The 144179-nt window shown below is 33.7% G+C and overlaps 5 protein-coding genes and 1 long non-coding RNA gene across 7 annotated transcripts; 2 read left to right on the top strand and 4 right to left on the bottom strand.

The window, feature by feature from the left end:
• Positions 1–32020: 32020 nt before the first annotated feature.
• Positions 32021–37117, bottom strand: LOC137405064 (protein FAM200C-like). The gene is made up of 2 exons (XM_068091289.1): positions 37033–37117; positions 32021–33177 (listed from the first exon to the last, which is right to left on the bottom strand). The coding sequence occupies exons 1-2, from the start codon at positions 37115–37117 to the stop codon at positions 32021–32023; spliced, it is 1242 nt and encodes a 413-aa protein (XP_067947390.1).
• A 41240-nt stretch (positions 37118–78357) lies between these two features.
• Positions 78358–86304, bottom strand: LOC137403908 (NAD-dependent protein lipoamidase sirtuin-4, mitochondrial-like). 2 transcript variants are annotated; one of them, XM_068090018.1, is made up of 3 exons: positions 85505–86304; positions 85049–85204; positions 78358–78805 (listed from the first exon to the last, which is right to left on the bottom strand). In XM_068090018.1, the coding sequence occupies exons 1-3, from the start codon at positions 86138–86140 to the stop codon at positions 78647–78649; spliced, it is 951 nt and encodes a 316-aa protein (XP_067946119.1). In that variant the 5' UTR covers positions 86141–86304; the 3' UTR covers positions 78358–78646. The 2 variants fall into 2 exon arrangements, with proteins under 2 accessions (XP_067946119.1, XP_067946120.1); XM_068090019.1 differs by having other exon boundaries at positions 78364–78805; positions 85058–85204.
• Positions 86305–86475: 171 nt separating this feature from the next.
• LOC137403685 (uncharacterized) lies at positions 86476–99802 on the top strand. The gene is made up of 3 exons (XR_010979608.1): positions 86476–86541; positions 91428–91594; positions 99465–99802. It is a non-coding gene; the product is annotated as an uncharacterized lncRNA (long non-coding RNA).
• On the bottom strand, positions 94244–102630 carry LOC137403684 (uncharacterized). The gene is made up of 6 exons (XM_068089685.1): positions 102494–102630; positions 101946–102051; positions 101245–101387; positions 97255–97385; positions 96141–96207; positions 94244–94818 (listed from the first exon to the last, which is right to left on the bottom strand). The coding sequence occupies exons 2-6, from the start codon at positions 102017–102019 to the stop codon at positions 94688–94690; spliced, it is 546 nt and encodes a 181-aa protein (XP_067945786.1). The 5' UTR covers positions 102020–102051; positions 102494–102630; the 3' UTR covers positions 94244–94687.
• Positions 102631–102832: 202 nt separating this feature from the next.
• LOC137403683 (transmembrane protein 222-like) lies at positions 102833–110452 on the bottom strand. Its single transcript, XM_068089684.1, has 6 exons — positions 110239–110452; positions 109314–109398; positions 108032–108063; positions 106915–107002; positions 105783–105913; positions 102833–103289 (listed from the first exon to the last, which is right to left on the bottom strand). The coding sequence occupies exons 1-6, from the start codon at positions 110397–110399 to the stop codon at positions 103190–103192; spliced, it is 597 nt and encodes a 198-aa protein (XP_067945785.1). The 5' UTR covers positions 110400–110452; the 3' UTR covers positions 102833–103189.
• Positions 110453–110897: 445 nt separating this feature from the next.
• LOC137403945 (uncharacterized) lies at positions 110898–139503 on the top strand. The gene is made up of 8 exons (XM_068090071.1): positions 110898–110963; positions 117198–117335; positions 120736–120883; positions 125871–126018; positions 129082–129205; positions 131879–132009; positions 135265–135416; positions 138074–139503. Exons 3-8 carry the CDS (start codon positions 120740–120742, stop codon positions 138983–138985), a joined length of 1611 nt encoding a protein of 536 aa, XP_067946172.1. The 5' UTR covers positions 110898–110963; positions 117198–117335; positions 120736–120739; the 3' UTR covers positions 138986–139503.
• Positions 139504–144179: the final 4676 nt, after the last annotated feature.

Genomic DNA, 144179 nt, shown 5'->3' with positions numbered 1-144179 from the left:
TTCTTGGAGCCACTGGAAAAACGCATTTCTCACCTACTAAATTTCCACATCAAAAAGGTAAGTGTTTCTTATATGATGTTGTATTGTCTATGAATTGCCACATCTCCACTACTTAATAACGTTGGATTTGCCGCTGTTCGTGATAGTGGGTCATGTTCATTTCCTTCAGCAGCTGAGTTACTAATTTTTTCCAGCTACGAGTAGGCCTACCGTAACTTACTATTACAGAACTTTCACGAGTACTCCGAGGGTTGCGATACGCTATTGTGAAAAGAAAGAGAGCAGCTGCTATCGACTTACTGTCACCCTGCATCAGCCATGACCAGCTATACGTCGCCTGCTCAAAAGTAGGCACACGCCGAAAACTGTTTCTTCATATGCCCGACAGAAAAACCAAAAATGTTGTCTATCCGCAAGTGTTGCGTTGAACTAAGGGAGAGAGAGAGAAAGGGAGAGAAAGGGAGGGAGAGAGAGGGAGAGCGAGGAGGAGAGGGGAGGGGAGAGAGGGAGAGAGAGAGGGAGAGAGAGAGGGAGAGAAGAGGAGAGAGAGGGAGAGCGAGGAGGAGAGGGAGAGAAAGAGGGAGAGAGAGGGGGAGAGAGAGAGGGAGAGAGGGGGAGAGGGAGAGAGAGGGGGAAGAGGGAGGGAGAGAAGGGGAGAGAGAGGGAGAGCAAGGAGGAGAGGGGGAGAGAGAGGGAGAGAGAGAGGGAGAGGGGAAGAGGGGGGGGGGAGAGAGAGAGGGGAGAGAGGGGGAGAGAGGGGAAAGAGGGAGAGAAGGAGAGAGAGAGCGAGGAGGAGAGGGGGGGGGGGGAAAGAGAGAGGGAGAGAGAGGGAGAGAGAGGTAGAGAAAGGGAGAGAATGGGAGAGAGAGGGAGAGAAAGGAAGAGAAGGGGAGAGAGGGGGAGAGCAAGGAGGAGAGAGGGGGCAGAGAGAGAGGGAAAGAAAGAGGGAGAGAGAGGGGGAGAGAGAGGGAGAGAGAGAGAGGGGGAAGAGGGAGAGAAGGAGAGAGAGAGAGAGAGAGAGAGAGAGAGAGAGAGAGAGAGAGAGAGAGAGCGAGGAGGAGAGGGGGGGGGGAGAGAGAGAGGGAGAGAAAGAGGGAGAAGAGGGAGGGAGAGAGAGAGAGGGGAGAGAGGGAGAGGGGAGAGAGGGAGAGAGAGGGGAGAGACAGAGAGAGGGAGAGAGGGGAAAGAGGAAGAGATGGAGAGAGGGAGATGTAACTGCATATTTGGAGTTGTTTTACAGTATGAAAGCCAACTCTCAATAAACCTTATGCTGCCCGTGAATTTGCTCCTGTAGACGGGTAATGCAGCTAGTCTAACCTAAATAGTAAATACAAGCAGAATCGTAGAGTAGTAACAGTAGAACAGTAGAATAGTTCTTTTACTCTATGATAGTAAAATCAGTGATGAGAGGAAGTTGTATATATATAACAAGCTTTAGCTCGTTCATACACTGCTTTATTATTTTATTGCAAAATGATAAAGTATTTTTTGTACTCTATCTTAATAAAATATAAAGTCATTTGAAGTGAAGGACTCAAACGCCATTGATGGAGTATTGGAGGTAGATGCCCTTCAATTCTTATTTGAGATATTATCTGGCCTTTTTTAATCATGTCTGTGTCACGAACAAAGTTGACCAAAGTTAATCCTATCACAAAGTCAGAGTTTCTAGGCATTTGTAAACTAAAGGATTAAAGACTAGCTACCGTAAAACCTTTATTTTAGTGCTCCCTTTATTGCAACACCGCCTCTATTATAACGCCACTATAGGAGAGTTGTGAAATACTGAGTAATTCTTTGACTGAATTCCTACCTTTATTCTATTACCACTTTGTCATTCTTTAATCTGTATGTACCCACAATAGAGTTATTCGTAGAAATGCGTGCACAAAATGGTGGTAATAAAGACTCGATTGCATCAATAATTATTAGCTTTGTGGTTCTTTTAGTTGATCTTACTGACGGTGTACTTAAAGAGATCAATCGTCACAACCAGCAGAACTACACTCTGATTTTAAGTCACCAAGATTCAAATCAGTGCTATGTAACAGCAGCCATTTTTGATAAATCTGTGTTATCCTTACATTTAGTAGCAACGATCAATAGTAAGTATTTTAAGGCATGTTCTCATCATAACAATGTTTACCAATTCTACATAAAAATCGATATCTGTCATTGATAGATATGTTTGCTACACTTTGCAAGCAAAGCTGGCTTTTTATATGCAATAAAATAGTAGTTACATGCATGAGCGTCGATCATGCAAAAGCTGAGTTTAAATAACGACAAAAGTGCTACCAAATCATATGCTATAATATGGCAAATGTACAAGTTGTATAATAATACATAGAAAGCTACTAATATGTCTTCAGAAACAAGTGAACTATACAAACAATATTTATAATACACGCAGAAACCCAAAATTAAATTTTCGAAACCAAAATATTGGCACCGTTCGCTCAGCAAGTTGTGCTCTCATTGTTGAATTTTTTGAATGCATTTTTTCTCTTTTTGTTTGTTCATTACCTTCCACAATGTCTCCTGACTTTAAAATTTTTTTCAGCTCTGTTGGATTAACCAATATTAGCCCATACTGTACTTTTCACACAAATAAACAAAAAGTTTTTGGCATGGGTACGGCTTGCACATGCATGCAGTGCACAAGTTTTAGCTTCAAAATAGTAGTACAGATTTTATCATAATTACTCAAACCAATAATCAAACTTTCTCTTCTAAATTCGAAGCTTTACAATTATTTCTTTAAAACTTTGAAAGCAGCATCATCGAAATAATTAGTAACTGTATCTGGCTAACGTTTTACATTATTTTGACTGTTGAAAACGCTTGATTTATTATCCCAAAATTCTGGCGATCTGTTTGAAGAATGCAATGCCTCATTCTGTTTGAGCAACATCCCTACTTAAGCGTCATTATAGGGTAAGGATTAAAAATGGAATGCCAATGCATTCAAATACAAGTTTCACTGTAATTGCTTTTTTATTACTAAATTCTAAAAAATTTGGTAATGATTCGTTTAATTAAACCTCATATTTTTACAAATCTTGTAACGCAATATAAAACAACAAGCACTCCAACAAAGCGGGTATGACTACAAACTATCATATTTACCCAAATCCGACCAGACCAACAAGCAAAAGCGAAAACGGAATATAATATGGTATAACCCGCCATATAGTATGAATGTTGCCTCCAACATAGGAAAGCAGTTTCTGAACATCTTAAGAACAGAATTTCCACCTGGTCATAAACTGCATAAAGTATTTAATGCCAACACTATCAAACTTAGCTACAGGTGCATGTCTAATATTAAAAGCCATATCAACGCTCACAATAAAGCTTTGTTATTGCCTACTCGTGGTGATAACTCAAGGACATGTAACTGTAGAAATAGAGCCAGCTGCCCTATGGATGGCAAGTGCCTAACAGAGAACGCTGTTTACCAAGCAACAGTCACCACCAACAACGGAACAGAGGAGACATATGTCGGCTTGACTCAAAATACTTTCAAAACTAGATACACCAACCATAAGGCTTCATTCAACCATACATCAAAAAGGAATGCCACTGAGCTAAGCAAATATATATGGCGACTAAAGGATAGCGGATTAGACTACAACATCAAATGGTCAATCTTAAAAACTGCTAGACCTTATAGCCCTATCACTAAGAGATGCGAGCTCTGTATATGGGAGAAGTATTATATAATATGCAAGCCTCAATTAGCCACCTTGAATAAGCGCAACGAAATTTTATCCAGTTGCCGTCATGCCAATAAGTTTCTGCTAAGAAACAGTGTCACTTAAGACTCTAGCTTTTAGCGCTTATACAGCTTTACTGCTAGTAGAATATTTTCTTTGACATTTTATCTGAAGAGTGCAAGCCTACCGCACGAAACTTTAAGTAATAAAATGTTTTAATTAAACTTGTAGTTTTTTTTAGTACACATAGTTTTATATATATATATATATATATATATATATATATATATATATATATATATATATATATATATATACATGTATGTATATATACATGTATATATATACATTCATATATATATATATATATATATATATATATATATATATTATTCTTGGACACCTTGCAATACTTTTACTAAGTACACCATCACTAATAGCTTTCTTTGTCTAATTCTCCTAATGGAAGATATTAGTCACTTCTCAAAATAGTATTAATGATTAGAAGATTGTATAAAGCTGCATAAAGTTTTTTGGTGCTATTGTTTCAATTCCTTGAAATGATGAAGTTTTACCAGAACATTTATACTTTTAAAAGTTGGATACAAATTGCGTGTCACATTTAAAGTGGTTATCATTGCTTTGTCTAAATAAAATGGCTAATAGTCACTTTGAAATGATAAGGTAATTGACATTTGCCCAAACATTAGTGTTTAACCTTTATCTGTACACAGACACAACTCTTAGATGTTGATAAACTATGCATAATGTATTGTTGTTCCAAACTGAATCGCTTGTACAAATTTTATAGCTTTTATTAATAGCTTTGATTGGTTGTATGTTTTATTGAATAAACATAAATTTTAGTTAGTTGTCTTTCATGTTAGCAGCTTAGTTTATTATGCAGGTTTTATTTCTCAAACTTTAGACAACAAATTAAAGTCAGATGCTAAAAGCTTTATAAAGAATTGAGAGGCAGTAAATATTTTGAAAGATTTTACGGTCTTAAAACAGGCTTCAGTAAGTTGTAAAAAAAACATAATTAAATAGCATATAAATCTGCCATAAAAGTACACGCATGTGCACCCCTCACTATGTATCTGTGTTAAAAGTTTATTAATCTCAACTAGGGCTCAAATCCATGAAGTGATTTAACTTTTAGCTAAAACATTACTGCAGGCCCCTTACATCACGTCTATTCTGTTCAAAATCAATTAAACATGTAACTGCAATGAGCGGTTTGCCTTCTGAACCAGATGACGTTTCACCAGCTTAAGTTCATAATAATTAGTGCTGCGGTACATTGTATGCAAAATTAATCAGGAAACCAATATGAGATATCTGTATATTTCTTCCATTTAATAGTGAATAGCACATCACTTCATAAATGCATGTCTTTGTTGCTGCTGTGAAACATTTTTATGATAAACTATTACTACAGTATACTATTGTATATAATTAAATTCATACCCACTGCCCATTGCCCAAACATGAGGGTTCAACCTTTATCTGTACACAGCAGTGATGTAGTGCTACGCTAACTCTCCCTAACTAAATTATGGTTAGAAAATTTGTTTTTAAGTGTAACTAAAATGTGAGAAATTTGTGACTAAAATGTTAAGAATTGTGTTTTTCACATATAACTATAGTTAGGGTTAAAAGACTTAGTTTTAGTCTTTACCAACTCTCAAGGTATATTGCAGTTCTATTTCATTGATTCATGTACACTAATGACGTTATAGTCGACATTCAATGGCCATTCAATATAAAATTCAAATATCAAATTTTTATTATTTTGTCAACTTATTTATTACTACAGATGTGCTCATTTCTCATATAATATACATGATATTAAGGCCCTGTAGGCTTTGGCAGCCTACAGGTCTAATAACAGGATAGCAACAGTATACTATATATAATTGTATACTATATATAATAGTATACTATTACTATCTTTACTATTTTCCTACTACATATTTCTACTACTTTGTTAGGAAGATTTACTAAATAAAAGGAAACTATTCCTTGGCCTTAGCTAGCAAAAGGGCAATATTCAACTATCAGTAGTTTTTAAATTACTATAACTTTCTTTTCAATTCTTATTGGGCTAATGGTTACAGCTTGTAATATATCTCAAACAAAAATACCCCTTAAAATGTTTCGATAGCTGTATTTTTTGTCGAAAACTCATATTTCATAGTACCTGTGATCTCAGGCTAAACATAAAAAATAATTTGACTATTTATGATTAAAGATGATAAATAGTGCAGTAGCTAGCACTTTAACCTAAATAGATGATCCACTCTTAATACTACCATCGCAAAGTTTAAAGCTGACAGCTGTAAACAGTTCTAAAGCTGACAGCTTTAAAGCTGATGCTATAGGAAGATCAAGGAAGAAATAACAAGCCTGTTGGGCCTCAGTATTACTAAATGTATAAATGATGCTCAAAGTATTATGCGCTATAAAAATTACTTAGTAATTCAGACACAGAATGAAACTGAAAAACTCATTTTCAAGTTGAAATAACTTGAAACTGTGCGGTTTTGGTGCTAATGAACGGCTAGCTACAAATGAGCTGCCATCATGACAGATATAAATATAAAATTGTTGATAGACAGTTTTTAACGACAAGCTGCTGGAAATCACCTGGGCATTGACAAAACAACATTATCTATATACACACAACTCTTAGATGGTAATAAACTACGTAAAATGTATTGTTGATCCAAACTGAATTGCTTGTACGGCTGTATAACTCTAATTAGAAACGTTAATTGGTTGTATATCTTAGTGAATAAGTAGTTGATGACTTTATAGTTTGTTGGTTTATGAAAATATTTTTAACTATTTGATGTGTGATGCTGCTAAAAATTTTGGAGGTTCAAAATACCTTGCTGAATAGAACGCCACTTTAACATCTTTGACTTAGTATAATAATCATATGACCATATATAATATATATATATCTTATTAAAGATGAATACAGCAAATGTAAAACATCGAATAAGTTTATCGCCCTAATAAAGCTTCATTAAATAAATAGAAGATCCAGCATGTAGTATAAACTTTGTTACCACATTTCTGTTTCTTTGTCTGAAACCTTTATTAAAATTACCGCAAATTTTAAACAACTGTAAGAACCCAGATGGTTTCAAAGTATACTTCTATATGTCATTGTCATTATAACCTGTTCTCCAGCGTTAAACTCAAGCAATCGAGCATTTGCATTAAGGATTTAATTGGCAACACACACTGTTGCAGCAATCAAGAATGGCCAGTCCAGATTGATACTAATGTGAAACTAGTAAATTTTTAAAACTATTCATGTAAAATCAAATAAAAAACTAAACTAAGGTACATGCACATTCACATTTCTCAAGTAACCAAATGCAGCTTTTAATAAAGTGTTCTTAGTTGTTGATCAATGATTAATTGCATGATATTTTTCAGCAATTCATCTAAAATGGAGTGGAACCGAGGAAACTGATGGGTGCTAAGTGTCATTATATTGGGTATCTCAAATTGTTTTGACATCAACAAAACAATGGTTAATTTAAAAAATGAAAACAAGTTTTCTTTACAAGTTGTTATTCAAAGTTAAGTAAATAATATAGCTTGTTACAAAACTTCTACATTTGTTACCTCAGCTATCAAACCTGAAATTACACACCATCATTTAAGAACATCTGCAGGTGTTTGTTTCTACTCTCTTCTCAGCTATTTATTTGTGAAAGTGTAAGTTTAAATCCAACACTGATGTATAAATAAACTCTATGTCAAAATATAAAATCAGTATAAAATCTGATATCAGCAAACTCAAACTATGTTATATGGTTTCAGGGAAAAAAATTATATTGCTGAATTGCCTGAAAAGACTACTCATATAACTATATGAATAAAACAAATTAGTTACATGAAATAAACTCACACAAACATAGGTGTAAAGAACAACTTATATTACTAACAGAGATAATGTTGAGCTTTAGAAAGTTGGTCAGTTTTCTTTATGATTGTCATCCTAGTTTTCCTCAGCTCTGTTCTTAAATATAGCTATACAGAGGCTTGCAGAAAACAGCAGTACAGCAATACTAGCTATCCAAAAGTACTGCACAAGAAAACCCTGAACAGCTAAAATCCACATGTTAAATATGTGAACAAGGACAATCACAGCTAATGCTTTTGCTATTCTGACTATCTTGGGATACTTGTCTTTCTGGAGTTCAGCAAGGTGCCAAGCTACAGCTGCTACAAAGGTTTGTAACCAAACAATTGGAGGGTCAATAAAAACATGGTCTTTAAGTAAAAAGCTGAACAGAAGTACAATAGAATTAAGATATCCAATTCTTAAAAGGGATATGTCTTTGGTAACAGTAGACATGTAGGAAGCACTTTGCTCTAGTGTGTTCAGACAGTTGGTTGCTTGTAGCTGTGCAGCCAATAGCATAGCCAACCAACTGGCACATCTTGCACTGAAATTGAGAGTTGGTACAACAAGCCGAGCTGTGGCATCTTTCAGTTGTCCGTCAAACGTCTTTGATTGCTTTGTAACTAACGTATTGGCTTTTTCTCCATAAGGATCAAAGTTCCATCCCCAGGTCATCATCTGACAGATATTCTGCACAAACTTTTAGCATGTTAAAAACAATCTTCATAAAATATAAGTAGCGGGAGCTGAAACTATTTTCTGTATGTAATTTAAGTTTTGTAAATGTTTATTTTAAGAGTATTTTGCATAGTCAAGTCTGTTAAAGTGCAAGTAAATTTCACATGAGCTGATGTTTTTGTACAAAATTCTGATCTTACTTCCTTCTAAGCAGTTTAGGTACTTAGTGACATTGTATTGTTTGTTTTCATTTAAATATCACACATTTTAACGAGCAAATAATGAACATCTATACTATTTTGTAAATTGCTGCAAAATATTGGAATAACTTTTGAAAGTCATCAAGAATAATCAAATTTTAGCTTAACAATCGTTTCATCTATTTTTGGTAGTTGAGCTTCAGTTAGAGAGGTAAAGATTTTATAGTGTATTTTTCCGCGTATTATAGATTATAGTAGAGGTTTTCTAGTTTAGATAAGCAGCATACTCTACAAACTTGCTTTTTATATATTTATTTATTAATATCTTAATAAATATAGTAAATATTAATAAATGTAATTAGAAGTACAACAATAATGAAAAATAGTATTTAATTAAACATTAATTATGTTATAAAGCAAAGTTAGAAATAAGTTATATGAATGTATTTGTGTAGAACATTTTGCAATTTGTTAGTCAGCATACCAGTAAGGATCAACATACTAATATAAATATAAATTGTATGCTCATAGAACGCTGTATCGTAACAATTTGCAAAATAGAAAGTTTTACAACTTTACAGCTATGAGCAGTTTATGCTGAGTATGGTAATATGATAAAAGCCACTTTGTTGAAAACAAATATGATAAAAGAACACTCAAAAGGCACACAAATCTGAAGGATGTAACAAGTGCTCAAAATTCTAACTGAGAAGATCTTTTGGTTCATTTTAAAAGCCGTTGCAGTATTTTTGAAGCAAAACTTATTGTTTAAAAAATACTTCTCGATATGTTTAATAGATTGACCAATATGATCGAGCTTTTAAAATAGCCAGAAAAATTGCTCAACAAATTTAAAATGAAGAAAATTAAGAGTTGAAATTAAGAAAAATTGTGATGAGGGAACGAGAGTTTTTCTATGCAACCTAGTTTACACTCAAGAGTTGATCTTTAAGTATCTACTACGATGAGGCATTGGTTGTGAACTCTTTGTTTTTGAGGTTTTAGAACGAGAACTCCAGAACTTTGGAAATCGCTTCACTTTGGGCATTTTAAGCTTAAATCTACTCTTTTTAACAGTCATTGAAATTATTACTGCTCCAAAAAGAACAAAAATTGCGCTCATACGTATGTAGTAACTCAGATTCTGTAAAAAGGTTTCTAAATATTTGAGCCACTGAATGATATTTAATGCCACAAATGGTGCCACTGCGTACATCACATGCTCTACCATATCAAAAAAACTGCTGCGCTTGTTGATGAACAATGCAGCAGTAGTTAATGTAAATGTGTGAGCTAAATAGTAATCATCTATTACAATTCCAGAACTTTCTACGTAAACTATTCTAATGCTGTTCACAATTATCCATACATATCCAAATTCTAAAGGGGACACTCCCTCACTCAAAGATAAAATTAAGTTTGACCATTTATTAACTCCTTTAAAGAGTGTTTCAAGCAGTAAAGGCCAGCTCTTGGTTTTAGCTATCAACTCATCTACTACAGAGTTAATGTTCTCTAGTATTTTTTCAACTTGGTTTAGAAGAGTTGTGGCCTCTTTAACTCTCAAATCGACTTCGGTAGTTGTGGTCTTAGCAACCTGGTTTACATTCTTCTTCACGGACTCAGTAGAGTTGGCAGCATATGATGTAACTAGAGAGGTCACAGTAGTTGCTATTGGAAGCAGAACCATCCAAAACATAATTCAAACTTTTAATGTTTCTGCACACCGAGTATAGTTTCAGCTGCTGGTGTTGTTGCAAGATTTTTTCAAAAATCTTTTGGAGCTCTCGAATTCTTTCAAATATCCTTCACAATTCTGAATTTATGCTCAAATCTACAACTTTAAAAAATAGTTTGTGCTAAATTAATTTCAAATGGTACCATTTCAAATGAAATCTTTGATTTAAAATATGGTTGGTTGGAGTCACTCACTTTGACAAAATTATTACAAATGGTGTCAAACATCGCCTGGTTTTATGATTCAGAAGTAATGTATGTTGCAAAGTCAACAAACTAAGTTTGAACTTTAATTCTCTTTGATTTGTAAATTTTAAATAGCTTCCTGAGTAGGAGGTTTTTACTGATCTTCAATAGCAAAGTATGTATATGGATTACAGACGCTATAAGATTGACGAAATGACTAGAATATGCTTATCTACATATATACAAGTTGAAATCATAACTTAGAATTTCAGAAGTGAAATCCAGTGACAAAATAAATATAATCAAATTATCAGCAAAATAAATAATATACTAGCTAGGTAGAATTCATAAAGTTTAATATCTAATATTAAGCATTCGTAGGGTTTAACTCACCCTTTTTATAGGTGACACTTAGAGTAAAGGTGATTTCAGGTGTATTTTATGAGTTGAGAGTTGTTGTTATGTCTGACTGCTTTCAATGCTAGTTAACCAACTAAGCAGTAGTTTTTTTTTACAAAAGACATCAAGACCTCATTTCTATTGGTTATTGAATTTGAAGCTTAACCAATCAGATTTCATACCAAAGAACATGCATCTGCTGATCATCAATGAACGTGAAAAAATATCTTCGATACATGCCTCCTATTACTGACATAGTTTGTCTCAGCAAGTTCACATCAGCAGTTCTCTAATAATTGCTGAGAACTTTCTTTGCTGATATAAAATATATTTTTAATATGTTATGACTAAAGCTAGTGTGGTAATGATAAGCAACTTTTAACAATTTTTTAACATGTTGAAAATTTTCATCCAATTCTGCTTTAATATACATTAGTTAGAGCTCCTTTGTTTGTTTAAAAATTGTGAATGGATCTGTTTTACTATTTAAACATGTATTAATTGTTCAAAAAGGTCAGTAAGGTTTTTGATACAAGAGTGCATCATACATGAGTTTAAACCAAAACATCAAACAAATCTCTCATCTAATGCTAATGCCTGACCCTACCCATTCCAGCATGTGAACATTGTTCCACCATATGTCAACTTACACTCTGTGTCATTGACTTATTTTGCGGTAGTTTTTGTTATGTTAAAAGATATACTTGTTGTATAGCTTGAATATCTTATGATTTGAACATTGGCAAACTCAAGTTACATGTATTTTGGCGAAACGCCTGCAAAGACCTCTGTCATAAAAATCAAATAAGCCAAAGGAAAAATAAGTCTCCTATTACAACAGAGCAACAAGTATTTACAAAAATTAAAACACAGACCATGGGATGAGCTAAAAATTGTTATTTCGAACTTGTCCTTTTTAAGAGTTATTGAAAATTATACTAAAAAACCAAGAGAAGATTCAGACAGCATCATTTCTTTTTATGCAAGTAGATACATGTAAAGGTAGGGATTATCAACAGCAATATAGGAAAAATATAATAAAAGTAATTATTGAATACTTGCACCCGAAATTTCAAAAGTACAACAGCTAACTTGGTCAGTTCTATAACAACTGGAAGGCCAATAGTCACTGCAAGCAACGCAAGTGCGTGAACAGGAGTCGTCTGCTCTTTAACATAATGGCACGCAAGTGATAGCATGAGCTTATTGCTTAGCAATTGATTAAAACAAGAAGAGTTGAAAGTCCAAAACTGTAAACATTCAATCAGATAAAACGCAGCATAAGCTGTAGAGAGAGATATTATTAAACTGAAGATAAATAGAAATTGACCCCAAAGTCTTGTTATTGTCTCCTCATGTCTCTCGTATTCACTTTTACATTCTTCCCAAGCTAGCAACAACCTATCCAATATTTCCAGAGCATCTGAACGGATCTTCAGAACTCTTTCTATCACTTTGTTGACATCTCTTTCCACCAAATCTTTGGTATCCACTGCTTTGGAGATAACTTCATTGACATCTCTGTATGCTTTGTAGCCCTTGTATGTGGTATATATTGCACCTACCGCTGTGACCAAGCCATATGCTACGAACGCCATGCCTGTCTGTACGAAATGGGTCACTCGGTATACAAACCTTCAAGTAGGCTACCTTCACGTCTCTAAAGTTGTCTGAAGAATAATGTTATAGATTGAATAACATTACAGATTTCAAAAACTCGAACGGTATTACATGTTGTCTCAAATGGTCGATCATCAACATTTTTTTGGTCTGGGAAATCATTGACAAGAATTTTCGTTTGCTTTTCAAAATAAATATAGCCGAAGAAATTACACATCAGTAATACTGACACAAACCAGCTGTTTTTAATTAAAACCTTGTGGATCTTCATTAAAAAAGAGAAAATTTTGCTCATAAATATATTTATTAGTCATTTATTGTCATTCAAAAATGACACCTTTTAATTTTAGGTTTGTCGATGCAAAAAACACAAAGTGACTTTTAATTAATTATATAAGCTGATGAGTATTATATGACTAAGAATAAAAGGTGAACACTTTTTAGTTTAGTTTTTAAAAGTTGATTAGTTTAAAAGATAAATATACTGTCAACTATAAACATAATAATTATTGCTCATCAGTACAACTTTGTTATTGAGGATTATAAAATCATGGTTTAAAATAGTATAAAACTCATACCTACCACACACCCTTATAGAGTTCAGTTCCGTCTACAGAATGATTTAGTTACTGATGGTAGAAATATTTACTCAGTCCTTACACACAGTATCAACTGTCTATCTAATTATAATTGTCTGATATGCCAACACACCTATTATTCAATCACAACACCTTTGTCTTCATGTATTGAATTACCCACTGCTTATTGGTATGTGAGTTTCTGATTCATCCAATAGTGTGAGAGCATGTGGTCTAAACCATATGTATGTACTTTCAATTGTGGCAAAATTCAATTTTCTTGACCCCAAATAGCTTAGCTCATAACTCAACTGAGAATTTTCCATAACAGTAGTTCTTGGGCTATTTATCTTAATGTGCTCAAGTTACACCTATTCATGTGGAGTTGTCATAATTCTAATTATTTGGGTAGCCAACTTCAACATTAGGTTAGATGTTCTGACCTCTTAAATACATCTCACTTTTATGAAATATAAATTTCATTAATCTTTTTTCAGCTATATCCAGCTTTTGAACTACTAAAATTTAAAAAATACCAAAGTACTTTTCAATAAGCGCTTATTATAAAAATAACTTAATGCTATGCAGGCTTCTACAAACACATTGGTTTATATAAACACATTAAGCTACCTACTGAAATAAAGTAATAAAATTAATAGAATAGAAGAAAATATTGTTTATTACATTTATAGAAAAAATGTGATTTGTTCTGAGCGCTAATTTAAGCAATTTTATAGTTATATTATGTCATTCCTAGAATATTGTTGTATTTTCATACAAGTCTGATTTATTATTTGATCACCATTGTAAATCTCAACCATTATCTTATTGATAATTTATTAACCTTTTAGCCAATCAGGTAGCAGATTAGACAAAAGTAACTTCATCACAGTTTTTTATCAGGTTATGTTTAACTAATCAGTGTTCAGTTCCAGGCATACTAGCAGTCTGTAGTTACAGTAAGTTAGACTTCAACACAGTCTAAGTCTGATAATTAGATGTCTAGGACAAAAAACTTAACTAGCTTTTGTCAGCTTTTCGTCTGTCAATAATAATTATGTACGGGTGGGTTAAACAAGGGCAGGATGTTTTTTGCATTTTGTATAACAGCAGAGGTATCCCTATTGTAGTTTAGGAAAAGATAATACCAACTTTATCAAATATGTTTGGTTATTGCAGATTACATGTTAGCTGTTTTCATTGAATAGGTAGTTGACATTTTTAATAGATAATCTGCAACAGTAGAGTATTCCCATTTAGTTTAACAAAACTCATGACTGAGTTTAAATGTCATATAAAACAGAGATGAAAACAACATAAGCTATGAATTAAAACAAGAGACTTATTTTGAATTCTGCCTGCAAAATCCATAGAAACTTTTAAAAACTAAATTGACTGATAAATATTCAATGAGTAATAAGTATGTGCAGAATAAATGCAAATAGAACAAAAACTAAAATTGATTGGGATTGTCTGCTCTGCATTGGTAGTAGCATTTGAGTAGACAACTCTCTGGAAACACAACTTAATTTCCTAAGTTTTACAAATACAGATGCACGATTAATATTTAATTTGGAAATTTTATTTATCCGGTACTTATTAATATTACCATAAAATTGTAAAAAAGTTTTTTTAAGCAATAATTCACTCGCTATTACTATTTTTAGTAAAATAATTTACATTATTATTAAGCATTGATCTAAATATTTTAGCAAAGATTCGCAGAGTTAAAACATGTTTTGAGGTATGTATATTATCAACATCTAAATAGCCAATTATTTGTACTTACCAAGACTGGCCAGTGAATCTTGAGCCACACGGAAATGGAAACCTGTGGTATGGAAACAAAATCAAACCACTGTGTCAAGTAGTTTGCAGAGTAGCATTTAAACTAAGGATTTAGAATAATTTTAAATTGTAAAACTTGCCAAACAGTTATTTAGACACTCTAGGAAAATGCATTATGAGATGGGGACAGCAGATCCTATCCATGATGGTAACAAAAATTCATCAAAGCTTAGCCTTTAAGTTAATAACAGGTGAACAGCCGTTAACCTTTATGTTAATTACAGATGAACAGTGGTTAACCTTTATGTTAATAGCAAGTGCATAAAGGTGTAGCCTTTATGTAAGTAACAGGCAATTAGATGTGTAACTTTTATGTTAATAACAGGTGAACAGTCATTAACCTTAATCTTAATAGCAAGCGCATAGAGGTGTAACCTTTATATTAATATCAGGTGCATAGAGGTGTAACCTTTATGCTAGTAACAGGCGATTAGATGGGTCACTTTTATGGTAATAAGAGGCTAATAGAGATGGAACCCCATATTTTTATAATTTAAGTATGCATGCATATAGAAACTATACATGTAATGTACATATAAAATCTGTCGTTCTGTAAGTCTGTTTTTATTTTATAAATTGAACTATAAACATGAATTTCAAAACTTCAATTTTTTAAAACTCACAGAAAGTGACCTTTCATACAGCCTAAGGCTACTAGTACATCAATTCTTGCATAGCGAAAAATTCTAATTTGATGCTAGATGTATACTTACTATCTACAGTAAAGTCATTCAATGTAAAACTTAATAATTTGAAAAGTATCATCTAATCCCTTGACTACTATCTGTAAACACCCAGAGTTGTTCTCAACTAGACATCATTTTTTAGAGTAAATAGTAGGCTAGTACAGGATGCCTTGTCTCCCTCATTAGATACAATATGTCATCTTGAACTCTAGTTCACAAATATTCGTTTTTAGTTCAAAAATAGTTCATTTTTATGTTGCACTAGTAAGTTGTTCTGAATAGAAACATATGTTAGTAGTAATAACTACTTACTAACTACTAGTAGTCACTGATAGAAGAAGGCTGGCCAAGGCTGAGCAGCGCAGCCTATTGCAGCTATAGCATGACAAAAGCAAGCTATGCATGGGAACACGGATGTATTAAAACAAATGCTGTTTCGGTAAATTTTTATCGATTAGCATATGCCAATGCTGTCAATAAGATGCTAGCATTTGATTATTGATTTTCTGCAAAGCTCATTCTTGCAAAATATGAATGCCTAGATAAAATCGACCTTTTCATGTACCCCCTCTGATTCCTTCTGTAAAGTGTTCTTTGTTGTTGATTATTGATTATTTGCATCATTTGCACCAGCAGTTCATCTAAACTGACCAGTGTCAAAAGAAACTGATTGCTGCTAAGATGTATGATAATAATTAGATATTGTTCTTTCCATTATTACAATAAAAACGTACAAACTATCGAAGTTCCAATTATCTGTCTGGCAGCACATATCCATCTTTCATGCTCTTGTCTTGAATGAGATAGCGTGCTATAAACCTTTGTGATGTGTGCTTTGTTGTTTATTATCATTCATATGCATAATATGCACCAATGATTTATCTGAACTGGAATGAAACAAAAAACTGAGGGCTACCAAGTTGCATTAGATTGGGTAACTCAAGGGACCTTCCCAATCAACAAAACAAGTCTAACTTATTGCTGGTTTTCAACCACTTATATCACTGCTGATGTAGAGGGTAACTCAAGTTATTTTCAGCATCAACATCTGAAATAATTGAAATTTATCAGTTTTCTGCAGATATAATAATAACCTATGTGAAAAACCTGATTTTATAAGTTTCCATTCAAGAAAGTGACATGTGGAGTAAATAGTATTGAATTGAGAATACTGAACAAGCAATACTTAATTAGACATGTATACTTGGGGAGAAAAATATAAAATAACACTCACAAACTAATCTGGTTAACTTGCTTATGCAAGTTACAAAATATTTTATCATGTTTTTAGTTTATTGCATTAATTGTAGGATCACATATTGGTAATAACCTTAAGAAGATTGTTATTTAAAGTTAAAGTATATATTGTAGTTTGTTATAGAGCTTTTAACATTTATTATCTCAATTTAGTAATCATACTTACTCTGCAACTTACAAGTGTCTGCATGTGCTTGCTTCTACTCTATTCTCAGCCACTCAAGTGTAAAAAGTGTAAGTCTAAGTTCAGCACCGATGTATAAAAATACAAAATATAAAATCAGTACAAATCTGAATATAGCAAACTCAAACTATTTTTTATGATTCCAATAAACAAACTGTATTGGTGAATTGCTTAAAATGACTGCTAATAAATATCTGCAAATTGCAGCGATAAGTTACTTGAAAACATATTTATATAAACATTAGTTTAAAGAGCAACTTTTATTACTAAATGAGATAAAATAAAGCACAAGAATGTATGGGAGTTTTTTTTAAGTTTCATCATATTCTCACTCAACTCTTCTCTTGAATGTAATTATACATATTCTTGCTGAAAGCGGTTGACAAATTTAAAGTACCGCACTTGGCGCACTTAACAACTACAACATATATGTTTAATATCTGAATAAAGGTAATCACAACTATTTTGCTACCAAAAGTCAAATAATTAAGATAGTCGAAATAGCTCTTGCTATTCTGACTACCTAATGTAATATAAGTGCTCTAAATGTTCGCTTACATAGCGCTTTAAAATTTAGACATTCTTTCAAATCTTAAATGCATTTCAGACAAGATGATGTTTTAACGTCATGAGATTTTTTTAAAGCAAGTTCACAACCTAGAGCAATTATAGTTTTTGATGTATTTTAAATTTTTCAAATTTAAATTAGTAATTGAGCAAAAATTGTATTGCTTTCTATAATGCTGTAAAATAGTGGAAAGGTTCCTAAATGTCATCAAGCATAATCTGATGTGAATTCAACAATGACTTCACACAGTTTTGGTGGGTGACCTTGTGGTAGACAGGTAAAGAATTTGTAGTATATACTCCTAGTGCACATCCAAGTAGGCTTTCTAGTTTAGATGTAACAGAGTACTCTCAATATTTGCTTGTTAAACATTTATTTATTAATATAAGGATAATCAATACAATTAAAGGTGCAATGATAGTAAATAAAAATATTTAACTAAACAATAAATACATTATAAGTTGAAACAAAAATTTTAAAAAATATTTACATGGATTTACACTCGTAAATCACTTTGCTATTTATTAGTAAATTTATCAGTAAATACTAACATCTTAAATATATTCCTGTAATACTCTCATAAGAAGCTGAAATTTAATAACTTACACTTTACAATTAATCGTTTTGCGCGGTATAAAATGCGCAATTATAAAAAAGTCACATCTCAGCAACTAAAAATGCTAAACAGAAACCCAAAAACCAAACAAAACATAAAATTTTAACTAATAAATTCTTTAAGCGCACTATAAAGTCAGTTGCAGTATTTCTGAGATGATATTGACCATCACTAAAAAACTTAAAAATATGTTTGGTAAATTGCTTAAAAAATTTCAATGTTTTAAACAAATGTAAAAGTTTTGACAAATATTAACTGGAAAAAGAAAAATTGAACTCAACGAAAAATGGAATTCTAGAATTAAGTTTGTTTCCTTCTAGTTTTTTCAACTCAATTATTAATCTTTAAGTATCTACTAGTTTTAGACTTTGATTTTAAAGTCTTTTTTGTTTTAGTAGTTTGAGGATGAGAACCCCAGAACTTTCGACCTCGGATGACCTTAAGTATTTTAAGCTTATATCTAATCTTTTTAAAAATTATTGCAGTTATTACTGCTCCAAGGAAAGCGAAAAATGCACTCAAAAGTGTGTAGTAACTTAAATTCTGTAGCAGCTTTTCCAAATATTTCAGCAACCAAATGATATTTAATCCTACAAATGGTGCCACAGTGTACATTACATGTTTTATCGTATCAAAAAAGTTGTCATGTTTGCTAATGTACAATATAGCAGTGATTAATGTGAATGTATGAGCTAAATAAAAGTTATCTATTCCAACTCCAGAGGATTCTACGTAAACTATTTTAATGCTGTTCACAATTATCCACACATATCCAAATTCTAAAGGGGAGACTCCCTCACTCAAGGATAAAATCAGGTTCATCCATTGATTGACTCCTTTAAAGAGTGTTTCAAGCAATAAAGGCCAGCTCTTGGTTTCAGCTATCAACTTATCTACTACAGAGTTAATGTTCTCTAGTATTCTTTCAACTTGGTTTAGAAGAGTTCTGGCCTCTTCAACTCTCAAATCCACTTCGGTAGTTGTGGTCTTAGCAACCTGGTTTACATTCTTCTTCACGGACTCGGTAGAGTTGGCAGTATATGATGTAACTAGAGATGTTACAGTAGTTGCTATTGGAAGCAGAACCATCCAAAACATAATTCCAACTTTTAATGTTCCTCCACACCGAGTATAGACTGATAGATTCTGCCGTTGGTGCTGTCATAAGAGTAATTCAAAATTCTTTTCGAGATGCCAGATTTTGCAATTATTCTTTTCAAACTTGGATTCAAGCTCGAATCTACAATTTTAAAATAGTATTCAAGCCAGTGTTTGCTAATAGTACTACTCAGTAAAGTAATAATGCTAAGATGATTGGTTAAACTCACTTACGTTGACCAAAGGTTTATCAGTTGTATTTAAAACCACAGGATTTTATGATTTGCACATTATGCTCATGAAGTCAAATAACTTAGTTTTTATTTGAATTTATCTGTGTTTCAATTCACATATAATCATAGGTTTTAAACAAATAACTGAATAAAAGGTTTTTGTCAAATTTTATCAAAAACTTTAAACGGATAAAAGATGTTATTAAATCAACAGATTGAATCGAAAATGTTGATTTACATATATCCATTTTTGTCTCAAGTCAAAGTTCAGAAGCGCAAATTGATGACAATATAAATTACCTAATTCATTATTAAAATAAATGTCATTAAGTAGTTAATAATGCATAAAAAACTATTAAGCTGTTTTAATCAATCATAAAATTTAACTCACCTTTACATTGAGAAGTGGTACTTTTACTGCAGGTGGTACTTTCAGGTTTATTTTATGCGTTGAGAGTTGTTGTGATGTTCGGCGGGTTTCAATGCCACTTAGTCGATTGATCAGTTATCTTAACTGCACAAAGAACAATAGGATCTCATTTCTATTAGTCATTTAATCTGAAGGGTGACCAATCATATCGAGCTGCAAAGAAACTGCATCTTCTGAGCCCCACAAAGTGACACTAAAACCTGTCCAATTTGTTTTTGTTACTACTAGCATTGTTTGTCTCAGCAATTTCACATCATGAAATATCTCATAAGTGCTGAGAACTTTCCTCGCTGATATAAAATATATTTCTATTATATTTTGACAAAACTGGTACAGCGAAGATAAATAACTTTTGATAACTTTGTAAAATGTAGCAGTTTGACATATAATTGGGTTTTCATTCACATACTGTTGAATATCTTTTTTGTATAAAACATTTTGTTGTGAAGGAACATATCTGACCTTTTTGGTATGTATTAGCTTTTTAAGCAGTTCAGTTAATTTTGTGATATAAGATTATGAGTTTTCAAACATAACATTAAAATCATCAGTGATCCTTTATGCTTCTTTACATCTATGAGATTTAGCAAGAAGGATAAACCATATGAGAAACAAAATTATCTTAAAGGAAAGAACTCAGATGATAATAATTACAACTATACTAACTGTCCAGGCTCCAAATATCTGTATGACATGTAAATAAACTTAATATAAATAATATAAATCTTTCAGGTCCCTATTTCTTTATTAGATATCAAGCTATAAACTTCTGTAAGTGGCTCTTTGTTGAGGGTTATTGTTCATTTGCATCATTTGCATTCTTTGCATCAGAAGTTTATCTCAATCGACTGGGGTAAAAACTGATTCCCGAAAAGTTACATGATACTATTTACTTCAAAATTTTCTTTGAATCAATTCCAGTTCTATTGATTTGATATAAGCGAGCATCTTGGACTCAAGTTCAAAAACGCGCCTCAATTTGCTCGTTACATTCATTTTCATGTGGTTTTAAAGATGTAGTTGTGTCAAATTTTAAGTTGATCTTAAAAGAAAGCATTTTTTTTCTCTATCAGTTGATATGTTGTTTGTTGTGTTACGCGATCGCATTGCCAAGATATTTGAAGATTAAAACCGAAAAAATCTGATCGCCGTAAAAACGCTCAGGCCACCAAAACGTGCCCAGACTTGCCCAAAATGATGTCACGCGTTTGGCAACCTGTCTCTATCTCTCGTATTCACATCGGGTATTTGCGATAAAAGTCTAGTCTTACGCGGCTCTATTGGCATATATCTTATTTTGTATTTGCTCATGTTGGCTAGAATAAAATTTTAAATCCTGCTACAGATGCATTATTATGAATGTTTAAAAGGCCTCAAATAACGAAAATTGAAAATTTGTTCTACTCACTTTCTCCAAATGTTGTGTAAACATTTGGGTACCGACTACCAATTCTACCGGTCTACGGTAATTCTGTCAAGTCACTTATTTAGAACGCGGTCTTTGTATCAGCAGTTCTGCAGCTACCCATACAAACGATATACAGCCTCCCATAAGCCCCGCCCACATTATGTCGCCTATTACCTATTGCCTACGTACTAGTTTCTTACTAGTAGCAATGATATACAGCTGTATACATTGCTGTATATCATTGCTAGTAGTATTCTTACCGAATACTAAATAAGTGAAATAAGCAAGCCCCTCTTTGAAAAGAATATAGACAGGGATAGAGTTTTAAGGATGAGAAGTCTGCTGCAAACTGGATTTGAACTCACATTCTCCAGTTCTGCGGACACCCATATACCATATCCGATTCACTACAATATTCTGCAAATCATGTTTTGCATTATCTTCAACAATATTATTTTATTATATAATTTTTACAAGCAAAAATATTTTCATTTCGGCATAAAGCTTTTATTAAAAATATTCATCAAGTCGTGGCCACTCCCATAGTATTAGCTGATACAATAAGACAAATTCATCTACTGCAACAAACTCAAACAAAACATCATCCAGCACGCATTCAAGTCTTGCTTTCTCCTTTATAGCAGTTTCCACACTGACAAAGCTTCTTCGGCTGGTGGGACGACATAAACATTCTGTAATCAGTAAAACAAGTAAATGTAAACAAAGTAGATGCAATAAATATGTCATTCATAGATATGTCATTCTAAAGCGTATCTATTGACAGCTTCCAAATTGGGAGTTAAATAGATTGCGAGTGTAATTTTAAAAACGAATAAACATTTAATAAAGGCACAAGTACGCCAAGCCAACGATTCGAAGCTTTGGTTCTGGAAATTAAAGATTTGCAATGATCAATCGATTTTACCCACTTCCTACGAGTGAAAATAATTTGTAATCATGACTCTAATTTACCAAAGAAAATTCGAAAAAAATATTATAGCTAGGTAAAACGGCAGATAAGCTATGAAACGATGATTGGAGATAGCAAAGAATTATCATTTTATTAATTAGTATATGTATTTATGACTATAAAAAATATTAAATTTACTAAAGTATAGAAGACTCTAAGTTAATTTATCTCTATTCTGTCTTCTTCTGCAGCAAAACGCTGCTGACGCCTGTCAGCTTTGGCCATAGGCTGTCTACTCTAATATTTTACTAAAAGTTGCTCATAAAACTCTGAGTAGCGGTCGCTCGAACTTGAAGCCATTTTAAAACTATGTATAACTTAGTAATTGTTGAAACGCGTTGAATCAGTAACGATGATAATGAATTCTCTAACGATGAGAATCTTCAAGATCACAGACGACGCGTTTTACGAGTGATAACATTTATTACGGCCTATATAAAAATTTCGCACGCATGATTGGCTAACGAATCGACCTCATATTTATCGCTCGTGGTTTCGTTTCAGATACCAAGCTTGTGACGTCACGAAATAGGCACCCGCTGGAACGTGAGCTTTTTAAAAGAGGGCCTCATTCAAACGCATATATCTCTGGACAGGGTTGGTCTACAAAGACAAAAATGGCATCAAATTGTAGCTGATGTTTTAGCCTTTTATGGGTCCTAATTTCATTTTTGACGCAACTACATCTTTAATAGCAGTAACTGTTGTGTTAGTAGTCACTGATAGAAAGCCGGCCAAGGCTGAGCAGCAGTCTACTGCAGCTATATCATGGCAAAGCATGTTATTTGCGCACACTATGCATGGAAACACGAATGTATCAGAACAAATGCTGTTTCGGTAAATTTTTATCGAGTAGCATGTCATTGTTGTCAATAAGATGCTAGCATTTGGTTATTGATTTTGTGCAAAACATTCTTACAAAATGAGAATGCCTAGTTAAAATCGACCTTTTCAAGTACCTCCTCTGATTCCTTCTGTAAAGTGTTCTTTGTTGTTGATTATTGATTATTTTCATCGTTTGCATCAGCAGTCCATCTAAACTGGCTAGTGTCAAAAGGAACTAAATGTTTCTAAGTTGCAGGATAATAATTAGCTCAAATTATTTTCATTATCAACACAGCAACCATACAAGCTGTCCGGTCTCCTCTCTGTGGTAGAATGTAGCAATTTCTCACTCACCTATCCTTTATTAGATAATTTGTAATGAACTTTTTTTAAGTGTTCTTTCTTGTTTTTATTATATTAGTACTAATTATTTGCATCATATGTGCCCACGATTTATCTAAACTGGTGTGGAACAAAGAAAAAAGAAAAGTAATAGGTTGCATTAATATAAGTAACTCAAGTTATCTTCAACTCAACAGAACAATAAGTTTAACTTCAATAAACCAGTTTCTGCAGACAAAAAAATCTAATGCAAATAGCCAAATTATCTAAGCATGTATTTAATAATATGATATGTAAAATAAATAGAACAGAAACAAAACAGCAAACATCTATACCATAGACATCGATATTTGGTGAGAAAAATATAAAAGCATATTCAAAAAGCAGTCTGTACACCATACCATGAAAATTTGATAAATTGGTTAACTTGCTGATGCAAAATTCAAATTATTTTATCAGGTTTTCAGTCATTTAGCTAAATTCTGAAATTTGCAGGTGTCTGCAAGGGCTAATTTTTATTCTCTCCTCAATCATTTATCTGTATAAGGTATAAATCTAAATCCAGTATAAATGTATAAACAAGCTTTATAGCATACTATAAAAGCAGTATGAAATCTAAAATAAGCAAATTCAAATTATATCAAATTATTCGTATAAAAAACTGAAAAAGCTGATGAATGATAAGTTATATATAGATCCTGTCATACAAACGCAAGTTTAAAGAACAGTTTATATTACTAAGCGAGTTGAAGTAGAGAGTATAAAGGTCAGTGTGTCTTCTTTACAAATTTCATCGTATCTTCACTGAACGCTCTTTTTGAATATAATTACACATCCACTTACAGATAAAATTAGTACACCAATGTAAACTACCCAAAAATACTGCACAAGAAAACCCTTAATACCTAAAAGACACATGTTAAATGTTTGAACAAGAATTATTGCTATTATTCCACCACTTATTCTGGCTATCTTTGAGTTATTGTCTTTTTGTTTTTCAGTAAGGTGCCAAGCTACAGCTGCTACAAAGGTTTGTAACCAGACAATTGGAGGGTTAATGAAGAAATGGTCTTGAAGTAAAATGCTGAACAGAAGGACAATAGAATGAAGATGTCCAATTCTTAAAAGGGATATGTCTTTGGTAACAGTAGACATGTAGAAAGCACTTTGCTCCAGTGTGTTCAGGCAGTTGGTTGCTTGTAGCTGTGCAGCCAGTAGCACAGCCAACCAACTGGCAAACCTTCCACTGAGATTGAGTGCTGGTACCACAAGCTTTGCTGTAGCATCTTTCAGTTGTCCTTCAAACGTCTTTGAATGCTTTGTAACTAAATTGTTGGCTTGTTCTCCATAAGGATCAAAGTTCCATCCCCAAGTCATCTTCTGACAGATATTCTGCACAGATTGTTTAACATGTTAAGAAAATCATTACTATAATAAAAGCCATGTCTGTCTACCTATCTGTTCATCCATGGATCTGAGGCTACACTAAGAGGTTAAGAGAAAAGTGGCTTTCAACATTATTTGTACTCACAACTTTTACTTATTGGGTCAACACTCTAACAACTGCACCAACCGATCGCCTTGTCATGTGTTAAAATAGTTTTGTAGTTAGTACACCTGACAATCTGTCATGGCGCACTGTACTGCTAGGGTACTAAAATTTATTATAACAGGTAGCTCAAGCTAAAACTATCTTCTGTCTGTAATGTAGGTTTTCTAACAGGTGATTTAAACACAGTTCTTTCCTCCCTTTGAACAGCCACTGATGTGCCTGCGGTCATCAGTGGCACGAGAGGAGACTGTACGTTCTTAGTGGATACGGTTGCGGCGGTGATCACGCACTGAAAGAACTGATTGCTCTTAGAAAAAGGTATATTTTTTGCATGGAGTTAGGATATAACATATTTTTTTCAGGTCAAGGTTGTTTTAAAACCCAAAAAGAAAATAGTAGGTACCTAACATTGTGGTGATTGTGTTCGGTAGTCAGTGCATTGCTAAATTGCTGTGCCAAACCCGTTGTGGAAAATGTACGCACAATGCGCAGGCTGCCTGTGCACTATTCTCACTACCGGTGACATCTACGGTGGGGACCGTAGAATAGTTCAACTTCAGGGCTTTGCCGGCGGCCACCGCTGGAAAAAAAAATGCCGTCAACCTGCTGGTTCTTAACAGTTGTCGACAGCTGCCTGTTGAACATTATACTTTTTGTTTCATTTTAATTTTCAAAAAGTTTCAGCTAACAAATGTAAAGCATTTATATTATTTTAATACTGCTGTAAAAAATGGAAAGGCTTCCTAATGTGATCAAACATAAATTAATTTTAGTGTAACAATGGTTTCAAACTGGGTTGGCAGTCGAACTTGACATAAAAAGAAAAAAATTCTATAGTGTTTAATCATTATACAGAGATTATGAGAATCTTTGTAGTTTATTTGTGATGGTATACTCTCAGTATCTGCTATTTATATATTAACTCGCTGTGCTACTTGGCGTTGCCCGAGTAATAAAAAAGTCTTTGGTCAGAAAATTTATGTGTATTTAACAAATGACAACATTTTCCATTCTAACTTTCAAACTACATATCATGAGAAAAGTGTTTTGTGTAGTTGAAATAAATTAAAAGAGGAAGTAAAAACAACTGCAAAGGTTTTAAAACTTAAGTCGGTTTTGCTAAAATTACAATAAAAGATCATTTGATAATGATACAATTAATACGAACCGGGAAAGCAAAATAAAAATCATGATTATGTTGATTTAATAATAGCAATTCTTGCATAGACGTGTGTGTGTATAAATAAGGTTACATTTCCACTAGAAGCCATCCATAAAAACTTTGAATAAGACGATACCGAGACAATATATTTGTCTAAGTGAGAAAAAATGGCGTTGACCCCATATATAGTAATCGAACCTTATGAAAAATATTTCTTAACAGAGGCTTCATAACGCGTGGCTGCATCGGTAAAACAATCAGTGTGCTTTATAGCGTGAATGAAAGATCCTCAGACATACTTTGCAAAGTATATATATAGATCTATGCAATATTATTCTAATTTGGTCTAGCAATCCATTAGTCAAACTAATGAAATTAACTAGTTTATAACACCTAAAAGCTAACATGCTGTTATACAATATTAGCAATATTAATGATTATACGTATTAGCTAGTTAGGAAAACATAAAAAAGTAGTATGCTATTTGAAGCATTTATAGAGTTTAACTCACCTTTTTCTAGAAATGGTACTTTTACTGTAGGCGATTTGAGGTGTATTTTATGATTTGAGAACTACTGGAGAGTTTGACTGCTTTCAATGGCAGCTAGCTAGCAAATCAGTTAGTTTGATTGCACAAAGGACATTGAGATCTATTTTCTATTGGTCAATAAATTTGAAGCCTGACTAATCAAATGGAACTGCAACTTAATTGCGTAAAAGCAGTTAATTTACATGTAATTGTAAAAAGGATATTATGGTCTCAATTTTGTTGGTCATTTAATTTGAGACTTGGCCAATCAAATTGCGTTGCAAAACCTGCATCTCCTGAGCACCAAATTAGTTAAAGCAAAAAGGCAATTCAATACATATTTAGCTACTACTAGCATTGTTTGTGTCAGCAAGTTTACATTAGTAAATTTCTCATAAATGCTAAGAACTTTCCTTGCTGACATAAAATATATTTCTATTATATTTGGACTAAAACTAGTATTGGGATAATAAATAACTTTTAACAACTTTCTAACACGCAGTAGTTTGACTTTTAAAACTGATTTCATTTACATACTGTTGCATATCTTTTGTTTGTGTAAAAGTACATGTATATATTGTGAGTAGATACGTTTGAGTACTTATAACATTTATTAGCTGTTTAACCAGTTCAGCAAGGTTTGGGATACAGGAGTATATCCTATTCAAATCTTAACAATGAATGCATCGCTTTGCTTGACGTTACGCCCTGACACTATTCATTTGTTATACATGTGTAGACATTTTCCCACCATATGTCAACATTTCACAGAGAGCTGTTGACATACTGCGTACATTTTTGTTATTAGGTAAAAAGAAATGCATTGTCTGATTGAATTGTGAATCTATTAACTCAAAACTCAAGTTATCTGTACCTCAGTAAAATCCATGCAAACAGAGCAAAAAAGACTTGATTGAAAAAATAAAAGCTTGTATTATAACAGGGATACCGCATACTTACAAAAATTAAAATAGATATACAAGAACAAACCAAGAAATAAGCAATACTACACTACTTTCAGTTTGTACATTGTCACAATGGATATCATAAGCGTTACAGGAAAAATATAGAAAAAATAATAATTAAAAATTTGCACCTGATATTTCCAAAGTACAACAACTAGCTTTGTCAGCTCAACAAGAGCTGGAAGGCCGACGGTTACTGTGAGCAATGCAAGAGCGTAAATAGGAGACATTTTTTCTTTAACATAATGGCACGCAAGTGATAGCATTAGTTTATTGTTCAACAACTGATTGAAACAAGAAGAGTTGAACGTCCAAAACTGTAAACATTCCACCACATAAAATACAGCATAAGCTTTGGACAGAGACATCATTAAATTAAAGACAAATAAAAATTGATCCCGAAGTGTTTTTATTGTCTCCTGATGTTTTTCGTATTCACTTTTACATTCTTCCCAAGCTTGCACTACCTTATCCAATATTTCCAGAGCATCTGAGCGAATCTTCAGAACTCTTTCTATCACTTTGTTGATGTCTCTCTCTACCAAATCTTTGGTATCCTCTGCCTTTTGGATAACTTCATTGGCATCTCTGTATGTTTTATAGCCCTTGTATGCAGAGTATAATGCACCTGCGACTGATACAACAGCGAAGAGCATGTCTTTCCTAATGAAATGAGTCACTTGATATACAAGCCTTTAAGTACCTTCACTCCTCCAGAAATGCCTAAAATATAATTTTATAGATAGAATACTATTACATGCGCTGAAAACTCAACTGGTACAAAATAATATTTTAAACAAACTATCTTATCTTTTCTTTGGCTCTGTCAAAAATTGGTAAAATTATCCATTTGATTTCCGTGAAAAATACAGCCAAAAAAGCCTGCATTAGTAATAGTGACACAAACTGGTCGTCTTTAAACTCAGTTCTTGTAAATTCTTTTTAAAATTAACTTATTAGACATTTATTATCATTCTAAAAAGCAGCTTTCAGTTTAAGGTATTAAAATGTGAAAAACACATGCTTGAGTTTTAATTAATTAAATTTTAATTAATTATAGAAAACGAATGGGTAGTATATAACTAGGAATAACAGGTGAGGACTATTAATTTTCAAAAGTTGACGAGCTCAATAGGTAAATAATTTATAAACTATAAACATAGTAAATATTGCTGGTCAGATAAACCTTGTTACAGAGGATTATATGATCATAGTTTATGATAATATACCAGTCATACCTATCACACACTCTTATAGAATTTGGTTCTCTCTACAGATTCAGTTGCTGATGATAGAAATCCCTACTTCTCCCTTACACACAGTATCAGTTGTCTGCCTTGCTACAAATGTTCAATATGCTAGCAGCACTCTTATCTATTAGCCCCTTGTCAACATCTATTCAATAACTCACTGCTTATTGGCGGATAGGTTTATAAATCATCTAATAGTGTGAGACCATATGATCTTTAATATATGCATGTAGTTTCACTTTGGATCAAGTTTAACTAACTTTACAGCAAGTAGCTGCACAGTACTCTGTAAAGATTTTTTCATAGATTGAAGTTCTCAGATTATTTTAACTCAGTTTATCCAAATTACTTATTTATTAATTAGGAGTTATCACGTTTTTCTCAATGTTGGGTAGGCAACTTCTAGCATATGCTTAGATTATTCTAACTTAGTTAATAGTTGTTACCTAAGTAAAATATGATTATATGTCATAAAATCCTTTCTAATTAAATTTAGCAATTAAATTTGGAATTACCAATTGGGTAATCTTAACTCAAATGTTTTTCTTATAAATTCAACTTTGCTTTTAAAAGTACAGTAACGCTTATACAACAAATGTTATATTAAATATATACAAAATAAGCAAATATTCTTTATTATTTTTTGCCAAGAAGTTCATTTAGAGAGTTAACTTAAATCAAATACATATTTATATTTATTTCATTCTTAGAATCCTGTTGTATTCTCATACATGTCAAACTTGTTATTTGTTCACGATTATATACAATTTATATAACATAAAATCCCTATAAAGTGAATGTTCGCGGCATGGATTGTTTATGTTGTAAAATCATCTACTGTATTTGGTTTACTATTTAGGAGTTGACATTCTTTTATGCGATAAATGCTACTCTTTACAATTTTATATTTTACAAAAAGGGTAAAAAATATGTTGAAGCTATGCTTTCCTAATTGTTGCAGGTAATTTTAAAGCCTATCATCAAGAAGCAGTAGTTTTTGTAAAAAATTGAACTTAGTTAACAGTTGGAGGTGTCTGTTTGCGACCTTCATATTCTTTAGCTTTTTTATAGCAATTTATCAAATTTTTTAAAGTAAAACTTTAAAGTTTACCATGAAGTTTGAGTCATTTAGGTAGAGTCTCATAAAGAGTAAAGAAGTCTATAAAATTCTAAAAGGAATACCAAATTTCTGTGATTTTATTTTAATAAAACTGTAACTTATCCTAATTGAATGCAAAAAATGTTTTAACGTAGATTTATTTAATACTATTTTATGTACATTTTTGATTCTATTGTTATAGAAAGCCAATCATTTATTTACGGAACTTTAATCTAACATATAACTTTCTGTAGCAAGCTATTTCACTGTGTGTTCCTGAAGCATTAATAGCTTTTAACTGCTCTATAGAAATCATCTATCAAATTTTTCCCATCTAATGGTATAAACTTAAAAATTCTACAATGTCTATAATTGATTCTCGTTGTTCTAAACAAAGCATAAACAATAAGTAAATGTTTTTTTGTTTTGATTAGGCAAAAACATAATATTTTCAAGTTAGTTTTTAAGAGCACGATTGCATTTCCCAATCTCAAAAAGTTCATCTTATATTTAATTATGTTATATTATGGGAATAATTTGTTTGACTTGTTAGAGTATATTTAACTTTTGTTAGAAAAGCTTTAATTTTAATATTGCTTAGTAATCTATTGCTACTAAATCTGATTTCACGCATTTTAATTTTTAATATTTTGTTATCAATATTCAAGATGGCAGATAATCGCATTCTATTTAGAATATTGTCGAGGCAATTTAGATCTCACAGCATTAGTGTATGATAAACACGCATACGCAAAATATTGGTATTGAGTTAGTGTATACTTGTTCTGCAGTCATTGATTTAAGGATTTATCTTCTCTATTTAATTGTTAGTCTTGTTGGAGCTACGTATGCTTTGTGAAAGTTGCAAGGAATTTTACAGCATATCACCTTTTATAATTCTGTTCCCATTTGTATCTAACAATGATAGCAAATACTGTAGTATTATTAGTGTTTACCACAAAAATACAAAAAGATAGTATAAACATTCTATAAAACGACGTTAATAAGTAAAATCCTATAAAATTAATCATATGGAGTAACAATCAAAATAAAGTATTTTTACTAAACTATATTCAGAGCTGACAGTTTTCATCACATTTACACTATTTCAATACTCTTGAATTCATATACATTGTTATTATAAAGGCTGTCAATGTAGATATATCTTATGCACATAGAAAGGTGAGCTTTATGCTTTTAAGTAAGACAGGTTTTAAAAGGAACAATAGTCTTAAGAATAATTGGAAATTAAGGTATATGAAGCCGACATCAATATTAGCATCTTTACCCTATAAATATGGTTTGAAGACTTATAGTTAATACAAATAGATATACTTCTAACTGTCATATCTCTCATGATTATTATACAGGGGAGATAAGTTCTAAAGTTCCTAGTCAAGCGGATTGTAAAAAAAAACAATAGCCTTTAGGTGTTGATGCATCTAGACCAGAGGTTCTTAACCTTTTTTGCCCAATTCTCCCTTTTCCAAACCTAAAGACAGAAATTTCCCCCTCCCCAACTCCTTCAAATAATGCACTGCAACTAGATAGTGAACTTTATTTACATATATAGCTTATATACATATATATACATGTATATATGCCTTTATTACAGTCATATTTACATGGAATACTAAAAATGAGTGTATATTGAAATTCAATATATCTATCATTGTAAGACAGTCAGCAGACTAGTGCGATTTCTGTGTTTGTTTGGAGCTGACCAGAATTTTGATATTAGGACTTGTTGTAGATAGGGCACACCGTAGGTCAGCTTCTACTTCCAGACAATTTCTAGATTTGCTCTTTATGGTTAGCATTGCTGAAAATGCTGACTCGCAAAGATATGTGAAAGCAAATGGTATGAGCATCTTGAAAGCGGCCAGGCTTATATTGGGATACAATCTTTGGGCCTGAACCAAAAAGTGCTCAATTGATAGCTCCTTGAAATCATCATTTAATGCAGAGTTGTTTGTCAGCTCTAAAAAACTCCTCCTGAAGCTGTTCCGGAATCTCGTGGACATTGCGCCTGAAACGGTCTCGGGTCAGGCTCATCAATTGCTCTGTCCTAGGATCTACCTTTGGAAAATATTTCTCAAACTCTGCTATCAAGCTGTTCAAATAATGCTTTATGTTGGTTAGCAAAAAAGCGGAAGGAGCTTTCTTGTCAACTAATGAATGCAGAACTGGAAATGAAACTCTTACATTCCCAGTAGCCAGTCTTTCTACCCAGAGTTTGAGCTTGTCCTTGAATGCAATGATACTATCAGTTACATTCAACACATTTCTGTCTCTACCTTGCATCTTTGTGTTCACTTTAGTGATTGAACCAAATATGTCAACCAGGTAAGCAAGACACTGATGGAAGCCTTCCACCTGCGTTGAAGCCAGTAGTTTGGGTTTGTTATGAGTTTTCAAGAACTCATTGACCTCTTCTCGTAGATTGAAGAAACGCAGAAGCATGTTACTCTTTGATAACCATCGAACTTCGGTGTGGAACAATAGTGATGAGTGCACAGCATCTATATCATCACATAATTTGTGGAAGAGAAGTGTTTGCAAAGCAGAGCCTTTGATAAAGTTTACTACTTTAATCACTAAAGAAAGGTGTTCCAGCAATCCTTCGGGAAGAGTTTTGGCTGCTCGCGCTTGTCTGTGAATGCAGCAATGGGTACTCACCACTAAATGATTCTTTTCTTTTACCAACTGTGCAAATCCAGCATGACAGCCAAACATGGCTGGATCACCATCAGTGCAAACTCCAATTTGTTTGCCCCAGTTCAGATGTTCTTTGCTGAAGAAGTCGGACACCAGGTTTATAACATCAGCAGCTGTGGTGGTCTCTGTTAGGAGACTGCAGAACATAAATTTTTCCTCAATTGTTTCTCTGTGTACATAGCTTGCAAACACCATCAGCTGTGAAATGCTAGCAACATCAGTGGACTCATCATGTTGAATGGCGAACATGGGAGAAGACATGATCTTTTCAATTACTTGCCTCTTTATGTTCCCAGACATATCATCGATCCTCGACTTTACTGTGCTGTCTGAGAGGGATAAATCAGCTATCTTTTGAGCGGCGGTGTCTCCGACAATAATCTTAGTACACTCTAATAGACGAGTTTTAACTAATGTTTCACCAATGGTGGTTGGCTTCTTATTTTTGGTGATACGGTAAGACAGAGCATAGGATGCCTCGGTAATGACCTGTGTCTGGATATAAAAGCTGCCAATGGAATCCAGTTTTGCCCGTTTGAGTTATCTCTCTTTAGCTTCAAAGAACGGCTTTGATTTATCCATGTGTTCTGCATGTTTATTTCTTAAGTGTTGCTTGAGCTGATGTGGCTTCATGGAGTCGTTAGCGAGCACTTTCATGCACAAAACACATTGTGGTACTTCGATGCGGCTTTTAATCATACAAGTGAATCCATAATTAAGGTAAGAATCGTATTTTTGTCTTTGACATTTCTAACATCTACAATATGGGATATGCAATCAAAATATTTGAATACGTTCAATATCTACATGAGCAAAAAATCCTGCATATGTTAGGCTATAGAGCAAATTTTCAAAATGTTATAGGTTTATGCAAACCAAATCGGTAACTGAACAATTAATACTGCGGGTATGTATATGCATGTAGTGTAGCAATCCTTACCTTTTCCTCAGTTTTAGATCTAGGCTTTGTTGAAACTATTGAAATTCATTCTCTCCTCGCTGCCCTTTATGTAAGAAAAATTTGTGCCACAGAAATCCCCTTTGGCAAACTGCCAAATTCTCCCCCTAAAATCTCAAAATTCCCCCTGGAAGGAATTCTCCCCTGGTTAAGAACCACTGATCTAGACACTGATGGCTGCCGTATTTTCTAATAAAGTTACTCCATATACTAACTAGTCTTTCGTAGGTAAAGTCACAAATGTTCTTCAAGTAGTTTTCCAAACAACATTTTATGTGTTTAGTATCTTGTTTGTATCCTAGCTGTAACTTCTGATTGCTAAAGGCATTTTCTATGTTACAAATAATATGACTAAAACTTGCAAGTTCCTCTTTTTTACTATTTACTCAGACATTTCAGCACAGTCAGATTTTTACTGAGTCAGTACACAAGGTTACAGCATACAGTGTTTTACTGAGTCAGTACACAAGGTTACATCATACAGTGTTTTACTGAGTCAGTACACAAGGTTACAGCATACAGTGATTTACTGAGTCAGTACACAAGGTTACAGCATACAGTGTTTTACTGAGTCAGTACACAAGGTTACAGCATACAGAGTTTTACTGAGTCAGTACACAAGGTTACAGCATACAGTGTTTTACTGAGTCAGTACACAAGGTTACAGCACACAGTGTTTTACTGAGTCAGTAAACAAGATTACAGCATACAGTGTTTTACTGAGTCAGTACACAAGGTTACAGCATACAGTGTTTTACTGAGTCAGTACACAAGGTTACAGCATACAGAGTTTTACTGAGTCAGTACACAAGGTTACAGCATACAGTGTTTTACTGAGTCAGTACACAAGGTTACAGCACACAGTGTTTTACTGAGTCAGTAAACAAGATTACAGCATACAGTGTTTTACTGAGTCAGTACACAAGGTTACAGCATACAGTGTTTTACTGAGTCAGTACACAAGGTTACAGCATACAGAGTTTCACTGAGTCAGTAAACAAGTTTACAGCATACAGAGTTTTACTGAGTCAGTACACAAGGTTACAGCATACAGTGTTTTACTGAGTCAGTACACAAGGTTACAGCACACAGTGTTTTACTGAGTCAGTAAACAAGATTACAGCATACAGTGTTTTACTGAGTCAGTACACAAGGTTACAGCATACAGTGTTTTACTGAGTCAGTACACAAGGTTACAGCATACAGAGTTTCACTGAGTCAGTAAACAAGTTTACAGCATACAGTGTTTTACTTAGTCAGTACACAAGGTTACAGCACACAGTGTTTTACTGAGTCAGTAAACAAGATTACAGCATACAGTGTTTTACTGAGTCAGTACACAAGGTTACAGCATACAGTGTTTTACTGAGTCAGTACACAAGGTTACAGCATACAGTGTTTTACTGAGTCAGTACACAAGGTTACAGCATACAGAGTTTCACTGAGTCAGTAAACAAGTTTACAGCATACAGTGTTTTACTGAGTCAGTACACAAGGTTACAGCACACAGTGTTTTACTGAGTCAGTAAACAAGATTACAGCATACAGTGTTTTACTGAGTCAGTACACAAGGTTACAGCATACAGTGTTTTACTGAGTCAGTACACAAGGTTAAAGCATACAATGTTTTACTGAGTCAGCACACAAGGTTACAGCACACAGTTCATAGTATTTTTACTATTTTACAGTTCACCAGCTTTTTGCGACCTTTGTACTTTACATTTGTGCTCTGTCTGTGAAAATGCAAATTGATTTTCCCGCCACCGTCTGTCCATTTTTCAAATGGCCTTGAGTTCATTATCAGACAAAGATGTAATTTTGTTTTGTTTCCAAGTTGTCTTTAGATGTATTTTGTGTTTTTTTAAATGCTTTAAAATAGTTGCCAGTCCTATCAGTAACTAAATTTAGTATCAAAATCTAGTTGTTTTCAACTAAATACAACTAATATTGATGGCATTGAAAGATAAGAGCGTTTTATAAAAAAATAGTGCTCAACACTAAAGTGGGTTACTTTTTGAACAATCTTACCAACTGTTAAAAATGACTGGATGATTTGGAGAACCAAAAATTAAATAATAAAAAATTCAGAAATAATACTTTCTCTTAAATCATACATGTAGATTGACCAAAGAGTGTCATAATGAGCCACCCAACCTCATTGGAGAAAACTGTTAAAGATGAACTTGCAGAAAACCTGCAAATTTTATCACAAAGAATCAGTATTTTTTATAGTTTGCAATTGTTTTGGATGACCGAGTTGATATGAATTCTAGGATGTTTTACGATTAAAATTGATAAAACTTGATCACAATTAAAACTTCCCGATTAGGCAAAGCTGCAATTATTATATTTATAGTTGCAAAGAGACCAACAGAAAAGAGACGAGTATTGCTACAACTAGAACACAATAGCCAATATCAACTATAGCGACTTCAGCTACTATTGATGTCATTTCACACATTTTTTTTAAGCTTTTAACTGCAACAAAGTTTTGATGATTTCAATCTTGAAACATTCTGACAATCCAATCACCTCAAGCATCAATCACAATTACAGATTATGAAAAACAGCAATAATTTTTGAAAAAATTTACTGAGATTTATGTAAGTTAATTTTTAAAAAATTTTAAAATTTGAAATAACAATGAATACTTTTTAATTTTATTTAATAATGAATACTAAAAAAATCTACCCTTATGATGCCATCTACTGTAAAATTATAAGCCAGCAGCAGCTAGCTGTACTTTCAACCTTTCTGTATTCAGAATATCAAGTAAGTCTCTTAGCTGTTTGACACTAACCATGCAAGCGGGTACTTCTGCAAATTTTTATCAAAGCCAAATGATGAATCTGTAATTAGCAATTTTAAGCCTTTTTTATTGTCTGAGCGTGCATAAACTCAGCTTCTATACAGACATTAAGATTTCTCCAATTTCTATAAGGTTACTCACTGTAACTTACTTTTGGAGATTTTGTAATCGTTTTGTCAGTTATTTATGTTAAATTTAGATTATATAACAGCATCAACCATCAATAATAAGGCTGAATTCTAAATTTTAGTATTAAGATGCTCACATTGTGCGTTATATGACGGAGTATTCACCAATTTAAAACTAACTATCTTAGATAACTTTCTCAAATTACTTGTCAAAGATGACATTTGTGCGTTTGTTTTATTAGGTTAACGAAACAGGGGATAAAATTGTTATGGTAACCACATACACCAGTTGGTTAACGACTGAATCAGGAGAAATTATAAAAAGAACAATTAAAAACAATCAAACACTTACCTGCTGGCATGAACATGTAACGGATAACAGATGTTGACACTGCTATTCCCACTAATAACCTTTGCAACTCTTTTGAAGAGGACATTGCTAAATGCTACAATTAGAATTTTCACTACTGTTTAGCTAAAAACTAAATTTCTTAGTGTCAATTGTTGGGTGTGAAAGAAACAGTCCAATCTAATTCAGTATCCCATCTGAATGCTTTATCAACAGGCTATTAAGGTGACTGACCTAAATTTTTGCTTGCTTACATGCACTAGTGATAGGCATCCTTGCATGTCAAAGTATTGGAGTTGTGTAAATGACCTGATGGAATGCCATATAGCTAGTGAACTTAAGGAGTTGTCAGCACTCATATAATAGCGCAATAAATTATTTGTTTTTAGTGAGTTTTTGGGTTTTTAATAAAGTACTTTAACAAGTATTTTACCCAGGTCTTTAAAAGAATTGTTTACATTCATTAAGCTGAATTTTATACACATGTTAAAAACCTGTCAATATATTTTAATTCATAAATAATATTATTGGTGACAAAGGAATCTGATTAATGTACAATTGAATAACTAAAATATCATCTTGTTTTTTGATGGTTTATAGCAATTTTTTTAAAACATAACAATTTATAATGTGCTGTGCACCAAATAAACACATTTCATAGCATTGTTGTGATAAAAAAAACTATATTGGGCACCAAAGGGTGTGCATAAATCAGCACTAGTCAAACAATAATATAATTGATATTTTACTTATCTCAATAAACATGCGTATATTATGTATTTTCTAGGAGATGATGCTTTTGATTCAGTTGCTGTGATAGAATAAGCTGACTTGATAGCTTGTAGAAGCTCCATTTTAAGTAAGTTTGTTTTTGGTTGTCTTCTTAAAAAACCTTGTCATGTAATTAGAGCTATCCATATTTGTTTTGCACAAGAAGGTCGTTATTTGGAGAGTATCAACATTTTTAGTCTCTCATTAAAAAAACTCTAAGCAACACCGTGGTAAAGATGGTTTTCTTACAGAAAACCTGTTGAAACAGTTATTTGTAGAGCTAAGAACCAAATTAAAAACAACAGTCAGTCAAACAGTTTTTTTCAATCTAAAGTGGTAAATCCTTTTGTTTTTAAAAGTAATTTAGTTTGCTCAAGTTATGTTCCTTTTGAAGTAATTTACAGTATGATGCATGAAAATTCTTTGAACCTAACTTTTTATTATTCAAGTGTGAATAAAAATAAAACAGGTAACCAAAAACATTTTTAAATAATAAATATAATACTTGTTTCCCAGGTTTCTTTAAAAAATAATATGGCCATAAGTTTCAGAGTTAATTATGCAGAAGGACAAAACAGGATACTAGAAAATTTTGAGAGATTCATTTGGTTATATAGTATTTGAAATTAGTACGTTGGACGCCTAAAACGAGTAAATACGCTATTGAAAACAAATTTAAAGTACATGTTGATGGTTTGTATTTATTCCTAATTTCTCAATAGGAAGGAAACTGGTAGTCTGCTACATCAATATTAGTCACCACACTCGATAAAGTGAACTTTTGTAAAAGGAGCAGCATTCTGCAAAAGTTGACACTTCTAGACAACTATTGCTGCCATATTCTACACTAAAGCCATTCTATGAAACCCTGATTTTTAATGGGCAAGTCAGAGATGCATATCATAAATCTGTGACAGAAAGGGATACTAGTCTTGTTTCAGAAAGTGTTAGTAGAGTTTAGACTTGTGATCAAATGCTTCATTGCTTGATCAGTATTGCTTTATGCACACCTTTTGGCAGCACCACAGTGTAGAGCAGATAATGAAAAATTTCACTGGGTGCACAAGATTGTGCCTTAAATAATGTTTGTTGTTTAATCTTATCAATATCTTTACCAGTTCCATTCTTATTCAAAGTTATCAAAGTCCACCTTTAAATAATTCCCTCTCTTTACACACAAGTAAATCTAATTTAGCTTACTTGATCTATCTGTACTATTATTGTTATTATAACTATTATTAACATTGTTGTTACTGATTGATGTTTCTCAGATCTTGTTTGGTAGTATACCGGTATGCGGTAAGGTCTTTTTTCCTCAGATATCTAGTATTTTCCATAATATTCTTGTAGATCTTATCAAATCTTAACGGAGCAGAAAAATAATAATTTTTATTATTGCAAAAATTTTTCTTCACAGTCGTGTGGTGGTAGGTGACTGGTTTTAGTCCATTTTAAGTCCGGGTCTTAACAAAAGGCCAAAAGATCCAACATTTTCTTCAATTCCACTAAGAGACGACTTTCCTCAATATGTGAGCTGTTCCTAAGATGGTGGTCTTCCGTATAGTCTCAAAAGACATGTTCACTCCCACCTCTGCCAGGTATGCTATATGCCTCATTGATACTGTTCCAAGTGCACCAATTACTATTGGTATCACTTCGGTCTTCACCTTCCAGTCTGTTTATCTCGAACCCAAGCTCTTTGTATTTAGCACTCTTCTCATCTTCCTTCTGTACTACCCTTGTGTCTCCAGGTATTGCTATGTCTATGACCTGACACTGTTTGGTTTCTTTGTTTATTAGTATCAGGTCTGGTCCTCTAGCTTCAATAACTTTGTCTGTCTGCACATTGGTATTGAACTTTGGTATTCAAGCCAAGTGCACTATCGACTGCACCACTTGAATTATTATTATTACTATTATTATTACTATTGTTATAAAAGTTTTTCTTCACAGTCGTGTGGTGGTAGGTGACTAGTTGTTGTCCATGTTGAGCCCGGGTCTTAACAAAAGGCCAAAGGATCCAACATCTTCCTCAACGCCACTAAGAGAGGACCTTCCTCAAAATGTGAGCTGTTCCTAAAATCGCCGTCTTCTGTATAGTCTCAAAAGACATATTCACTCCCACCTCATTATTATTACTATTATTGCTGCTATTATTATTAGTCTTATCATTATTATCATTAATGCTCAAGAATAATAATCAAATGAAGCCATGATTAAGATGTAATGTTTCAATTTTAGCATCTTTAAAAGTATGCATTCTATTACATGTATATGAATGTATGCAAAACCAAATAAATTACTAGAGTGTCTGAGCACATCAAGAGCTAAACAAAAGCAGACAAAATGCCATATTGTTGAAATGAATCTAAATGTATCTGTATGTATCTGATCTAAAATTATTCGCTTTTAACTGTGCAACTAAATTATCTTTCTTTTGCAATATGCATCCTTATAAGAATGTTTGTGGCAACATCAACAAGTTGATGATAGCAGCTGTCCAACTGCGATGGTTTTATATTTTCATGTTTCACTATATTAATAAAATATGTCAAGTATACTTTCATCAGATTACATTTAGTAAAATTAAAAACTTCTTTTTACAATCAATATAATACTCCATTGTCTATAAATTCTGACAAGGAGTTATTCACCTATTACACAGTTTTTTTGTTCTTGATACAATCAAACTTGTCTAGATGTCAAACAGTCAGATACTATACATGTATATGCCTATGGTAAAACTTACATAAATAAATATTTAAAACCAGACCAGCCTGGGATGACCTAGAGCCAGTGTTTACAGAGTAAGTGATTTAGTCAACTAGTAAGCTGGCAGTTTCGTGCACTGTTAGCAATCATCCTCATGTGTAATCACAGTTATTTCTTGATCCTTCAAAGTAATCAAGTAGTGCAGTCGATAATGCACTTGCCTTAGATACCGAAGTTCGATTCCCATGTGAGATTATTTTTAAGTGAAGATAAAGATGAAAGTGCATTCATAATACACACATCTGTAAGCCATCTCTTTAGTACCAACAGCAATGTTCCTGCTTTGATATGTCCAAACGTAAATCAACAAAAATATATAATTGAGGTTCATAAAATCTCAAAACTTCTGTCTTTAAATCGCACATTGACAGCGTTGCCTTTTCTGCACACAAATTCTTATTAACTTATTTACAAACTTGTGTGAGTTAAATCTAAAAGGTAGTGTTAGTTTTCAACAGGCAAAAATAACTTTGGGAGAGGATTTTAAAAATTTTTGATGATTGAGCCAAATTGTGGATCAATCAAGTGCACCAACTGAATTGTTTCAGTTGGTGAGCATGCAGAGTTGGTGCTGATTATTCCTTTGATGACACACTGGATACTAAAGTACAAATAAGTCCAAGTCTATATCTATAAGGTTTATTCTGTGAAAAGCCCATAAATAAGACGATTCATAATGTAGTTTACATTTCATTTACTTGTAAACACTTGAGTGGATAGTTGACATACTGACTATCGTTCACCATATGATTCAAATACTCTATTGTTCCATAACTGCTATTGAGCAATAGAACAACCAAGCATTCATGTATCCTCTAAGATATGTGCAAGCTCAGTTGTTACACTGGTGGTAGGCTTACATGACATGATTACATGTTGACGCGAGCTTTAAAAATTAGCAGAATATATGTTATCTGTTTGTTAGTATGTTAATCTATATACAAATATACATTAATCAAATTTCATGATTTGTAGATTTGCTTAAAGTCATTTAGCAAATTCTAAGTTTGGAAACTGATCCGTGAAAACACTGGCTTCCCTTAGAATATTCAACAAATAGTGTATTACTTTTAATGATAATGATCAGGTTGAATGCTGATTGAAGATAGTAATATCAAAATCATTGCTCCAAGTTGTGTTAACTGTACAAAATTGTAAATAAGTTGAGTCTAGTTTGGTGTGTAATTGTTCATTGGTAAAATTACATAAAGGTTTAACTGTACCTTGTGATTATACAAAATGCATCTTTTAGTAATATTAAACTCATTTATCTTGTTTGATTATTATTATTATCATTATTATTAATATTATTATGCCTTACGTCAGTGCGAAAATAGTTTATCTCACTTAATGACTATGAAAGGAAACTTAATCATTTCCAGTCATAATTGAAAATGATTACACAGATGCCAAAAAATCGTACAGTACAAAATTAAATGCAAAGTACATCATACATGATGATAGGTAAATTTCACAGAATATCAGAATTAACTCGCTTCAATAAAAAACACGAAAAGAGATTTTGATGAAAATTTATAAATAATATTTAAAAGAAAATTGTTAACCTTCTGCTTCAATATCATCTAATGTTCTTGTCTAAACTTGTACAATCTAATTAAATATAGTTTGCAGCCATTTTTTTCAAATTCAGCTGTCTGAATGTTGCTCATCCAGCATCAGGAACTCTGTGCAAATTCAGGTTTATCTTGTTACATTTAGTCTGCTGCCTCAATTGTCAATCAGAACAATTACTAGATAAGGTTTATATAGCTGGCACCATTAATAGTATCTTTACTCTATAAATATGGTTTGAAGACTGTTATAGTTGATACAAATAGATATACTTCTAACTATCATATCTCTAACAACTCGAGTACAAGGGAGATAAGCTCTAGAGTTCCTTGCAAGGCAGGTTATAGAAGGAAAAATAGTCTTTAGATGCTGACACATCTAGACACTGATGGCTGCCGTATTCTTCACTAAAGTTGCTCTATATACTCTATGGTCTTTCATAGGCCAAGTCACAAATATGTTTCATAAAGTCTGTAACGGAGTTATGATAGTCTTATTAACCGAAGTTATAGATTTTAGGCTATGACCATCATAAAACAGGCATCTGAACCTTTCTTTGTCTCATCCGTTTTGCTTCACATCCATTTTGGTAGTACAGCAGTAAGGCAGCACAGCAATGTACCACAGACAATGCTCTGACAGTAAGTGGTACATCTTATACATAGTTCAACTCAAACTAACTTTTGTAACAGCCACAGTCATGAGCAAATGTATGGAGCCGCACTATGAATTGGCAGGAACTCAGAGTTCAATGTTCCATTCCAAATAGAACCAAGAGAACTATTTCAAATATAACAAAGTAAAGTATCCCTTTATTCTTCACAATCTCCTCTTTGAGATGGTGCCATTTTAAAGCATAATTACAAAATTTACTCCACTTGCGTAATCTCCTAAAGGGCATGGCACTCTCACTCAAATATGTTTAGTATTTAATAATAACAGGAAGTGAGTACATGGAATTGTCCTAATTCCATCTCTTGAAGTCATTGCAATTGTTTTGCAATCGTTTTGTACCTATGGATACAAAAATCAGCATGCTTGACATTCTGCACATTCTATGTACAATATTTTTATTAGTTACATCTTCACTATGAAAACTACTGCAGAACAGCGAGTAACAATTATTTTCCTTCATAAAGAAGGAATTTTTATGCAACGAATTGCCAAAAGAGTTGATTTTTCAAGAAAAAGAGTGTATGCTCATCAAAATCTTACTTTTAACATTTTTTAAAGCAAACAATCTTTCATTCTATAAACTCACATATTTATACATTTTAGTCTTTTGGTTCTACTTGCCATTGCAAGTGCTGTAAAGTTCAAAATTAAAAATATACAATAGTAGACAAATGCTCGGCACTGGACGAGTAATAAAAAACATCTTATAAACAGCAGCATGTAATGTAGTCATCATTAAGTTGACTAAAGAGCCAACAGCAGAATTAGCAAACTGGCTAATTTGAGTAACTTAAGCTAGTAATTTTAGCTTGTTTATACTGCTAAATGTGCTATAAAAACTGGCTTTTTATGCTTTATATTTATTCGGAATTGACCTCTGCCAACAATTTCATACCCTATTGTTCCAACGATTCAAAGTTGAACTTTATCGATTTGTCTAAAACTAGCTCTTTAAAACAGAACTTTTAAAATAGACTTACTTTGGGGTCACAGTCACTCTTCTATTCACTCTTTGTATGGTTGCTACATTAACTCAGCCAGAACACCTGATAAAGTTTTCTTTTTTTTTAAATAATAATATCTCTAAATATGGCAATAGATTTTTCATACAAAATCTTGTTTAGTACCTGTTCAACACCGGGCATTCACCTAGTCTTCACTATAATAAGTCCTTCCATCATTTGTCTGAAGCCAAGTTTACAGGTTAGGAGAAAACACTGGTTTGGCGGCAAAAAATTTGCTTGGAAAAACATTGCTTACACTTGGGGATTAAAACTCTCAACTTTCAGCTTTCAAGAGTGACACTCCACCACCTACAGCACATCACTCTATCACCTACAGTACATCACTCAAACGTCTTGCATTGTTTTGCGACGTATGTGCACATATCTATTCATTCTGCTTTGTTGGCACAACTGACTATCTTTCGCAGTGTGCTGGCCTGTCAGGGTACTAGCAGACATAATCAATTCAAAATAAGTAGATTTACAAGTTTGTTAAATTTGAAGTTTGTTTTCTAGCAAATATTATCTAATAAGTTTGTTAAATAATAAACCTTCTTGTACCTTTAAGTAAGCCTTGTAAAATATTCTATAGACTTTGCCTAATATCCCTTCAATACATAAAGAACGTGACTGCAAACTGAATATTTTTTATAAATCTTATAAATGAAATGTTCATATAATGCATGTGAGTTTTTTAACTCCGTGGTACGTCAGAGTTCTGTTTTGTACTATATAATATGGCTGCTGCCATTCAGTCTATAAGAGTTCCTCCAATGATGGTAGTAGCTGAAAGCGTCTGGCTCTTTAGCGATGTATTTGAGGTGATTCGCAAGCGCTTCTGGTGAGTAGAAGTTCTTAACATGTATAAAACTGTTGGGAGGAGCTATGGTGTAGTAGTCTTCAATTGAGAGACCACCTAAAGTTATGGGTATCATAGCATCATCTGATTCTAGAACTTTCCAAAACTTCTCTGTGATATAATCCTGGCAAAGGCTGTTTTCAAATGACAAATAAAACATGTACTCATCAAAGTTAGGTTCTTCATGGTGGTAAATGCTCCCATTTACAGAGTTTAATACCAAACTACAACTTTCAGCTTTTAATGTAAATACATCTATGGGAAAATGTTTAGATAACTCTATGACATACTCTTCTCGAGCGCTAAAAACATTGTGGTTGCTTTCCATGGTTTTGCAATGCGATACCATCCAGAGTGCTTTCATATCTGCCTTGTTACCAAAGTATCTTGGTTGTATAGGAGTTATCGGCACTATAATTGGTCTGAATATATGAAAACTTGCTTGTGTCTTCCTGTTAAATGTCACGCTGTAGTTGAGCATCCCGTCCCAATTTGGTTGAACAAATCGTTTCATTAGCTTACTCTGGGGCTCTTTAGATAAGAATACCCACAAGTCATTTGAACCTTTATGAGGGGCTTCTCAAAGAGTAACACTTCTCCGTTGCCAAAAATGAGGACATCTGCTCCTTGGCTATTTTTGCTTCTCCACTCATTCACACATTCGTGTTTACTGGTCTTTACAACTTTAACAACTTTCTTATGAGTGTGTCCGTTAATGAGTCAAACTATTTTCAGTGGGATAGAAAGCTTTGAGGCAGCTGGGTTGTGAACCAGTGACCTTTGCATAGCATTTCATCTTTTATTGTAATCTCTAAAATAAACAACTACTAATCAACTAGTGAAATAAAGGGAAGACCATCTTCATCAGATTAGATTACAGTTATGTAACAATTGCTAACAAACGATTGTGTGCAATTAAATTGGACCCATACATTGGAAAGATAAAATTTTCATTTACAGTGACCAGTATGTACAACATTCTGTAATCATATTTTGTAGTTGTGTTCTCCTGATCTACATGCAATAATGTTTCAGTACCATTTCTGCCGATGTATTCACAGGCGCAGTAATATCATCCCAGTTGAAATATCATAACAAACATTTGCAAGACTTAACTAAGGGTGCTTTTAGGCAAAAAATCAAAGTAGTAAAAGGGCTCAAAACTGTATATAAAAGGTTCAACAGTTAACAATAATATACTTTAGTAGCATTCATACCTACAAAGTAGCCAAATCTATTTACCCCATGACCTTGAGTTAGTATAAATGTATTTGCAGCAAGTTACTTACCTGCAAATATGCAAATATAGTAGAAGAGAGCTGCCATTATTGCAGAGGACACAACTTTAACCGTGGGGCTTCTAAAACCAATCATATCTTTTAGGTTATCTGTTACTGTTGAAGCCAATCGAATGCCACAAAACAATTAATCCTCAAGGAAGTTCTCAGTGTTTGTAGGTACTTCTGCACAGCAGTATTCTACCTATGCCATATATCAGTTCACTCAGTGAACACTTGAATGCTTCGATTGCCGGATGCTTGACTTATTGATGTAGGCCACTAAAGACCTGACATGCTGGTTTAACTAACCATTGTTGAACAACATGACTGCATTGTTGGCTTGAGAAGCAACTCATGCCTATCAACTAGTTGTGATGTGTATCTATGAGCACCATATGATGTAGCATATAGCCAACATCTATAATCACTGCCGATAATAGTATTTAATTTAATAACAAAGCAACAGAGCAGATAATATTGGATACTGAACAAAAACATTCTCTATTCAACTATGAAAATGATTATAGAGGAAAACAGCAAAGAGACATATGATGTACATCTATATATTATACATAATTTTATATATACAACACATGTATAAAAAAAGTGTGCGTGTGCCTGTGCTTGCGCACAAAAACACACATATGACACAAACAGGCACACAAGCGCGCACACGAGCATATATATATAATATACATACTATATATATTATCTATAGCGTAACACTTCTATTTGAATGCCATAGCTCTGTATTTTTCACCTGTGTCCTTATGGGGGCATATTGTTAGAGGTGAGGTTCAAGTGGAGGGTGGCACAGATGCTTTGGACTATCTCGTCTGAATTTTGAGAAAAAAATATAATCTTTTTACAAACAAAGCAAGACTTCGGTTGCCTCTATTTTGGACTCCCTTTCGGGCGGAGGCGCATTGATGCCATTGGCCCCAGCTTTCTCTTTTTAACATTGTTTCCGAGCAAACAAGGAACTATGTTGATTAAAAATTTTGCAGTTATTAATTATTTTAATGAGATCCTTTTCAAAATCTTAAAGAAAAGCTGGAAAGCTTTGGAATTACAAAACAGACGTCGAAGTACCATGACTTTACTGGCTATTCTATTGTACAGTTTCTAAAAAACTATTTTCATCATTTATCCAATTCTGACAAGCTATTCTAAAAATACAGTTCCACTCTCAATTTAAACTACATCTATAATGAAACTCCAATATAGGAAATAATTGAAAATACTGTGTCATGGCAATCAAATAGAAGCTGCACGGTATGTATAATATATATATATATAATATGTATATACAGTGTATGTAGGTGTATGTATGCGTGTGTGCACATGTGTGTGCATGTCAAAGGTTTGTGCACATGTGTGCGCGAGCCGCATGTGTACGCGCATGTGCGCGGGCTTGTTTGCGCATATGTGTATGCATGTGTGTGTGCGCATGTGTGTGTGCATGTATGCGCATTTATGTGTGTGTATTTGTGGTAAACAAAAAGGACAAAAAGGCTACCGTCATAAATGTAGCAAGTATTTAATGATTATAACATACACAGCAAAATAATGAAATATCTCCCACTCGGAGAGGAAATGTAACAATGCTGGCATGTATAAGCAACTGCAATTTTAGTAGCCAGAATAGCATTGGTTGTAGGAGCACTTACATATCATGCGTGACTGGCCCATACACCAGCAACAACCAGCAGAATCTAGCTGCTAAAATGGTGTGCTATTAAAAATAGCTAAGATCTTGAGGGAAGTGCTGAAACTCCCAAGTTTCTAAGAGGAGAACCAAGTTTGAGAAGAAAATACCACCGACAAGAGTGAAGAAATAAATTATATTCAAATACTTATCTATATATTTGTATCCACGTACCGCTTTCAATATTCTGTTGTCTTGGTGAATTGCAGCTAGATGGCCAGCTTGATCATTAACAAGCTTGAGTCACTGTATGCACCAATCTTCTTAAGATTATTTCAGTTTTAAAACATTATATCCTATGTTTTATAAGATAGTCTATAGATATCAAAGTCTTTAGTTCTACCATTATTATACTAATCCGACTAAAAACATTAGAATAATATAAATAAAAAAAGACAGTGATAACAATCAAAGTAATGAGAAAAATTATAACAATAATATTAGGAACCATAGTAACAGTGCTGACCATTCTTTATTGTAGATAGGACAACTCTTAGCTTTGCTTGGAGGTAGTGTATTGCCAACAAATTGAGCATAAGTCTTTGACTATTAAAGGACTTTAGCTGACCAACAATATCATCAAATCAAAGCTTGAACACTGAAGGGTTTTCTTCCAAAATATACTAACTAATATGCACCAGTGGACTGCACTGAATAACTCAGGAAATAGACATTTTTTCGAAGGAATATACATTACTTCCAACATAAAAATACGGTATACAAAGGTCTATCGGTTGCAAAGCTTTCTATTAGAATGATAACAGAAAGCTGAAAGTAGGCAGAAGTTGAAACGGAAAGCAACAACTTTGCTTTATGACTTCTATAACAGACCAATGAAATCAACTGTTATTGCTGCTGCCTTGTGCTGCATCGATCAGTTTATTAGACAAAAACATTATTTTTCTTTGTTAATTTTTTAAACATTTCATCTTTAAGTAATAATATTAGGTCTGATTACATAATTTAATATTTAAAGAAAAAGAAATCAAATACAACTTTTACCGTATTGAATATTTACAATATGAATATTTTATAAGATTCCAAAATTTACCTATAATTGCTAAGTGAGCTTAATTGTTCCTATCTTTTGAAGTCTTGATGAATTTTTAAAAATCAATAATTCCTGGTTAATGCAATCGCCATAACTCTCTTTGATGGTCATTCTCTCTAAGATAGCAGCGAACAAAGAACGGCTAAAATGCTACGTAAGAGCTCTCTTGTGTTGACCTTTGTACTCTATATCTACCAGCTGGTGAGTAAGACTTCCTCAGCTGCTTCAACAGTCTGCTGCCAGACAGTAACTATTTTAGAATTAAAAGCTTGCTGCATGCTGAACTTAAATTCACGGAGATTGCATATGCAAGTTTCCAACCTCACGCTAAACCGCTGAGCTATACAGTCCTTAATACTCCATCGTTCTTATCATATACCGAATACCGTATGCACATGCCAAATGACGCGCTATTTGAGTATTGCGCCCACTCGTTACGATGCCCCTGTTATATAATTTGTTTTGCCTAACTCTATGAAACACAATGTTTTTTGCTTATTATTTGGTTAAGGTCAATTTTTTCTGCCACACGATATTAACAACAATTTCTCTCGAAATTAAAATTTTGTGATTTGTCTACTGATTATATACGTTATTAAGAAATATGCGTTGCTCGCCATGGCGAGTTCAGCGTTATTTGTTATAGTAAAAACAGATTCACAAACAGATAAGTGATAAGGATTTAGTTAAAAGTCTGAGGTTTACTAAAATACACAATGTAACTTTAGTGTACTTAACATGTACATACTAAAACTTCCATCAAGTATGTGTTTAGCAAGCTAAATTCATTTACGTTACATTCAGCGTTTATGTTACACATCTGTCTCGAAGGTAAGTACTCTTCGTGTGGTACATTGTAATGTTACATTTTCTTGCAGATCATAACCACAAAATGCACTAAAGTTATTGTAGGTAACTATAGTTACAAAGGTTAACATATTGTTTTGTTACTATTTTTAATGATGACGATTTTGATGATTGTTACTAGGAGGTGATTGCATCAGATAATTGCTATGGGTTTCTATACCAGTTGGTATACGCCTATAGCCTACGATATTTTTGCATTATGATGCCAACACTAAAATGAACTAAAATTATATAGTTGTATACCAATAACTTTTCATGGTAATTGTAGCAAAACAGACTATATTTGGCCATTATTCGCTAATTATATTCACATTTACGTTAAAACACCTTCACCTTTTCATTTTTCCTTCGATTTTATTTACACGCAACACTTATTTTATGATATGAAGTTTAAAAGTTACAGTTGTTTGAAAAAGTTTGAAAACCTTTACAGTTGTTTTATTTTTTCTTTTAATTCATTTAAACTGCGCAAAAATACTTTTCTCCTGACATGAAGTTTAAAATTTAGAATGGTAAATGTTGTATGTTGATTAAAAATAGATGGTCTGTCCAAAAACTTTTTTATTACTCGGGTAACGCTAGGCATTCACCTAGTTAAGCTATAAATGTTTCATTAAAAAACCTCCAGAAAAATATTATAAAACCGTCAAACTGAGAGGTAAGGTTGTCTGTCTATCAAGTCAGCCAACGTGAACCATCAATTTTTGAACTTCATTATCTTTGTTTTGTAAATTATTCTGTTCATCATTCGTATTGTTATTGTTATTATTATTCTTTTTTACCGCACCAAGTGAACATATTTTAGACTAATCCGATAGCAGGCAACATAAATACAACCACCTTTTACTCTAAGTCAGGAAAAGGTCTACAGACAGTCGATCACCAGACAACCTCCAGATCAGCTGTGGTGTGTGCGGCTGAGTGCCTGTTTGTACCAGAATGTGTTGCATACGCATACCATAACACAATCTGTATGCTTTCCAACACACTCGCAGTTGACCAAGAAACAAACTTTGCCGTTTATGATATGAGTAAGTATAAATACTTTTAGGAGACTTTCTGTTTGATTACTATCTCAATTTTTTTTAGAAATTTGTTTAAACTGTAAAAAAATTTAAAAGTAGCTATTGTTCTTCTTTGAAAAAATTAGTTTAAGAGCACGGAATATCTAAGCTGGAAGCCATAAATGTGTTTTGATAAATTTTTGGTTTGAGTATTATATCAAAATTAATTCTTCTTAAAAAAATTGGTTCAATTTATGCAAAACAATTTTAAGGTAGCATTTTTATGAGAAACCTAGTATGAAACATAATCATAATACAATTAAAACCTATGCATATCCATGCTGGGAGTTTTAATCCAGTTAATCCAGTTACTAAAGCTCTTGAATTTTAAACTTGTAACTTTCATAAACTCGCTAGCAAGAAAGTATCTGCAACGTAATAACTGGAAACATTCAATGTAGCTAGAAACAATAATAAACTTCAAGCTTGCTATACGAGTTATATAAAGTTTTCTTGTAATAAAGATCTAATGCTCATATGTTTTTTGTCATTGCAGACTTGCAGTAATGTATGTTTTTAAGGCAATTTTCAAATCATAATTTGAAATAAAATATATGTTATTTGGACATCAGAAATTGCTATTTTTGACACGAGCTGCAAAGAAACAGCATTTTTTTATTGTGTCAACTCATGGTACAAATTTAAAACAATAAGGTGTTATGTAAAGTTAAAATGAAACTACAGATACAAATCCTGCTAAAACACTGTATCCTCTGGTAGATAAGAACTATGACTGCGAAGAGGAAGGAATTTGTGGACACGCAGTCTGTGTTGATACTATTGAGAGCTATGAGTGCTCATGTCAAGGACTGAACGAAGGAGATACCACTAATATTTTAGCTTCTATTCGGGGTGAGTTATATTAACAAGTTCTTTAACCCTTTCGATATGATCAAACATTACGTGTACAGATGGACTTGAACAAACTTTTAGTAAATTTTATTAAAAAATATTGCTGTTTTTATTAATTAAAATTGTTTTTGGTGCTTGAGGTGATATGTTTGCCAAGATGTTTCACGATTGAAATCGTTAAAACTTGATCACGCTCAGATCAAATAAAAGCGTGATTATAACGTCTATAGTTTCAAAGAGACTGATAGATTAGCAACTTAAATTCAATAACAGATATTAACTATCGTGACAATAATAACTAGTGATGTCATTACGCAAGCTTTTTAAGTGCAGTAAAGTTTTGTCAATTTTAATCTTGAAACATCCTGGCAGTCAGATCACCTTGAAACATCCTGGCAGTAAGATCACCTTGAAACATCCTGGCAGTCAGATCACTTGAAACATCCTGGCAGTCAGATCACCTTGAAACATCCTGGCAGTAAGATCACCTTGAAACATCCTGGCAGTCAGATCACTTGAAACATCCTGGCAGTCAGATCACTTGAAACATCCTGGCAGTCAGATCACTTGAAACATCCTGGCAGTCAGATCACTTGAAACATCCTGGCAGTCAGATCACTTGAAACATCCTGGCAGTCAGATCACTTGAAACATCCTGGCAGTCAGATCACCTAGAAGATCAAAGCCAATTTCAAATAATAGAAAATATCAATACTTTTTGATAAAACCTACAAAAGGTTTGTGTAAGTTTATTGTTAACTGGCTAGATCTTCAGCCAAAACTCACATGCTGGTTAGAGATTTGATAGTAACAGTGTTATTATTTGTGACAATAGAAGAAAGTTGTCAATAATAATTCTGAGACTAGGTATTGTAACATACAATGCCTATGCTGAAAACAAGTTTGACAGTAAAATGGATAATTTTATTTAAAAATGATGCTCATTTTAGAGAATTTTTAAAATTGAAAATTTTATTCAATCAACTCAAAGCAGCGGCAAGTAACTTAGAAGCTCCAGTGTAATTCTGAATTTCAGGTAGCGATAAGAATTTTCAACTTTCTAAAGCAGACCTATCTAATAGATTAGCTCTCAACATTTTGCATGTTCGAAGTGCAACTTCATTCCTAGATTTCCTGAGCTGATCAGTACCGGTTTTCATACCTGCAACATATGTACAGTATGCCTTGAATTTATTATAATAATAACAACAATAAAACAAGCCATGTATGTCTGTTGGTCTGCTCAAAGCCTTACTAATAATCCTTAGAAAAGAATTACATAGTTTGGGAGTCAGGCTCAGATATTTTAGATTCTTAGCTAAGCACTCTATTATCTGCACTGCTCGATTACGCTTTAATATCTAAGAATAAGTGCGCGCATAGTTATTACACTTGACTATCTCTCTCATATGAGGCTGTCAGCATATTAGCGGTAATAAACTTAAACGAACAGCATCTTTGTTGTAGTCTAAATGTTCACAACTTGAGAACTTTATCAGTATTCAATATACATTAGAGTGATGAAAATGACTAATCTATCTATGCCTGCAGAAAAGCCTACTTTAAGAAACAGGTTTTTAGTATACATATTAAAAAAAATTATAAGGGATATCAAAATAAATTTCTTTCTAGAAAACAGCCAAGATTTCTTAGAATAAAAGATTGGTTTGATCAACATCCAAAACTGAGAGAGTTTCTTCAGTCAATTGCTGAAAGAAGGCTTTATTTATTTCTGTTGTATTTCAACAATAAACAAAAAAAAAATAAATAAAAGCATTACAAACAACCCTAAAATATACAAAGAAGTGAAACCTGGTAATTTCATATCAAGATTTTAGAAAAAAAGCCAGTTTAATTTTGCTGCTCCATTACGATGAGACTCTAGAAATACCATATCTGTCGTGGCTGACTTTAAAATACATAACTATTAAAATAAGTTTAGAATTAGAATAAGTAAAACAGACTCTAATAAATGACTTTTGTTGTCAGTTTCATCAACTGTCAGGGGCTAGGTAAAGATTATCTTTGTAACTGGCTCCATATGGTTTGATCTCACGTCGCATATATGCATGGCTTGAATCATGCATATATAAATACTAGATAAACACCTGGCATTGCACAGGCAAAAAAAAGGTTTTGCACAGAAAGTTCATTTTTATTTAATATACAACACTTACCATTCTAACTTTTAAATTTAACAACTTCAACAGAAAAAGAGTATACTACAGAAAGTAGAAATATTTAAATTTAAAACACTATATTTAAACTATGTATACAAAAACCTAAATCTGAAATAAAAATAACGGTAAAATGAATTGAACTTTATAAATCTAATAATTATGTAACAATTATAGGGAGTGAGAAATAACTGATAAGTATAACCTTACACAATACTGTAGTCCAGTAATTACATTTGTTCGTGAAATTTGTGAAATTCAAAGGAAAAAAGTGTAATATAATACATAAAACAAATACTGTAATGAGTTTTTATGATGAACACTCGTAATGAAATAATATTCATCTGTTGAAGAAAAAAAGCAAGCATGTTAATATACTATATCCATAATTGTTAAACTAAGAATAGGTATTCATACAAACGACCATACTTCAAATGATATTGATTAAAGGCAGTCAATTAAAATAGATAAATAAAGTAAAAACTGTAAATAAAGAAAAAATTCATGATTTTGTTTGTATTCGATGATTGTGCAACGCAAGCTCTTACGCAATCATGATCTTCTAAAGTGCTAGTAGTAACCAATAGCATTGTCACTAGCGCTTTAAGCTTGTGAATTTTAACCGATGAAATAAGTAAGTGCACAGTTATTTCTTTGTATGGCAAGTAGGCCATGTTTTGTAGTGAATAGACAAACCTATCTGTGAAACTAAAGTTCCAAGTTGAATTCCAGCACAAAATGGTTTTTTCGTTCCTAAATCTTTATCGCTATAACTGGACACACGAACGACAGATGACAAATACTGAGATTTATATATAGAAAAGTTTGTGTATAGTATATAAATATAATATATATTTTAGATATTTGTTATCACATGGTAGTTTTTCATGTATATTGATTTGTAGTCATACATATATGTAAATTATGCTTACTCATAACAACAACCAAGTTAGTTTGGCAGAACTCTTTAAAAGTTGAAAGAGTCAAATGCTTTTACACAACTTTTGGATGATCAGAAATACCCTAAAGTATGTTATAATCAAAGCTTGTTCTTATTACTGCAGAAACGGTTGAGGCAAGTGCTTCTAGTGTCTTTAATGATAACTTTGGACCAGAAAAAATTGTGGATGGATATTACCACTATAAAGATGTACCAACCCTTAATAAACATGACAGCCTAGCTATTACATTGGTAGAGCATTCACCTTGGTTTCAACTGGACATGCAGACGACGTATTGTGTCGCCTCAGTCAAGATTTGGGATCGAGATGATGGTAGTAGTGGTGAGTAAAAAGCTATACTTACATTTCAGATTTTAACAACCTAAAAAGGCTCATTTAAAAAGAGAAACTTACATACTTGTAATAGTTGAACTTCAGTATTTTCACGAATTATGTAAAATGGTTTTCATAATTGAATGTGGTATTTTTTTCATCATGTGGGCTATTGAAGGGTCATCAAATGTTGCAGTAGCTGAAACAAAACTGTATTCTGAGTTGGTAAATTTAAGCACGGTGAAATTAGTAGTATATATATTAATACATATATATATATATATATATATATGTTATGAATCAGACAGTATAACTTGGTATGCCGTAAGCTCTCTATTTGAAGGCCACAGTCATTTTAACGCCACCTCTGATAGAAAGCGACTATAGAAGATTGATTGAAAAATATAGCACCACCTTTTAATTGAACACCACCTCTACTTGCCTGCCACTTTGACATATTTTATCTTTACGAGCTCACAATATAAAAAATCAGTAGAAAAGTGTTCACAAAATATTACTAATAATGACTTGGTGGCATCAATAGAAATAAATTAATTCGTTGTCGCTGTAGTAGCTGTCATGATTTTAGTGATGGTGTACCTGAGAAGATCGATCATTACAACCTTCAGAACTCTACTCTGATTTGAAATTGCTAAAGTTTTAAACCCTATTTATTGTTTTCAGATTCATCAATAATGTGGTTTCCAATTTTACCTGAAGAGTTTTGATGAACGATGAGAAAACTCTTCAGAAACACTGTACGACGTAATAGCACCAGTTTTTATGACATATTCTATGATTAAAACGTTAAAAATATCTTTAAAACCTAAAAACGTTATGTCCATTTTGTAACGCTAAAGCTTAACATTTTTGTCTTCAAACCTCCGAAAGCAACACCATTAATAACTGCATCTCGCTAATATTTTAGAATCAAAGTGTCATTGTCTAACTCGTGTGTGATACTTTGACTTATATGAAAAATAGTTTATTAATACGCTGAGGCTGATGGCATGAATGTTGATCCATCCAAAGGAAGTGAAATTATATTGTATAAGTGAAAGTATATTGCTTGATTCTTAAATGCTTAAGATATACTTGACAATAAGTTGATAGTTTAGGCAGCATACAGAGCTTTACTAATGCCATAAAGGTCCAATCTTTGAAACAACAACTAGAAAAAAACTTATTTCTATAGGTTACTATATGTTTCTCATATGAAATTCAAATGTGACATTAAAACACAGATCATGCAAAAAACTTCAATTCAAAGAGATCGGATTACAACACAAAACTCGAAGTCATTGATGTACTTTTGCTAAAAGAAAAATAGCTAAATATTTCAACTAGCAGTGGTCATTCATTAATTATAGGTTAATTTTCTTGTTCATGATTTGTGTTTTTAAGGTGACCTGCTGACATCGGACTTGCGTGTCATGGTAGGAGACAATTGGACCGAATTTGCCTACCCAGCCGGCAATGTCATTTGCGCTGCATTTGTCGGCCAACCGTCGTCTGCTGTGTTCAGCATGAGCTGTACTAATGTCCTTCCTGGGAGATACGTGAGAATCACGGCTGTTGGTGTTAATAGCGAGATCAATCTGTATGAAGTTGAGGTCTGGGGCTGGATATAAACATGTGAAAGCAATTCTTTCTGTAGATGATTGCTCTGTAGTTGATACTTTTCGTATTTTATATTTACTTGTTTCGACTATAACTACTTCAGAGACAGGAATGCAAGGAGATTGTTGGAGCAGATCTGTATTTAAAACATGTTTCAGAGCAGTTGAAAGGAATATTGACAGTGACTGAACCCCTATCAGTGATGAGGTGGAAGCAGCATCAAAGTCTAACTTGTTTTGCAATGATTCAGCAAAATGTTATGCTGACATACATTATTACTAGTAATATCACTGTGTTGAATTTAATCTGTCAATGCTTTATATACCTACTGTTTTAGTCATCAACCGCTTATGAGCGAAATTGATTGGCTCTCTCTTAGAAACAGTTTGTGAATTTACCGAATTCAATTGTTTGTCTGCTCACAAGCAATGTCAAGAGAAAACAAACTGGCTATCTTTTTATCTTTTGAAATATATGTCTATATGTTGTTTTCATGTTGAAATTGCTTTCCTTTGACAAATTTTGACATTGAAGTTGTCTTCCTTTCACCGAACTAAAATGATGTGGACAGGTGAAATCGTCAGTCTTACCTAAGTCATTGCAAAATCTTTCAGTAGCTCCAATCTACCATTACAAATTGGATCTATCCTACCTTGCTAAATTCTCATCATATGTCAAGTAATGAGAAGACAACCCCTAGAGGACTTAGTTGTAATCGCTGAATTTTGATTTTATTGGTGTTGGTGAATTTAATTCAGCACTTGCAATTTTGAAGTTGAAAACAGCTTCCTTCTGCCAGCAAACACGCTCAAAATCTTTTAGCTTTAAGAGTGTTTAGTGAGATGATATTAGCATGGTAAAATCATAAAAAATATTTAACCCAAAACTAAAGGAGAAAGAATAAAATTTATTCAATTTTTTAACTTGGTAAAAAAATAATAAATTTAAGTGCATTAAAAAACACATTTGGAGTTGTTGGTCTTGAAAATTAAAACCTATAATAATGTACTTTAACAAGTATTTTACCCAGATCTTAACAAGAATTGTTTACATTCATTAAACTGAAATTTATACACACGTTAAAAACCTGTCAATATATTTTAATTCATAAATAATATTACCGATGACAAAGAAATCTGATTAATGCACAATTGAATAACTAAAATATCATGTTGTTTTTGATGGTTTATAGCATTTTTTTCTAAAACATAGCAACTGATAATATATTGTTCACCAAATAAACACATTTTATAGCATAGTTGTAACGAAAAAAGACTATCTTGAGCACCAAAAGGTGTGCATAAATCAGCACTAGTCAAACATTAATATAATTGATTTTTTACTTATCTCAATAAACATGTGTGTATTGTGTATATTCTAGGAGATGATTATGTATTATGTATTATGTATATTCTAGGAGATGATTATGTATTATGTATATTCTAGGAGATGATTATGTATTATGTATTTTCTAGGAGATGATTATGTATTATGTATTTTCTAGGAAATGATTATGTATTATGTATACTCTAGGAGATGATTATGTATTATGTATTTTCTAGGAGATGATGTTTTGGATTCAGTTGCTGTGATAGAATATGCTGATTTGACGGCCTGAAGAGGTTCCATTTTATAAAAGTTTGTTCTTGGTTGTCTTCTTAAAAAACCTTGTCCTGTAATTAGAGGTATCCATACTTGTTTTGCATAAGAAGGTCGTTATTTGGAAAGTATCAACCTTTTTAGTCTCTCATAAAAAACTCTAAGCAACACCGTGGCAAAGATGGTTTTCTTACAAAAAACCTGTTGAAACAGTGTTTTTAGAGCTAAGAACCAAATTAAAAAAAACTGTCAGTCAAACAGTTGTTTTCAATACAAAGTGGTAAATTCTTTTGTTTTTCAAAGTGCTTTACAGTAAAAGTAATTTGTTGTATGATGCATGAAAATTCTTTGAACCTAACTTTGAATAATTATTCAAGTGTGAATAAAAATAAAACAGTTTACCAAAAACCTTTTTAAATAATAAATATAATACTTTTTTGCCAAATTTCGTTAAAAAAATTATGGCCATAAGTTTCAGAGTTAATTATGCAAAAGGACAAAACAGTATACTAGAAAATTTTAAGAGTTTCATTTGCTTATATAGTATTTGAAATTAGTACGTTGGACGACTAAAACTAGTGAATACGCTATTGAGAATAAACTTAAAGTAGATGTTGAAGGTGTGTATTTATTTCTAATCTCTCAATAGGAAGGATACTTGCAGTCTGCTACGTCAATATTAGTCTCAACACATTTGATAAAGTAACCTTTTGTAACACAACCTATAAAAGGAGCTGTAATCTGCAAAAGTTTAAACTTCTAGGCATCGATTGCTGCAATATTCTACTCTAAAGCCATTCTATAGAAAGCATAAGTCACAGATTTATATCATAATTCTGTGACAGAAGGTGATGCTAGTCTTGTTTCCGAAGGTTTTAGTAGAGTTTAGGCTATACTTGTGATCAAATGTTTCACTGCTTGATTAATTTTGATTTATATACACTTTTGGGCAGCACCAACGTGTAAAGAAAATAATGAAAACGCTCACTGGGTGCACAAGAATGTTTATCAAATTATGTTTGTTGTACAATCCTATCAATAACTTAAATAATTCCATTCTTATTCAAAGTTACCAAAGTCCACCTTTAACTAATTTTTTCTCTTTACACACAATTAAATCTAATTTAACTTACTCGGGCTATCTGTACTATTATTGTTGTTATAACTATTATTATTATTGTTGTTAGTGATTGATGTTTCTCAGATCTTGTCCGGTAGTATACCGGTATGCGGTAAGGCCTCTTTTTCTCAGATATCCAGTATTTTCCATAATATTCTTGCAAATTCTTATAATAATATTCTTATCAAATCTTAACAAAGCAGAAAAATAAAAATAATTATTATTATCCCACGACCAAACAAGAGTGAAACGATTGATCGGGAGAATTATGATAAATTCACATGTGCACACAACTCCCGAAAAATTATCCGGTAACGGCCGTCACCAAACCCTTGCAACGAAATCCTATCAACAAATTTAACTATTTTTCAGTAATGTCGTTTAAGTATAATAATGATACAAAACGCATAAAAACCTATTTAAACATGTTACCAAGCTTTTGAAACGTTACCGTAAATTCCTAAAACTAACCCATCTGATCGGATTCTACACAAATAGACAGATTTTTTTGGACGAAAGTTGCCACAAAACGCTTGAAAAGCTTGGATTCATGAAAGTTAAGACCGGAAATTGAAACGCCGGGCGACAGAGAATAGAACGATAAAGTCTTGCTCGTTTCACGAAAAACACGTGCACTTTTCACCAGTCTATATTATTGTCGAATAGCCGAAGGTTTCGGCAATTAACATAGGAGTACAGAAATCGTTTCATTCTTGCCGATTTCAATTTTTTCATTTTTAATTTATTTCCCAACATATTTGAATACTTTCGCATTCTAACTGATGTCCAACGCAGTGTCAGTAAAGCAAATGACGATGATATTTTTTTAATGTTTCTTATGAGATTATTACAATAATTAATTATAAGTTTGGATGACTACGGAACAATGACTACGTAGTGCAGATTTTCTAAAAATCTATATAAATATCACAACTTCGTGATATTGCTAGCTATGCCGTTTTGAAATGTAAAAAATTGTGCTTTTGTTTTATATTATTACTATATAAATAATTTTGGTTATTCTAATAATATCAGTGCATTTTACTTCTAATATTGGCCAATATTGCATTTCTCTTTTTGCAGGAGAGATATAAACATATAATCTTTTCCTTTCATTATTGCTATTTGTTGTATATAATAACACCCACACCCAGTACACTACAGCTACCATTGCAGTTATCCTATTTGACTGCTAATATTGCATTTCTCAACCATCAGTACCCTTTCTTTTTTGAAAATCACTTTGGTCGTGGGCTGTATGACAGTGGAATTTCTAGTTAATATCATTATTACTATTATTGTTGCTAATATTATCGTTGGTATTATTAATAATATTATCAGTATTATAATCATCATTACTATTATTATTGTTGTTATTATTATAAGTTTTGTCATTATAATCATTAATACTCAAGAATAATATTTAAAGGAAGCCATGATTAAGATTTCCTGTTTCAATTTTAGCATCATTAAAACTATGCATTCTATTACTAACAGGTATATGAATGTACGCAAAACCAAATAAATTACTAAACTGTCTGAGCGCATCAAGAGCTAAACAAAAACAAACCTAAAATGCCATATTGTTGAAATGAATTTAAATGTGTCTGTATGTATCTGATCTAAAATTGTTTGCTTTTGACTGTGCAACTAAATTATTGTTATTGCTAACATCAACAGGTTGATGATAGCAGATATCTAACAGGGATAGTTTTATATTTTCATGTTTCACTATGTGGATAAAAGATGTCAAGTATTCTTTCATCAGATTACCTTTAGTAAAATTAAAAACTTCTTTTTACAATCAGTACAATACTCCGTATATAATCTATAAATTCTGACGAGGACTTATTCACCTACTTTACAGTTTTTTGGTTCTTGATACAATCAAACTTGTCTAGCTGTCAAATAGTCAGATACTATACATGTATATGCCTATGGTAAAACTTACATAAATAAATATTTAAAACCAGACCAGCCTGGGATGACCTAGAGCCAGTGTTTACAGAGTAAGTGATTTAGTCAACTAGTAAGCTGGCAGTTTTGTGCACTGTTAGCAATCATCCTCATGTGTAATCACAGTTATTTCTTGATCCTTCAAAGTAATCAAGTGGTGCAGTCGATAATGCACTTGGCTTGGATACCAAAGTTCAATTCCCATGTGAGATTATTTTTAAGTGAAGATAAAAATGAAAGTGCATTCATAACACACACATCTGTAAGCCATCTCTTTAGTACCAACAGCAATGTTCCTGCTTTGATATGTCCAAACGTAAATCAACAAAAAAATATAACTGAGATTCATAAATTCATAAAACATTTGCTTTTAAATCGCACATTGACAGCGTACAAATTCTTTTCAAATTATTTACAAACTTTTTTGGTCTATATCCAAAGCATCGTGTTAGTTTTAAACAGGAAAAAATAACTTTGGGAGAATATTTTTAAAATTTCGGTTTTTGAGCCAAATTGTGGATCCCTCAAGTGTGCCTACAACGCTTCAGTTAGTAAGCAAGCAGGGTTGGTGCTGATTACTCTTTTGATGACTCACTAAATGCTAAAGTCATATTTATGATGTTTATTCTGCAAAAAGCCTATAAATTAAATGATTCATAATATAGTTTACATCTCATCTACTTGTAAACAGTATTATTATGCTTTACTTAAGTGCGTAAACAGTTCGTCTCACTTAATGACTCCGAATCGAAATTTAATTATTTCTAATCATGATTAAAAATGATTACACATATGACAGAAAAGTGTACAGTACAAAATCAAATGCAAAGTGCAGCATACAACATCATGATAGGTGAATGTCACAGGATATCAAAATGAACTCGCTATAATGAAAAACACGAAAGGAGATTTTGATGAAAATTTATAAATAATATTTAAAAGAAAATTGTTTACCTTCTTCTTCAATATCATCTAATGTTATGTTCTAAACTTGTACAATCTAATTAAATATAGTTTGCGGCCATTTTTTCAAATTAAGCTGTCTGAATGTACTTCATCCAGCATCAAGAGATCTGTGCAAATTCAGGTTTATCTTGATACATTTAGTCTGCTGCCTCAATTGTCGATCAGAACAATTACTACATAAGGTTTATATAGCTGGCACCATTATTAGCACTTTTACTCTATAAGTATGTTTTAAAGACTTTTATAGTTGATACAAATAGATATGCTTGTATCACATCTCTAACAATTCGAGTACAAGAGAGATCAGCTCTAGAGTTCCTTGCAAGACAGGTTGTAGAGGGGACAATAGTCTTTAGGTGCTGACACATCTAGACACTAATGGCTGCCGTATTCTTCACTAAAGTTACTCCATATACTCTGTGGTCTTTCATAGGTCAAGTCACAAATATATTTCATGAAGTCTGTAACGGAGTTATGATAGCCTTGTTAACCGAAGTTATAGATTTTAGACTATTAGCATCATAAGACTGGCATCTGAACCTTTCTTTGTCTTATTTGTTTTGCTTCCCACCCCTTTTGGTAGTAAGGCAGCAAGGCAGCGCGGCAGGGTACACGTACAACAGACAAAGCTCTGACAGTAGGTGGTGCATCTTATACATAGTTCAACTCAAACTAACTTTTGTAATAGCTACAGTCAGGTGCAAATGTATGGAGCTGCACTATGAATTAACAGGAACTCAGAGTTCAAAGTTCCATTCCATATAAAACAAAGAGTACTATTTCAAATATAACAAAGTAAAGTATCTTTTTAATATTTACTGTCTCCTCTTTGAGATGGTGCCATTTGAAGCATAATTACAAAATTTACTCCTCTTGTGTAATCTCCTAAAGGACATGGCACTCCCACTCAAATAAACTTAGTATTTAATGTTAACAGGAAGTGAGTACAAGGAGTTGTCCTAATTTCATCTCTTGAAGCCATTGTTGCAAAATTTTTCAAGGTTGCAATTGTTTTGTACCTATGGATATAAAAATAAGCAAGCTTGACATTCTGCGCATTCTATGTACAATATTTTTATTAGTTACATCTTCACTATAGCAACTACCGCAGAACAACGAGCAATCATTATTTTCCTTCACAAAGAAGGAATTTTATGCAAGAAATGCCAAAAGAGTTGGCTTTTCAAGAAAAGGCATGTATGCTCATCAAAATCTTACTTTTAACATTTTTAAAGCAAACAATCTTTCATTTTATAAATTTAGTTTTATAGATCTTAGTCTTTGTGGCTCTACTTGCTAATGCAAGTGCTGTAAAGTTAAAAATCAAAAATATACAATACCAGACAAATGTTCGGCACTACACGATTAATAAAAACGTCTTATAAACAGTAGCGGGTAATGTAGTCGCCATTAAGTTGAATAAATAGCCAACGGCAGAATTAGCAAACTGGCTAATTTGAGTAACTTAAGCTAGTAATTTTAGCTTGTTTATTTTGCTAAACGTGCTATAAAAACTGGGTTTTTAGGCTTTATATAGATTCAGAACTGACCTCTGCCAATAATTTCATACCTTACTGTTCCAATGATTCAAAGTTGCACTTTATCTATTTGCCTAAAACTAGCAATGTACTCATTAAAACAGAACTTGTTAAAGTAGACCTCTATTTTGGGTACAGTCACTTTTCTATTCACTCTTTGTATGGTTGCTACACTGACTCAGCCAGAACGCCTGATCAAAATTATCTTTTTTATTAAAATTATTAATATCTCTTAATATGGTAATAAATTTTCCATACAAACCTTGTTTATTACCTGTGCAACACCGGTATCCACCTGGTCTTCACTATTATAATAATTTTATCAATCATCTGTCTGAAGCCGAGTTTACAGGTTAGGAGAAAACACTGGTTTGGCAGCAGAAAATTTTCTTGGAATGAACACAACTTTTAAGGGGATTAAAACTCTCATCTTTCAGTTTTCAAAAGTGACACTCTATCACCTACAGTACATCACTCTATCACCTACAGTACATCACTCTATCACCTACAGTGCATCACTCTATCACATACAGTACATCACTCTATCACCTACAGTACATTACTCTACCACCTACAGTACATCACTCTATCACATACAGTACATCACTCTATCACCTACAGAACATCACTCTATCACCTACAGTACATCACTCTATCACCTACAGTACATCACTCTACCACCTACAGTACATCACTCTATCACATACAGTACATCACTTTATCACCTACAGTACATTACTCTACCACCTACAGTACATCACTCTATCACATACAGTACATCACTCTATCACCTACAGAACATCACTCTATCACCTACAGTACATCACTCTATCACCTACAGTACATCACTCTACCACCTACAGTACATCACTCTATCACCTACAGTACATCACTCTACCACCTACAGTACATCACTCTACCACCTACAGTACATCACTCTACCACCTACAGTACATCACTCTACCACCTACAGTACATCACTCTATCACCTACAGTACATCACTCTATCACCTACATTACATCACTCTATCACCTACAGTACATCACTCTACACCTACAGTACATCACTCTACCACCTACAGTACATCACTCTATCGCCTACAGTACATCACTCTATCACCTACAGTACATCACTCTATCACATACAGTACATCACTCTATCACCTACAGTACATCACTCTATCACCTACAGTACATCACTCTACCACCTACAGTACATCACTCTATCACATACAGTACATCACTCTATCACCTACAGTACATCACTCTACCACCTACAGTACATCACTCTATCACATACAGTACATCACTCTATCACCTACAGAACATCACTCTATCACCTACAGTACATCACTCTATCACCTACAGTACATCACTCTACCACCTACAGTACATCACTCTATCACCTACAGTACATCACTCTACCACCTACAGTACATCACTCTATCACCTACAGTACATCACTCTATCACCTACAGTACATCACTCTATCACCTACAGTACATCACTCTATCACCTACAGTACATCACTCTATCACCTACAGTACATCACTCAAACGTCTCGCATTGTTTTGCGACAATTGTGCCTATATCTATTCTTTCTGCTTTGTTGGCACGACTGACTATCTCTCGCAGTGCACTGGCCTGTCAGGGTGCTAGCAGACATAATTAATTCAAAATAAGTAGATTTACAAGTTTGTTAAATAATAAGTTTGTTATCTAGCAAGCATTATCTAACAAGTTTGTTAAATAAAAACCCCTCCAGTACCTTCAAGCCTTATTAAATATTCTGTAGACTTTGCTTCATATCCCTTCAATACATAAAGAATGTGACTGCAAACTGAATATTTTTATAAATCTTATAAATGAAAAGTTTATATAATGCATGTGAGTTTTTTACCTCCGTGGTACATCAGAGTTCTGTTTTGGGCCATAATATGGCTGCTGCCATTCAGCCTATAAGAGTTCCTCCACTGATGGTAGTAGTTGAAAGCGTCTGGCTCTTTAGCGATGTATTTGAGGTGATTCGCAAGGTCTTCTGGTGATGAGAAGTTCTTAACATGTATAAAACTGTTGGGAGGAGTTATGGTGTAATAGTCCTCAATTGAGAGACCACCTAAAGCTATGGGTATCGTTGCATCATCTGATTCTAGAACTTTCCGAAATTTCTCTGTAATATAATCCTGGCAAAGGCTGTTTTCAAATGACAAATAAAACATGTACTCATCAAAGTTAGGTTCTCCATGGTTGTAAATGCTTTCATTTACAGAGTTTAACACCAAACTACAACTTTCAGCTTTTAATGTAAATACATCTATGGGAAAATGTTTAAATAGCTCTATGACATACTCTTCTCGAGCGCTAAAAACATTGCGGTTGCTTTCCGTGGTTTTGCAATGCGATACCATCCAGAGTGCTTTCATATCTGCCTTGTTAACAAAGTATCTTTGCTGTATTGGAGTTATCGGTACTATAATTGGTCTGAATATATGAAAACTTGCTTGTGTCTTCCTGTTAAATGTCACACTGTAGTTGAACAACCTGTTCCAATTTGGTCGAACAAGTTGGAACAGGAGGTTTTTGTTCGCTTGTTATTTTAGCTTACTCTGAGGTTCTTTAGATAAGAATACCCACAGGTTATTTGGACCTTTATGAGGGGGCTTCTCAAAGAATGACACCTCATCGTTACCAAATATGAGTACATCCGCTCCTTGGCTATTTTTGCTTCCCCGCTCATTCACACATTGGTGTTGGCTGGTATTTACAACTTTAACAACTTTATTATGAGAGTGTCCGTTAATGAGTCAAACTATTTTCAGTGGCATAGAAAGCTGTTGGGCAGCTGGGTTGTGAACCAGTGACCTTTGCATACCATTTCATCTTTCATTGTAATCACTAAAATAAACAACTATTAATCAACTAGTGAAATAAAGGGAAAACCAGAGAGAGGGAAAATCTTCATCAGATTAGATTACAGTTATGTAACAATTGCTAAAAAACAATTATGCGCAATTAAAGTGTACCCATGTATTGGAAAGATTAAATTGTCATTTACAGTGACGAGTATGTACAACATTCTGTAATCATACTTTGTAGTTGTTTCCTCCTGATCAACATGCAATAATGTCTCAGTACCATTTCTGCCGATGTATTTACAGGCGCAGTAATATCATCCCAATTGAGATATCATAACAAACATTTACAAGACTTAACTGAGGCTACTTTTAGGCAAAAAATCAAAGTAGTAAAAGGGGTCAAAAGTATATATAAAGGGTTCAACGGTTAACAATAATATACTTTAATAGCATTCATACATACAAAGTAGCCAAATTTATCTACCCCATGGCCTTGAGTTAATATAAATGTATTTGCAGCAAATTACTTACCTGCAAATATGCAAATATAGTAGAAGAGAGCTGCCATTATTGCAGAGCACACAACTTTAACCGTGATGTTTCTAAAACCAATCATATCTTCTAGGTTATCTGTTACTGTTGAAGCCAATCAAATGCCACAACATAGCCCATCCTCAAGGAAGTTCTCAGTGTTTGTAGGTACTTTTGCACAGCAGTATTTTACCTATGCCATATATTAGTTTGCTCAGTGAACACTTGAATGCTTTGGTTGCTGCTTGCTTGACTTAGTGATGTGAGCCACCAAAGACCTGACAAGCTGGTTTAACTAACCATTGTTGAATAACATGACTGCATTGTTGGCTTGAGAAGCTACTCATGCCTATCAACTAGTTGTGATGTGTATCTATGAGCACCATATGATGTAGCATATAGCCAACATCTATAATCACTGCAGATAGAAGTATTTATTTTAATAACAAAGCAACAAAGCAGATAATATTGAATACTGAGCAAAAACATTCTCTATTCAACTATGAAACTGATTATAGAAGTAAACAGCAAAGAGACATATAATATACATCTATATATTATACATAATTTTATATATACAACACATGTATAAAAAAGGGTGCATGTGCCTGTGCTTGCGCACACAAACACACATATGACACAAACAGGCACACACACACACGCACGCACGCACGCACACACACACGTGCACACTCACGAACATGAGCATATATATATAATATACATACTATATTTATATTATCTATAGCGTAACACTCCTAATTGAATGCCATAGCACTGTATTTTTTACTTGCGTCCTTATAGGGGCAGTTTGTTAGAGGTGAGGTTTAAGTGGAGGGTGGCACAGATGTTTTGGACTACCTCGTCTAAATTTTGAGAAGAAAGTTTAATCTTTTTACAAACAAAGCAAGACTTCGGTTGCCTCTATTTTGGATTCTCTTTGGGGCGGAGTGGCATTGATGCCATTGGGACCAGCTTTCTCTTTTTAACAGTTTTCCCGTGCAAACAAGGAACTATGTTGGTTAAAAATCTTTGCAGTAATTAATTATTTTAATGAGATCATTTTCAAAATCTTAAAGAAAAGCTGGAAAGCTTTGGAATTACAAAACAGATGTCGAAGTACCATGACTTTACCGGCTATTCTATTGTACAGTTCCTAAAAAGCTATTTTCATCATTCATCCAATTCTGACAAGCTATTCTAAAAATACAGTTCCACTCTCAATTTAAGCTACATCTATAATGAAGCTCCAATATAGGAAATAATTGAAAAATACTGCGTCATGGCAATCAAATAGAAGCTGCACGGTATATATAATATATATATATATAATATGTATATACAGTGTATATAGGTGTATGTATGCGTGTGTGCACATGTGTGTGCATGTAAAAGTGTGTGCACATGTGGGCGCGAGCCGCATCTGTACGTGCATGTGCGCGGGCTTGTTTGCGCATATGTGTATGCATGTGTGTGTGCGCATGTGTGTGTGCATGTATGCGCATGTATATGTGTGTATTTGTGGTAAACAAAAAGGACAAAAAGGCTACTGTCATAAATGTAGCAGGTATTTAATGATTATAACATACCCAGCAAAATAATGAAATATCTCCCACTCGGAGAGGAAATGTAACAATGCTGGCATGTAAAAGCAACTGTAATTTTAGTAGCCAGAAAAGCATTGGTTGCAGGAGCACTTACATATCATGCGTGACTGGCCCATACACCAGCAACAACCAGCAGAATCTAGCTGCTAAAATGGTGTGCTATTAAAAATAGCTAAGATCCTGAGGGAAGTGCTGAAACTCCCAAGTTTCTAAGAGGAGAACCAAGTTTGAGAAGAAAATACCACCCACATGAGTGAAGAAATAAATTATATTCAAATACTTATCTATATATTTGTATCCACGTACCGCTTTCAATATTCTCTTGTCTTGGTGAATTGCAGCTAGATGGCCAGCTTGTTCATTAACAAGTTTGAGTCACTGTATGCACCAATCTTCTTAAGATTATTTCAGTTTTAAAACATGATATCCTATGTTTTATAAGATAGTCTATAGATATCAAAGTCTTTAGTTCTACCATTATTATACTAATCCGACTAAAAACATTAGAATAATATAAATAAAAAAAGACAGTGATAATAATCAAAGTAATGAGGAAAATTATAACAATAATATTAGGAACCATAGTAACAGTGCTGACCATTCTTTATTGTAGATAGGCCAACTCTTAGCTTTGCTTGGAGGTAGTGTATTGCCAACAAATTGAGCATAAGTCTTTGACTATTAAAGGACTTTAGCTGACCAACAATATCATCAAATCAAAGCTTAAACACTGAAGGGTTTTCTTCCAAAATATACTAACTAATATGCACCAGTGGACTGCACTGAATAACTCAGGAAATAGACATTTTTTCGAAGGATTATACATTACTTCCAACATAAAAATACGGTATACAAAGGTCTATCGGTTGCAAAGCTTTCTATTAGAATGATAACAGAAAGCTGAAAGTAGGCAGAAGTTGAAACGGAAAGCAACAACTTTGCTTTATGACTTCTATAATAGACCAATGAAATCAACTGTTATTGCTGCTGCCTTGTGCTGCATCGATCAGTTTATTAGACAAAAACATTATTTTTCTTTGTTAATTTTTTAAACATTTCATCTTTAAGTAATAATATTAGGTCTGGTTACATAATTTAATATTTAAAGAAAAAGACATCAAATACAACTTTTACCGTATTGAATATTTACAATATGAATATTTTATAAGATTCCAAAATTTACCTATAATTGCTAAGTGAGCTTAATTGTTCCTATCTTTTGAAGTCTTGATGAATTTTTAAAAATCAATAATTCCTGGTTAATGCAATCGCCATAACTCTCTTTGATGGTCATTCTCTCTAAGATAGCAGCGAACAAAGAACGGCTAAAATGCTACGTAAGAGCTCTCTTGTGTTGACCTTTGTACTCTATATCTACCAGCTGGTGAGTAAGACTTCCTCAGCTGCTTCAACAGTCTGCTGCCAGACAGTAACTATTTTGGAATTAAAAGCTTGCTGCATCCTGGATTCAAATTCACGGAGATCACAATTGCAAGTTTCCAACCTCACGCTAAACCGCTGAGCTATACAGTCCTTAATACTCCATCGTTCTTATCATATACCGAATACCGTATGCACATGCCAAATGATGCGCTATTTGAGTATTGCGCCCACTCGTTACGATGCCCCTGTTATATAATTTGTTTTGCCTAACTCTATGAAACACAATGTTTTTTGCTTATTATTTGGTTAGGGTCAATTTTTTCTGCCACACGATATTAACAACAATTTCTCTCGAAATTAAAATTTTGTGATTTGTCTACTGATTATATACGTTATTAAGAAATATGCGTTGCTCGCCATGGCGAGTTCAGCGTTATTTGTTATAGTAAAAACAGATTCACAAACAGATAAGTGATAAAGATTTAGTTAAAAGTCTGAGGTTTACTAAAATACACAATGTAACTTTAGTGTACTTAACATGTACATACTAAAACTTCCGTCAAGTATGTGTTTAGTAAGCTAAATTCATTTACGTTAGATTCAGCGTTTATGTTACACATCTGTCTCGAAGGTAAGTACTCTTCGTGTGGTACATTGTGATGTTACATCATCTTGCAGATCATAACCACAAAATGCACTAAAGTTATTGTAGGTAACTATAGTTACAAAGGTTGACATATTGTTTTGTTACTATTTTTTAATTGTGACGATTTTGATGATTTTTACCAGGAGGTGATTGCATGAGATAATTATTATAGGTTTCTATACCAGTTGATATACATCTATAGCCTACGATATTTTTGCATTATGATGGCAACACTGAAACAAACTAAAATCATATAATTGTTTACCAATAATGGTTCATGGTAATTTTAGCAAAACAGACTATATTTAACAATTACTTGCTAATTATATTCACATTTATGTTAAAACACCTTCACCTTTTCATTTTTTCTTCGATTTTATTTACATGCCACACTTCTTTTATGATATGAAGTTCAAAAGTTACAGTTGTTTGAAAAAGTTTGAAAACCTTTACAGTTGTGTCATTTTTCTTTTTAATTCATTTGAACTGCGCAAAAATACTTTTCTCGCAGAATGAAGTTTAAAATTTAGAATGGTAAATGTTGTATGTTGATTAAAAATAGATGTTCTGTCCAAAATAAATTTTATTGCCGAGTTTTCACCTAATTAAGCTATAAATGTTTCAGCAAGAAATCTCAAGAAAAATATTACAAAACTGTCAAACTGAGAGGTAAGGTTGTCTGTCTATCAAGTCAACCAACGTGAACCATCAATTTTTGAACTTCATTATCTTTGTTTTGTAAATTATTCTGTTCGTCATTCGAATTATTATTGTGATAATTATTATTATTTTTTACCGCACTATGTGAAAATGTTTTAGACTAATCCGATAGCAGGCAACATAAACACAACCACCTTTTACTCTAAGTCAGGAAAAGGTCTACAGACAGTCGATCACCAGACAACCTCCAGATCAGCTGTGGTGTGTGCGGCTGAGTGCCTGTTTGTACCAGAATGTGTTGCATACGCATACCATAACACAATCTGTATGCTTTCCAACACACTCGCAGTTGACCAAGAAACAAACTTTGCCGTTTATGATATGAGTAAGTATAAATACTTTTAGGAGACTTTCTGTTTTATTACTATCTCAATATTTTTTAGAAATTTGTTTAAACTGTAAAAAAATTTAAAAGTAGCTATTGTTCTTCTTTGAGAAAATTAGTTTAAGAGCACGAAATATCTAAGCTGGAAGCCATAAATGTGTTTTGATAAATTTTTTGTTTGAGTATTGTATCAAAATTAATTCTTCTTGAAAAAATTGGTTCAATTTATAAAAAACAGTTTTAAGGTAGCATTTTTATGAGAAACTTTGTATAAAACATAATCATAATACAATTAAAACCTACGCATATCCAATGATGCTGGGAGCTTTAATCCAGTTAATCCAGTTACTAAAGCTCTTGAATTTTAAACTTGTAACCCTCATAAACTCGCTAGCAAGAAAGTATCTGCAACGTAATAACTAGAAACATTCAATGTAGCTAGAAACAATAATAAACTTCAAGCTTGCTATACGAGTTATATAAAGTTTTCTTGTAATAAAGATCTAATGCTCATATGTTTTTCGTCATTGCAGACTTGCAGTAATGTATGTTTTTTAGGCAATTCTCAAATCATAATTTTAAATAAAATATATGTTATTTGGACATCAGAAATTGCTATTTTTGACACGAACTGCAAAGAAACAGCTATTTTCTATTGTGTCAACTCATGGTACAAATTTAGAACAATAAGGTGTTATGTAAAGTTAAAATGAAGCTACAGATACAAATCCTGCTAAAACACTGTATCTTCTGGTAGATAAGAACTATGACTGCGAAGAGGAAGGAATTTGTGGACACGCAGTCTGTGTTGATACTATTGAGAGCTATGAGTGCTCATGTCAAGGACTGAACGAAGGAGATACCACTAATATTTTAGCTTCTATTCGGGGTGAGTTATATTAACAAGTTCTTTATGCCTGTTGATATGATCAAACATTACGTGTACAAATGGACTTGAACAAACTTTTAGTAAATTTTATTAAAAAATATTGCTATTTTTTATTAATTAAAACTGTTTTTGGTGCTTGAGGTGATATGTTTGCCAAGATGTTTCACAATTGAAATCATTAAAAATTGATCACGCTCAGATCAAATAAAAGTGTGAGTATAACGTCTATAGTTTCAAAGAGACTGATAGATTAGCAAGTTAAATTCAATAACAGATATTAACTATCATGACAATAATAACTAGTGATGTCATTACGCAATATTTTTCCTCTGAGCATTTTAATTGCAGTAAAGTTTTGTCAATTTTAATCTTGAAACATCCTGGCAGTCAGATCACCTAGAAGATCAAAGCCAATTTCAAATGATAGAAAATATCAATACTTTTTGATAAAACCTACAAAAGGTTTGTGTAAGTTTATTGTTAAATGGCTAGATCCTCAGCCAAAACTCAAATGCTGAATAGAGATTTGATAGTAACAGTATTATTATTTGTGACAATAGGAGAAAGTTGTCAATAATAATTCTGAGACTAGGTATTGTAACATACAATGCCTATGCTGAAAACAAGTTTGACAGTAAAATGGATAATTTTATTTAAAAATGATGCTCATTTTAGAGAATTTTTAAAATTGAAAATTTTATTCAATCAACTCAAAGCAGCGGCAAGTAACTTAGAAGCTCCAGTGTAATTCTGAATTTCAGGTAGCGATAAGAATTCTCAACTTTCTAAAGCAGACCTATCTAATAGATTAGCTCTCAACATTTTGCATGTTTGAAGTGCAACTCCATTCCTAGATTTCCTGAGCTGATCAGTACCGGTTTTCATACTTGCAACATATGTACAGTATGCCTTGAGTTTATTATAATAATAAAAACAATAAAACAAGCCATGTATGTCTGTTGGTCTGTTCGAAGCCTTACTAAAAATCATTAGAAAAGAATTACATAGTTTGGGAGTCAGGCTCAGATATTTTAGATTCTTAGCTAAGCACTCTATCATCTGCACTGCTCGATTACGCTTTAATATCTAAGAATAAGTGTGTGCATAGTTATTACACTTGACTATCTCTCTCACATGAGGCTGTCAGCATATTAGCGGTAATAAACTTAAACGAACAGCATCTTTGTTGTAGTACAAATGTTCACAACTTGAGAACTTTATCAATATTCAATATACAATAGAGTGATGAAAATGACTAATCTATCTATGCCTGCAGAAAAACCTACTTTGAGAAACAGATTTTTAGTATACATATTAAAAAAAAATTTAAGGGATATCAAAATAAACTTCTTTCTAGAAAACAGCCAAGATTTCTTAGAATAAAAGATTGGTTTGATCAACATTCAAAACTGAGAGAGTTTCTTCAGTCAATTGCTGAAAGAAGGCTTCATTTAATTCTGTCGTTTTTCAACAATAAACAAAAATAAATAAATAAATAAAAGCATTACAAACAACCCTAAAATATACAAAGAAGTGAAACCTGGTAATTTCATATCAAAATTTTAGAAAAAAAGCCAGTTTAATTTTGCTGCTCCATTACGATGAGACTCTAGAGATACCATATCTGTCGTGGCTGACTTTAAAATACATAATTATTAAAATAAGTTTAGAATTAGAATAAGTAAAACAGACTTTACTAAATGACTTTTGTTGTCAGTTTCATCAACTGTCAAGGGCTAGGTAAAGATTATCTCTGTAACTGGCTCCATATGGTTTGATCTCACGTCGCATATATGCATGGCTTGAATCATGCATATATAAATACTAGATAAACACCTGGCATTGCACAGGCAAAAAAAAATGTTTTGCACAGAAAATTCATTTTTATTTAATATACAACACTTACCATTCTAACTTTTAAATTTAACAACTTCAACAGAAAAAGAGTATACTACAGAAAGTAGAAATATTTAAATTTAAAACACTATATTTAAATTATGTATACAAAAACCTAAATCTGAAATAAAAATAATGGTAAAATGAATTGAACTTTATAAATCTAATAATTATGTAACAATTATAGGGAGTGAGGAATAACTGATAAGTATAACCTTACACAATACTGTAGTCCAGTAATTACATTTGTTCATGAAATTTGTGAAATTCAAAGGAAAAAAGTGTAATATAATACATAAAACAAATACTGTAATGAGTTTTCATGATGAACACTCGTAATGAAATAATATTCATCTGTTGAAGAAAAAAAACCAAGCATGTTAATATACTATATCCATAATTGTTAAACTAAGAACTGGTATTCATACAAACGACCATACTTCAAATGATATTGATTGAAGACAGTCAATTAAAATAGATAAATAAGGTAAAAACTGTAAATAAAGAAAAAAGGCATGATTTTGTTTGTATTCAATGATTGTGGAACGCAAGCTCTTACGCAATCATGATCTTCTAGAGTGCTAGTAGTAACCAATAGCATTGTCGTAAGCGCTTTAAGCTTGTGCATTTTAACCGATGAAATAAGTAAGTGCACAGTTATTTCTTTGTATGGCAAGTAGGCCATGTTTTGTAGTGAATAGACAAACCTATCTGTGAAACTAAAGTTCCAAGTTGAATTCCAGCACAAAATGGTTTTTCCGTTCCTAAATCTTTATCGCTATAACTGGACACACGAACGACAGATGACAAATACGGAGATTTATATATAGAAAAGTTTGTGTATAGTATATAAATATAATATATATTTTAGATATTTGTTATCACATGGTAGTTTTTCATGTATATTGATTTGTAGTCATACATATATGTAAATTATGCTTACTCATAACAACAACCAAGTTAGTTTGGCAGAACTCTTTAAAAGTTGAAAGAGTCAAATGCTTTTACACAACTTTCGGATGATCAGAAATACCCTAAAGTATGTTATAATCAAAGCTTGTTCTTATTACTGCAGAAACGGTTGAGGCAAGTGCTTCTAGTGTCTTTAATGATAACTATGGACCAGAAAAAATTGTGGATGGATATTACCACTATAAAGATGTACCAACCCTTAATAAACATGACAGCCTAGCTATTACATTGGTAGAGCATTCACCTTGGTTTCAACTGGACATGCAGACGACGTATTGTGTCGCCTCAGTCAAGATTTGGGATCGAGATGATGGTAGTAGTGGTGAGTAAAAAGCTATACTTACATTTCACATTTTAACAACCTAAAAAGGCTCATTTAAAAAAAGAAACTTACATACTTGTAATAGTTGAACTTCAGTATTTTCACGAATTATGTAAAATGGTTTTCATAATTGAATGTGGTATTTTTTTCATCATGTGGGCTATTGAAGGGTCATCAAATGTTGCAGTAGCTGATACAAAACTGTATTCTGAGTTGGTAAATTTAAGCACGGTGAAATTAGTAGTATATATATTAATATATATATATATATATATTATGAATCAGACAGTATAACTTGATATGCCGTAAGCTCTCTATTTGAAGGCCACAGTCATTTTAACGACACCTCTAATAGAAAGCGACTATAGAAGATTGATTGAAAAATATAGCACCACCTTTTAATTGAACACCACCTCTACTTGCCTGCCACTTTGACATCTTTTATCTTTACGAGCTCACAGTATAAAAAACCAGTAGAAAAGTGTTCACAAAATAGTACTAATAATGACTTGGTGGCATCAATAGCAATAAATTAATTCGTTGTTGCTGTAGTAGCTGCCATGATTTTAGTGATGGTGTACCTGAGAAGATCGATCATTACAACCTTCAGAACTCCACTCTGATTTGAAATTGCTAAAGTTTTAAACCCTATTTATTGTTTTCAGATTCATCAATAATGTGGTTTCCAATTTTACCTGAAGAGTTTTGATGACCGATGAGAAAACTCTTCAGAAACACTGTACGACGTAATAGCACCAGTTTTTATGACATATTATATGATTAAAACGTTAAAAGTATCTTTAAAACCTAAAAACGTTACGTCCATTTTGTAACGCTAAAGATTAACATTTTTTTCTTCAAACCTCCGAAAGCAACACCATTAATAACTGCATCTCGCTAATATTTTAGAATCAAAGTGTCATTGTCTAACTCGTGTGTGATACTTTGACTTATATGAAAAATAGCTTATTAATACGCTGAGGCTGATGGCATGAATGTTGACCCATCCAAAGGAAGTGAAATTATATTGTATAAGTGAAAGTATATTGCTTGATTCTTAAATGCTTCAGATATACTTGACAATAAGATGATAGTTTAGGCAGCATACAGAGCTTTACTAATGCCATAAAGGTCTAATCTTTAAAACAACAACTAGAAAAAAAACTTCTTTCCTATAGGTTACTATATGTTTCTCATATGAAGTTCAAATGTGACATTAAAACACAGATCATGCAAAAAACTTCAATTCAAAGATATCGGATTACAACACAAAACTCGAAGTCATTGATGTACTTTTGCTAAAAGAAAAAAAGCTAAATATTTCAACTAGCAGTGGTTATTCATTCATTATAGGTTAATTTTCTTGTTCATGATTTGTGTTTTTAAGGTGACCTGCTGACGTCGGACTTGCGTGTCACGGTAGGAGACAATTGGACCGAATTTGCCTACCCAGCCGGCAATGTCATTTGCGCCGCATTTGTCGGCCAACCGTCGTCTGCTGTGTTCAGCATGAGCTGTACTAATGTCCTTCTTGGGAGATACGTGAGAATCACGGCTGTCGGTGTTAATAGCGAGATCAATCTGTATGAAGTTGAGGTCTGGGGCTGGAAATAAACATGTGAAAGCATTTCTTTCTGTGGATGATTGCTCTGTAGTTGATAATTTTCGTATTTTATATTTACTTGTTTCGACTATAACTACTTCAGAGACAGGAATGCAAAGAAATTGTTGGAACAGATCTGTATTTAAAACATGTTTCAGAGCAGTTGAAAGGAATATTGACAGTAACTGAACCCCTATCAGTTACGAGGTGGAAGCAGCATCAAAGTCTGACTTGTTTTGCAATGATTCAGCAAAATGTTATGCTGACATATTACTAGTAATATTACCGTGTTGAATTTAATCTGTCAATGCTTTATATACCTACTGTTTTAGTCATCAACCGCTTATGAGCGAAATTGATCGGCTCTCTCTTAGAAACAGTTTGTGAATTTACCGAATTCAATTGTTTGTCTGCTCACAAGCAATGTCAAGGAAAAACAAACTAGCTATCTTTTTATCTTTTGAAATATATGTCTATATGTTGTTTTCATGTTGAAATTGCTTTCCTTTAACAAATTTTGACATTGAAGTTGTCTTCCTTTCACCAAACTAAAATGATGTGGATAGGTGAAATCGTCAGTCTTACCTAAGCCATTGCAAAATCTTTCAGTAGCTCCAATCTACCATCACAAATTGGATCTATCCTACCTTGCTAAATTCTCATCATATGTCAAGTAATGAGAAGACAACCCCTAGAGGACTTAGTTGTAATCGCTGAATTTTGATTTTATTGGCGTTGGTGAATTCAATTCAGCACTTGCAATTTTGAAGTTGAAAACAGCTTCCTTCTGCCAGCAAACACGCCCAAAATCTTTTAGCTTTAAGAGTGTTTAGTAAGATGATATTAGCATGGTAAAATCATAAAAAATATTTAACCCAAAACTAAAGGAGAAAGAATAAAATTTATTCAATTTTTTAACTTTGTAAAAAAATAATAAATTTAAGTGCATTAAAAAACACATTTGGAGTTGTTGGCCTTGAAAAAATAAAACCTATAATAATCCCATTACATGCACGAGAAGATGACAACACTATTGATGTGTAGGCATTCTGCGGCGTGATAATCACAGCAAAGAAACTTGCAAAAAATAAGCTTGGAAGGAACAACATCAATGACATGATTATGCAATAACTCAACCATTTTTCAAGAGTTTGTGAAGTCCATCACAGGAAGTATGTCTCCACATTTGACGTTTAGTTTAAGGGTAGCATGTTTGTCTCCCCTTGTCTCACCTATGTTTACTATAGCTATAGGTTTCTTTAGCTCAGCAGCAGCAAGCACAAATCTGTACCCAGAAAAGACCTATAATAAAACAAACAATAAAAATAAAATAAATAAGTGGTTACTTTGCATTATTTCATCAATAGCCAGTTAGGAAACCTGTAAGTAAGCTTGTTGAAGTGTTGTTGTAATAGAGTACAGACAGGTTTTATTATTAAATAAGCAACATGGATTCTTTCTGGTCAATAATTGACCCACTTTGTAAACATAATTATTGTTACCGCTTCAATGAGTAAATGATTATATTTACAGTGTTCCAACGTGTTTAAATACCATAAATAGATGCCTCGATACTCTTTAGCGTAAACCTTTGTTTATGTAAATTCCACTGAACATAAAAAGATTAGGTAGAGTTTTCTAATATTTTTACATAACTAGACGAATGCTCGGTGTTGCCTGAGTAATAAAAAAGTCTTTGTACAGATAATTGGTCTTTATTTAATTAACATACAACATCAGTTACTATTCTAACTTTCAAACTTCATATTATGAAAAAAGTGGTTTGCGCAGTTGAAATATATTAAGAAAGAAAATAAAACAGTTGTTAATGTGTTTGAACTGTTTAAAATGTGTGTAAATGTGAAATAATTAGCAAGTAATGCTTAAGTAAAGTTTGTTTTGCTATGATTACACTGAATAACTATTTGGGATACAATTATATGATTCTAAGTCGTTTCGATGTTGGCATCGTAAAGCAAAAATGTTGTATAGAAGGGTATAAACAACCATACTAATTATCTTATGCAAACACCCCCTGGTGAAAATCATGAAAATTTTATATACATACTGTACATATTAAAAATTAGCAACAAAATAATATACCATAAAACCTCTAATTGAATGACACCTCTATTTGAACACCACTTCTATTTGACCGCCACTATGAGAGAAGGATTGAAAAAAATAGAGCGCTACCCTCTATTTTAACGCTACCCCCATATGACCGCCACTTTGACTACCTTTGATCTTTAAAAACCTTTAACAGCAATTGATCAATAGAAATGTCCACAAATTCATATTAATAATGAATTGTTTACATTAATAACAATCAATTTTCTCGTTGTCCAACTCCAAAGCTTTTTCCTTTAAAAATTTGAAAGCAACACCATAGAAATAATCAATAACAGTCTCAGGCTAATAGTAGTTCCTTGTTTAACGCGGTCTTAATACTTTGAAGTACATATATAAAACATGGTTCAAATTTACAATGGTAAATAAACTTTGAAAGCAACACCATAAAAATAATTAATAGCTGTCTCGGGCTAATAGTAGTAGTTCCTTGTTTAATGCGCTCTTTCTACTTCGAAGTAGCCAACATATATATAAAAGCGGTTTAAATTTACGATGGTAAATGAACTTTGAAAGCAACACCATGTAAATAATTACTAACTGTCTTAGGCTAAAACTATTTCTCTGTTTAACGCAGTCTTAATACTTCATGTACATATATAACAACGCTTTGCAAGTTTTGGGCCGAAGGTAACATTTAGCGAGCAAAACTTTTACGCGTTGCATTTGTGCTTAACGCAACGCGTAAGCTTTGCTCTGCCAAAAAGTTGTTGGGATGCTAATATCGATTAGTTCAGCAGTGCAGAAGAAGAGTTAAGGTCTGAAGACATTGTGGAAGGTATTGGACAACTAGAAGATTTTCGTTTCATCGAAAGCAACAATTAGAACGCAGCTATCCGAACAAACGATGGAAATATTTTGGTTTTCAAAATGTTAATTTCTGTTTCTGCATGAAATGTTTCATTGATGTCACTTGTTTATGAATATTTATTTGTCACATTAGGTAGATTATCGTTACATAGCCTAAAGATTAGCAGATTTATAGCATATTATTTGATAGCATCATAGCAGTAATCTGATCATACAATTGATCGACGCTCGTAACTCCTCATCTATTGCGCACAAAAAGCTAGTTTTGGCTGCAAGCTGTAGCAAACATATCAATGAGTGCAATGAGCTTTTACACAACATTGGTAAACATAGATATAAAATAAAAATATGTCTTCAATTTTAAAATGATTTAAAAATTGAAAAGGCCAACAGATTGCAAACGAGGACACAGGCTATATCTGGGCAGGTCAATTGCAAGTAATAGATATCAACTGAGAGATATTTCTCGGTTTCTCAATGCATATTTATTAAAAGATCTTTGAAATGTTGGAGGTAGCTTAGCAGATTTATTGCATCCAAAAGGTTTAATATCACTCCACCGGAAAAAGAGAGCAAAATATAGGCGACATTCGCTTCGCCCGTCATAGCGCTAAATTTACTTTCTCAAAATTTTGACTGAACATTTGAAAAATACACCACCAGCCTCCATTTGAACGCCGCCTCCAATTGACCGCCGCTATAGAGAAAGTTTGAAAAATAGTGCGCCATGGTGTTCAATTAGAGGTTTTACGGTATGTTAACCTTGGTAATTATCATTACCTACAGTAACTTTAGTGTATTTAGTGGTTAGGATCTGCAATAGAATGTAACATTGCGATGTACTACACGCAGTACGTACTGTTGGGAGGTCTTACCTTAACGACAGACTATCTATATTTACATTTCTCAAAATTGGTTATATGTGTATTCGTCGTTTTGATTGTCTAGCTATAGCTATTATTTTAGCATTGTGCCCATGCTTTACGATGTCCCTGTTAAAAAATTCTTATCTAAGGCGTTATCATATTCAATATACCGTAACCACACACTAATTAATTTAGCAATGCACCCACACGTTACGATGCCCCTGTTAAGAAATTTTTTTTCCCAACTGCTTTACGTATGACGCGGGTCATAGCATAACGTCACTAGAAGCTGTCCACTCACATTATTAAACTGGCTAATAGCGAGCAGCTCTCACTACTTCTCATTGTTTATAAGACAAAACACTTTTCCCATGATATGTAGTTTGAAAGTTAGAATGGCAAATGTTGTTATATGTTAAATACAAATCAATTTTCTGGGCAAAGACTTTTTTATTATTAGTATTGTCATTGTCAAAGTTTTGATGGATAGCTTCTGGTGGAACAGTAACCTTTTTATACACAAACATATCTATGCAAGAATTGTTATTATTAATTCAACATATTCAGGATTTTTATTGTTTTCTCAGTTCGTATCAATTGTATCATCAACGAATCATATTTTATTGCAATCGTAGCAAAACAGACTTAATTTAGCTATTACTTGCTAATTATTTCGCATTCACATCTAAACCCTTTTATAGTTGTTTTATTCATTTTAAATTTATTTGACCTGCACAAAACATTTTCCTCATGATATGAAGTTTGAAAGTTACAGTTGTTTGGCACAAGTTTGAAAACCTTAACAGTTGTTTTTATTTTTTCTCTTAATTTATTTCAATTACACCAAACACTTTTCTCATGATATACAGTTTGAAAGTTAGAATGGCAAATGTTGTTATATGTTAAATACAAATAAATTGTTTGTCAAAAAAACTTTTTTATTACCCGGACAACGTCGGGTTGTACAGCTAGTATAACATAAACATTGAAATTCACGTCAATGAATTTAGCTTACTAAACACATACCGTACTTCTACACATACCGTACCTACTTACATACCTACTACTACATACCTTACTAAACACTTACTTCTTAAAGCTAAACTTTAGTCTGTATTTTACTAAACTTTAACTTTATCATAGACCAAAATTTGATCATTTTTCTGTTTTCAGTTTTATTTTTACTATAACTTATAATGAACAATGATGAAATGAACAAGTGAGATAGAGAGCAAGCAAGCGTTGTATCTCTTTCAGGTGGGAGGGGAGGGATTTCAGCGAATACCATATCGACATTTTTGTTATTCCGTCGTTATCAGTACAGCGACTGCCCTAATTGATTTCAAGAAAAATTTTTGTTGATATCGCAAGGTAGAAAAAAGCTTAAAAGAATGTCGCCTTCGTATGGCGAGGACAAAGAAACACCGTGTTCCCTATCGTAAGGTAAAAAATTTTTTATAACAAGGCGCGCTATATTAAATTAAAATTTGAATAGTGAGTGTTCCATAGCTAGCATTAAGTGTCATTTTCTTCTCTTGCCGCACATGGGAGGAAACAAAAACTTTTATCCTAACCTCTAATGAAGGCATCAGAAGAACAGGCGGACATTGTACTTACCACAGTAAAGATACATTTTTTTACCTTATTTTATTGATATGCCATATTTTTTCGTTTTGCAGCACACAGTCTTTGCTGCGGTAAAAACTCGAATTGACATTGAATTAAAAATTTAAACGTTTAAATTGACATTGATGATGTGCGCTTTCCATATACGTAAAATAACCGTAATCATAGACCCTAAAGCAAGTGTATGCAATAAGAAAAAAGAGAAAAGTTGTTGATGCACATCAATAGTACCAAAGTTACTGTAAAATAATTAACTGAAACTTAAGATTTTAAGTTTAGTTCTTTTTTGTTTTGAAAGACTGAGGGGGTGAGTTTGGGAAGATCTTAGAACGGATTAGTTGACTTACACACATTCTATGTTTCACATAACGTTAAATTTCTACAATGCAAACGTTTCTTGAATATTTACATTGTAAGGGTGCCTACCACATCTCTAATGAGATGGATTTGAGTTTTGTTATTTCAACGTACAAAACGCCACCCTTGATTTTTCTATACCCTTTAGTTTTGAGCAATTTCTGTCCAATATCGACATGCAGAATAGGGAAATAACAAACTTGTAAAATGTGGGTTTCAAGAAGCTCCTAACAATAATTTTTTTCTTATAAACCTACAATGCAGGGCAACTTAATCTAAATAGAATGGGTGACAGGCAGTACCAAGGTGAGTGAGCAAATAGAAGTCTTAAAGGGTGACTTGCAACAAAATTTACATTACAGTTATTTGGTATCAAAAGATTCACCATGTCTTACTCTGTTGTGTTGTAGGTGCAAAATATGTGGAAAGGTGATTACAAGCTCTTAAAAGCTCAAAAACGAAAAGCCGCCGTAGATTGGAATCTGTTTATTTCTCTGACGTAGTCATTACAGTTTGGTTATCGTCTTGTCATGTGATGTTCTCACTTGAATTGAAAGGCCAATAAAAAGCTCATTATAAAACTTATTGTAGCACTAGTTTATGACAAACACTTCGGGTTTTACTGAAGACTCCGTATCAAATATAGATGCTCGCTACATTACAGTTTTGTTTCGGCATCATCTAATCGTCAAGTCGTAATCTGATCATGTGACCCAATACTTCGCAATTAATTTTTGCAGCACTTTTCGATTATCACAGGTGACTGACAGGCTCGTCATGATTATCAGACAATGATATGTATTCCTTCGAGCTAAGGTTAAAAAGTTCAACGAATTTTTACGGTAAGCTATAAGATATCAGTGCTAAAAGTGACAGCATTACAATGACGATAAAACAGGCGCGTAAGAACAATAGACATGGTTTTATTGAATGCGTGAAGTAAACTTGTGAAAATATTTCAACGAATGAGGTTGCATGAAAGTGTAAACAGAAACCATCCTGTAACAACTACGTCCCATTTGAGCCTTTTGGAAAGCGAATCCAAACTACGGCAGTCTCGTGTGGCTGCGATTAACTGTTCGTTTTTGAGCTTTTAAGAGCTTGTAATCACATTCCCATATATTTTGCACCTACAACACAACAGAGTAAAACATGGTGAATCTTATGATACCAAATAACTGTAAAGTGAATTTTGTTGCAAGTCAACCTTTAAGTTGCCTCAACTAACAGTAACATAAAGTTAACACAATTTGATAATGACTTTAGAATGCCTTGTAAACTCTAAATAATAAAAACGATAAAAACCATCAATACTCAAAATTCAAATGTGAATTTTAAAATAGCTTTTTCATACTTTGCTTTTACTTGTCTTAATTATTTATATTTATTCTGATTATATTATTATATATATTATATATTTATAAATGTATATAATAACTAGCTAATATTAACATTAAAACCATTAGAGTTAATGATATTTATTTGACTTATTGAATCCTAAAATCCGTGAGTTTGTGTTAAAACCTATTATTGCAGAGTGAGAGGCCTTGTGTACAGCCATGGCCTAGTGGTCTAGTAGTGGCCTAGCGAACCTAACCAGTGAATAACAGATTGGGGTTCGATCCTCTCGAGAGTTCGCTAACAATCAGAAGAATATCTTTAGTCATTTGGTTAAACTGGTTTGAAACAAATGAAGAGAAAACACCAAGGCAACCTTTGACACTAGTTACTAGTAAAGTAGAGAATGTATAATAACTTTACTAACTTGTAACGAACTCCCAAGCACTAGTAATGAGTCACATTCATCGACTTTCTTGCGAAGAAACTCTACTGTCGCTTTTTCCACATTGTCTCCAAAGAAGATTATTTTAGGCATCATTACTCCATCTCTACAGTTGCTGCAAGGCGGGACCTGAATGTGGATGAACATCAATGCATGAGCAGGTAGCAGGATCTACAGATGCGACTATTCAACAGTCAGAGTTACAAAGTTTACAATGTGCAAAAGCAAAATTGGGTCTAGCTTTAAAAAAAAAGTTTATCAAGTGACTGCAAATGTCGGCACAAATCTAAATGAAGCTGTACCAAGAAGCAATTGGTTGGTGTCGAATGTGGCAAAGGCGGAAATTCTAATGCAAAATAATGGGCAGATTGATTGTTGCCAGCAAGTTTCTTTATCCATATATTAGCAAAACATATAGGTTAGATGTACCTGGAAGCCTTTTATTTGTTCGTCTGTGAGGAAAACATCACCGTCTGTCGCTATTTCAAAGTCTCGAACATTCCATGTAGGATTCAGACTTGCAATACGTCGCTGATATTCATTTCGAGTAATGACACTATTACATGATAAGCATCGGGTCTCATACAAACTACCATGTAATTCCGTAAGTTTTTGAGAGCCAGCTTTAGAATGTAAATGATCTACATTTTGAGTAATTACCCAATGAACGAAACCAGTTTGCTCCCAATTCGCCAGGATGTAATGATTTTGTGAAGGTTTTGTTTGACTATAACGAGGCCAACCAGCATAGCTTCTAGCCCAATACCTTTTGCGAAGATTGGAGGAGCGAATAAAGTCCTGATACTGCATCGGTTTATAGTTCTTTCTGGCATACAGTCCGACTTTCTCGGATCTATAGTCGGGTATGCCACACTCCGTTGATAATCCTGCTCCAGTTAAAACTAATATTTTGCTGTTTGTATTTATAAAGTTTTGGAGCAAACGAATTTGGTTCGCAGAAGGTTTTGTAGCCTCAGGAACATACAGTTTTGGCTCAATATGCAGTCTTCGAATAATGCAGTTGAGAGCGAGGCGATTAGAAGCTGTGGAAAGCTTGAGAAGCATACTGCCAAAAAAGTTAATGCCCTAAAACGGTAAAAACTGTACACAATTTTTGTCTACATATATTACATCAGAGTAGCAAAATTTCAGTGGTTCAACTACATGATAGAAAAAGATAAACGAGATAATCGACAAAGCTCGCGATAACTAGCATCGTTGGAATTGTTGCATAAGACGTAGACCTATTTCTAAGTCTGCGTGTAGGCTAGTAACAATGAAGCCAATGAAATAACGACCTTGTAACAAATGGCCAATGAAAAACTTAGTCAAGCGCCTTACTAAAACAACGAGTCGCGTTGAACATATATTTGTAAACTGTTTACTCCATTAGGATCTATAATTTTCCCTTCAAAAGCTGGTCCAAACCTGAGTAGAACATACCTAGTAATTATAATCCGTACTACGTAAGTGTACTATCTGGTTTAAAATACTGGGATCGAAGTTTAAATGTAAATTGAAAGTTAAACAAGACCACTTCAATTTAATAATTAGTATACAAGGAAACAAATAAAATGTTTAGAAAGCATTTGAAGTATTTTTGTGTTAAACTGTTGGCTCATACATATTCAAAAAATTAATTTCTGTTTCGCATGTATTTACTTATTGCCTGGACGCCAGTCCTCATCAACTGCAAAACTAAGGAGTTCAATTGTAGTTCAATTACTTTCAATACAGCAATATGAATATATGACTTTTAGGGTCAAGTCATTTCCGGAAACATAGGAGGTTTTCTATTAATATTTGATGACTATCAATAGAAGCGTAACTGCAACCTCTTGAGCTCAACTCATGGAAGATACTAGTTTTAGTGCAGCGACGGATTACAGCTCAGCGATATAAAGTTTTCTGTGAAGGTGATTTTGTGAATATGTATAATGCAGAAAAGCATAACCATATTCCTATTGGCAGCAAAATCAAGCATGGTAAGCAACAACAGAATCTGGAAACAATGGTTTCACTGAACCTAATAGATCTAGTAAAAAACTTGAAATAAGCTGTACAACATATTGAATTTCCAGCTTATGGCGCTGTTTCGAGTTTGCCGCAGAGAGCAAGTTGAGCTGAGGCTTTCCAACAATATATTACTCTCCATCTAGTTACATCTTACATCTTCTTCATAGAACGTACTAGAGCTAGTTGCGGCAAGCAGCACGCCTCATATGTTGAGCAGTTGTTAACACTCGATAATATTGTAATTTATTGCCATATTAGCAATTAATTGTTTATTGTTGATTTGATGTAAAGCTTTTAAATTCACGAACAGTTTTTGGTAAAAAGCTGTTGTGATAAACAGACGTTCTTGCATATATAGTAGGAGGATCGCCTCTTCCAGCAGCTCATGTGACAGTCGTATTAACTCGGTCCTGCATTAATTCATCATAGGTGGTAATCAATGAGTTGTGATTCTGGTCAGAGGAGAGGAGTCGCATTAGCAGATTTTGTTTACTGACCTTCCGTCTTTCACATAGTGTTTGCATATTTAAAGTATCTAAAGCTTTGGTGATGCTATCTCTTCCTTTCAGTTTACATATAAAACGTAGTGCGTTGTTTTGCACCATTTCAAGTTCATGTTGTAGTAGCTTAGTAGAAGGGTCCCACACAGTGAAAGCATACTCAATATGTGGCCTGCAAAGACTAGTATATGCTAAGAGTTTGGCCTTTTCAAGAGCTTCATATAGCACACGCTTAATCATGCCTAACTGCTGTCTCGCCCTTCTGGCTTTGGAGTCTATATGTTTGTCAAACTTCAGGTTAGATTGTAGGATAACACCTAGGTATTTGGTTTCTTCAACTATTTCTAATTGTTCAGTGTCTAGGAAGTATTCAGCTGAGGGAGAGTTATTTTTGTCATTAAAAACCATGGCAGAGCACTTAGATACATTAAATAGCATTTTCCATTTGTTATGATATATTGAACTGTATGTGTGATTAGCAAGTTTTACAGTTTATAGAAATTGTGGGCTACTCCATTCTAATTTGAAGAATGGCTGATTTAAGCAGAACTTAGTTTAGCTAGTAAAGCCTAATGCAAATTATGGAACAAGATGTGTATTATTCTTTTCTCAGATAGTAGCATGCATCTAACAAAGCTACCATAATTTAAGCGCAACATTAAAAACAAGATGGGTTTCTTTAATGTTGTTTTAAGTACCGCATCTCACTTGCAGTGGTTAAATTACATTCTTGTGAAAAGTTTAAAAATAATTGTAATTTGAACCAAAATCGGGGTATTATACCTCGAATTCGCGATGGTAAATTTTTTCGATATCGACTCATTACCTGTTAGTAATATCTGTAGCGTTCAGCCTATTTTCAGTGAATTATGCAAGACGCAATATTTTAATTGACCTGCATTAAACAACGAAACCACAGCAATATTGATATTCGCCACAAAAGCAAGCTTTGCCACTACCAGGAATTCAGATTGTCTATGTTAATCAAACTTGAAGCCTCACCATTACCCTATACTATTTCCATACAAGCTTCAGATGCCTATACAGTGGTGCCAGCGATATCTTTTTTGTTGGCTCCAAAAAGTACAACACTCTATAAGGTGTTGTGCAACACTCTATATTCTACATATGCTTTGATTAAAAATGTCTTGGATATAAGCGATTTGAATTACTAATTTCTAAATTGACTAGTGTATATACAAGGGCCAAGATTGTAAAATCAGCTACATAGTCAAGATATTGCTATTGAATTTTAATATATAAAAATAATTCAGTATTTTCAAATTTACAGAGCTCATCTTTGACTCGCTAATTGTGTTTGAGGTATTGTTGCCCTGCATTTGTATAAAAATTTTCATTACCTATGTACTGAATCAATCAGACATTTTTAAATATTTTGAGAGTAGACGAGCGACTGAATATCTGAGCTCAATTTTTTGACGCTTCACTCTTCATTATGTATACCAGAAACCCAACTACTAGTCTCAATGAGCGCAGTTCTAAACAGTCACGAGAGAAATTAATCGAGTACCACTATGAAAAGACATTGAAAAATGCAAATTTATAGATTTGCGGTATTCTTTATTATTCATTTATGATTAATATTTTTATTTATTAAATCTTATTAAGAACAATAACTGGTTGCTTCATGTTAGTTTACGCTTATGATAACATTGTGAGTGTTTGAGTTGAACAATGTCTCTAGTAACATAGACTCTCAATAGAAATGAAAGCTCAGTGACTAGTAATTTTTACCCTACATTGTCTTGTTAGAAGTACCAACAAGTCGGTTGATTTGAATAACAACATCATAACTCAAACGTTTTCTTAGCGAAAATGCACCAATGAGTAAACCAATCAGGGAGTTTGAGCCTTTATTGAAACTGCTCACAATTATTTGCACTCAAGCGGCTCTGATGAATACCTCCTAGCAAAACTTCAACAGAGAGTTGAAAGAATATTAGCCATCATATGCTTGTTTTACATTAACGCCTATTATAAAATATATTATATATGTTATAAATTCACAAAATAAAATTATATTGTGGCTAATTATCAATATACCACTGTTTACAAACGTTGTTGTGACTTTCCAAAATTGTGGCTCGTAGTTACAAAGCTTACAGGCTAATGATAGCTTGTGAATGTATATGCCACAGTCCGCTGGAATGTGAGCGACTTTAATACATTTGTAGATGCTCAAGGTAGTTAAAGGCACTGAAAAATTCGGTGCCAAGGATGTTGTGTGTGACTTTGAGATCAGTCTGCACAAAGCAATAAAAGCAACATGGCCCCATGTTGAAATATGTGGGTGCTATCTTCACTTCACCCAGAGGGTGTACTTCACTTCCCCTCATTGGTTTAAAATTGCAATACAAGACCACAGTCTACAAGACATCATATGAAAACTTTGGAGTATGGGATTTTTACCGCCACATCATAATCAGACATTTGAGTAAGTTAATTTAAATTAGTAGGATTATTTTTATAAAAAATATCTTATTGCTATATGTGTTTATCAATTTCATTTTAATAGCCCGTCATGAAAAACATCTTTTGCCTTAACATGATCAACATTTGAGAAAATTTTGGTGAGCAGCTGTTTGCATGAAAAAGTTATTTAGAAGGCTTGAACTGGCTACAGAAAAATGGTAGTGATTGGACTTACATTCAATCAAGAGTGGAAAGTGTTTTACTGATTATGGTCTTGTCAAATTGAAAAGGTTGTGACTTTCACTGAGCTACAAAATTACAGCAGCAGATGTTTGTTAATGCTATAGTCATCGCTGCAGTTCTATGCCTTGAAGATTACTTCTGCATGGCATATTTCATTCTTAGAATCTGACAAAATTGTGAAGGTTTGCCATTTATACTCATGTATACAACGATCTCATGTATAAGTTAATAGGTATTTTTATTACAAAAATTGAGCTGTTATTGGTGTTACTCATGTATAATTCCACCCCGATATTTCAGAAATTTTTAGAATAATTATATGTGAATAGGTTGTTGCTATCCGAAATGGAAATATAACTTCCAAAAGGTTTTTATTCAATTCGATAAATAGATTTTGTCGGTATGCTTTTCACGAGGTTTGGGTTGACTCATTTACGCAATTATTTGTGAATGGCCTTATGCTAAAACGCGAGTTGAGTCTAGCCTGATCTCAATCAAAGTTTTGCTATTTAGTTAGTGATGAACAAATAAAAGCAAATATTTATTGAGCAAGGTCTCCTTAAAAATTACAGTTGGAAAATTTTGATTAACATTTGCCAAATATATCGCTTGTTTAATTTAAAATTGGCCACTGGCAGTACAACACTACAATGAGGGCTGTCATATTATGATTGAAAGTGTCGTTTGTAAGCTTGTTTACTGGAAATATATATCGTAACTTCACTGATACTTGATACTGGTACTTCTGTGAAGTAACATGAACATATATGTATATGAAGTATCATTATTATGGGTATTTGTTAAGGGTTAGATTTAGCTTTCCAAAATTTTGACGAGCTATTTGAAAAATACAACGCCACTTGTTATTTGAACGTCGCCTCTAATAAAATATCACTACAGGGGAAGGCTTGAAAAATGGACTCCATGGTGTTCAAATGGAGGTTTTACGCAAATTAATTTAATGCCAGTTTAAAGCAACAAAAAATACAAGCCACCAATTTCTATGAAACCGTTTTACAAAATACCTTCTAAGAAAGCAAATGCAGCAAAAGTCTGAGTTTGCCCCCTATAAATCCACTGAAACATCAGATAGTATGATTCCCAGCATGCTTCCTCCTTTACATCTGATTAATTTTAATTAATGCTTTTTACTGTTGTAGTAGCTTAAAGAGCTCAGTAGCTGTAATGGAGGCTGCAAAACATGTTTGAGTCATGGAGACGTTACTCGCCTACTTCCATGATACATTTATACATGGAATAAGTCCGATCAGAGTGGGGAATGTTTATTGTGGACATATAAGCTTACGGACTAACAACCATGTAGAAGGTAAATATTAAAGACTAAGAAGATCAATCAATTTGGACGATGCTACATGGTCCCCTACCTCACATGAGCAAGGATGCTCACCGAGTAGGTTTTCCCAGTTAATGAATAGTTATTACTTTTTTGGAATATGTTGAATCTCGTTGACAAAAATGTCTGTCAGAAGAACAATTCCTCCAGCAGCATGCGGGCAGAGTTTTGCTATTAATACTATATTCTATTATGACACATCTTGTGCCAATTTCCTGTGATTCCGAGTCACGTTATACCGCTGTTACAGCGTGCTAAAAACCAGCGGTTTATCATCACTCCATTTATAATTTTGGCTCCTCAAAGTAACTCAATAAAAAAGAGATAAACGCTCAAAAAGCTCCCATACCTGCCTTCACTACAAATTTTTAATATTTTGCTGCATATGTGCAAATGGCATAGTATATAGAAGGCAGTCAGAATGTGCAGTTCCCAGACTTCCAGAGATCCGACACTTGCAGTTGGTATAGCTACATTACATTATAAACTCCTTGCTTGGTTAGTACCTTTTGCCTGCAGGTAATAGAGAGCTTATTAAATTGTTAGCTTTTTGAATTGACATATATATAGTAAATGTAGGTCTGGTCACTGTTTTATTTGCTGATGCACTCGGATGATAGCATTTGGTATACAGTATGTGGATTGCGCTTGAGATGCAAAATACATCTTGGTTTTTTTAGAAACAAATCTGCTAGCATAAACAATCATATGCCACAGACTTAGTCAGAATTGCGATATGAAAATTAAATTGATAGCCTATTATAACAGCATATTGCAATTATTGGGTAGTGATGGCACCGTTGCACAGCTGTTTTGCATAACTGTAGGGATACCTGAAGGTAGACTTGCAAATGCTACTCATGGTTTTGTTTGTTGCTGTGATACCAGTAGTTCTATTGACATAATCTTTTCTCTGCATGTGTTGCAATAGTTTTTTTAAACAATTTTGTTTGTTGTTATAACTAAATTATGGCTAGTGGTAATTTGCTCTCCAAAAGCAAGTCAAAGATTTAACCTATACATTTATTGCAAGTTTTATTTTTACAAGTTTAACAGCAAAAACCTTTTGATATCAGTTTTTGTGTTCTCTACAGAGTCAAACATATGCGGTCAAATCTTTTTGTGCTGTCAATTAGCCATTTGAGTCTTAAAACTTATCCGCTTTAATAGCCAATTTTGTTACACTCGTGACTATGTAAGTATTAGCACTGATTCATCAAAATTTTATTTATATTTTGGCAGCAGATATGTATCTGCTCTTTATGGATTTTTTTATAGATAGATTATAAGGTTATGCATGCAAGATATTTTCGTTGGCCAATGAAGAAGCTCTGTTTGGCATACATATTTATAGAAAACATTAGGTAAAATTATTATAAGGAATATTACATTAGGCACAATGGTAAATTGGGACAAATGGGCCTTGTTACTTTCATACACAGCTTTTCACTGCCCATGATGAAATTGTTGTGTTGCCTCTGAACAAGCTCCTGTAATATTAATATCAATATTATTGTGAGACAGTTTTTTAATACATATTCACAGTTGACATTGATAGTTGACAGTTGCAGCTTTATTTCTTGTATGCGTAATTGTCAAAAACAGGTAATTGTAGATCTCCGTTGATAGACCTAGAAACCCTTATTAGTATATACTATATATTTAAAATGAGTTTTATATTTATTTTACATATAATATCAAGCATTTAAATGACTGCGTTGAGTTAACTACTGACAGCCCTGCAGGTCCTGATTATAATCTTATCTTGTCACTTTTTCCTAAATCTAACTTGACCCACATATTGAATATACAGATTCCCCTGTTTTGATCTTTTGATTGAAGGCTGCTGATTCTCATCCATTTTCACGATTCTAGTAAAATATTTTTGGATTATTGTTAGTTCTGCTTTCTGCTTTTGTTAATCTAAATCTTGACAGTAATTATTAGGAATTAAATACTGAAAGAGATTTGAGCATCTATTCAATTTGCTATTTCCTACAGTACTAACCTGGTAAATATAGATAGCGAATAATTGTTGGTTCACTCATATAATTGCTGCCATAAATATACCTGGACAAAAATTGAAAATAACTGAAAATGTGTGTTAGTTGGTGGTCTCCCAAAATATGTCAAAACGTCCTAGAATAATCTTTCGCATCACTCAAAAACTTCTTTAGATTTTTTTACAATTGTTCCAGCTCTATCACCTTCAACTCAGAGTTTCAATACTAATTACATTGATAAACTTATTAACTGAAAAGAGAATTTTCTTTTGGTTGAGATAAAAAATCTTAACGGTTTTCTCTAACAATAAAATATCGTTGCTGCACAAAAATTAGAGACTTGAAAACGATTTGACAAGTTACTTAGAGCTAGTTGATAGCTAAATAGAAAAAAAAATTTGTTCTTCACTACCTTGAAGCTTCTCTGCTGTTCTTTTCAAAACCTTTTTACTATTTTCATGCTGCCCTATTTTTATTTGCGATAAATATATGTGAGAGAGCTTATCATATGCTTATTAGTGTGATGCTAATCATAACTATGATCACTCGTGCTGAGTTTATTGGTTATATTATGAATGACTCGGTGACTAATCACCAAGTTCAGGTAAAAGCACACAAATATAATCAATAATTTATACAAGAATTACAAACAGCTAACATAACAAAAAATCACAGTTTAACCGATTTTCCTTTTTGAGATTACCAGTTTCCAAGCTATCTATTAGGGAACTCAGACAAAATAGTTGTCTACCCAGTCCTATGAAACATTCACATACTTTGGTGATGTCAAATATGTTCACACGATGTGTTCATTTGCCAAAAAAATACCTTTAACAATTCTGCTCTGTAACGAAAAATCTTCCGAAAAAGTGAAAAATATTTTCTTTCTTTTCGACATTATCCTTATGCCTAAATTTATAATTACATATTATGTCAGTTATATATAATCATGATTACCAACAAGACACCAAATGCTAAAATTTAATAATTTCTCATATCACGTAACATAAGTAGAAAAAGTACAGAAATTAACAAACAAAACATAATACATAACCTAATAGTGTTAAACATGCCAGATACAAGAGCAACAGTCCACAGCCTCATAACAAACCCCAGTGCGCTTGTCTCTGTCTAGGATGCTTTTCGCCTTTAGTTGGTTGAGTATCCAGAATGGCACCGTGAGAATAAAGAACGCTGTAAAATGTGAAAGAAATTAGAGACTTTTTGTGTGGACAGTTTGTACAAGTTCGTTAGCACACCTAGAAAATGAGAATGGTCATAAGGTACAAAACTCAAAATTAATTTTCAAGGATCCGTGATGGAAGTACACATTGCAAAAGCGTCAGAACGCTAAATCCAGCTGATGGTACTATCTAGCTTCTGACCTAGCTACATTGTGTATGGTTAACTGTTACAGGGTTACTAAGTTTTAACAAAACCGCTATTGTAACAATATGACTCTTCATAAATTTTCCTGATATGGTGGCACAACAATGCTGACAACGGTTGCAATGCACCCTAACTATATAAACAGATATTGCTAGTTCAACGGTTTATAAGATAGCCTGCAAATGCAAAAATCATTTCGCTCATTGTTGATACTAGAATGGTCTTTTACACAAACTGCTAGTATTGAATATTAAAATATAAACTTTTATATCTCTTTTACATACCAAGATTCAAAGTGGTCAACCTATGTATTGTAAAGCTGATAAGAATGCCTGATTGAATTATTTTAACTGGATCGTCCTAGCGTAGTGGAAATTGCCTTTGCTAAAGCTGTGAGTGAGGATTTGAGATTAGCGGTATATAACAAAGGTTTGGCGTCATTCTTTCTTTGTCCGGAATAGTAAAAAGAAGACACTCAAGACGGGATGGTCAGTCAGTTTAAGCTTGCTAAAAGATCGCCTTTTTAATAGCACTTGTCTAGCATCGCGTTTTGTCACTATCAGTCCAAACTATCACAAAAGTTCTGCTCCATACCTTGATACTGCATATTTTTTCATGACAGTTTTGTGTGTTTCCTTTGTTAACCATCTTTGTCTACGTCATGAGCTCTTACTTCATATTTATGGTAAAACCTCTAATTGAACGCCACCTCTATTTAACAGCCACCCTGAGAGAAGGGTTGAAAAATAGAGTGCCATGGCATTCAATTAGAATTTTTATGGTAATTAAGAGGAGCATTTTAAAAATTTTACCTACAGATTTGAGACTTGCATTTCTGCATTAGGGGATCTGGTATCTTTTTAGACATGGTTTATGCATATGGCAGAGTTTTTTCCTATTAATGATATATTATATGAACAACAAATAATTATTGTTCGTTTAAATGTGTTTTACCGAATAGAAATTCATTCATTCCTTTGGCTGAAATGTTAAATTCTTTGTTCTTCTTCCAGCTGGAAAAACAATAACCATCGTAGCTGATATTAATAATTAGGAATGAGTAGATTGTGAAATAAAATTTTTTATGTACTGTTTGACATTTGCTCTGACCTCGCACTGTCACTTACCTGCACATACAATGCTGAGTACACCGTCAACTATGGAATACCAGTAGAGTTCTGTTGAATAGGTTCTCTGAAACAAAGAATTCCTTTTCTAAATGGGTTTTCAGTCAATTATGTTAAAAATTTTGTTATCAAACTGACATATACCACCAAATGCTTATTTTTAGAAATCTCAGTGTTTGTTTTTTGTTAAACCCGGTGTGCAGTTATAGTAATTAACATCTGACAATGAAAATTTGCATCACACTAAATATGATCTTGGGACCTCCAGATCTAGAGGCTGCGAGCTTAACCAAATTAAGCAACACAGAATACAATTGGGCAAATAGTGCCCAATTAATTTAATACTCATGCTTAAAGCACTTGCTTGAGGATAATAACTAGCACTGTCGACAGTTACATGCACATGCACCGATTGTTAAGCTGGCCCAAAACGCGAGTATTGTTTTAGCAAAGATTTTAGTAAAGGTATAGTTTTCCAGCTGACTTACTCAATTTTATTAGGTAATTATTCTATTACAGTTGCAACGCCGGGCATATATACATCTAGTCTACACCTAAAATTAAGATACCACTATATAAAGAAATGGAGCTGATGTAAATAGTGTAAATGAAATGAGATAATGCAATAAAATATATGATGTGAAGAAAACCTCTATATACCATTTAATTGTCCATATTCATGTCATTATAAATTCTTGGTAAAACAAAGGCTCATCAGAATTTATCATCTGGAATATGTGTTCATTTCATCGTATAATTTATTATTCGCCCTGTAGAGATACAGCGGCTTCTTTATCAATCAGAGTAGCATTTAGTAGTCTACCGACGTCGGCAGTGATTTGAAAATATTGGGAATAAAAACAAAAAACTGAATAAAAAATGTTTTTTTAATCCAAACAAATTGGCATGAAGAAGAGTTTTCTATTTAGTGCCTTAAGAATTATTTTGTATCCACCAACTGGATTATACATCACTGTGAAAACTCCTGGTAAACTAGCTGACAAGCATAGAACATTCATTATAATTTATAGACTGTGTACCAACATTCAAAACAATTGATAAGCAGATAATCTTGCTAGTTGCTGAAAGTCGAAAAGGCTGATTGCAAACTTACACATTCTGTAGCATAGAAGACGAGTATAGTCTTGCCAATAGAGTATCCATACATTAGGCAGCCAAAAACATGGAAGACGATCTTCACTTGAAAAGGTACGGGATCCATCAGGGCAAATAGTATTGTGAAGCCTGGAAAATAAAACACCGTAAAATCTACAGTAGTGCATTTGTTCGTAGCAAGCATGCACTTTTATGATAATATTTATTTCTCCTTTTTCTAAAAATATTTAGACAGACTTTCTCGAGATACGATATAGCTTTGTGTATCTTTAATTTTCATAGCTTGTTAAGTCGACAATCATCCTGCGACTCAGTTTTACTTGGCGATAATATTTCTTGAAACTTTCATACAGCAATAAGTCATCACAAAACTATTTGAGCTATTCATCAATTTTTTTGTTAAACGAAAAGTATTTGATTACTTTCCTATGTGTTAAGGGAAATATTTACATCATTTCATTCAAAAATTAAATCCATAAAATGTATTTGTTTTTATTAGGTAGCAAAAGAAAACTTCCGATGTGAGCAAAACCATGTCATCTCAGCCCGGATCGGCCAAATCAATAAATTGTGTGGCCAGCTTTGAAAGATAGCGTTTAAGTCTTTTAAGCCTAATCCTGTATACACAAGCAAGTCCACTGGTCCTAATCCTGTATACACAAGCAAGTCCACTGGTCCTAATCCTGTATACACAAGCAAGTCTACTGGTCCTAATCCTGTATACACAAGCAAGTCCACTGGTCCTAGTCCTGTATACACAAGCAAGTCTACTGGTCCTAATCCTGTATACACAAGCAAGTCCACTGGTCCTAATCCTGTATACACAAGCAAGTCCACTGGTCCTAATCCTGTATACACAAGCAAGTCCACTGGTCCTAATCCTGTATACACAAGCAAGTCCACTGGTCCTAATCCTGTATACACAAGCAAGTCCACTGGTCCTAATCCTGTATACACAAGCAAGTCTACTGGTCCTAATCCTGTATACACAAGCAAGTCCACTGGTCCTAATCCTGTATACACAAGCAAGTCTACTGGTCCTAATCCTGTATACACAAGCAAGTCCACTGGTCCTAATCCTGTATACACAAGCAAGTCCACTGGTCCTAATCCTGTATACACAAGCAAGTCTACTGGTCCTAGACTGTTTTAACAACTTTTAATCGATTGTAAAAGCACTTAAGATAGCACGATTTGGCAGTCGGTTTGAAATGTCCTTGGTATTTTGGGTATATCTCAAGAGATGATAGGCCAATTGACTTGAAACTTAGAAATTTGGCTGTAAACGTATTACCTACAAAGTGTCCAACATTCTGTAATCATATATTAGCCAGGAATGCAGCAAAACAAAGTGAAAGTACTCAGCCGAGATTACTCGGGCGTAGGATCAGTTGAGAAATCAACTCCCCAAACCATCTCAGAGCCGGACTTCAAAGGGGCGATTGTTTGAAATAAAGTCAGGCACTATTGTTATAAGGAATGCTTTTATATCGTTATATTTTAATAGATATCTCGATATTGTATAGGTTAGCGAAAATTCCGTTTTTGTCCAGCTGGAACTGTTATTATAGGATACTAGCTTAAAAAGAAATATAGCAGTGAAAATTGTAAATACAGGAAGAGACATTTCAAAGAGACAGTAGTGCAGCTTGGAGTTCTATTAAAGTATTCTCTGATTTCTCTCCGATTCAAGTTTTTATAAGACTGAAGGATAATACGTGTTAATTTATTGCCAAGAAATTCCATATTAGATGAATAAAAAATTTCAATGTATAGGTTATTTATAATCCATCATATCTATTGCCTCTAGAGAATATTTTGTTGTTTTTTGTGAGAGCAGAAGTAATGAAAAACTGTTTTCTGTCAATGCTTTTATACTAAAAAAAAGCCAACAAGTAACTCTTGTCATTTATGATTGGCATGTTTATTGGATATTACTACACTCTCTTGAACCAAAAGAGAGGTCCCTGTGAATATGATAATTTATGCAGAGTTTACAAACAATTTTTCATATAGATATAACTACGAGGCTCATATGTTTTCTTATGTATTTCATACATAGTATTTGCATTTGTAATATAAAAACCAATATCCTAATGGTCGGTTAGGAATAATATATATGCACCTCGTTTTACTGAGCTGATAGATTAATATATGTTGAAATAAAAACAACTCCATGTTAGTGATGGCATTTATATATTTTAACAGTGATGCCAGGAGATAGGTGGGCTAAAAACTAAGGGCCAACTCGGCTAAACCATCAAGCTGAGACTTCTGAGATGGAAGGGATGCCGACCAAATGACAAACCAAGATGGCCCTTGGCTCGGCTGGAAATGCAGCTTTCGATAGGGTTACCGGGTCGACCACCAAGTCGGCCATTGAGGAGTGACATGAAACAGTGTCGGCCTTTGCGGTGGAGCCGATCCCATCATGAAAATACGTATAGAAGGAACGCAAATGAGCCCATTCAAGTAGAGCGCTTGATAGTCTCATGCAGTGCAGTTGATTGTAGCATACTCTGAACTGTACCATTTATATATTTGAGAAATATATATACTGGTTGTTGTACCAAGTGGTTTGGTTGTACGTGGAGAAGTAACCGGTCATGGCGGATCCTTTACATAGCCAAGTGGTCCAACAAAAGAGCCATTCGAAATTGACCCAGTTTATTTGCGAGTTGGAAGTGGGAATCTTAGCAATAAGATGAGTTAATTTTCAAATCAAGGTTTGAATAGTAGTAAAACCTGCCTAATAAATAGCCGCTATTATTAGCACCTAATCTTGATATAAAATTTTAAAAGCCCCAGAAATGCCTTATTTGATTTCCACCTCTTACAAACAAATATACTCACTTGCCATCAACTTAATGATGTTTCATATCAGACTTTGAAAGGATATATCAAGACCGGTTTTTTCTATATTGTGAACGCTATATTTTTGTTAATAGTGATACCTAGTTGTGTTTTACAAGCTATTCAAAAAAAGCATTTTAATTATTAGGTGCATAATGTAACAGTGTTTTGTCTCATTGGACCTTATGTGAATTTTTGACCAGAATTAGTTTGAAGCCATAAGCAGATTTGTTTGCCTGCAAAAGGGTTCATATGCTAACTATAAGCTTTACAAGACGCATGTGGTAGCAAGACTCAAACATATGGAAGTAGATCTAACCAATCAAAAAGCAAGACTCAAACATATGGAAGTAGATCTAACCAATTAAAAAGCAAGACTCAAACATATGGAAGTAGATCTAACCAATCAAAAAGGCATACTGACAAAAACTCTTCTAATTTTCATGGCTCAGCACAGCCCTTTTTTAATATAATTCTGAAGTTGAAAGTCAGAATGATCAATTCACTTACACTTACAGCTTTACAAGTCATACATGTGTTTATTAAATTATTTATTCTGATTAACCATCCGTTAGTCTGTTACTAAGGAGCTCAGTGATTTAGAATTTGCATTAATACATTATCAATAATTTGTAATTTTGGCACTGTTTATGCTGGTGTATAGAATCCAAATAGTATTTTCCCCAACTATGATTCTGGTGCCATAGATTTTGTTAAAAACAGTTCATTTTTATCAAGCTTTGTATGTTTGTATTATCATCATTAGCATGTTGGCAGTATCTTGCTGGACGATGGCAATGCCTTGTCCCGCGATAGACTGTTATGTGTAATAACTCTGTGCACAATTATTCTTAGATGTGAAAAGGTGGTCAAGTTGCGCAGATGGTAGCCTGCTTGCCGGGAAATCCGAATATTTGAGTTTGATTCCTGCGCAGAGCAATCATTTTTCCTAACACTCATAGCATGGCTATGGACAAAAGCAACTATTATTATAATGAATATTACAACACACTAATTAACTACTGTTAGATGTTGAAAATTTGGTAGTCTATTTGAAATTTCTAATTTACTTGTTGCTTGAAAGGTGTAATAAAATCATATTGTAGCAAATCACAATTCTCTAAAGCATCCTTACCAATCATGACGAAGGTGAAGGCAATAGTTGCAGCCAGGAACTGAAGGAGTGGGATTTGGCAGTAACGAAGGCTCCGTTCATTCAGCAGAACATAGAACTGAGGCACCAACATAGCTGCTATAGAGACGATCAGTAGAACTCGTCTATAAAATTATTTAACAAGGACAACTAGAAATTGGCAAAACTTTTACCTTTTCAGCAACAATGATGTGAGAAGCAAAGCTAAAAACAACCATATGATTCACAGTCTTGAGGAAGATTTGTGCTTCGTTTAATAATGCATACTGATATGCAAAATTGCACCAAATGTAGGCTTATGAATTTACTGATTCGGGCTTTAAAATTTAAAAAAAATAATTGATATCTCACTTAATGTTCAACTATTCGAGGTTTATATACCAGTCAATCAAAAATAACCTTTGATGGTAGAGTTTGGCTAACAGACATCACATTCAGCATGTGAGTGCACTGGTTATTGATGAGCTCATTCCATTTTTATGGCTGTTGATTAGTTCCAAAGTAATGTGCAAGATATCAGTACAATAACATAATAGTGAAAATATATTCTCCAAAAGGTATAAAAGTTAAGAACCAGAATGTCAATAATACTTTAACTTTGTAGACTGCTTGGTATGTGTCTCATAGTAGTAGGAATTTAGACAGAAATAGCAAAACAAAATAAAACAGTTGTAAGAACTTACATCTTGATCCTATTATTTTTAGGAAACCATCTCATCAAGTGGTAGACACAGTGAGGAATAAAGTAGAGCCACATTCTACCATATGAACAGTTTCACTTCTCTGCACCTGTAATTACAATTGTCTATGGAGTGAATACATTAAGTATAACGGTGTCCTAGGTTTTACACATTAAATCCTAATTTTTGCATCTTAATTCCTTTTGGTTTAACTTTTGTACTCATTTTTTCATTTTATTTTAGAAGCACAAAAGCGTAATGTAGTTCTTCAAGTAGCTTTTTTCATTTGTTTAGCATTACAGCAATACAATCACGAGCAGGAACATTAGTTTTACAAATGGCAAGGAACTAAACTGTTCGAAATTATTTTCAAAAATGTTTTGAATGCCAAATTAAGTTCGTATTATCGTATACAGGTTAAAGAAACGCTTCCAAGGTCTATCAGACAAGATTGTCATCTTAACGCAACTTTCTAGTCATTGCTTTTAATTACCCTAAAATCTGTCGTTCAGGCATAATGAACTGAAAAGCTATGCAGTATCAAAGCATACTTTTTATAAGAAATAAAGTGAATACTTCTGCACAATCCTAAACGTTGTATACGCAAATTATGTTGTGGAAACTCCTGAAGGAAAGTAGATTGTATTCGCCTCCATGCCAACTTGTAAACATCTCATTAGACCGACGGAACTAACAATGTCAAGGTAGATTGACGTCTTTTTGAAAATGCACGCGATAGCTGAATATTTGCGAAACACGTCGTTTCGAAAATAGGGAGGACAACTCTATAGGACGGTATTGCACGCGTTGCAATACCGTTCTACTTCAACCACTGCTGCAAAGGCTGCTTTTAAACAACCGCAGTCCGCAGTGGTCTGCAAGCAAACGTATGATAATGTAATATGGCTGTATTTATGATTTGGTCTTTGCATACAGTTTTGACACGAACAGCATATAAGTCTGTTAATAACATTCTCGACAATAAAACATCGAGTGAATGAGTTAAAAAACAATATACTTTTATTTTTTGTGTGTCAATATCAACAGATTCATTTTATATAAAAGAAGCTATCACACCATATATTTTAGAACTAATAACACACACCAAACACAGAATAATTTGAAAAATCTAAAATGATTGGTGAATGAATATAGCCTTGCTCTTGAAAATGATACACTGCAAATCAATTGACTCATGTGGTCGACTTGAAAAATAGCAACGAATAAATAGGCAAAACAGTAAAACATCAGTGGAGTGCTGGTCTAAAATTGACAGTCAAAACTATTGCTATGATTCCTCCAACGAGCAAAAGAAAAGGTAGCCAGGTCTTGATAACTCCACAGAAACTGCAAAACATAATCAAGAAAACTGTTATGGCACTTGGCATGGTGTGAGATAGTCTAAATGCAACTATAATTATTGCATGGTGTATAAATATTATGTTATTTAGTATTGTGGCAAGATGACACTGTTTATCTAGGAAGTCTGCTGCAAAATTTTCCTTCATGGAAAAACTTTTCAGGGCTAAATAAACAAAATACATAACAAAACACTGCAATGGTGTTCACCGAAAATATTTTCAAAGAGCCTGAAAGGGACACGATGACCGTTTCATCTTAATTTAGCCATTCTCGTGTGCAAAATAGCAATATTTTTCATTGAAAACCAGTAGCAAATTTGGAGTTGCGATCTCTTCGCACAGAAGGTCAGACGGCTTATCTTAACCCGCGAATGAAAAATCCATTTCTTTACGAAAACAGCATGGTTCGGGCTTTCTCGCCAGGTAAGATTTAAAAAAGATAACTATTTGTGAGTTTCTAGCCGTAGTTCCTAATTCGGTTGCGAAATGTTATACAAATTTTATAAAAATTATACAAAACTACATGTATTTTCTTATGTCCATGGTACTACTGATTACATATAATCGCCAACCCAGCTACACATTTTTCAAACCGACTAGAACTCGTAGGCTAAGATCTCACAAAGAGCTATCTTAATTATACCCTATCTTCTTGCCGAATTAGGTTAAAAAAGGTTTTAATGAGACCGGCAAAAGCATATTAAAAACGAAGCCGAAAACTAATAGGTGATTAAATTTTTGTGATAAAAAGTTGAAATTCAGTAAAATAGATTAAAATACATCCTAAAACTTAGATTTAAGTCTGTGTTTAGTAAGCTAAACTTATTTCAAGTGAATTCAAAGTTTGTGTTACCCGTACCAGTCTTGAAGGTAAAAACCTGCTACGGTACGTACTGCACACCACGTTGCAACGTTACATTTTAATGCAGATCATAACTAATAAATACACTAAATACAATAAAGTTACTGTGGGTAACTATAGTTACCAAGGTTAACATACTATTTTGTTACTAATTTTCAATATATACAGCACTTACACAAAAATTTGACGACCTTTACTAGGTGATGTTTGCATTATATAATTACTGTGTTTCTATACTCCTACATACAACTTTTCACCATACCATGCCAACCCTGGAGCAGATCAAAATCGTATCCTGAGGGTGCACTGTATTCCAATGAAATATCAACGTTGTTCATTTTATTGACCTTGTAGCAGTATCTTCTTTTTTGGTAACTGCTATCATAGACTTGTCTCCCCTCTCCTAATTTGAATTAACAACTCTATTTGTCACTTCACCTAGCTAAGTTGAACTAGAAGACTATTCACTGGCTTCTATTTAAAGCACATCAATTAGATAATTTTTTATCATATATTTCAATACATCAGAATCTTGGCTTTCGAATGAGTCATTGTTTGACATGGTGAGACAAACATTGGTTGTTGTTTATAGGATTTCCCCAGAGCTCTACCGCAGACATTTTCAATGGTATAGGCTCAAAAATTGTGACATCACAATTTTCATATTCGGTGTTGTGTGTTCTTACCGCTTATTTTATTGCTTACCGCTTATATTTATCAACTACGATAATGACGCTAGTGACAGACGAAGGTGGGACAACTCTAGAGAACCAATGAAGATGACAAAGGAATCAGTGTCATTAGCTCTCCATGTACAGATTATTTCTATGATAAATAACTCAGATTCCAAGCGCCATACTATGTTTTCCCGATGATATTATGCACTAGTCCTATCTTTTTATTGTGATGTTGAGGGGCACGGATTGAGACTAATTAATTTCAAGCATTGCGTGATCTCGCGAAAGTGGGATTGATATATAGTCCTAGGGCCACGCAACTGCAGGTCACAATTTAATCGATGTGATTTCATTAGCTTTATCAACGACAGTATATTTATTGAAGCATAATTAATTAACCCAGAACATGTGTTTGTATTGGTCGGGCATTGTTGATTATCTAGAATCCTAGTTTATTATTAGCGTTCTCTGTGTTTAATAGCACAAAAAAGGACAGATTGTCACAGAAAAGCGCAGCCTCAATGGCAGCGAAAGGGGTCCACGATTTACGGCTAAATGATAATTATGACGTGTCATAATTATCATTTAGCCGTAAATCGTGGACCCCTTTCGCTGCCATTGAGGCTGCGCTTTTCTGTGACAATCTGTGCTTTTTTGTGTATCACATTGTGGGAACGGCAACGAAGTGTTTTTTTATTGCATGACATGCTTTTGACACCATTTTTCATAGTTCTATTATGCTTTGTGTATTGAATATAGGCTCATTCGAAAGCCAAGACTCTGATGTATTGAACTATATAATTTAAAAAAAAAAGTAATTTATGTGCTTTAACAATAGAAGCCAAATAGCAGACTTTCATAAGCCAGAGTGCAACTTTGCAGCTGGGAAATCTAACAAAAGAAACATGCAGGGAGAAGACAGTGAGCAATTATGACTCACCTGACATATCGACCATGAAGAAGCATGAGGAAGCACAGCTTGACCATATTCCATGAGTTGCTGTTTTTATAGGACATCTTATTCAAGGCCATGGCGACATGCGAGTGACAATTGTCGCAGCAGAGGTTATGCTACAATTGAGCAAGGCAGTTCATTAGCCAGAGAACATTTATGCCAACATTTGATTCATCCCACCCCCCTTACAATAGTTAAAAAGAAAGAAAACCAGTTAATTTATCTGGATATACCTTAGGAATGACCTTTTTACTACTGATAAATGTGCAATAGAGAATACAGCGGCTAGCTCCACATGTCAGGGTAAAACAGCTTGGATGTCTATGGATCGACTGTTCCACAAAATCCTTACTGGTCGTAAAAACTCGTATTGAAATGTATTGAATACTCACTAACATAAAGTAAAACACAGATATGACCTGCCATACACAACACATTGAAAGACAAGTACCGGGACCAAATTACACACAAATAAACAGATTGGTCAACACTGCCAGAGGTCAACACTGCCAGAGGTCAACACTGCCAGAGGTCAACACTGCCAGAGGTCAACACTGCCAGAGGTCAACACTGCCAGAGGTTTTAGTCGTTTATCTTGAGACATGAACTGAGGCTAATGAAGATAGTATGTCTGATATTGCAACAGATACGCCTATATTGTGTAACAAAAATTTTACAAAAGAATTAGAATAAACTCATCATTACAAGTTTTATTGGACTTTCTGAAATATAAGGCTTTTGCCCAGCTAAGCACCAATGCAGGAGTGTTTCACCTTGTGTGACCCTACTTTTAAATTTACTAGTACTAAGTTTATGTAGCAAACTGGCTCTACAAAAGATTTAGATAGGAATTAATTATTTTGTCTCAACAAAAGTACAATCATCATCATAGAATAGAGCACCCATTTCCTCCTTTTGCAATAAGATTACCGTATTTCATAATCGTCTGCGCTTCAACTTTGAGTAAAGATTTCATGCTAAAGACTGGAGAAAGAGGACTCAACTACAAGCTGACAAAATATAGAAATGTGTGTATTGAAGCAGGTTTTGGTCAGCTTTTGTAATCTGTCTTATAACTTATACTGAAGTTATAAACAATAGAGTAAACGAAACGCACCATCCGACCTTTATAGACTTCAGAAGCTTCATAGACACAGCGATCCCACAACTCTGAGCCAACTGAGTCTATGTTCATCTGCCAGTACCTGTAGCGATATAGTAATGTTCAACCTTATAGCATGCAATAAATAATACAATTTATAAAGTACATAAATTCTGAAAATGATATAACTTTTAATACAACTTTTCGACAGCTTTCCAAGCAAGAATAAATAATAAGATCCAAAAATACTGTTAAGATTTCAGTAGCCAATTGAATTAAGCGTATCGTGATAATGTTGATAGAAACAGGTAAAGTATCATAAAATGTTGTTTTACATTTTACAACCGTAATTTGATCAAAGATTTTATACACAGCGTGAAAGGTTACAAGAGTAAAAATTATTGATACAGTTCTAATGCAAATCTTAAATCACTGAACTTTCTAGTAACACACTAAAAATAGTTTAACCAAACTAATAATTTAGTAAACATACTTATAAACCTGTAAGTATAACTAAACTAGCGGAATGCCCGGCGTTGCATGGGTATTAAAAATCAGTTTATAAACAGTGACAGGTAATGTAGTTGCCTACTACTTGCCATTAGCCGGGCATATTGTCAATGGATAATTTGAGTAAACTAGTAACTTTACTAACAAGAGCCGTGAGAGCAAGCATAAAATGACATTGGCCGTAAGCAGAGCGTTATGCATATTTTCACCCACATAGCGACATATATCGCCCAATGAATCCATCAATCTCGCATAGCTCAATGGTTAAGCATATCTTCTTAGGGAACGGGACATTCCGCGATCAAATCTTCTGTGATACGGGTTCTTCATTCTGAGAATTTAATAGCTATAGACAAACTAAATCACACACACAAATTTAGATCTATAATAGAAGATGCAGCATTCCTATTTCCAATTTCAGAATTGTATTAAAAAGTGCTGAGCCGAGTCAATAAATCAAGTTTTTTGTTAATACGGTGTTCGATTAGTTAGATGTACCTCTCATGTATATTTCTCTTGTTTGCTATCTACTACACTATTATGTATAGCAGCTGTTGCCACGAATACATTTTTCTCAAGAAGTTGTATATTCTCAGAGTGACTTGCACAGCTGAACACTTACTTTGTTGGATCACCAAAGGCCATGTCATCATCCTACAGAATAAATTATAACCACATTAACTTATGAGTTCAACGAAAAGCCACACGATGAGGAACAAATTTATTATAAAAAATACCTATGATATCCGAGATTGTATAGACAACTTCACACAGGTCTGAGTACACCCGACATGTGTATACAGCCATACCTCAACTTACGAGTTTAATGCATTCTGGGACTGAGCTCGTAAGTCAATTTACTAGTGTCTCAAGGCATTACTTCCTATATAAAATAACTAAATACAGGTTAATCTATTACCATACTAAAAAACCCATAAAACAGGATGTTACAATGGAAAAACATGGTTATAACAGGCGTCAATTAGTAAACACGCTAAAAAGTAAAAAATACCTATTTAGTGGTTAAAATCTGCAATAAAATGTAACATTACTATGAACACGACTGGATGATTTTACTTTTGAGACTGATGTAGTGGCTAATAGCAATCTGAGAGTCTTGATAACAACGCATTCAGTTCACTAAACCATTGTAACGCTACATAATACTCACTTTGAATTTAACTTAAATGAATTTAGCTCACTAAATACACTCTTAAAGCTAAGTTTTAATCATTTACTAAACTTACTTCAACTGTAATTTTATTTTTTATTATGTTGCCAGTTTGGCGCATTTTGCTTCTCGTTTGCTATAAATTTTAGCTGACCTTTTAAAAACTTTTCAAACGAACATCTTTAGAAAGTCCGAGCGATGCTGGTCTTGAAAGCAGTCTTTCAATGGCCATATATAGTGGCCATCGAGAACCAGCTCCTACACTCATATCTCAAAGATTCCTTGTATCACAATGAAGAAACCTGCTCAAAATGGTGCTCGTATCTCGATTTACTCATATATCGACTGTGTAAGTGATGAGGTTCTGATACAAGCACATGTTTCCACGACATGGATGATCGCATGAAAATGTGATATTTTTTTTGTATTCTCACATATTAAATTTTGGCCACGAGAAATGCTTGTTTGTTTGATACTACGATTTTCCACTTCCATTAGAACCACGCAACACACATTATACTAATCTTTCAAACCAATAAAACTAACCAATCAGGGACAAGTGTTGCATTATAAGCGTCTTTAAATAGACACTAGAAATTTGGCTTTGACTTTCACAAAAATAATCAATTGCATTGCTACCAAGAATGGTGCAAAAATTATCTTGCGTAGCTAAGTGTAAGGTAAAACAGTGAAGCATACAAGCTCATCAAAAAGTTTGAAAATTAACGCTTACCGACACATAATACGGTCCAGCAAAATCTCTGATGATACCTTGAGAGGTGCATATGCCCATGTGTCCAATAAAAGGAAAAATCCATCTGCACAAAGAATACGTGCAATCAATTACTTCTACAGAAATATCCAGCATGATAGCAATTCATGTTTTTATTTAAACCGAACAGATCTTGGATTCAAGGTGAGATTGCTATAAGTTCTCTCATGCATTTATCATTTTAATGCAGTAACTGAAAATTTAAGATTCACCAAACACCTAGCCTAGTGTAGTGTTCACAATTTGATCAAGTACTAAGATGAAATAGATAAATAATCCAAAGTTTGGAAAGACTAGATTACAAATTTTTAACAAACAATCAAGTCAAGTTTGTAGCAGTTTAAACAGATCGGATAAGAACTCATACAAATTCCAATTTCTGCACTAAGTGTGCATTGTGTCCCTGTCAACGTTATTTTGAGACATTTGAATTCCATTTCGAACTGTGTTAAATTTGTACATATGAAATTGTTTATGCAAGACAAAAAAAGTAAAATTATGGAAGCATACCTAATTTTTTATTTGTGTGTATATAATGAAAGAGGATGTTGTATGCTTTGCATAGTTTGCTAATATTCGATGAGAACCAGCTGAAGCCAAAAAGATACTACATCACTTTCAAAAGCATTCCAAAAAGTTAACAATTTCAAATCTTGACATTGGCGTGCAAATGTATTATTTCAGCGCTAATGTTTAAACCGACATTTTACTAGGGGTACACTTGCGATAAGATTTTCTATCGCCCTGAAGCCATGACACTTTTTAGTTAAACGCTGATCATAATTGTCTAGTATTTGTAGATCACAAACATTTAAAAAATATAATATTGACATATCCACCAGGAAAGTATTTTAAAAAATAGACTGTAAAGAAATTGCAAACATACGTTAACAGAGGAATGGGAGTCCACACTATTGAGTAAGGAAACCTAGATTTCTCAGAATTTATTTTTGCATCGTATGGCATGTTGTCCTCCTGACAATTTACGGCGGAGCTGGATCCAAATGCGACGTTTTGCTTATTCGCAATTTTTGTAGTTTCGTCCATTTGTGTTGTACATAATACTTGTGCGCGGCATAACAAGTTCGGGAACCGAATAACCGTCCTGACAGTCTATCTGGTTAAAATTGCGGGTGATTTTGTGGTGGCCAGATAAAGCTACATTTGTGGTAACTTCTATGATTTAGCGCACTCATATACCGTAATCATTCGGTTGGCGACTGGATATCGTTATTATGATAGTCTAAGTCCTAGAACTAAAACCGATATTCACCACATTTCCAAATGTTATACATGTACCATGTAACGTAGTCTATTGCTTTATAGGCGGCATATTTCCTAAGATGTTTTTAGTTGGCTTATTTTTAGAAACAAAATAGCTGACTGTCTATAACACTGTCTCCTCAATAATCATGTGGCATGACTTGGTGCAAACGAAGTTTTGCTAGCGAAAACACTGAAGATGCAAAGAATATTATGTTTCCGCCAAGTTTACACGCGCCTAATGCAAAAACGGGTCGTTAGCCACTTTTAAACGCTCGATTATTTATACCGTAGGCTAACAACGAGGCAAGGCCGTTTCCATATTATTGCTGGACGTTCGTGGAAAAGGTATTGCAGGCAAATGCTACACTGTTGTATTTTGAAAGCGTTGATCATTGCTCTATATTAGTTTTAACGTAGTGAGAAGTTTTGTTTCAGTCAGGAGTAAGTTTAACTAAAACTATAGACCTACCCGTCTGTAGAATAGCGTTAATAATATCAAGTCATTAAAAAGGCTGTAATACGTACGGGAATATTATCAGAAGTTTTGATCCATTGTTTTATTTATGTATTTTATGTTGGTGCTGCATGCGGTTTAGCATTGCGTGTATTTTTTTTACTCTTGGTATTTGACTATAATTTTGAAACTATCAATTTTCCAGACATACGTCTACCTCTTTGAACGTTATAATGGGAGTTCCCCAATGCTCTGTCTTGGGGCCTTCTCTTTTTTGTGTATATTGATAACATTTAGGAAATCCTAAAAACATCATTTATTAGGCTTTTTGCAGATGCATTGGTGATCGCCCTGTAGAAACTCAGATTGATAAACAAGTTTTTCAGCAAGACCTTGTTTTACTGGAGCAGTCGGCTCACAGAGAAAAAATGTTTTTTAATACCGATAAATGACAGGTGGTTCACTTTGTCAAGTGATGTAGTAACAGTGATTTTATGTATTACCTCAATGGTAAGCAACTAAATACTGTGACACATTTAAAATATTTGGGAGTAAATATTGCCAATGATTTTAACTGGGACCTGCACATAGACTCAATAGCTGCCAGGGCGTCCCAAAGGCTTGGTATGATTAAGCACATTTTGTATGGGGCTCCCAGAGAAGTGCAAATGATCGCATACCTCACATTGGTTAGGCGAATAATGGAATATGCTAGTGTGGTATGGGACCCATATTTAATGAGACAGATAACACTTTTGGAAAATGTGCAGAGGAAGGCAGCTCGTTTTAATTATAAGAATAATGAGTGTATCGGATACACGCAACATTCTTACAGGTCACAGTTCGATTATCAACAGTTTTGAACATATAAAAGATTTTATTCACGCCCATAAAACCAGACAGGCAACATGCCGAGCTCCCCTGACATTATCCACAAACCAAACATTTTATCACCAAAGCTTTGCACCCTGAACTTTATGTAACTTGTGTGGCTATGATTAAATGGCACCGAGTTTTTTTGCATGTCCATGTGCAAAAATTTTTAATAAAGCGCCATCGAATTGATGACCTTCTTTTACCCGGCCCCCGAGGTCTAAAGGCTCTATTTTAACCTGAAACCTAAATACAGTATTCAATCTTGCTAAGTAAACATTACAGGTCTACTACAGATCATTTTCTAGAGCAAGATAAATGTACAGCATGCTCGAAAGTAGTTTGATTGTGCATAATTCAAACGACCGAATTGTCGATTATTAGTAATAGCCTGCATTGTTATCGTTGCAACTATGTAGCCAGCAAATGAAAATCGAACAAAATATTGTAATGGGTCTGCATTAAATTAAATCTAAAAATCTGAAAATGATACACATACGGTGATTTTATTACTGGTACATGTACTGTTTCTAAATATTAACCACCTTGAGTGTATTTAGTGTAGCCAATGCTGCACAATCATTAACTACAAATTGTATTGTAAAATATAGTGAGAGGCGCACATTTATTTTGAGTTAGGCTACTGTCCAATGAATGATTACTTTCTTCCCATCTTTTTATGGCATGTTAGCTGTTTCTACGTAATTTAAATCATGTGCGGTTGTGTGAAAGTTAGCCTTAGCACCACCCTGATACACTTTATTCTCATATACTACCCAGTTTATGCTAGGCAAACTTAATACCTTCTATTTTAAATGTGCAAGTCAATCATGTGTAACATACTTGAAATAAATTGCAAAAATGTATTTAAAGATTTGTCTGTACGAAAAAACAATGAACTTTCTATCAACTTGAACAGCAAATTGAATTCTTGCAAACCCTAACAGAAGAACATGGCATTATAATACACCAATAATAATACCAAGTGACATATAACTCAAACACATTCAGGTATCTGAATTTGTTTAGAAATAAAATATAACTATCCAAGGTTGTTTTAAAATTACACATTATGAATATTATGTGAACATATTTTGTTTAGGTATGTTATCCAATTAAACAACATTGGCGAGTGGTTGTATACAAATTGGCTATTGTATCATTATGAAAGCTTATTATTAGCCTATTAGATGAACATTTAAAATAATTGTTTTGGATTACACCCATTTTCAAGTTGCATCCTATAGAGCCAGTAGAGTTCTAAATTACTTCTGAGAATAAGTTTTTTCACAAGTGGCATTAATATTATAATTCTTTAATATGTATTTCTATTAGGGAATACAATATTATATATAGTAGAAAAAAATATAGGATTTAAGTAAATTTTCAGTAAAAGCGATATAAATCTGTTTCGTGTGATACACTCATCAGGCCCGGTTTGACTACAATTTAAGGCAAATTGGGCCTGAGGAATCGCATCGCACGAAACAGGTTTGTAGCGCTTGTACTGAAAATTTACTGTACTCCTATATTTTTTTCTATTTTTCTATACTCCACTAATTATTTTTAGGTTTTTAGTGTAGAGTTCTCTTTTTATATACTTTTGCATCTGCTTTTAGTTACACTATATTTATATATATATAAATTGAGAACCGCTAATATTAAAATTGCCACATAAAACATTTTCTTTGACTCATACACACGACAAAATTGATTTTCAAATTATGGATGCGAGCTGTTAGTAGAACATAGCTATTGCTTGTTAGCAATCATACCTTTTAAGCTGCGGACATGCAATGTTAATTAATGGAAGTGAAATGCATGCATATATTCATCCATTCGTTAAAGACACATGAATGCTGCACTATCCAAGTGTGTGTCTTGATAGCCAACCAAACCACATAGAGTTCATTCGAATGCGATAGAATTAGTCTTAACAAACTTTCTTACATATGTATATCTTATTACAGCAGAATCTTTATATGACTAGAAATCATACCTAGTTTTGCTCTGTATGTTAACACCGTGGTTAGTTGGATCAAGCATTTCTATTAAATGCAGTATTATTCCCCTAGTAAAATTTCTGCATTATTGAATTTGTTCTACACCCTAAAGACTTGTGATAATTTATTGTCATGTGTTGCTGATCATTATACCTAGAAATAGGAAAAATATATTATGCTATATAAAATGCAAAAAAAATTGGTTAGGAATAGCCAAATGTGATATGTTCACTTCACATGATATATTAGTTAATGAAAGTGTTGAAGATGCAGAACTCTTGGTTAAGAGATAGATGCTTTCATTGAGATATGCCACATGAGTGCTCTACCTTGGATTGTCTAAGGTTTGAACAAATAAAACCCACTTATTATTTTATATTTCATAATTTTTGCATCTCGTTATTTTCTACTCAAGCCCCTACTTTCATTTATAAAATTGCTTTAAAAGAATTTATTGCGGTGTTTTCAAATTATCTGTTCTAACTTCAGGTCATATGTTGGGAAAAATGTGAAAAAATATTTATGCTGAGCCTGTTGTAAGGAGGGGTAATGGCTCATTGATCACACATGTGCCTATTCTACTTTGTACACTTGATTTTACACTGTTAATAAAGGCTGCTGTCAAGTTAGTCTATGGCTGGCAGTAAACTAGACGCCTCTCAACGAGGTTTAAATCAGCGACACACATCATGTTCTTCTAGGCATATGCTGTTAAGAATACATAACCTGTTACTGCAAGAGGTTGTATCTCAATAAAAAAGGTGTTGAGTGAAGCATTCAGCCATACCTTTTTGAGATGCATGTATGGAAGCTGCTAGAAAGAAGTTATTTGCCCGGATACTGTCGTGTAGTAGCTTTCGCTTACAATAGCATCTGCCTACAAGCATGTTGCCCAAATATATTCACAAATTCATTCAAGTTCACCAGTGTATGCTTTTGCATATTTATAAGCTTATTTGCTCTGTAAAATACACAGGCTCTGGATTGAATATATGCAAGCAAACATCCGTATATGTGTTTATTGAGAAAAATGTTCAACCTGTTATAAATACATATAATTTTGTATTTGTACTTCGGTGTCTTAGATAAAAAACCGCTAATATGCATCATTTAAAGCATCTCTTTCAAGTGTGTGTCATTGCCAACAGTGATTTGCAATCTGAAATACTTGCTCAGCTATCTGTCAATAATGACTTTCAAGTGTCTCTTATAGAATTATAGATTGAGCTTGCAGGCTCTTTAGCATGTAGAATCAATAAACACTTGCTGTGACAGTAAGGTCTACATTTAATGAGCAAGACTTGGGTTCATGCAAGAGCAGCTAGGTTCAAGTGGTTACGCCAATGAGAAACAGAGAATGTATTCTAATAGATATATAGTATAGAACCTAATAGCCTAACCCGGCTAGTCGAAAAGTGCATATTATGAAAAACATTCCTAATTATCGTGTTATGCCAATTATCTTGTAAATATCTAGCTACGCTATTATCTATATATACTAAACTTTTTATCATTTTCAGTTGAGGGAAAGTATAACTAAAAGATCATTCTATGGGAAGTTTTACTTGTTTTTTTAGCGTTACGTGCTCAGCTTTCATACATAAAATGGGCGGTAGGCTTCATGTCCTGTGATAGTCTTCAACCATGGTTCGAGCTTGCACCTTCATCCCTGTTCATGTGACATCCCACAACAAAGATTGTTGCGGAAAAGCAGGGATTATCTCTATGTATTATAAGATAATCTCTATTATGGTAGAACAATCTCGATTTTAAGCATGTAAATGGTAACAGCTTACACGATGCTCAAGTTTGCAAATCATGATGTCATTAGCATTTTGGATTACTCATGCAAAATAAATGTTTGTAACCAAACGCAGTGTTTGCCAACTACATGCGCTCTGTATACCCTGGTTACCAAGCACGAACATTTGAAGGTGACTTCACTCGTGTATATAAGAGTTCTGCGCAATAGTTAATTATTCATGCCTATGACTCAACATTTAATCCACTAGCATATAAGCCAACCAAAATGGTAAGCTTCACTTCATCGTCACCATTTTAAAATCAAATAATTGTACACGTTTAAAGGTTGTGATTTGTGTGACAATCTTGTTGCAATCGATGGTTTATGTGTCAGTGACCAGATGTTGCTACAGTAACAAGTTCACTCACTGCTCTTAATTATTACATTCTGAACCTCTGATTGCACTGAAGCCTACAAAGGCTTTCTTTGAAAGTTTTAAAGTATCTGCTACTTGGAAATAATTACTTGCGTGTGTATTTGAACCCTTGTACATTGATGAGTGTCTCGATGTCATACATACAACAGCTATAAATCATAAATTGTATGGAAAAACAAATTTTGCATAGTCTTTTTTCGTGTTACTGAGTTAAGTGATAGTTGGCTCCAAAACTGAGCATCCAAATTTACTCCATTTGAGTTCTGCATATTATTTTCTAACTATTTCTATGTGGTGTTGCGACTTATAATAATTTCTTTGCTTTAAAAACACTATAGTTCAAAAGCTTTTGAGCAATATTTAACAAAACTTGTCTGCTTCAAATGTTGTAAGCTTGTTTTACATTATCTTATTCAGCATTATTATCACTTTTAGTAAGATGCTCATAGAAAATTCCTATGACAATTAACTTTTTATTGCTTTTGTTGATATCAGTTCGGTGTGTGGGTTTAATACCCATGTTAAACATAGCTTGTTTACTCTCACATTTTAAGCATGTCAATCGATACCCAACATGCAGCTTAGTATGTCATATATTTGTAGTAAAGTAGTTTTACTTGGCCTTGGCGTTACTAAGTTCTACAGGATGCGAGCATCAGAACTTTTGATAGCAGGATAGATATATAGTTGTTGTGTGTTGCAAAATATTCCTTGCTGCATATGGAAACTGCAATTTTTTAAGCGGGCAATGATTATGTCTTTATTCGGGTCGATCAGACTCGGGACAAGTGCTTCTGGAAGACTTGTATTCCATGATTCTCTCAAGTCGTCTAGTGTTCTGTCTATAGGACTTGGCATAATAGAAAGATTTGGCATTGCTGCATCTATTGTTGTCTGTCGCTTTTATTCTTTTCATGAGTCATTCCTCGTGAGCTCCCCTTTTGTTTGTGATTTGCTTCCATTAATCTCGCTTCACATTAATAGCTTGGCTACTTCATGTCAACAAGTGGACTAATATGGACTAATTTTACAAGACACTCTCTCAACGTCGTCCTGTTTCTGCTTTTAGCTCTCCTTCTTTCGATAGACAATTCTATTCGCTTTCTGAGAGTCCCGAGAATAGAGTTTGGAGTCAGCTTGTTGAAGATGTTGAAGAGACTTGCGGGCATCGGCGTAATGGCTAATCGCTGATTTAGTTGCTTGAAGGGTGAGCTGATAGTTTTTACTGAGTTTAATAGCCTTATCGTCTTAATGTGAATTTAAAAGCTAATCCTTTTGACTATAAAAGGCCAGGCCCCTCGCCCCATGCATTAGTTAGCGCAGAAATACAGTTCTGTAGTTGCTAATAGATACTGTGCATAGCATTGTGATAGTTCATGCACTGAACTACTACAGTTTCAGCAGTCATCGTTTTTAGCTGCTCATTAGATAGATACAATATATGATGTACTGTAAGGTTTGAACCCGACAACAAAGTTTAAACAACGGTATTTCATGTTGCAGAAAGTTTTTTCACACTGGTGAAATTGTTATTAGTTGCAATTTTTGCCCTATGGTGTAACGAGTATTTGTTCTCAACCAGTAAAATTTTGGTGCATGAGTCGAAACCAACGTCATCAAACTTTGTCTGCTTAGTTCATCCAATAAAACTACTTTTAGCAACTTCAAAATCGGAACAAAGCTGAATATGTTGACTGTACTCGAAAAAGCCGAACCAATGTTCATGGTTAGAATTTCATAGCAGTTATGATTTCGTGTTTGTATTGCATCCTTAAAATAGAACAGCCTAACAAGGTTCATTATTCACGCTGCAATTTCAAATTAACACTTGCTTGTGACAGAATTTACATGTTCTTTCAAACATCAACTAGATTATTTTGTGCTTGAGGAAATGGAAAGAAGTAATGAGATATTTTTCTTTGCAAAAACACATATTTTGAGCATTTTATTGACATGAAATATGCCTTTATATGTAATATAAATAGAATATAAAAACCAAGCTTTACTCAATTACTATAGTTTTAAATAACACAAATAAGTCTTAACTCATTAAAGGACCTAGTTTTTCAGTGAAACATTTCAAAACAAGCCTAATTCATGCAGGTTTACCCGATTTCTGCATAGGATAAAACCTTTTAGAAGACTAGACTGGTATTCGAAAGATATATGCAACCTTTTTTGATTTGATTTTCTGCTGCAAGTATTGCAGGGATTTACTCCAGTACCCTTTCGGCTTGATGAGCTCATCCTACGCAAAATACTTTGGCTCAGCCAGTATGATTATAATCTTCAAATATTGTAAACAACCACCCAAAGTTGGCAATCAAATACGTAGTTCTCTTGTAATTAGTATAACTTATCGTGATATGTATGGAGTTTTATAGAGAAACTTACAAAGTTATTCCGCGTGATATCGTCTTTTGACATAAATGACTCGAAGCAATGATTATGCAAAGAATACAGACGTAACTTGAGATAATGACATATCGTTTCGCACAATCACTCATCTTCGACTAACATGGATATTAGCCTTTCATGGAAAAAACATTAAAAGATATAATCCGTTATGGAAAACCTAATACTCCCACCAGCAAGAATTTATATAAATGTTGATTGATGACTCATACATAAGTAGTTGTTATGGTTGCGATTAGTAAAGTTGGAGAAACATGTTGGCCTCTCGTTGTGAAACCAACAATGATCAAATACTAAAAAATGAAAAGTTTTTGTGTAGGTTACTAGAAGTTGTAATCGGTCTCTCTTGAGTAGCTATTAGCGGAATGCACAGACCTTGGGTCATAATTTTTGCCTTCTTTTTATTGGAATGCCTTCTTTTTCTTGCTCATTACGCATTTAGTTTTCTCTTTTTATCTCACTTAGTTTACTTATTTCGTAATGAACTGCTATCTGTAAATTTTCCGTAGTATAAATGGATCTGGAATTATATGACTTTTATTAAATTCATTTCAACAATTTTATCTGAAAATGAAAAAAACTAGTTGTCCCTATTAATTTTTATTGCTTTCACAAAGTTGTAATTTGTTTTCATGTTGTTTACAAGTATTAATCCTAATTAACCTAGAAGGCTCAATGGAAGACGTCGTCTTATTGTTTGATGAGCTAAACAAAGTTACTAGAAAATATACATCTTTGTTTTATTTAACGTCATAACTTACCGTAGCATAGACTTCACTTCTCAGTCGGATTAGAAAATAAAAAAGTCATCATTTAATAAGCTTGTGTGTATTCGTAACATCATATTTCTGGTAATGTAAGGATAGTTGTCATTGGCTGTTTGAAATAGTTAAAGTGGTTAGCTAAGTTTTCTTATCTGACTGTAAATTAGATTTTGATCACCATTTTTTGTAGCCTAGATGCCGGTTGTTCATGTAACATACTTGTAATGACTATGTCCAGTATTGAAATATCTTAAACAACTGATAATGTGAATGAAACATTTTATGGTATTGCAAAGTAAAATTGTTATCATTCTGTGATTTTACACCAATTTATTGCTCAAGTAAAGAATGAGGTTTCCGTCTCTTATTGAAAATAAGGTTAAAGATAAGTCAGGGCCTAATAATATTAGGCCCTAACATGTCTGATGTCTTCAACTGTAGCCTCTCGTTCATTAAAATTATTGTCAGACGATATTCCCAAGAAGAACTTTTCAAAGTTTGCATATTCTTGTTTATATACCTTCTTTGGGTCAATATGGGTATAGTTTTGGGCTATGCAAGTTTATTCTACCAGTTAACCAAGTACATGTAAATTGCTTTTTTAGTAACTGTTAGGCGCTGTTGCTATGGAGATTAATCCTAAGTACCCAGTCACAAATGAAATCATTCCATTTTTTAAATTACCAAAGAATCAGTTGATCACTCGTGATGTGCAGCTAGTACTTTATGTGCTATATTGTAAAAAGACTATGATTTTTAGATATGACAGCTAATACAGTAGGATCGTATGCATTAGGTCAGTATTGGTTCTAAAATAGTGATAAATAGAAGTATTTTTTTATGCATTAAAATAAAACAGTTGTCTATTGATGTGTATTAATATCTTCTCACTGTAATGTTTACAGCTTTATATACATGTCTAAGACTTTATTGGCAAAAATTTCATTTCAAATACAGGTAAAGTCTTATTGAGCGGCTGGGTCTATCAAAATTATCAATTTTTAACTTAAACATGAAAGTAGCGGTCTTACGTAGTCTCTTAGTCTTGAGACACGTGACGGAGTGTTAGGTGTCTCGATAAAGCACCAAGAATAAGCATTTGTACAGAAATTCTACAATCATGGGACGTGAATGAATGTCGCAGGTGGTGGTGCGCCGGTTGGTGAGACTGAATGTCATGGGTTTGAATTTCGTAAGCTGTCATCGTTTTTTCCAACTTGTAACCATGGTTTGGTCAGCCAGAATGGCTCTTAGTATAGTAAATATTTGTCCAAGGGCTCTCGAATGCTATTGTCAAATGTTTTTCCTAATCAATTTGGGCAAAAGCCCTTGCTCGAAAATGTCTAAATTTTAATGCAGGACCAATGACTTAGTTGCGATGTCTGTCTTCTTCATCACAGAAGACTAACTCGTTCAACCTGTTTGTAGTGTGATGATGTTATCTGGGCCCGGCAAAGGCATCGGTCTGTTGGACTCTCCAAAGACACCCGAGTATGAAAGTATTGGACCGACGAGAATCCTTCCTCACCTCTACATCGGATGCATGAAGGATGCCCTCTCGTTTGAAACTAGAAAGGTTGGTGTTTTAACTACTATTTGATAGTCGTTGTGTCAATTTTGTCTTTCAAGATTGAAGAAATCCGTCTGAGAGGTCAATAAAAATAATGGCTACCATAATAGGTATTTATGGCTACCCAAAGGTTTTAGTCTATCACACACTTCAAGCTTTAGAATATTTATGAAACTTGCTCGACCACACTTTATAAAAGGGCATTTTCATCTATTTCCACACACTGGGATAATAAAAATGGTTAATTTGAATATTTCTTTGATATATGCTTTGCAAAAGGCAGCCTTTTCACATCTATCACATCCTTTGAAGGTCTTGACTCGATGATAGCCTTGGTGGTAATAGTAATTATTGTTACTGTTACTGTGTGTAACATAACATACACATTCTTTCAGAAGTTGGTTGTTTTTTTAAATTTTGAAGACAGCCTCTCCTCGAGTACATTTAGAACGAGTCAAAGGTTTGACGAGCTTGTATATATTTGGGTTGTCATCTATTGTGAAATGTTCACTGCACATGAGAAATGTCATTTTATGGTGAGCGATAATGGAGGGCAATTGCATATAGTTGAAAATGTAATTGGAATTGAATTTAGTTGTACAGGTTCATGTAGTTGATTGTATGGAATAAGGGGTTAATCAGGCATGTCTTTGCTCAGAGTCCGATCTGTAGTAATTTATTGTTTTCCTTTGAAATTTAATGTCATTCATATCGTTGAAGTTTTTGATTGAACGAATAGAGAAAATTGCTGTAGACCAAAGTTTCCCCAATGACTTACAAAATGTTAATCAGTTAGCAGCAAGATTTTATTACGAAACTTGTAACAGGGTTAAGACAGATTTTTCTCAAACTAGATTGTAGTATTTAATTGTTTTTAAATATTGGAGTTTTAAATATATATTTTTAGTATTTGTTCTGTGTTGAATGTTGGTAAAGCAATACCATAGGCTGTCATTGCCAAGTTATTTAGAAAAATTCTTCGTATGCTAAAACTGTCATGTCGGAACGAACATGTTTATAGGACTAGACTATAGTTTGTTTGATTTATTCTAGAGCCCAAAAACATATACTAACTCTTTAGGGAGTACTGAAAGTAATTGCTCGTGCCATTAACACAAATACTTGACATAACACTATATAAAAACTAAAATTTTATGTTAAAAATTAAAATATTATAGTAATCAATAAACTGAACTTATTGTTTGTTTCATAATATAGACCATTAAAGGGATGATGAATGGATTTGAAAATAGAGGTAATGATAAAGAGATAAAATTATTTTCCTATTTTGTATGGGTTTTTTTTTGTTTTCTTACTTCTCTTTTTTACCTAAAAAGCTAAAATGTTACAAGAAACTTTGAGGGTCATAACAGTTAATGTTTCATATTGTTTCATAACAATTCGCGGGATGAGTTGAATATTTGCTTAACATTGCATGTTAAGGTGATGGAAAGTAAAGGTTTGATTATATTATAATATTTATATTAGTCATCTTTGCTTTTAAAAATGAATTCGCACTAAATGTTACTAAATTTTATCAAAAATTATCAACATTTTCTATCATTCGCAATCGTTTGAGGTGATTGTATTGCCAAAATGTTTCAGGATTAAAATCGATAAAACTTGATCACAGTTGAAACGCTCAGATCAAGCTAACGCATGATTGTGACGTCTGAGAAATCATCAGAATAGAAACGCTTAACGCTTCAACTTGAGTGCAATAAATGCAATAGCTGATATCAATTATAGCAACGATAACAACTAGTCACGTCATTTCGCACATATTTATCTTTTGGCTGTTTTTATCACAATGAAGTTTTATCTATTTTAATATTAAATCATCCTGGCAGTCAAATCACCTCAAACATCTAAATCAATCACAAATGATAGAAAAATACCGATATTTTTTAATAAAATCTGTTAAAACTTTGTGTAAAAAACTTTGTGCTAAAACTTTCATTATTAAGAGGCGTGGTAGTTCAATTGTGATACCTGATGGTAAATACTGCAGATTACAGAACTTACATCGGCAAGGCAAAGCTTTCTTCTTCCGCATCTTAGCTCCACTCTGTAAACATAATACTTTTGCAAACGTAGCAAACTCAAATACTTAGTAGCAGTGACTAACAGAAGAAAGTTAAGTGTAACTCTTTCTGAACAGACTAGTTTTACAGTTCTTCGCATAAAGATTATCATTTCTACATGTAAATCAATTTCAGGCTTGTTGACAAACTTAACTGGTTGACCACACATTCTATTGCATTGAGTTGTTAGCGCTCAAAAGGGATGACTATGTGGCGACTGAACCAGTGCTTTTCATACAGATATACACAAATATACATGTATAGTCTGAAATAAACATTGCAGATATCTGAATGTCCAAATGTAGTGATAAAGTTTTTGGAATGAAAGATCTGCTCCGCACGGGATCCTTGGGAACTTGGGAACCTCAAGGCCTGCAAGCAGACATTCTGTCCATTAGCCCAAGTGGCTAGATTGCTATGCATTCTAGCCACTTGCTATGCATCATTGTGAATATACTAACTACTGTAGTTGAAATACACGCGCTTAAAGCGCTTGAGAAAATACTAGCAAGCTTGAACATCATGATTGTGTGAGAGATCATTACACGTAAGGATTATCAAACTGGCTTCAGAAATGGCTCTTATTATAGTAGATTTCTAGCTTATGTTACTAGCTTATGTTACTCAAACTGATCAGATAATCATTTTACTACCATGCAAAGCCAGGCATCTATCTAGTTCTATATATATATATCACATTTTAAATTCTGTATATAATTTTATTTTTATTTTATATATAACATTTATTTTAATTCTATATATACCTGATACAATTACTGTTCCGTTTTTAAGCTGTTAGATGAGTCATATGCTATACCATGCATTCTCATATGAATGTTGGCTCCAACATACAACAACTAAAACGATGTTATTTCTGTACCTGGTTCTGTTCAATGTGGCACCTTTCACAATCTTCATTGGCTTAGACAGTCATGTGCTCATTTCAGAAACTTTGGTTGGGTCGTCTCATGGCCAACCCATCAGTGTTGCTGCTACTCTTTAGTCTAAAGCTCTCAGTATATAATTGCTAACATTTCTTATGATTGCGTATAATATGTGCCCTTTGTTATATAATAGTCATGTGTGTTTGTTGCTCTAGCTTAAGGGTGGTGAACCTTTCCTGTTATCTGAGGTTGTCTATGTTTATTATCGTTGCTATAGGACTTACACTAGCTGGATATGTTGCACATACCAGCCAGTGTAAGTCTATTCACTGTCAAAAACCTATCATGGTCTATTGACACTATTTCAGATGGATATTTTACAAAGAAGTGAAGTACCGTACTTTTCGGACTATAAACCGCACCCCAATATAAGCTGCTTCTGCTTTATTTTCCAAAAAAACGATAATAAAACAATACATAAGCCGCACCTTTGTATAGGCCGCAGAACTCAGGATGGTGTTTTGTAACGCGGCAGCAACTTTGCTGTTGAAAACGAAACAGTGCTTATTGGCAGTTTCGTATTAACCAACGGTTTTTAACCTATTGCCTAACGCAACAGTACCATAGGGCATTGTTTCGTATTTTCTTTCACCGCTAAAGGCGCACTAACCTGAGATTCTGATTAATGCGCCCTAGCGATGAAAGAAAAAGGTACAGAATAGCCGCACCCTTATATAAGCCGCATGGCTCAAATCATCAGAAAAAAGTAGCAGCTAATAGTCCGAAAAGTACGGTATTCTGCTTTCTCTGATTTTACTTTATTATGTGTTCAAACATGCTTTGATTTGTCATTTTTGGTAGATGATAGAAGAGATTTATTCGTAAACATGTATGCTTCTTTTTACCTCATTGTGTAATCACGAAAAGAATAAAATCTAAATATAAAGTTGATAAAGTGCACACTAATTGTGCGGATGTCTAGCGATAAGGAAATGTACCTTATGTTGTATTATCATATGACAAGCTAGCAGGGAAAGTGTTTATTCCCACTTTTTGACAGGGAAATTGCTGATTCTCACAATCAATTGACAAAGAATTTTAATTTGCAGAAATTCAATAGCCGACCAAAATTGCCATAATGGGCAGCAAATGAAAAGGTTTAAGCAATTTCTAGTTGCAGTAGAACCTCTACTTACGAAATTAATTCATTTCGGAAGCCATTTCGTAAGTAAAAACACATTTTACTATATAAATGCCCTAATACGTTTCAAGCCCCCACTTAACCTGAACATGATATTTGTATTAATTATAAATATTGTTTCATACTTGTAATAAACACACATTAGATTTATACTATGGCATATTAAAAAGAAAAAGTACTCAGGAAAGAAGAAAGAACAGAGAAATAATGAATAAAAACTATGCAAGGTATGTTTGTTGGGCATTGGCTGACCAGACTGAGTAAAAGTTATATCAAGTTAGAAATAACCAGTAAACCACAAACACAAACTAATATACTTGTTGTTTACTGACTCTTGCTAGCGATGAAACTGAGTTTGTTGCATTGTACTTACCCGTGGGAAACAAACAGATCAATGTACAAAACAAAGCAACCAGGCCAACATCTGTAAAACAAAACAGGCCAAAATACATAACGCTTCTCAGCCTTTTGTATTTAGAAACATATTTTGTAAGTCAAAGCAATATTTCTACATAAAGACGTTTAGTAATGTGAAACTGTCATATGTAGGGTATTTTGTCTTCAGAGCCTTCACCGTATTTGAAAGAAGCTGGTAACTGGAGTATTATGAATTGGTCATGTAAACTGGCATGCCGACTTAGCTAGCCAAACATATTTATGAATGGATTAGACCATAAAAGCTTTTTGCTCTAGAAACAACGGAAAGGAAAACAATCTATTGTTAAGCTAGTCAGGAAGCTGTAGGGTTGAACATACCATATTGATGACTCAACATTTTATATTCACTAGTTGTATGGCTACTAACATTTGCGTGTCTATTTTAGACCAATGGCATTACTGATGTGCTTAATGTTAGTACCACTTGCGACAGACCCCCAGATATATCGGATGAACATTTCCTTAGAATACCCGTCAATGATGGCTATATTGATAACCTACAGGCCTTCTTCCCTCAAGCCCATCAGTTCATAGGTGAGCCACTCGTTACAGCCCGACTCTAACTGGCAGACTCTTTTGTTGGGATATTTTAATTTTTAAAACTTTTATTATTAAGCCTTTAAATACAATATATAAGCGTTATTTAGAGAATTTTGCCACAAGAAAAAAAATTATCGTGGCAAAGATTTGCTCCATCTTTTTTACTATAATAAGAGCCGTGTTTGTCCATCTGTCTGAAGCCATGGTTGACTGTTGGTAAAAAGCTTGCGTTGTCCTGGATTTGAACTCATAACATTCAGCTCGGTAGACCAACACCCTAACACCTGCTCCAATCGACCAGCTTCCTACATTTCAGATTAATTGTTAGATACTTAGGCCTATTACCTGTGACAATCTCTCACGTCGCACTGTCCTACCAGGTTATTAGTGTAGCATGTTCACTACCACATTATAGAAATGGTAGCCTGTGTACTTTTAAAATATTTTGGCTTAAAAATACCTGTCTCTAGATTTAGTTTACGTTCTTTATTAATCCTTTTGAACTGTGTTACAATAGTGAGATTGAACTAGAGAGAAGCATTTTTAAGGATACCTTTTGCAGAACTTGTGCATAAATTTTTAAGGATAACACTGCTGACAAATATGATTTATGTTATTGTTGTCATAAGATAGGAAAGTCTTTCTTAGCATTGCTTACAATGGTACACGGACTCGCCTAATCTTTTGAAGTCAGAATCACCTATTTAGACTAGAATTACACGATTATTACAGTTTTAATGATTAATTTAAACAATATATTTAATATTGTTAATTATTAATAAATAACAATTTATTTAATAAATAATTTAAAATTTTGAGAACTGTTTGGGTTGTATTGCATTGGTGTCACAGTAATTGCATAAAAGCTACTCAACCTGATTGACTGAAAGTTAGCCTAAAGCCTGGTTCCCATATCGATTGCGAGACTCCCACGGTAACATCCGCAGCAAACCGCTTGCAACGCTAGGCTCGCCGGCTTCTGTTCACATATAAGCTGCATCACTAAACATAATCGCATAATCACATAAAATGTTCACTCGCCATGCCGTTTCTATAATGGTGACCTTCACCCGTACAGTGCATGTCGAGAAGGTTTTGCCTGTGGTATTTTGCAAAGTTGGAACAGCGCTAAATGATTGCGGTGCCACCGGCAATTACCGGCGGTACCCGGCGCGTAGGTTACCATTTCACCTCTGCGGTGCTGTCGCTGGTGCTTTGCGACGTATATGGGAACCAGGCTTTAGGGAGACATTTAATTTTTCATTTCTCATAAGGTTTAATTGCTGTGTAAACAGAATGATGCCTCCCATGTGACAATGTAAATTCTTAGTGGATTTTATATTAAAAGACAAAATTTCTTCAATACGGTCAGCCCAATGCGGAAAGATGATGGAGGGAATGAGGATGGAAGGCTTTGAATATATGGTGATAGCGCACACACTAGCAAGTGTTATCAGTTGTGGTCTCAAATAAGTACTGAAAAACACAAACTAGGTGCTTGAAATATTCGAGACCATTACTGGCAAAATTGTTTGTTCGAAATAATACAGACTGGGCCATGTGATAGTTAAGAAGTCCGCACGTTGATAATTGATTGCTGTATTGTACATAAACAGCGTGACTTGTTTTGCACCCACACGCTCAGACTGCAATATGATACAATATGCATATACAGTATACATGCGAAAGTAAAATATGGTTATACCCGCAATAGGGTACAGTATAACGCTAATTGCAATATTAATAACAAATGGAAATTACAGTAAAACACTCTGGCAGGAAACTCACACATGCGTGTCATCTGTCGCCAGCGTCACCTATTGGTCAAAGTTGTCATTCTTCGGTCAAACACAGTCGCATCAGACTGTTGTTTAGACCCTGGACTTTGCTCGGACAATTGAAAATCCTGAGAAGTGAAGTCTGAAAAAGGGAGACTGTTTTTTGTACAGTTTTTTTTCTACATGATTTTTGTACTGTTGTTTGAACTTTGGTGAAATTCAATAAAATTGGAAGCCTTGTCAATAGATCGTCTCCTTAATGTAGTTTAGGACTTGGCCTCCATATCTACTCAAGTCATCACTGCATTTAGTCAAGACAGCTCTGTATGCTTTTGTTAGTTGACAGGACTGTAAATGAAGCTCAGGGCAACTACATTACTAGTACTATCTATTTCATGTTGGGCAGCGTCCAGGACTCTGCATATTTTAAACTCCTTTGATAGGTATGACATTGTTTAGTCTGTAGTTTGTCTTACCTACTAATGTTCCTATAAACTAACGGAGGCAGCGTGCTAGCCGATACAGTAGTGTGTGGAATAAGCTGGACTTCTTTGTTGGAAAACTGAAATTCTCATTTACAACATCGTTACTCATAGTGAATTCAGTCAATACCCATAAAGTTATATATTAAGTTAATCCTCATTTTGTCCTGGTTTCAAATGTGTCAGCTAAACAATTGTAAAATTATGTTTTTTAATGATTATGTAAGCTAGCTTTTAAATATTTTATTTTTAATAGTTGAAAATAACAACATGTATGGATATGATCACATACATAGTTATTAATTTGCTTATTTCAAGTCTGCAATGCCTACAAGACTAAATTTTAAAAACAAACAATTTATAAATTTTAGAAGCAAACAATCATCTCATGAAATCCGGTAATATGTAATTCAATTATTTTTTCTTACATTGGTCTGAGAAACTGCTTCTAAACCGATTGGGATGTAGGCTATTGTACATAGTTGGTGATCAGATATTATCAATCATGACGGTATTTTAAATCTATTGATATATAGATATAATGTTTACTAGTCACAAAGACAGGACCAACAAACTATAAATTGGTTTGAGAAGTTTGTCCAATGAACGCACCACACCACCGTATTTTGTAGTTCAATCTATATATGGCTAACTTTTGTAGTATATTTCGATGTGAGGATAAAAATTAAGGAAAGAATCGAACTTCGTCATTTTCATCATGTTCATGAAAACTTCCGAGCGTTTGTTCCCTTCATCAGCTAAACAACAAGAACATGGTTTTATGTTGTTTGTTGTAGATAAGGTAAAACTGGAGAAAGGAAAGGTTATGGTGCATTGTCAGGCAGGCATATCAAGGTCGGCAGCACTGACTATATCGTATATCATGAACTCTAGGAGAATCAGCTGCGAGCAAGCTTACAGGTAGTTACCATGCTAAGGGTGCTGAGGCTAGGGTATTTGCATTCACTTAGGATTAGTTCTCAATGGGTGAACTCACTATGGTGTAAAATAGCTGCTAAGCACTTTTCACTTGGGCCTAGTTTGCGTCGGACACTTGTACCTCTGGTTCACAAGGGTTAAGCGTGTTATAAAGTTGAATGAAGCTAAATATTTCCTTCTTAGTCGTTGGTTTTTCACACAAATGTTTATGAACATGAGTGTCAGCTTTCTAAGCGAACGATGATGAATATAAACGAAGCTTTTGTGCATGTTTTACACGAAAAGGAATAAGTTGCAGCAAAACCAGCATGGTAAAGATTTGTTTTCATAGACATGAGTAAACCAATCAAAATTGAATCATAAAAATGTTGCTGCTAGAATTTAGGTCGTGAATATGTACATTTTTGGTGATTAGTTTAACCCTTTGACCAGGTATAAGCCCCCCCCAAAAAAACAACTGCAACTCATGTAGTTTATTTTCGAAAATTCAAGAAAACCGATATTTTATGAACATGCATAGCTCAAATCTGAAATTTATTTCTATGAACAAAATTTTTTGTACATAAACATTCATTCACATATCTACTACTCAAAAAAAATACAACCATGTGCAATTGTCCCTGTATAAAATGCTTGGAAGCATTTCTTTTCGGTAGAGTCAAACGCTATAACGTAGCCGTGCGAGCCACCATAACGATCGTTTTATCTGTATATTCCAAGTATATTAAAAGTCCAAAAAGTTTACATCACTTCTATCATTTGAATTATTTTTATTCTGATCAGACAAAAAATCTCTAACGATCGCAGGATCAATTAATCTTTTATTTTACCGTTTTTGAAAGTCTTGAAAGTCATTTTGAAAGTTTTGTTGACTGGTTTTTCCAACTTTTATTCTTTTCCAAGGAGGCGCGATTTGTTTAGCTTTTAGCACAAAGCAACGCCATCTTTGATAATCGTTTCATATTGTAAATCATCGACTGATATCTTGTTGATGTTATTTAAAACTTACTATTGTGCATATCCTTTGTTTAACGTTACTAGGCGACAGCTTTATAAACGTCTACCGAAATAGACATAAATGTCGTTTCCCCACGCAACCGGTAAACGGCATTTTGGTCGTTTCCCCTGCCAAAGGGTTAAGCATATTAGAAGCGTTGTTGAGAGTAATGAGTCATATATGAGGAGTATCTCTATGTCTGTGTTAACTTTATGAATTCATTTGGTGAAGATGAAAGCTATGAGAATAATCTTAATATCCTGTTGATTTTGTGTTGAAGTTTCATGATGTAGAGTTACTTTGCACATGGTCGTATCAAGACATCCTATAATTGTAGTCCTTATTTTTAATTTGGATACGCTTGGGGATGCTCTTGGGATGGAATGCTCGGGGATCATCTTGTGAAAGTCAATGAAAGGAACTTTTTATTCATAATTATTTTATTAATAGATAAACAATTGAACATGGGATGTGTAGATTAGGAAATAGAGATGATGACAGAGATATGATCACATTGGACCCCTGCCATATGACATTAATTAGTGCTTGTGTTGGGTTCATAAGGCGAAAATGTCATATGGAGGGGTATAGGAATCCATAGCAATTATCTACTGCAAACACTACGATTTTATATACACGTATACATTTTATATAAGTTTTCGTCCATGTGAAAAATTAGTAACAAAACAGTATTGTAACCTGAGTAACTGTAGTTGCGTATTCAGTAGTTATGATCCGCAATAAAATGCAGCATTACTATATACAGTACTGTATGGAGTGCGGACCTTCGAGGCAGACGTATTGGCTAACCGGAGTGTGTGAGAGACTTGGACAGCGTCGCATTCGATACATTAGGTTGACTAGGTGACACTATGTAACATAACATAATGTTTGAATTTACCGTGAATGAATTAAGCTTATTAAACACACACTTTGAGCTAAGTATTAATACTTTACTAAACTTAACTTTAAGTTTGTCATCATCTTAATTTTCTATTACCTGTTTTGGGCTTGGCGCTTTTTGCCCCGCTTTCAGTATAACTTTAAGCTGACCTTATTAAAACTTTTTTCAAACTAATTCGACAAGAAATATCGAGAGATGCTGCTCAAATTTGATTATTGGAGAGACATGTTGATGTCATATGGTGCGGAAAATGTCGTAACAAGGAGATGGAAAAACTGTGTTAAAGCGAAAAAACTGTAAGACATGGACGCCGGGATCTGGAAGTTCGCAGAATTTTCATTTTACATATTTTTATATTGTTTTTTCCCTTTATCACCTGTGAAACTACAGTGCAATAAAGACCATTCAGTTTTAACAACTGTTCTTTTTAATTTTAGATACATGTAATATTAAAAAAACTATATTTTTTTCGCGCAGAAATTGGTTTTATCCTAATAAAGTGATAGTCAGTTGAGCATTTGTAAAGCGTGATTGGAGTCATGCTCACAATGATTGGGTTAATTGGGTCACCTTTTTTAAGATGCTTTGCTTATGCATTGTTAATTTTTGTGCGAGTCTACTTGTCGTTCGCTCACAGCATAGTGTTATATTGAACAAAGTAACTTGGTTGCTTTTACTCATAAATCAATTGACATTGTCTGGTAGGTTTCAAGTTTTCATCAATTGTAAAGTTATTTATTTGTTTGTTTGTTAGATTTGTGAAAATGATGAGACCAATCGTTTCTCCAAATTTCAATTTTCTTGGTCAGCTCTTAGAGTATGAAAAGGAGTTGAACGTCAGCGCATCTCCGACTGCAACAGCTGGCAGCAAGAGAAAGCGTATAAGTATGTGCCATGTAACATTGTCATTTCATTATGTGTTCCCAATGTATTATATTCTAGAAAACAGGGTTATTTTAGACATAGATAGTTCATTTTCATAGTCCACCAACGTGGGTTAGGCATGTTGAAGGTCCAGCAACACACAGCAAACGTCACCAAATGGAAGTAAAGTGTGTTTCACAGTTATTCAGGTTAAAAATATAAAAATTTGTGCGATTTTAACCCATTCAGGACTAATTAGTTATCGGTTGACCGCTCCCCCAGCCTAATTAATTTTTCACTAGCCTTACAATTAAAATAGAGCTACACAAAATTGAGTATAACTAGAGTTCTTTTCAAAATAATCTTGATTTGTTTTTTGCAGCTTAACAAAGACATTCCAGGCTACAATTTGATATAAATCGTTGTGCACTTTTACAAATTCTACTAACCACAATTTATAATAATTCTGTGAACTTTTTTTTGATCAAAATTGTTTTTTATGTTTCATAGCAGCTCACAAGCAGTTTTTTGGTACTGACATTGTTGGACCTATGTTAGATTGATAGCAAACTTTATCAGCAGCAAATAAAAAAAAAGATTTCTCAATTCCAAGCAATAGAACAGGTGTTACTAGCTTCTAACCAACACTACGTCACTGACAGTTTTACCAATTATATAATCAAACAATTTGTTAATTTATATTGAAATGCATTGAAGAGGTTATTATGAATATATTATGCATAAAAAAGATACTCAAGTTACCAGCTAACAGACAATCAATCACCAGCAAAAAAATAGGTGTAAAAATACAGTAAAATATATTGTAAAAAATACAGTAAAAATGAATATGCATGAAAACAAAATAATATATACATGTATAATATGGGTGTGTTCATAAAAAAATGATGACACGGTGAGAGTTATTTGATGCCAACTACACATGCATATTTGCTCCCATTATAAGTTAGTTGATGCAGTATTCATCAGATATTGGTGTTGAAGCCCTAGGCTCATCATCAACGGCATCATCACTCACAAGCCCTTGACTGTCTTCACCTTCATGTAGCAAATATGATCGGTAGTAAGCAACCTATTTGCTTTCAAACTTCTCGTACAGCCTAGAAAAAATTTGTGCATTAGTAGCTTTTCAGGGTAAATACCTGATAACAAATTGAAAATAAGTAGTCTACTGCAGCTAACAATTGGTAATACAAATTGCAAATATTTTTTGATACTGTAGATATAAACACAGAAAGTCATGAAGATGATTACTGTGGCAAATGTCCCCTATCAACCAATATTAGAGCCTAGTGGTTGGGGCTAGTTTATAGTAGATGTTGAGGTTGAGAACTATATGCTTGACCAATTGTGGGTTGAACAATTGGATATAAATGAAATAAGAAATTTTTATTATCTTGTAGTTCTACAAGGAAATCATAAAACTATTATTTATTATGGGGTAATAAAGTGATGAGTTCATGCTGCAAAAAGATCTAAATTTTATTGGATTGAAAATGTTATAATCATGTGTATCATGAAAAAATCCATATCTTACACTGTTAGAATAAAGTTTGTTAGAAATTCACAAGAAAAATTTCGGCTTTTTATCGTTTTTTTTCGGTAAAGTTCTATAAATAGCCACATAAAACTTACCTTCTTCCATCAGAAAATTCTCATTTTCTTCTTGAACATTACTTTTGTTGCTATTTTCTTCCCCTGAGCTGATTACCACATCTAATTCACTTAAAAATTTTGCCATCGTTCGGATAAACCTTTTCCAAAATGGCGATCAACAAACTTTCAAAACAGTTGATATCTATCACATAATTTGTTAGTTAAAACTTTCTTGTCCAATCACATATTTGGTATCAAAATGATGCCCAGACTCTTAAACTTCGTTTGGTAAATGAATAAAACCGATATACCTAAACAGCTAAGCAATAGAGCAAATCAAAGTTTAACCCGAAGACTTCGGGAACGGGCCCTGGAGAGCACAACTCTTCCCGAAGTAATCGGGAACAGTCCTGAATGGGTTAAAAACTTAAAAAAAATTTCAGTACCATTTTCATTGAGCACACATTCATTATCGTCTTAAAAATCAAAATAATCTGCTAATATAGTTAGTATCATATAATCCTTCATTTGCATCACAATCATTCATGTCATACCAGAAAACGAGTCGTATCAATTCTTTCATGATATATTTCCCGGTAAAGTTGTAGAAGTAAGCAAGAAGTAGATAAAGATATTTGAAAACAGTTAAAAATAGAAGGAAAATTTCTGGTCTAACGCCCTACGCAAGAATTTATTTGATTGGTTTACGCTGTTACTAAGAAACAACATTTGCAAACAGAGCCATGTGGATGCCTGTCTTCTGGTCGTTTCTGACACACACTATGCAATGTCGGAATACCGGCTGTCAGGATTTAAAAGGTTGAGCTAATCTATTTTATATATTTTTATGGGTTTTGTAGTTTTTGCTTTATTTTTAATTAGCAGCAAGCCTGCTATTGTACAGAGTTCTTTTTGTTTTCAATCATATAACCTGCAGCGCATGTGTACATCTTCAATGCAAATTGCTACATGATGACAATCCATGAGCATGTTCAATAAAGCAATTGTCCTTAATACAGATGAATGCGCATGTTTGAGTTTGTAAACACAAGGGTGTTGAAGAGGTTGACTCTCAGGAACCAATGTAATTTGGAACTCCAATATTTTATTGACGTGGTGGAACTCAAGGTGTGTATGTGTCTGAATTTAAGAAGAAATCGGCCAAAAATTGTGGTAATGCATAGTATTATAGACTAACAGACAGATAAACTGAAAGACAGAATGCCAAAGGGGATTTATTAGTATAGATTTAATCAGTCTTTTCGCAGTCGCCTATGAAACTGCAATGTTTAGGAAAGATTTCTAGCATCGTATCACGGAAAAAAGATTATCCAGCGTGTAGTTCAATATTCAGAATGTCATGTTTTGTAAGGACCTGCTTGCTTGTATTTATTTTGATTTTCGCGTTGTTGGTTTTTGTCAGAACTGTTAAAAAATGCTCTGTGAAGTTTTTTGTTGGTTTTTTATTTTTAGAGTGTAGCACAGGCTACGCCCTTGAAGCACAGGCTGCACCTTCAAACCTATAGTGTTAATAGAAACTCAAGTGCTATTAAAAGTTTTTTGTGGTAGTCACAAATGTAAAACCATCACTCCATAATGTATTTAGAGTTATCTACTTTTTTGTGTACAACTCCTTGCACTACATTGCTCTATGGTTAACAGACATGAATTTACCTCTGGATTCCATTACTTCGGTGACAGACTCTCCTCAACGAAGCAAACGTCTAGTGGTTGAGAATAACAATAGCATATCTTCACTGTCTCCTGCGAGTGCTCTCGCTGGACTCAAGTTTGAGCACAGTATCGGACAAACTGTAAGCTTTTTGTTGCTTCTTAATTTAATTTTAAATATTACTTTAATCCAATTTTGTTGTATTCAGGCATAATTAAAGAGCCCAATGTATCATATTCTAGAAAACGGGTGTTTTAGACATAAATAGTTCATTTCATTTGAAAAAATTTCATGCTAGACTCAAGCACTTCTAACATAAAAATTGTATTGACCTTGTCTAAAATGTGCTGACTAGAGCAGTTTTAGCACAGAGTTTTTCGTTGGCAGTAATGCAATTCAGTGACAAACATGAACTGATTCAGCTATAGCTATGTTTATGGCCCACCTCTCACCTAACTAAACCTGTGAAGTTTTAATATGAGCAGCCATAGTGATAAGAAAAGTGGTGAAAGAGGCGAAGTGTACGCATGACAAGACAGAAAGCTATGTTATAGATATCCATTGAGTAAGTGGGGTTATAAAATGTGTAGATCCGGCACCCGTTACCCCTTCAACTATTCGTATGGTATTGAGACTTGCAACTGAACGTTTAGCGCTGGGATGAACTCATATATAAAAGTTGCTGCCGATACTCGAAGACTTTTTTTGTTTTGATCTTATACTTTGGATTGTGACCTTTAGAATTAGTGGTATATAGCTCTATATTTTATTTGTAGCTAAGATTGTAGAAGTGTGCATAAATCTCTTCAAAACCTTGTTCACATGTCATTATTCGCAGGGCCGTTAGTGGTTTTTGCTATCAAGGGAGGGTTCGCAGGTTGCTAACGGGTGTATGTAACTTTGAACTCATCATTTGATAAATCAAATGTGATCAAGGTCTTTATGCTTCAAGTATGTAGCTTTGAAAGAGTTTAAAAGGAAGGTAAGACAACGTTTTCAAAAACGTTATAGATTGGTATTAAAACGTTGTTTTCCTAAAAGCCGAGAGGCATTCAACTCTACCATCTACCTACGGATGGTATTCAATGCACACATATTCATTGCACATACATATTTAACATTGAAGTCATTCTTATTCAAAGCCATGTAAGTTTTAATACAATTTGGCTTAGGCTCCAAGTTATCATTTAAATATCCTGTTAGAGTTGCCCATACTTGTGGCAAGTAAATTTTTGAAAAATGGTCAATATGTTCACTGTTTTGGTCATAAATAAAAATCGGTTTGTTTTTGTTTGGTTTTTATGAACCTTATATAAAAATTGAGTAGTGGAAAATTCTCTACAAAATAATACTAATAATGGCTAGATTACATTTATTACATGAAAATTATTTTTTGTGTATATTCATGTTTTTTTTTCAACAAGTGGTTGTGGTTGTTTGATGAGGTCACTAAACCACAAACCACTAATCTACCTGTGGTCACTAAAACCTCTTCAAACACAATAACAGTGAAAATAATTTTCGTTGTTATACGTTTGACGAGGTTTTAGTGATGAGTGTGCCTGCGTGGATTAATCGTCAGAATGATCTGAACTACACTCTGATTCTGAGTCACGAAGGTTTAAATGTAACCTCCTGTCGTCAGATTCATCCTTAAAGGTTGACTTGCAACAAAATTCACATTACAGTTATTTGGTATCAAAAGATTCACCATGTCTTATTCTGTTGTTTTGCAGGTGCCAAATATATGGAAATGTGATTACAAGCTCTCAAAAGCTCAAAAACGAAAAGCCGCATGGATTGGAATCTGTTTATTTCTTTGACGTAGTCATCACAGTTGGTTATTGTCTTGTCACGTGATGTTCTCACGTGAATTGAAAGGCCAATAAAATGCTCAATATAAAACTTATCGTAGCACTAGTTAATGACAAACACTTCGGGTTTTACCGAAGACCCTGTATCAAATATAGATGCTTGCTACTTTACAGTTTTGTTTCGGCTTGATCTAATCGTCAAGTCGTAATCTGATCATGTGACCCAATACTTCGCAATTAATTTTGCAGCACTTATCACAGGTGACCAACAAGCTCGTCATAATTATCAGACAATGATATGTACTCCTTCGACCTAAGGTTAAAAAATTAAACAAATTTTTACAGTCAGTTATGAGATATCAGTGCTAAACGTGACAGCATTACAATGACGATAAAACAGACGCGTAAGAACAATAGACATGGTTTTATTGAATGCGTGAAGTATGTTTGTGAAAATATTCCGACGAATGAGGTTGCATGAAAGTGTAAACAGAAACCATTTTGTAACAACTACGTCCCATTTGAGCCGTTTTGGAAAGAGAATCCAAACTACGGCGGTCTCGTGTGTCTGCGATTAACTGTTCATTTTTGAGCTTTTAAGAGCTTGTAATCACATTCCCACATATTTGGCACCTACAACACAACAGAGTAAGACATGGTGATCTTTTGATACCAAATAACTGTAATGTGAATTTTGTTAATTTTGTTCGAAATATGTAATAATTATATCACTCTAATATGTTTTACTCAAAGTAATCCTCTGTTTAACTCGATCTGATACTTTGGTGTATATGAAAAATTGTTTTTAAAAATGCTGGCAATTGTGACAATTGATGTTGCTCTGCCCAAGGGAAAGGGCAAAATATAGGCCACATAATTGTCAATTTGTACATCAAAGCGTTAAAGCAATACTTAAATATGATCAAATAAAGTGAAAATAATTTTGGCTCTGCCCTCTACTGACTTGCATTTTTATCAATTGTAGAGTTGTCCTCTCCCAGGTCCTTCGGCAGCAGCCGAGTCTACTATTGAAATGAAACACAACTCTCACCTTCTACCGGCCACAACAGATCTGGCTCCCCCTAAGCGTTGTCACAGCTGGAATGGCCTCGCCAATTTGGCTTTAGCAACTCCTAGTCCAACAAATGATGAAGCGAGTAATATTTTACCAGCTAACAAAAAGAGCGTCGGTGTATCCTCGCGTCCCCGTAGTCTAAATCTTAGCATGTCTCACTTGGCTGTACCTCCCGCTGTCCTTGAGCTGAATGCCAAAGTAGACAAGGATCTCTATCAACAAAAAAGTGTTTGTAAATATACAGGATCAGTAGAGAATATTTTAGAAACTTCAGAAGACAGCGAGCCATCCTTGAGCAAGTCTAACTCCGGCGTTAGTCTCTCTCTTCTAGATGTTTCTACTGCCGCTCCTCAAACAGATCATCTGATTTTTAAGGAAATAGAAACTGGCTCTCAGGTTGACCAATTGTCGCTAATTAAAGATGGATGCTCGACAAGTCAGCCATCTTTGAGTCCGGCCACACCTACGTTGAAGGCCGAGTTGGGCTCCAAACCTGCACTGGCGGAATTGACAATGAGCCAACCACTACTAAAAACATTTCAGAGCTCTCTAGAGAGACTGGAGACTCGATTAATTTCCACTCATGCGGCTCCTGATCAGACAGCTAAAGGATTTATGATGGACATCAGACGTAGGTCCTATAGTTTGGGTAATTTGGTATCGTGTATCGAGGCGTCGCAAAGCACTGATGATTTGTGCATGAAATGTGGTCGTAACGACAAGCATAACCTCTGTCATAGAGTCACTGCTACTGTGGTTGCCGACTACCTCGATAGACCGAGGTCGATACATGACAGTTTGGAGATGATTGAAGTTACCTAGCGATATCTCAATCGTTGATGCGTTGTTTTTTAAAATATTTATTTAATGTTGATTTTTTAGTACAATAATTATTGTAGAATATTGTGTAACTGTATCTATAGGATAACTAGTTGCAGTTTGAACTAGATGTTCATTCCTATACTCTTAGTTGCATTGTACGCCATTGGCATGGTAGTTCGCATCTCTTGGAATGGTGATGTCCGGTGTGCTTCCTGTACTTCACTCATACTAAATAAGGGCCGGCGTTAACAACGTGTTAGACTCTTGCATTTGCTAGTCCAGGAAATAAAATACCTCTAATTTCATGATGCAATGTTTTATTTTTGACTAAGACATGTTATATAGAAGTTTTCCCTGTCCATTTACCTCGTTTGTTGTTGAGTTGTTTTATGATATGTTCAAATCTTCAAATTTTGATTGTATTAGAAATTGTATCTACTAGATGTTTTTCAATATCAATATGGAAATGGATCATTCAAGTTAGAAAATGTTTCTGTATATATTTTCATAGCACGGCACATATATCACTGTTTCTCGCTAGCGGATCAGCGCTTGTAAAGAATATAATGCTACATGGAAACATCGCGGCAAATACATGACATAGCCTTTAATATAACGTCACACTGTCAGGGTAGTATAGCGCATTCACGAAGAGCCGTAGGTATCTATTAAGTTTGTGAGGCAATACAACTGCACTGCGTCATCGCAGTGCAATTTCATGCTGTGCATTACAACTTTCTGATGATCAGACATTTACTGTGACTGCTCCTACTGCGTAATCCCATTGCGATATACTATGCATTTACTGTAATGTAATGGACTTCCTGAAACCCAAAATGTATGCATACTGTGGATGTGCATTCTTCAAAACTTTGAACTGCTTATGTGCTGCAACTGCACATTAGTATGAGGTTAATGTTGTGGATCAACTGACACTGCTGACTTTTTAAGTAGCTGTTCTGCATTGAAAAAAACATTCCTGTCTGTCATATCCTGTCTGTTATGACTCCTTGATCGTGACACCTGCATATAATCATGCAAAATCCAGGGCAAATAAACAAATCGCCTATCCATCAATCACAGTCATTCCAAAAGCACAAATCTGGCAAATCAATTCCTGAAGAGTGGGTAAAAAATCTGTTGTGTAAATTTTTCTGTTATAAAGGGCAGATTTCAATTTAAACACGAAGTATTCGCTAAAAGAATGGCGAATGATGGACAAGTATTCAATTGTTTTTTAATAGTCGGATGGCAAATGATCTCCTTAAAAATGTACTCAACAGAAGCAGAGCTGTGAAAATTTCAACTCCATTAACGGTGATATTTTTATTGTACTTTCAGCAGTTGCATAACGAATAGAATCTACATAAAGGATATAAGCACAAACTCCCCCTGTATATACTTATCCTTTTCAGGAGCATCAGAGGTTTTCAACCCAATGTAGGACATATGCTACATGTACTTTGTAGCATGTATGTCTATGTAGCATATATACATATGTTTTACATGTACTTTCCACTCCTACTCTTTACTATTTATCTGTATAAATCTGATGTCTCTCCGTTGTTCATCTGCCCAATTATGGTGATAAAGTTTTAAATATGAAAAAATCCATCATGCAGAGGATTTGAACTCTGAACCTCCAGGTTTACAGACACACGGGTTAACCACTACACTACGTCTTCTTGCCACCATACCAGTTATTTCAGCACCTACAATGTACTTATGCAGCATTTGCACAAATACTAGCCCACATGACTCTTACCTCGCAGGCTAAAATCACTGAATGCAAACAAAACTCTGCCTCTTTTCTATATTTGCAGTTTATACGTTATTTCTTTATTTATTTTATTTACATTTTTTTAGCTATCGTCAACTAATTTCATTTAAAACATTGTCGTATGTATGGAAATAAACATTGCTAATTTTTGATTTAGTGTGGATTTAGTACATTAACATGCTCAATGTTATTTTTCAACAGACGAGTATTGAGTTCAATACATGCGTTCATCCCGAAAGCGCATTACGGTATTAGTCTTATGTAATAGCTTACACATTTTTTCTTTCGAATTTGTGATTTAAACACATTTTTTTTCCAATTTGCTAGTCAAAGAACATTGTTTACCCTCGCTTACCACGCTTCAGTGATATACTATTTAACTCTCATTCCTCATTTTTATGTTTGTACCAGCATTACTACATTCAAAATTTTGATGGATACCATCTACAACAAAAGTAATATTACATGCACTTCTATGCACGCATTATTATTTTTATTTCAACGTAAGCAGAATTTTTATTTTGTTTTCTCATTTTGTATTAATTGTATCAGTATCGAATAACTTTTATTGTAATAATTGTAGTAGAACAGACTTTATCTAGCCATTACTAGCTAATTATTCCACATTTAAACATCTTTTCTGTTGTCTTTTTTCCTTTTTTCAGTTTTTTGAACAGCACAAAACACCTTTCTCATGGTATGAGGTTTTAGAAGATTTCTATTTTGATTTTCATATGATAAATTTCATGTCCAGCAATCAAATTATTTAGATATTACCTCTTAATTATTAGATATTATTCCTTATATTCACTATTTTTTTACCGTCGGGTAGTGTGGAAATGCCAAAAGTAGGTGTCAGCCAACTAAAACAAATATAATAATATATATAAAAACAATCAAATATATAAATGAATACATGTGAATTCCTCCAGTAAAAAGTTAGAATGGTAAACGTATGTTCAATGAAAATGAATTTTCTTGAACCTCATTTATTACCCGTGCAACGACGGATATTCACCTAATTTGCTACTACATTTGCGTTTCTGTCATAAAAGCCCAATGTTGTTCATATGCTACATAGTTTATGTGAAATATACTTGAATACTACAGTCATATGACCAACATCCGCCATTTTAAAAAGCAACTGGGGCAAGTGGACAAACTGTGTGAAAGAGGATTTTCTCTGAGCAAGTTTTCATCATAAAAAGGTAGGTAATCATATATTTTTTATTTGTGAAATAAACAAATATTTCTTGCAGTTTTGAAAATATGTTATACTATAAGCACAGGCTATATCACCTCACTCACAGCTGCACTGATGATACATCAAGCTATGAGCAGCATACGATGATGTAATTCATCCAGCTAATATGAACATACTGATCTGATTGTTATACAATTGCATGTGAGCAATAGTGCACACATGCATATGATTTGTATCATAAAAAATACATTTTAGTAAAATAATATGATTTTTTGGTAATATTTTTGTATATATATATATATATATCCTATATATATCCTATTTATATCCTATTTATATATATCCTATATATATCCTATATGTCCTATATATATATACTAGCCAAATGGCCAGCGTTGCGTGGGTATTAAAACAGCTTATAAACAGTGGCAGGTAATGTAGTTGCCATTGGCTAATATGAGTAAGCTAGTTTCCGTTTGCTAAACTTACTAATAAGAGACATGAGAGCAAGCTTTAGTGGTGTTGCACTGTAACGAAAAAATGCTATGCATATTTTAACCCAGATAGTGACTCATATAACCCAAATGAATCCATTGCATTTCTTGTAGTCTAATGGGTTAGCTTTTTGCCTTGACAATGGGAGGTTTCAAGATCAAATCTTGTGTGATGCGGATTTTCATTTCTAGATTTCAATTTCTGTAGTTGTACTAGCTGTGCTACCCGGCGTTGCCCGGGTAATAGAAAAGTCTTTGGACAGAAAATTGATTTATATTTAACATATAACCACATTTGTCATTCTAACTATCAAACTACATATCATGAGAAAAGTGTTTTGTCTTATAAACAATTAGAAGTAGTGAGAGTTGCTCGCTATCAGCCTGCACGCTGTTAGCCAGTACCTTTAATAACGTGAGCGACCAGCTTCTCGTGACATTATTCTATGACCCGCGTCATACCCAAAGCAGTTAAGTATTTGCTCTCATATAATGACTTATATTGGCAAGTTGGCAATTTGGTTTCTGTAGTCTAGTGGGTAGAGCATCAGACTAGCGAACAACTGGAAGATCGAATCCGTAATCTTGGCACGGAATATTCTCGAAGAAGATTGCGTGCCAAGATTGAATCTTCTATGGCACAGATTCTTTATTCTAAGATTTTACGATTTGTAGCCGAAGAATGAAACCTACGAATACACATACGACGACCAACTTTGAGAAATATGTAGATATAAGCAGTGTTCGAGATGGGGGTACGCAGGAGTACGGCGTACCCCTAAATAGAATTAGTGGGGGTACTCCCTAGGAAGCGTACTCTCTCATATAAGGTTGCTCATAGTTTATTAAATGTGGTAAAGTCGGAATGAAGTAAAATATTCACAGAACTTTTTTCCCTTTTTTCTTTCTAACTTATATTAGCCCGAGTTCATCACACCAGAAACAGTGCGCGTTTTCGAGACGAGAGAACCACCCTATTGATCTTTAATTTCTTCAGTTAGTTTCTTGCTATTATAGCGAATCAACTAGATTATTTTATCAAAAGCCTGAGAACCGATCAGTTTTCTGTCAACCAATACAATCGACAGGCTCTTGTGTCGGCTGCTCTGTGGAATCCTCAAATAAACATTGCTTGGATTCTTCTCTTGTGTTTTGGATGGTAGTTTTGAATAAATTCTTGCTTATTATACTAGTTTCTTCATTGTTTCTTTCAATTCATGATGAAACGGCATGGGCCAATTAAGATAACTTCTTTAAAGGTGACTAAGAATTAGTGAATGTCATGAATTTAGTCTGTATTTAAGAAAATAGTGAGTGACTGAGCTTATCATATAACAATATACATGGTGGCTTGGGGATGGGACTGTATTGTGTCTAGGGGTGTGTGTTGACTGTACATAGGGTTTCTTGACTTACTCACATCACAACCTGGAGTCTATGTAGTCATAGAGCACCCAGGTTTTGCAGCTAAGCCCACTTTTAATTTTTTACTGGACACAACACAGGGTCAGTGAGTGTCTGGTCCTCCCAGTCATCTTTTTCAATTCAACTAAGTATGTGAAAAACTGGATGAAAAGAGGTCACCATGCAGCCAGTGAAACTATGTCAGTGAAACAGAAAAAGCCAGAAGGTAGTGACAACTACTGTGCACATGCTTATGCTTGGTTATAGGTAATAGCTTGCTTTGTAAGTTAGTGATGGTAGCTCGCTGTATGG

Source organism: Watersipora subatra, chromosome 9 (genome assembly GCF_963576615.1).
Source record: "Watersipora subatra chromosome 9, tzWatSuba1.1, whole genome shotgun sequence".
Lineage (NCBI taxonomy): Eukaryota > Metazoa > Bryozoa > Gymnolaemata > Cheilostomatida > Watersiporidae > Watersipora > Watersipora subatra.
The sequence above is the reverse complement of the archived record's forward strand: the minus strand, read 5'-3'. Positions and strand labels throughout refer to the sequence as shown.

Coding starts and splice junctions, on each gene's coding strand:
- LOC137403908 (XM_068090018.1), bottom strand. CDS start 86,140: ATGCTTCTCAAGCTTTCCACAGCTTCTAATCGCCTCGCTCTCAACTGC. Junction 85,205..85,504: donor AACAAATAAAAGGCTTCCAG/GTACATCTAACC, acceptor ATCCACATTCAG/GTCCCGCCTTGCAGCAACTG. Junction 78,806..85,048: donor GTTCGTTACAAGTTAGTAAA/GTTATTATACAT, acceptor GTTTTATTATAG/GTCTTTTCTGGGTACAGATT.
- LOC137405064 (XM_068091289.1), bottom strand. CDS start 37,117: ATGTCCTCTTCAAAAGAGTTGCAAAGGTTATTAGTGGGAATAGCAGTG. Junction 33,178..37,032: donor TTACATGTTCATGCCAGCAG/GTAAGTGTTTGA, acceptor CTCGTCTATTAG/AGTGTACTAAGATTATTGTC.
- LOC137403684 (XM_068089685.1), bottom strand. CDS start 102,019: ATGTGGCTCTACTTTATTCCTCACTGTGTCTACCACTTGATGAGATGG. Junction 101,388..101,945: donor AAAAATAATAGGATCAAGAT/GTAAGTTCTTAC, acceptor ATAATTTTATAG/ACGAGTTCTACTGATCGTCT. Junction 94,819..96,140: donor ACTCAGCATTGTATGTGCAG/GTAAGTGACAGT, acceptor CACATTTTACAG/CGTTCTTTATTCTCACGGTG.
- LOC137403945 (XM_068090071.1), top strand. CDS start 120,740: ATGATGTTATCTGGGCCCGGCAAAGGCATCGGTCTGTTGGACTCTCCA. Junction 120,884..125,870: donor TCTCGTTTGAAACTAGAAAG/GTTGGTGTTTTA, acceptor TGTCTATTTTAG/ACCAATGGCATTACTGATGT. Junction 129,206..131,878: donor AGCTGCGAGCAAGCTTACAG/GTAGTTACCATG, acceptor TTTGTTTGTTAG/ATTTGTGAAAATGATGAGAC.
- LOC137403683 (XM_068089684.1), bottom strand. CDS start 110,399: ATGGACGAAACTACAAAAATTGCGAATAAGCAAAACGTCGCATTTGGA. Junction 108,064..109,313: donor CTGGACCGTATTATGTGTCG/GTAAGCGTTAAT, acceptor TTTATTCTGTAG/GATGATGACATGGCCTTTGG. Junction 103,290..105,782: donor CTTCATGGTCGATATGTCAG/GTGAGTCATAAT, acceptor TATGTTTTGCAG/TTTCTGTGGAGTTATCAAGA.